The sequence below is a fragment of the Marmota flaviventris genome, chromosome 12, assembly GCF_047511675.1.
Source record: "Marmota flaviventris isolate mMarFla1 chromosome 12, mMarFla1.hap1, whole genome shotgun sequence".
Classification (NCBI taxonomy): Eukaryota; Metazoa; Chordata; class Mammalia; order Rodentia; family Sciuridae; genus Marmota; species Marmota flaviventris.
In genome coordinates, this window is record NC_092509.1 from 58,971,054 (window position 1) to 59,092,949 (window position 121,896).

Consider the following 121,896-nt stretch of genomic DNA (forward strand, 5'->3'; position numbering starts at 1 on the left):
ATTTATCCCAGCTCAGGTCATGTGTTAAAGAGGAACATACACCTCTGCAACTCCCCACGACTTGAAAGAACTGAACTCACATCAATTATCTGGCATGGGTCCCACATGTGCAAAATAAAGGAATGATAGGAAGTAGTACCTAGGGGAGAACTTTGATTTAATGTAATTATTCATTTTAATATGTATTCAAAAATACTAATTGTCCATTTTTGTAGTGGTCTTTTTAAAATCAATTTATATAAGTTTTACAAGAGTGGATGTTAAAATATTAAGCAAATATAATATAGCTGGAGAGTAGACTTATATGCTAATACCTGGGAAGGGAGAATGTAAATGACCTTGGTTTAGGAAACCCTGGACTAGATGATCTTTATGTAATACCCAGGTCTGAAATTCCATCGTTATTATTCACTCATATGCAAATAAACTACTTACAGCAAATAATGTGTCTTTTAGACAAAAATGTTTCAGTTCAGTTTCATTTGGCCTATCTTGGTCTCTGGCCCCTGGTTAAAGATGAACACATGTACAAAGGTAAACAAGATAACTTTTTGTGAAGGTTTCTGCAGGCAAAGATTAGGGGACACAAGTGTTGTTTACTGTTTTCCTAAAGAATGCTCTCTGCTGTACCACTGTGGGGATTTAGAACTACTATAGAAAGAAAAGTCCAAATGCCAGGAAAGAGAGGTGTTGAGCCGACTAAGAACAGGAGCCTCAGGCCCAGCAGTTCACCCAGGCGCCTATTCCTGGCAGAACCATGAAGATTTGGTGCCCCCTGCTGTCCCTTCCCTGCCAGAGACAGACAATCCAACCCTGGAGGTCCAGGAAAGGCCACTGCAATTGAGCTTTATAACAGTTGGGTGAGAACACATCTTGCAAAAACATACCTATAACATCAATAGTGTATAATCCATGATTATCAAGAAAGCAAATCTTATGGAGTGGTTCCAGCAACTTGAAAAGACAGCAGAACCTGGAAGGGAAACTCAAACTCATCAGTGGCACTCTCCTTAGCTAGACCACCTCCTGTGTTCTCTGGGTTCACTGAGAATAGAATTAGCTTTTCTACAGGCCCCATGTGCATCCAAACTGAGGCTAGAAAGTAGGGTTAAGTCATTTTAAGCATTCCTTAAGAAATAAGTAGCGAACCACTACACAGAACTAGGAGGCATGGCGAATGACACAAAGGTATATAGGTTAGGGGCAGGATCCCTGCTCTCTGGGGCTTTCCATATAGTAAAAAAGAGATAAAATATAATAGTCAATAATATCCATTCCCATTATTGAGCCCACTCACTTTACTGGTAAACAACAGTGTTGTCAGCTAAAAACTGTCATATTACAGATGGGGAGACAGATGTTCAAAGAGGCCAAAAGTGGGAGAGGTAGGTCTCCAAAACTGGTCAGCTTGGCTCTGAACTCCATGCTGTGTTTACTCACATCATTCCATGGCTTGCTTCTATTATACATGGTGGGGGATGGGGGACACATTGAGACACACAACTGGAGAGGAAGAACATATGCCTATCGCAGTGGTCACCTCAGTTGATACAGGAAGATAAATGGGTCTGGAGGTTGAAAAGTAGGATGGAATGGGGGATAAACAAATGTTTTGTCTCTTTCCTTTTAAAAACTAACAAGGTTTAGACTGGGGCCATAACTCAGTGGCAGAGCTCTTGCCTAGCATGTGTGAGGCACTGGGTTTGATCCTTAGCACCACATAAAAAACTAAATAAATACAGGCATACGGTCCATTTGCAATAATTTTTTTTTTTTTAACTAACAAGGTTTGGGGTTGGGTTATAGCTCAGCAGTAGCAGCGTTCTTGCCTTGCACATGTGAGGCACTTTGTTCCACCCTCAGTACCACATAAAAATAAATGCAATAAATAAAGATATTTAAAAAAACAATTCTTGAAAAACAAAACTAACAAGGTTTAAAAGCCCACATATACCTTCTATTGCTGGTATGTTGTAGATAAAAATATTTTAAGGGATAGGGGTGTAGCTCAGTGGTAGAGTGCTCATAGTGCTTGCCTAGCATGTATAAGGCCCTGGGTTTGATCCCCACCCCCTCCCTCCACACACACACAGACACAAATTAAGGCTAATAAAAACCATTATTTGTGGGAAATATAATATTGTTCATTTAAATTGATGGGTACATGGATCTTCATTATTTTATTCTCTGGATTGCTACATATTTTAAAATTTTTTTCCTAGATCATATTTTAAAGAAGGAAATGAGTATCTTCCAAGGATCCAAATATGAAATCATGAAAAACAGTCTACCCACTTGGTGATTACATAGGAATCTGACTCTGAACACAGGTTCAAGCCATCAGAATATGCAGCTATTTACATAGGGGCTTTCATCTGGGGACTTCTGAGCACTTCAAGAGCACAAATTAATTGCACCTCCTGTCACCTCCGAAAAGATGGAGGAGTATTTTATAAATTGTTGTAAGTAGAGTCTGGGGAAAATGAAGTGTCTTGTGAAACACATCACACCACAAGTTTTAGACTGAATTGGGACTGGAGCTTTAGAAACCTGACAAGCAGCCTCTGGCCTAACCACACTGTGACAGACTGTGACACGTCTTGATACAGAGGAAACCTTCACCATGCACAATTCACGTGCATTTTCCCATGCTCTGTAATGTTCCAGGATTTTAAGGAGCAGCCCTCATAGAGAGGCCAGCCTCTCTTTCCTCACATTAAACTTCATCTGAAAATATCCTTCCATACATAAATAGGCATATTTTTCAGGGACAACCCAAACCACATCCTCTGGCTTTTTATTGTACATATCCAACCAAACTTTTTAAAGTGCTGGGCCTAAGGTAAAGTGAAACAACCATCCTTTCCTTTTCCTCCTTTCCCTTCTCTCAGGAAACAAAGCCAGGAAGGAACAGGACACCCTGTGAGTATGAGGCCTCCACTTCAGGGGAGGCCAAGTCCACGCAGACAGAGACCACTTGTTCCAGAATCCCCTTTGGGAGTGTCAGTAAACTCTGATTGTGAGATCGTAGGACCAAGTTCCTCTTCCAATTCTCTTACTTGCCAACCTGATCTCCATGGCATCAAGGTCAAGGACTGGTCGCAACATTAATAAGTTTTGGTTCTTGGCATCTCCACCTCAATTCTTAGTCTTTCAATTATCTTTCATGACTCCTGACTATTGACAATTGTCATTCTAAAACACAAATCTGACTACTTTGCCCCCACTGAAACCCTGTGCCATGCCACTGACTGAGAATGAAATCCAAGCTCCTTTGCTTGCATCTTGGCTCCCAGTTGCTTCCCCTCCAGTCTCTCCTCCCTCACTCTGCCTTAGTCCATTTTCTGCTACTAATAATACAATAAGATAGACTTGGTAAGTTATAAAGAAAAGAGGTTTATTTTGGCACATGGTTCTAGTCCAAAGTGGAAGAGCTGCATCTGGTGGCTTGCTGGCAGAGTCCAAAGGCAGCACAGGGCATCACAGAGAAAGTCACAGGGAGCACTCAAGAGACCTAACAAAACTGGTTTTTATGGTAGACCCTCTGGAGATAATCCATCAACTCATTAATCTGCATGAGCAGTTCAATCCATTCATGAGGTAAAGCATCTCTGAAAGGTTCTATGTAGTCCCATCTCTTAATATCTCATAATAGAAATTAAATTTCAACTTGAGTTTCATAGGGAACAAACCATACTGAAACCATGGCATGAGGGCAGTTACTAGCAGGGCATCCAGAGTCAGTCAAGAGCGGTGTCTAGAGTTCTGTTTTCAGGTTTACAAGGCAGGATGAGAAGCATGGGCAAGTAGCAACACCAAGAAAGTTCCAAACCACAAGGAACTCGTGTGAATGGAACTAGAAAAGCAAGGACTAAAGCCCAGAAGCAAGGACTAAAGCGGCAGAAGTGACTTCCTCAATGGTTCCTGTGGCAGACAGGAGAGATGCCACCTCCTTCTCAGGTCCCTTTCCCAGGTGGGGTGGCCAGGACTTCCCTGGGGTTGCCATTGGAAGATACCAACACAGCTTATGGAAGCTGAGGATGGAAGCACTTTTCAGGACTGCTGTTAGGCCCATCACCATCCCCAGCAGACCAGGCTGAGGCCCTGTCATGCCTCAAGCACTCTGAGACTTTCAGGGGAGGGCAGCACAGGAAGGACCAGAGCCTAAGCACAAGTCTCAATGTGACAGACCTGGCACTGCACACTTATGAGTCTGGATCCATCTTGTGGCAAGAGGATTTGAGGATTCATCCATGGATCTCCCCTGGGAAGGATCTTGATCAGACTGGGGGTTATGAAAAGACCACACTGGCAGCTATTTGGGGTCAGGATTACTTGGGAGAGAAAAACAAGCACTAGAGGAAAAAGTGGCAAGAGCTTGAACTGGGGAAGGGAAGGCTGAGTGATGGTGGGGGGCAGTGCTGTGTGGAGTTTTTGAGTGTTCCTGATGAGGACTGACCATATGTGAAGTGGAAGGAAATGTGGAGCTGAAACAGACAGGAAACAGGGAAAAATAGCCCATAAATATTCACTGGGGCTTTCATTTACTATAAGGTTTGCCCAGGAGTAGACAATATGGACTATTTTTTGTCTTTGAGTATCTAACACATCTTACCTCCAACTTTAGCTCAAATGACTAGTTCCATTACTAGCTGTATATTACTATATCATCTTCCAACCCCCCAGGGTCTGACACTGTACCTCACATATAACAGGTGTTTAATAAATAAGGTCTCATTGGCTAGAATTCAGGAATATAAATACATATATAATTATAACTAAGCATATATGATTAGTGGGAGAATTTAAACCATATTTTGGAAGATGTTGAATTAAGGATAAGTAACGAGGAGTCACTCAAAGTTTTATAGGAAGGAGGGTAATCTGAGAGGTATGCTTAGGAAAACTAAACTGGCCAAGATTAAATAATGAGTAGGGCTGGGGTTTTAGCTCTGTGGTAGAGCACTTGCCTAGCACATGCAAGGCCCTGGATTTGATCCTCAGCACCACATAAAAATAAATAAATAAAGATATTGTGTCCAATAAAAAATAAATATTTTTTAAAAAAAGACTGGATTAAAGCAGAAAAGAACTAGAAACAAGATCAGCAGAAAACTATAGATGTTTTATCATGAGAATTCCTACACAGAGCATAACTAATAGTGGATGGCCCCATTCTGTAGACTATAGCTAAGCCTCTGACCATTAAGTTAAAAATACATCTCAGGAATTCCAATCAAGACAGATACAAATACAATATAAACTCCAACTTTGCTAGTTCAAATGTTTCTGTCTTTGCTGGAAAAGCCTACTCTCTCACAAATGCCAGGAGTATTTACAACTCTCCCAAGATTGAGCCTCTGCCATATTGTGAATTTGAAGAGGCCCACATGTGGCTTTAATGACTGCTGTCCAAAAAAAAAAAAAAAATGTATCTGGAAAACTGGAGAGAAAGGAAGGTTTGTGTTTAAGGGGAAAGAGAAAAGGGATATGTTTTATCTCAAACTATTTAGCTTCTATTATATAAATTTCTCCATGGCCAAACACATTACAGGCCCAGATTCTCACAAAGCTTACATATACCAGAAAATAGGTCCCTAAATGAAAATGCCTTTCATTCATTGCTTGGGTATGGCATATGGCCTTCTCCTGATATTCAGGAAAATGAAGTTTGCTTTTAGAGAAGAAAGCCATGAGGAATTGTCCAGGATATACAGAAAGGCTTAACCCCTCACAGGCAGGCATCAAATGTGTTTATGAACTATAAACAGCATTCCTAAATAGAGACCTGTCTTCTTCGTCTTCAGATTCCACAGTGCATGGAGAGTAATTGTGTCTAAATGTGAACATATGTATGACCAGATTAATAAGAATCTCAACTCTTGAGATATAAACATAAACTGGTTTCTCACAATGGTAAGCCTAGGGCATTTCTATAAGAATTCAACCATGGAAAAAAAACACCAGGAACCCCTTTGCTGATACCCTGTTGACAGAGCAGGGACAGGATGAGTTTGGGAGTTCAGACTACATTATACTCAAAATATCTTTTAGTTAAACCATGGACCAGAGTTGACAACTCAGGCTACAGTATATATCAGAAAGATCACATATGTATTTGACAAACACTTAAATAGAACTTATTATAGTCTATGCACTATATTAGTCACCCTAAAAATATTAACTCATTTAATGTAATGCTCATAACAAACAAGATAGGTACTAATATCGTCCTCCACAGAAGATTGAGCCACAATGCGGATAGTTGTTCTGCCCAGGATCACATTGCTATTAAGTGACAGAGTCAAGATTTGAACCTGATCTGTCTGGCTCCAAATGCATCTTCTCAACAACACCTGGTTTTACACATACCTGTTTTCTGGGTCCTATAACAATTCTTTATTTGGTTTGTTCTATCTGAAAGGACATATGCTTGATATGTTTCTAAGAACTGGTGTTTTCCTTCTTTTATGAGTAAGAGTACTTCTCATTTCTCCCTAGTTCAATGCTGAGCATAGTTTGATGCTTAATTCCTGTAAAATTCCAGTTTAGAAAAGGATCTAATGTAAAAATAGCAAATTTCATTTCCCAAGTATAGCTGCTAGACACGGGCTTGCTTGCTCCCCTTCTAATCTCAGTTACCCAAAAAGGCTAAATCAGGTTTAACTAGGGACAATGTGATCTCCATCTCATTTGTCCCCCCGACTTGCAAAGGCCTGGTAAAATGTAGACTGTACCCTGGTCCGCTGAGCAGCGCAGTAGACAGCTGTCAGCAGGTCCTCTGTTACTGGGGCCAAGAGGAGGGTATTACAGAACAGAGCTCTGCTGCCTGACAGAGTAGAGGCCAGGACTGATGGGGGAAGGAGGGAAGACAGTAAAGACAGAATGTGCTAGCTTCATCACTTTGCCTGAAGTCTTTTACATTCCAGTGTTCTTGGACAAAGAGGAGTGACTAGTGAGCACATAGCGTGTGGCGAGTGGGAATGTGGTCCCTATCTGGTGACTCACACCAACACCACTTCACAGCAAATTTTTTGGCTTCTTTTAACATCAGCTGCCTTTATTACAAAGAAATTTCATTCTCAAGAAATTCATTAGTCCCAAAAGATTCATTTCCAAAAGATCATTATAGTTCAAAATTCTTGAAGTAGAGATTCCTTAAAATAAAGAAACTGCCTGTAGATCTTAGGCTCAAATTTTCCAACTGGGGGAGAGGGAAGGAGTGTACTTTCAAAGTGGCAAATGAGATTAAGCCTTTAAACCAATCCTTTCAAGAGAAATAACCAACTTTGAGTGCAATAGATCATAGGGATCAAAGAACTACTTTGAGTTAAAGCTTTGGCATGTTCAAAGTACTTTGCACCTCCAGATTTTTTTTTGTCATCATCAATTTTATATTTACCAAGGATTTATATAGTTTCAGTATAAATAGTAAATAAAGTTGAAGTTCAGAATCTGTTCTGCAAAGACAGTGTGACTGAAAGGCACAAACAATGTAAATAAGATAATAAAATCTTAGAGTCAAATCAAGATGAGTTAGAATCCCAACTCTGGCAGCTGGGTAATCCTGGTCAAGTTAATATCTTTAAGTCTGAGTTTTCTCATTGATAAAATGAGGATAATAATACCTGCCACAGGGATTTAATTTTCTTGTGAATGTTAAAAGAGGTAACATATAAAAGTGGCCAGCACCATGTACAGCAAATAATCTATAAATATTAGTTCTCTTCCCTGTGAAAATAAAGGGAAGCAATATGCCATTACTGTGAAGACCTGCAAATTTTCAGACAACAAAAATGGAGAGATGGGTGTACTCAAGATATTTACTGAGTATTCAATACCTCTACACCACAATTCATGATGTGGTAAGAGAAGACATGCTAAGGATTGAACCCAGGGGTGCTCTACTCTTGAGCTACAACCCTATTTTGAGACAGGGTCTCCCTAAGTTGCTAAGACTGGTCTCAAACTTGTGGTCCTCCTGCCTCAGCCTCCAGAGTTGCTAGGATTACAGGCACCTAGCTGCATAACCCATCTCTAAAGAGTTTACACTCAAGACAGAGACCAATGTTCATATTAAACACTTGGTGGCACAAAGACCATACTGAACCTTCACGGTGCACTTACAATGTGCCTAGCATCATGTTGACCCTCTTTCTAAACAGGGTCTCACCAGATCCTCCTAGCAACCCAGAGAGGTACTTATTTCCCATTTTAAGAACAAACTGAGGTTAAGTTACTTACCTAATGTCAGAGAGCCCATATTTGAGCTTTAGACTCAAATAGTCTGAATGCATCCATTGGCATTTGAGGCCTAATTGCAACTGTCATAGGAGAACTCAGAGAAAGGATAAGGTGGGGTTTGACTAGTGACACAGCCTGTACTTCCTGGAGAACTGGGCTCTAAAGAAAAAATGGTATTTATACCGGCAAAGGGGAAGGGAGAGGAAACAGTGAGTAAATCACAAGAGCAGCCTCCTGTTGCAGCTTGCAAAGGACAGCAGAAGAAAGGGGCACTTTCTCTCAGTGGGGAGAGGAAACTGGGGAGAAATCCTCTTACAAACTGTTGCTTGAAGCCCAGAATTTCAACAGGTCTGCATTCAAGTGACGTTATATGTTTGAAAAAAAAAAAAAAATCACAAACACCATAGTTTACAAAATGCTTGCACAAAATTGTCCCATTTGATGATGATGACAGGTAACATTTGTTGAGCAATTTATAATAAAGGGGGCACTGCAGAGAGTTCACTGCAGCCTCAACAGGGCCAATGAGGAAGGTTCTATTACTGTCCCGCCCAGATGAGAAAACAGAGGCCAAGGTCAGCTAACATGTGGCAACAGTAGGATATGAGCCCAGAAATAAATTGGGAGGGTATCTATCTTAACCATACAATCCTCAAAACAACCTATGTATGTAAGCAGGGCAAGTATTATTCCATTTTCAAATGAAGAATGGAGTCTCAAAGAGAACAAGGGAACTTGGTGTCCTCCCCCCACACTCGCCCCCCCCCACTCAACCAGGCTTTGTGACACCTCGTCCCCCCCCCACCGCAACCGCTGGGTGTCTGCTTGGTGTCTTCCCAGACCTGAGGGGGTCTCGGACTCAGCCCTAAAGGTTGCTGCAGGGAGAGGCCTGTGGCTGCTCGGTGGCTGGCACGCCCGCAGCCGCCTTGCCAGCGGGCTGGGTCGAGCTTCCTGTCTATCTACCTCGCTGCAGCTGTGTTTTCAATAGGGAGAGTTGCCTGCCCGCCTCTCCTGGGGGAGGACCGCAAGCCAACTCCCCTTACTAAACACCAGGCGGTCCAGTGCGGTCGCCAGGGTTGTGTGAGGATAAGATTAGAGGGGGACCCGCCCCTGCGCGGGGTTGTGTGCTGGGCAACCTCCCGTGTGACTCGGGCTTCCTGAGGGCGTCACCTCGACTCTGGGAGAGCCCGGGGGCAGCAGCAATAGCCTTGCCTTGCAGGGCACGCAGGGCTGCCTGGGTGTGGGGGGTGGGGCCTGAGACAGGCTGCAGAGTCCTGGCCACATTGGGGTTAAAATAGAAGGAGGAAGGAAATGAAAAGGAGGACGCTGACAAGACACAAAGGGAATGATGAAAGAAACAGGAAGGGAAAGGCAGAGGAATCGAGGGCCAAAAGATCAACACGGGAGGAAGAGGCTGAAGATGCTCCAGGTCCTGGATTTCAAGCAAGTGTGAAACCCATGCCTCACAGTCTGCTTAACAAATATGGATTTTAATGACCCAAAATTAGACGCACATTTTAGTACATTGTGTTCTAAGTAGTGTATTGGATTTTAATACGGAATGAAGGAAACGTCTTTTCCTACCCTCCTCCCAAAAGGGTGGTGACCTCATCCTTGCAGTCTCCCAGGTTCCCCGCCCCCCTCTCCCCCAGGCAGAGCTGTTTGCCCTCCCCTGACTGTGAGGCTGGCACCCAGCTGTGCCTTCTCTCCTCCCTCCCCCAGCCGCGGTCCCTATTCCAGTACCTGAGCCTGTATTCCACCCTCTGTAAAACCACATATTTTCATCATACATCTTACCCTTCCCTCCACCTTTTATGTCTCCCTGGCTCTGTTCCTGCCATTGGTATGTTTTAAATGCACCACTTCCTTTCAGTGGTTAGAGAAGGGATAAAAAGCTTTCCTTTATGTTTGCTAGTGTTTCAATTGCTTCTGAAAAACCCAGTGGTAAAGACTATGAAAAGGGGACAGTCTTTTCCAAGGAATTGTTTATGTAGAGTTTAGTAGGGAAAGTAAACAGGGATGGCTCAGTATTTATGGGCTCCATACACCTGCCTCACTCCAGCCCAGCCCCACCACTAACTCTTTCCACTGGAATGTCAACCCACCTCCCTCAAGCTGGGCAAGTTAGGCCAGGGCAAGGTTAAGGAGACCAGCAGGAAAGCTTTTCCTTCTGTTCCCCTAAGCCAGGAGAGGCCTTGGAGCAACCAAAGTGAGGTTTGGCTATGAAGAAATGGGCTAGCCTCCATATAAGAGGCTCTCAAACCCTGCTTCACAGCTGTGCCTCTCAGGAGACTCAGGCTTCCTGCTCTGCAAGCTGCCCTCTTTTCTTTCCTCCATGTGGTCCAACTGCAGATTCTATAAGGACACTCTCCACAACCAGCTACATTCTCAGGGGTAATTTCTGCCCGCTATCTTACACCACTTATTTTATCCTAGCAGATGTATACTTGTTTTCATTTTTTGATTCCCTCATTTTCTGAGGACTCCAAGAAACCAAAGCCCTCAATCCCGAGCACCATTCTTGGCAGCTCTCCAGGATTCTGCAATTGCTATCCTAAGGGAAGCCTTTTACTGCAAACCATCCTGAACAAGGAAGGCCCAAAGTCCCCACACTTCCTCCAATCTCTTGTGTAGAGAATCACCTCAAACAGGGACTCAATTCCCAGGAGAGTATGTGATCACAGAAAAGGCTCTGGATTAAACATTATAATATTTAAGAATATGAACTTTGGAGTTAAAAAAAAAACTAGGTTCAAGCCTCCATGCTACATCTGCTATCTATGTGACTTTGGGCAAGTCACATCACTCCAAACTCCAGGTTCCCTCATCTGAAAATTGGATGTAATCATAATATCTACCTTATAGTGCTCTTGCCGAGATTAAAAGAGATAAAATAAAATTATGTAGGAACTGGTGTTTTGTTTTTTGTTTTTTTCAATGCTGGGGATGGAACTGAAGGTATCACATGCTAGGCAAGTGCTCCACCACTGAGCCACATTCCCAGCCCTTGAGAGAAATTTTTAACAAAGTGCCTTTCACACAGTAAACTCTCAACTACTCATGACCATTTATGCAATACTCTCAAGGCCCTGCAATAAAAAAAGTATGAATTCCCCTACCTCAAAGAGTTTTTCTGTTCAATGGAGGAGGTAAACATATGAACAACCAGGGATAATGTTTAGCAGAATTATAATGTTTAGCAACACATGAGAAAGAATCTTGGTGTGCTTTAGGGAGTAGAGAGATGGAAGGAGGATTAATACTACCAGAAGAACAGAAGAGGTATTAGCAGTAAAAGTAGCCCAGGAACTAAGCTTTGAAGCCTGTGTAGGATTGTGATCAGCGGAAGCAGGTGGTACATCCCCAGAAGTAGGAGGAGGAAATGTGAAGTTGCAGAGCATGGAGTGAACAAATACTAGATGCTTTCCCAGGTCCCAGCCCTCCTTCCTCTTTGCTGTCAACCCCAGTGTCCATTTAGGTGTCTATTCAGTTCTGGTGAAACCTAAGGTAAAGGGAAAGCTTGCAGCAGGCCACCAGTCAGCACCTCCTTTCACAACGACCATGGGGATTGTTGATGCAGGGGTAGACACACATACATGTAATCACACTAAAGATCAGTAAGGAATGCTAAGGAAAGTCATTTTTTCTTTAGAGGCACAAAAAAGTAGTGCAAAGCCCAAGAGCTGCATTGCAACCATTTTGGGACTATGTGAATCAGAAAAGAAAAAATGGGTCCTTCGGGAAATTTTCAGCTGCTAGATTAAGCTTTGCCTAAATCCCACCTGACACTGGACTTTTTTTTTTTAGTTGTAGATGGACACAATACCTTTATTTTATTTGTTTACTTTTATGTGGTACCTGGAATTGAACTCAGTGCCTCACGCATGCTAGGCAAGCACTCTTTTCACTGAGCCACAACTCTAGCCCTGAACTTTCTTTAATCTAGGAATAAATAAATCCCTGAATTATATAAGCCAGTAAGAACTCTGCTTTCCAATTTCTTCATATTTATAAAATGACCCAAAATCAGGTATAGCGGGAGTTGTGGAGAGATGTAAAAGATGTTGAAACTGGCAAGGGATTAGAGGGTTAAATCATGAAAGGTTCTCTTTGCCCCATGCTAAGGCACTGGACTTTATGTAGACAGTGGGAAGTCCCACTGGAAATTGTTGAGAAAGGGATAGCATGTTTGAACATGTTTTAGGAAATTAACTCTGAAAGCAGAATGAATGATAGACTGGAGGGAAGAGGATTTTTTTTTTTTTTTTTTTTGATTAGCAGTGTGTTTGGGGAAAGGTCATTTTATCAAATAACCCCACATGTCAACATAGCCTGGAATAAGCAGGCAGAGCTACTCCTCTGGCAACTACTTATCAGTACCAAGGCCTTCCCTTTGCCCCTAAGAGTTTACAGTACACAGCGGAGTCCAAATCCTAATACTGCAGAACCTCAGAAGGCTACCAAATGTCTTAGACATATCAAAGGATAGGAATTTTTAATTTTTTAAATTTTTTTATTTTTTGCCATACCAGAGATTGAACTCAGGGCTATCCCAACACTGAGCTACATTCCCCAGCCCTTTTTATTTTTTTATTTTGAGTCAGGGTCTCACTAAGTTGACTTCAAACTTGTGATCTTCTTGCCTCAGCTTCCTGAGCAGCTGGGATTAGAGGTGTTCACCATAGCACCTGACTCATTTTAAACTTTAGGACAAAGACAATTTTAATGTATGTTATTTTAACAACACTTTTAAAGGATGGGAGAATACACTACAAAACCACAAGCTATAAAAAGTGTCTCCACTTCTAAAAGTTTGTGAAGGTTGGTTAAATCATGGTGTCCCAGTACCTTTTCCTGGTGGGGTGCCAGTCATTGCGTGAGTTCCCAGCCTCTCAGCAGCTGCCAGTGGCAATAGCCTTTTAAAACCTGTGGACAGTCAGGGACCTCTAGAGCTCACACACTCCATCCCTTAGATCTGCCAGAAGATATAAGATCCCCCAGCCCCACGCCAGAACAATATAAGCATCTTGTTTTCTCTCACTGCCTTCCTTCTGCCCTTGCGGCATACTGTTTCAGCATTCCCTTGGGTTGATAATGCCAGGGCAGCAAAGATTTCACACACACACACACACACACACACACACACACCACACCCCACATCTTCTCTGTACTATAGCTATTCCCATTCTGACTCATTCCCTAGTCTTTCCCACAGGCGGACTCCCACCTGCATTCCAAATCGCCTGTTTCATTTACATAATTCCAATAGCTTTCTTTGCCAGGTTCCTGTTTTTGTAAACTCCTGTACAGTCTTTTAGTTTCCTAAGAAACAAGAGCTCCAGCTCACAATCACCCTCTATCAACCTAGTCTCTCCGCATCGAAAATGACAGGGAAGTATCTGTCCAGTGGTTCCCCTTCTTATTTTAGAAATAGTAGCTTAAGACACACCCAGTGGTTTCCAATCCAGAGAGTTTCATATGTGCTTTTGACTTCACTGGTTACTGGCTTCCTGTTAACTGAAAGAAGTTTCGAGCTGAGTCAGAGAAGAGAACCAGACCCAGCGGTGATTCATTAGTGTTTCTAATGACTCCCTGCCACCAACACCACCATCACCACTTTCCACCACCACCACTGCTCCCTTTGCTGGAGGTGCCCTGACTTCCAAGATAGCCTAAGCCTGGGAGAGCGAGGATGTCACTGTCCTGGTTTTCTCATAAGGAATCAGCACCAGCAGTGAGCACAGTCTAGCTAGGGAGGCCTTGAATCTCGGTGACCTTGGAGATGCCCAGGAAAGTGCACTACTACAGGGTAACTTACTCTCTCCCCACCCTGCTTTTTGATAGGGCCTGAAGATTCCTCCCTCTGTTTTTTCTAGTCTTCCTGTAAGATACAAATATAGTTTAAAAGGGCCACTCAAACCCTATGAATGACTAATGTGAATTCATTTGGGAAAATATTAATCACTTGAGAGAAGCAGAAGGAAGAGGTGCTAAAACAATAGCCCCAAAGACTACCAGAATAGGAAAAAAAAAAAAAAGAGGTAGGAAAGAAATAAATGTTCCCACAACTTCTCAGTTTTGCCCAGGATCAGGCATGACTGCAGAATGGATCCTAGGAAAATCCTTCACCTTTTTGCCAACTCTAGTTAAGGATTTTTCCCAATTCCAAGAACTTCTTGGTGGGCTTTGACAAAAACAACATACATAAGAGCTACTTTATAGATGCATCAATAATTACAAAAGGGTTCTAAACCATGTCATAATTATTACAAGAAAGATTATTCCAATGTCTTTTTTTTTTTGCTGGGGAGGGGTGGGGGGGCGGACCAGGGATTGAACTCCGAGGCATTTGACTACTGAAGCACATCCCTAGTCCTTTTTTTAAAATTTTATTTAGAAACAGGGTCTCACTGAGTTGCTTAGCACCTTGCATTACTGAGGCTGGCGTTGAACTCACGATTCTCCTGTTTCAGCCTCCTGAACTGCTGGGATTATAGGCTTGTGCCACCATGCCCAGCTTCTATTCCAATGTCTTTACTGCTAAGCCTTACGCATTATCTCATTTAACCTTCACAACAACCTAGAAAATATGGCTTCTCCTGATTCTACCCATGGAGGGTTAAAGATGACTCTCACTGTAAATTTGACCCAGTTTTTCTAACTTAAAATACCATATTACATCACAGCATAATTAATTAATTCCTAGGCCTTGTAAAAATTGAGAATTCACATAACATAAAATTCACCATTTTAAAGTGGTTTTTAGTACATTTGCTATATTGTGCAACCATCACCACTAATTCCAGAATATTCCCATTATGCCAGAGATAAACCCTGTATCTATTAGCAGTACTATGGACCTTGGGTTGCTTCTACCTTTTGACTATTGTGAGTCCTGCTAAGAACACTCATGTGAACATTTGTTGGCAATTCCCTTGGGGATTCCTAGAGTTTTGGGGTATTTGAGATACAGCTAAATAAATGAGTGTCAGTTAAGGTACTGTATTCATTACAATGTATTTATAATATAATATGTCTGCTTTCACAAAGATTTATGGTATTTCCTCTGCCAATATATCTTGTAACTACCTGTACTGCAACATCTGTCATACTGCTTCCACAAATACACTGTGCATTCTTTAAAGGATGGGACTACCATGGTTTAGATATGGTTTTCCCCCAAAGGTTCACATGCTGGAAGTTTAGTTCCCAGTGTGGAGGTACTGAAAGCTGATAGATCCTTTAAGAGGTGGGACTTAATGGAAGGTTGGTGGATCACTGGAGGTGCTGCACCCAGAGGGATTAATGTAGTACTTGTAGTACTGCCCTAAGTTCACATGAGAGTGAGCTGTTATTAAAAAAAGCAAGCCTGGCCCCTGAATTCCTCTTGCTTCCTGTCTCACCATGCGACTATTCTCTCTCTCTCTTGCATGCACCCTCACCATGATATGACAGAAGTTCCTCACCAGAAGCCAAACAGATGGAGTCACTAATCTTAGACTTTCTACCTTCAAAACGTGAGCTAATTAAACCTTTTCTTTATAAAGCACCAAGCTTCAAGTGTTCTGTTACAGCCGCACATAATAGATTAAGACAGAGCATACCCATGATCACTCTGAATAATTTCTAACATATAAGTCACCATGTTTATGTGTGCCCTATCAGAGCTGAATGGCCTGTGGCTAAACATGTGACCTCAAAACATCCAGCAATACATGAAGTGCTCAGACTTGAAAGTACTCCCCAGAGGCTCAAGAGGGCTGAAAGGACTGATCAGACCTTCCTTCTCAGGTAGATGGTAGATGATAGAAACCAAAAGACATATGAGAGGAGGAATAATTAGCAGTCCTCAGGAACCAGAAGTTCTGAAGTACCAAGAAAGGCAGGTAGTTGTTTGGTAGCCACTGTGTTGGCCAGGAAGATCAGAAATAAATCCCTGCAGCTAGAAAGACAAGGGGCTGAGTCTCTGGAATTATATGAGATCTCAAATATTTTTCATTTCCCACATTTTGTTCCACTGTGCATGAAAAAAGCCTATCTTACTGCTTAGGTGTTCTGTCTCCCCACGGATATCATAAACATCTTGAATTTGACCAAATGTAAACTAAAGTTCTCCATTCTTCTCTTCAGGGTCTGCTCCTTTCTCCCTGTACCTCCCATTCTGTCTTTGTCCTTCAAATTCATCATCTTTTCATCCTTTTGTTTCCTGTAACTCTCTCTGCTCCTCTTGCCCAGAGAGATTGCACATGGAATGCTGCCACTGCCCGTTTCTCCCACCTCCACACTCAATTCCAGTTGCTCTTCACCCGGCTAACATCTCTCTGCTCCTGGGACCTCAGCACCGTATCACTCCCCTGGAAAGGACCCCTTGGAACAGAATATGCCTCTTCTGTGCTTTCCCAGATGCATCACACACGGCTTTTTTGGAACATCCCTGCTGTACTTTTGCATATATAGTGCGATTACTTCATTAATGTCTACACCCAACTAGACTACAACTCCATCAGGGCAGAGACCCTATCTATTTCGGCTCACCTTTGTATCTCCAACACTAGTTGATATCTAGCAGGGCAATAATTATTTGATGAGCAAATGAATTCTGATTTTTTTTCCAGAAAGAAAAATAAGTCAGGTTTTAATTAAGGATAGAGGCCCCTGACATTGACCTTGTAATAAAAAAAAAAAAAAGTCAGAGTGGGCTGAAAACTCAAGGCACCTCCCACAGCACACTAGCCTAGCACTGTTGGGAGGTACTGGAACCTTTAGGAGATGGGTCCTAGTGGGAGTAAGGCAGGTCACTGGGGGTGTGCCATTAAAGAAGACTACGGGTCTCCAGCCCCTTCTCTCTTTTGCTTCCCAACTTTCAGGAGGTGAGCAACTTTGATCCACCAAGTGCTCCCTGTCATGATGTTCTGTTTCATCATAGGCCCAAAATCAATGGAGTCAGCTGACCATGGACTGAAATGTCTAAAACCACAAGCCAAAATATATCTTTCCTCCTTTTCAGTTGTTTATCACAGATATTTTGTCATAGTTGTGGAAAGCTGACTAACACAATAACACACACAAAAAAAAAAAAAAAAAAAAAAAAACCTCTGAAAGAGGTTAGTGTAACAATCTGACTTTGTGTGATAAACATCCAGAGAATGGTAGCATGAATCCAGTTGAGAACCAATACAGAGTGTACCTGAGGGCTCAGAAATACTCTTCACACAGGGCTCCAGCCTGTGCCATCTGTTATTACAGTCAATGGAAGATGGAATTCAATTTTGATTAGAACAGAATCCTTAAGGGTTCTCTAGCATAAAGTAGCTGCAAATAAAAACAAAAAGCCCCAAATCCAAGCATGGTGGCACATGCCTGCAGTTACCAGGGAGGCTGAGGCAGGAAGATCACTTGAGCCCAGGTGTTTGAAGTCAGCCTGGGCAATATAGTGAGACTTTGTGTCTTATAAAACAATACATACATAAATAAAACAAAACAAAGACCTAGATGAATCACAGGAGTAAAACTGCGGAAACCAGTATTTCAAACCATCAAGCTAGTCACCGCATTGCTTCCACCACAAGCAAAGATCTAACAGGAACATGGATTCAAGAATAGGGATTGTCAGGTAATGAATGAGCTTGATAAAACATTACTCCCCTTGGTCTGCTCTATCAGTCTCTCTCCTTGCTTTCAAGACATAGACTAAAGGAGAATCCAAGTACATAACATTGGATTACATCAGTCCTACGTTAGTAGGACACAGGAATAAATTGGGAGGACTTGGCATGCTAAGGAAGATGTGAACACAATCAGTGAATTTTAATCACTTGGACTAGATAATACTTTGAGGGTCTTGGTGATTTTTGAAATTCTGTATGAAAATGATACAAGATTTAAATTTCAAGGTTCTTGGGTTGATTTGTCAATAAGGGATGTGAAACAACAAAATAGCCAATAGAACATTCAGAAATGATATTACCACAGCTTTTTACCTGACACCTATGATAAAACATATTTAAAAATCAACCTTGGTGGCTTTTATGATGAAAAGACTGAAATACATAATTACTGATTTTACAGTTCATTTAAAGAACCACATCTGTTCTTGTATTGTCCTTTCTCAACAGATCAATATGTTCAAGTTTGTTAAAATGCTGCAGTGCTATAGGAAACTTACATACCCTATTGGTTCTGTGGCAGAGATAAGCACAAAGTATTGTTAATGAGGGTACCCAAGCCTGACCTCTGCAGATTGAAAGGAAATCTTGTGATTCCTCACAGCACAGGAGAAGAGGAAAGAACTGTATTCTCCCCTCCCTGATCTCCTCACCTCTAACCTACACACCCGGTTTTAGTCCTACCTTTGTTACTGAGCTCCTGAAAGCACACAGGAATACCAGTGAATGAGAGTGACTTGAATTATCTCCAGTTTACCATCAAAGAACAACTTTTTTAAATATTTTTTTAAATTGTTGATGGATTTTTAAAAATATTTCTTTCTTTTAGTTGTACACATACCTTTATTTTTATTTATTTATTTTTATGTGGTCCTCAGGATCAAACCCAAAATTCCAATATTTTTACTATAACTGAAACAAATCACTTGTGATATTCCTTGCATCTTGTCTGGACACCTGATGGAGAAACTAAGGTTGAATGCTTTCCTGTTTTCTAGCCCATGTTTACACCTTATCACTCCCTAACAAAGGGATGATCTGGCTTACTTTCAACCTCTTTGTGGCTCTTTCTCACTTAACACAATAGATGTGTTCCTGAAAACTTGTGTGCATTTTGATTTTTGTTAACAGTACCATATTTGAAAAGCACTTAGAGAGCTTTAAAGGAATTCTGCATTAAGCAAATATAGAAAAGAATGACTACAAAGATATGGCAACATGAAAAATGCTTATGGCTTGATATGAAGAGGAAAAAATCATAATCAAAATTGTACATAATTGTGGTTAAAATTTTCAAATAACATAGGCATGTATATAAGATTTTAAAATAGATTTTAATAAAAATCACAAAAGTTACACTACAGTAATAGAATAATTTATTTCTCATCCTACATTTCAAACTTTATAGAATGTTATATTCTATCTTAATCTTTAAAACTAAAAAATGTAAATTAAAAGAATTCTGGGGCTGGGGATGTGGCTCAAGCGGTAGCGCGCTCGCCTGGCATGCATGCGACCGGGGTTCGATCCTCAATACCACATACAAAGATGTTGTATCTGCCGAAAACTAAAAAATAAATATTAAAAAAAAAGAATTCTGGAATAAATTCTTATTTTAAAAGTTGGACAATTATTAAAATATGCCCTCAGTCTGAGTCTTTGTACGCTGAACTTCACTGAAGTTGGTCCAAAACTGTATTTCAAAGAATTTAAAGCCTTTATTATTTCCCATTTAAGTAAATTTTAAATACTAACAAATAGAACAACCCTAAAATCAACCAAAATTAAGATGTGAAGAAGAAAAGTCCTGGTAAACTAGAAAAGGACTTTTGTCTGGGTACAAATCCTGAAGTCATTTTTGTGCATAGATGGTTTGTTGCACAAGCTAAAAAAGAAATCTCTCACCATCATGCTATGTTCTGCACTGGAAACCATCACTCTTCTCTCCACCACTCCCTGTTGTTTACTTTTCATTGTTTTTCCTAACAGCAATCATATCTCTTTCCTTCAAGTACTGAAAGTATATGTAAAGAAGCATCCCAACTCTCCCTATCCCACCTCAAGATACACACACACACACACACACACACATATACACAATATGCACTGCCCTGGTTTCCTTGAACTTTTGGTTTCCTAAGAACAACTTTTTTTTTAATATTTTTTAAATTGTTGATGGATTTTTTAAAATATTTCTTTCTTTTAGTTGTACACAATACCTTTATTTTTATTTATTTATTTTTATGTGGTGCTGGGGATCAAACCCAGGGCCTTGCACGTGCTAGGCGAGCACTGTACCACTGAGCCACAACCCCACCTCTGTGGATGAATCTTTATTTTATTTATTAATTTATTTAGTGGTGCTGAGAATCAAACCCAATGCCTCACACATGCTAGTCAAGTGCTGTACCACTGAGCTACAACCCCAGCCCATAAGTACAAATTTTAAAGTCAAAAAATGGCTTGCAAACCTCCTTTATGTTCTGTAAATAAAATGCTTCTGCGTGTCTATTACATAAATCAGTCACCTACCCAACAACCTCTTTATTACCCACCATATCAAATTTATGCACCAAGACTAACCAAATAACTTTCAAAAAATTGATTCCTTTTTAAAAAATAATAAAAAAAGGAAACAAGGAAGATTTTTGTTTCTAAGCAAAAAATATCCTTGTCAATTGGTGACAAATAAAACAAGATTTTAAGGTATGATTAAAGAGCCTGGAGTCAATGCCCTTACTCTCCAGGGAAATCATTGATGAAATTCTTATTACACTGATTAGATGACTCACTCTCCTCCATTCCCATATTGTTCGTTATTAAAACAAAGTAGCCAAAACCATTCAGTTTACCATCAACAGATGGGCTCTGCTTTTCCTTATGCTTGACTAAAGGCCTCTGCTATAAACTCAGAAAAGAAATAGAAACTTTTTAAAAGAAACCTCAAAAAGAGATGTAATAAAATCTGTAGTAGGCACCCATAACTGTTGATGTTTCAGTGAACAGACTTAGTGCAGGTTTGCCAGAAGGGGCTGCTGTCACTACCACAGACACTTGCCAGTCTGTATGGGGAACTAAGGACCCCAGGACTCCTAGCACAGGAACACGATTTCATGAACACAGACTTCTTACACAAGACCAGCAAAATAAAAATTAATTTCCTGGGATAAATGAACTGATTTAATTGTGGTTAATGTTCTCTGTTCAGTAGGTATATGACGAAAAATCTTTTCTTTCTTCTTTATTGCTAACCATCAATTTAACAGGACTTGCTTGTACAAATGGGAATGAAACAATCTCTAAATGATATATTATTCCATCATCCTTTCTCAGAATTTCAGTTAGGGGAAACTTCTTATGAAAATTATTGGTATATATTTCAAACTAGAAAATTAAAAGAAAAACTTTAAAATATTTTTTGTAGAATAAAAAGGACTACAAACTACCAAAAACAATGGTAAAAATGATCAAATATCATTCAAAGTCCTTTTACGTAATTGTTTTATCTTTCATGATCATGTAGCTATTTACTTAGGCTCAATAAAACTCCACCCTCCTTACTATAAGACTGAACTGGATAAATCAAATTTGCAACAATAACCAAGACACAAACCTCATTTAATTGAATATGATCACTCTGAGGGAACAAGAACAGTGCTTTGCAGGTGTGGGATGCCTAAAAACAGTAATGAATTGGCAAGTGTTTAACTGGCTCTGCAAAGAAAACAAAAGCATTGCTTTCTACCATTTGCCAATTTGTATGGTGTAAACACATACATCACGGCCAGTTTCAACGTGAGTTGACTGTAAGTAGAGTTGGGAAAAGATGTACAATCACACATCATTATGAAGTTTTCATACCACAAAAATACAGTAGATATAAATAACCTCAAAAGAATAGTAAAAGTAAAATAAAATAAAATAAAAGTACAATGTTTGGTAAAGGATAGGTTTTGAGTATTCACCGCCCTTTGTTTTAAATACAATTTATTTAATCATAAGTTATAAAATTGAATTTCTAATAATGACCATATTTAACAAGCAGCTTACAAATCCTGCAAATTTAACAATTGGAGCTTTCAAGCCATCATGAATCAGTTCCAGCATGCCACTCCGAGAACATTGCTCTGGAACCTGTCCTGTGGCTTACAGAGAATATCAGCTTTATAAGTGGCAAAGAATTTCCTAGCAAGTCAGGAACAAAGTTGGGGGTCTTCAACAAACAGGATACACTTATAGTGGTAGGTACTATAGACAAAACCTCACAAAAGCAAATGCAATGTTTCTTGTTCTTTAGCTCAAAAGTTGAGCTAATAAGGTTCATAAAACAATTCCAATACATAAAAGTAAATTATAACTGTAGAGGATTTACAAGTCAAGTCTCCAACTGGAAGACTCTTGTTTTATTAATCTCTAACAAAGATGTTTTTGTGTATTGACATCTCTTATACACTATGTAACCAATTAAATAAACAAAATCTCAAGCAAGTTATATTCAGACAGAAAAATATCAAAATATATGCAGTCAAATCTGCATGATAGAGGAGGACTGACCATAAAGAGAAACTGAAAACATAACTAATAATCTGCTGAACCTCATCCATCCCACAGTGGAGCACAGGGGACCACTTTATACCCATGGACAAAATAAACCATAAAAACCAGGATTATGCAAGTGCAGTGGCTTACACCTGTAATCCCAGCAGCTAGGGAGGCTGAAGCAGGAGAATCAAAGCCAGCCTCAGCAACTTAGCAAGGCCCTAAGCAACTTAGTGAGACCCTGTCTGTAAATAAAATATAAAAAAGGGTTGGAGAGGTGGCTCTGTGGTTAAATGCCCTTGGGTTCAATCCCCAGTACAAAAAAAAAACACAAAAAAACAGGATTTTGTATATTTCTAGTCCCCAGCATATGAAACTTTGGTTCCTGTAGGATAATGACCCTAACAAACCCCAATCTCAAGAATGCTAATATCTGACAATATATAATTTATAAATATTAAAATCATCAAGAAAATTTTTGTTTTTCTACCACAAACGAACGAACATTAAACCACTTATTTAGTAATTTTTTCCTTTATATAACTACTTCATTTTTTTCATTAGGTGAATCTGTCTTTCTCAAGCATAGAACTCCTTGGCAAACCTCTCTACAAATGAAGTTATTTTCTTTTCTAAATGTTCTTGTCTCTGAGTCTTCCTATCATGCAACCTATTTGTCCCAATTTTTTTATTTTTGGTCCTACATACTTATGGTTATGGTCTGAATGTCAGTATCCCTCTAAAATACATACTGAAACCTAGTCCCCAGTGTGATGATATTAAGTGGTGGAGCTTTGGGAAGGTAGTGAGGTCATGAGAGTGGAGTCCTTATAAATGGAATTAGGACTCTTGTGAAAGAGTTCCCAGAGAACTGCCTTGCCCCTTCCACCATGTGAGGACACAGCAAGAAGACACTATTTCTAAGGAAGAAAGCCATCGCCAAGCATCAAATCTGCTGGCACCTTCACCTTGGTCTTTCCAGTCTCCAGGACTGTGAGAAATAGATGTTGGCTGTTTATAAGCTATATGGTCTCTAGTGCCATGTTACAGCAGCACAAATGGATTAACACATATCTAGATTCTGTTCCAAATCATGGCCATGTAGTTCCTATTAGACCAAGCCTCTCACAAATAACAACTACAAACCCTGGACAAAATATAAAAATAACTATTTGAAGATGCAGGAGAACAACCAGAAGCATGCAGATACTGAAAGTAATATTTGGAAGAAAGGAAAGGCCCTGAGGGAGTTTCACACTTTTCATAGCTTTTATCCTGAGGGGTGGCCCTAAATTATACTATGCAGGGCAGTTTAAAGTCAGAAAGAAAACCCAAAGTCTTACTGACTGAATAAACAGAAGATAGAGTTTGAGGGAAATGCAGCTGCTGGAAAACCCAGGGGAAGACCCAAGAAAGCTAAAGAGGAGAAGCACAAACCTTGTATAAAATTCTAACCAAATGTGTGGCTAAAGTCAGAACCACACATACATGAGGCAAACTTCAAGCAATCCAGTAAAGACTAAAACAACTGAGCAGAAATGTAAGCTACTATACACAGCAAGGAAGACAAAATTTTCTTTTGAATTCAGCCAAGATAACCTCCTAACATTAAAAAAAGAAAAATACTCTCCAGAGAAACATGAAGAATTCAGAATCTCAATAACATATTATTCATAATGCCCAAGATACAAATCAAAATTATTCAACATTCAAAGAAACGGGAAGATATACCCATATCAAGAAAAAAATAAAATCAATGAGGATCATATGATTCATATACTAAAATGTGTAGAGAAGGGTTATAAATGATTCATATACTGAATTTGCAGACAAGGGTTATAAAACAATTTTTATAAACTAAGGTCAATGACATTCAAGTAAAAAAAATACTTGTAATAAATGAAAAAATAATGTCAGTAGGTAAGTAGAAACCATAAAAAATAACTAAGAAGAAATCCTAAAACTGAAGGGCACAGTGGTGCATACTTGCAAACCCAGCTACTCCAGAGGCTAAAGCAGGACAAGTTTGTGGTCCCGGGCAACTTAGCAAGTCTCTGTCTCAGAACAAAAACTAAGAAGGGCTGGGGATATATAGCTCAGTGGTAGAGTGCTTGCCTAGCACATATGAAGCCCTGGGTTCAATCCCCAGTATAGAAAGAGAAAGCAAGGAAGGAAGGAATTCTAAAACTGAAAAGTACACATCTGAGATTTTAAAATTACTAGCTGAACCTGACAGAATAAAAAAGGCAGCAGAAGAAAAAGTCAGTGAATTGAAGACAGATTAATAAATTAATTAACCTAGCTGAAGAGCAGAAAGGAAAAAAATAATAGTGCTTTAGGGATGTAGTACTTAATAAAAAGATTTAACCTAAGTACAATTGGAATCTCCATATATTGAGGCAGCCAAAATATTTAAGGACATAATAGCCAAATATTTCTGAAAATTGCTCTGTCCCCATCTACACTGTAAACTCAAGGAAGACCAGTAATCCTGACTTAAACCTTATACATCTTTAGGAACCCACATACCACCTAACAAAATTGGGCCACACAGTAGACTCTCAACTAATATCTATCATACATTTAGCACCAAAAATCATTATTTATTGAATACCTAATACGTTAAAGCACTACAGATGGTGGTGGAGACACAAAGATACACTTAATAAATGAACAGGATTTTGAAAAAAAAATTTAGAAGAGTTACTGGGTTTTGTTTGTTTAAGAAGATAAGTATTTCCAATAGTCTCTATTTTTCATTCTTTCCTAGGAAATTCCTCATTATTTGACTTAAACTGCTTACAGTGATCACTGCTGAAAGGAGAATATAAACTGTGAATCCAGAGCAAGAAGAGATTTTCTATGAGTAGGTCCCCATTACAAGTATATCTTCCTAGAGCCCCCTTCAAATAGCACTTTTCTCACCCAACTGTGTTCAGGACAGAAGGGGAAGACTGTTCTATACAACTGTCACTACTTTTGTTTGAAGTTACTTTTGTCTTCTAGGTAGAACTTGCATCTTCCAGACATCTACAGATCACAAACAATGGCACATTTTTATGTCAGTAAAATATGAGGAAAAGCAAAGAAAGACTATTTCTCCACTTTGGGAAGAATACATAGAGATGTGCAAACTTCAGAACCTAGGGAGTGTAAGATCAAAAGGGCTCTGTGTATGACAGAGAGAGAGAGAGAAACCACCTCTGTGTGTGAACCCTTAAAGGATGCCCTCATTCTGTCTTTGTAAACTATCTACTAATAGTCTGTGATTCTGAAAACCTATCTGTCTACAAATAAACCCAACACAACACCCAACAGAGGTGTGCTGGTCTGACAGGCTCATTGCAGGTATTACTGTAGGTGTGAGGACGTTTTCAGACACAAAGCCTGAAACTAGATGCCCGAAACCATAAATTTTAGTAAATCCCCCTGAAATGAGCTTATACGAATGTCTTGTTTCTGTCATAAAACAGAATTCACTTATAAAGATATAAGCAAAAATTAGATTTTGGTATGTTTACAGGAGCCTCCGAGTCCGGGAAGTGGCACTTGTGAATTTGGTTCTGAATCTGTCACTGGCTCTTTAAGTGACTTCAGTCAGTACTGGAGTCTCTCTGGTGCCTGTTTAGTCAGTCAAACTGGGGATAATACTCTTTGCTTTCCATTCCACAGCAGGGCTACATCTGTCATAATCATAATAGCTATCATTTATTGAGTTACTACTGTGCATCAGGCTCCAGAATAAGCACTTCAGTTACATTATTTCTAATCCTAACAATCATCCTGAAGGTGGGTGTTATTCAATTTACAGATAATGATACTGAATCTCAGGGAGTTTTAGCAACCTTTAAAAGCTATACCAACTAGTAAGTAGTAGTTCCATGATTCTATCAATTGCCTCTCACTACATTATGCTAGTTTGCTTTTTTTAAAAAAATATATATTTATTTTTTAGTTGTAGTTGGACATAATACCTTTATTTTATTTATTTATTTTTATGTGGTGCTGAGGATTGAACCCAGGGCCTCTCACGTGCTAGGCAAGCTTTCTACCACTGAGCCACAACCCCAGCCCACTAGTTTGCTTTTAAGCATAGTTGATATATAGAGTACTCTAGGTTGGTATGTATATTCATATGTATACATACAGATATATATATATATTAAATGTGTAATATATATGTTATATATAATAAACACACACACACAGAAAACTTGGGAACTGCATTCAAGGAATATAAACTCAGAGGAATGATAAGACACGGCCCAAATCAAACAGGAACTATTAACAAAGCAAAGAGTGAAAACTGGCTCTACAGAGTGAAACTTAAGGACTATATATAAAACATAAAGTAACAGAATATTTGAGATGCTTGTGGTAACCCCTGAAAAACACTGGCGAAACTTGATTTTTGGATTGTATGGAGTCTGACCTAGACAATAAAGTGCCCACAAACCAAAAAGGACTGTGCATTTCCTACAGCATGATCCTTGATGTAACCTGAAAACAAGTCTCTAATGTTTGCAAAACAGAAGCATCATAAAAATGCAGCTTCACAAGTTGATGATTGTTGACAGGTATGTGGGAGTTCATCTTACCAGTCTATTTTTTGCACACTTAAAACTTTCCATAATAGCTAGTCATGGTGTCATACTTATAATCAGCAACTCAGGAGGCTGAAGCAGGAGGATTTCAAGTTCAAGACTAGCCTGAGCAAAACCCTGCCTAGAAATAAGAAATAAAAAGGACTGGGGGTGTGACTCAGTGGTAAAGTGCTCCTAGATTCAATCCTTACCACCATCCCCACCCATGTTTTCATTAAAAGTTTGAAAAGAAAGAAGAGGAAAAAGAGAAATAAAATGAAATATGATAGTCTACCTGGGATGGAATAAGGGTAATGCCTAAATACAAAGAAAAATAATTTTTAAATAAATCATCTATGAAGGAGCTTCTTTTCTGCTGTTGATCAGTAGCTATAAGATTCCAAGAAGGCTCAAGGAAAAAAAGAGAAAGATCCTCCTGTTACAACCTAAGAGCATTCTTGCTCAAACTGAGGGGTTCTGAATGATAAAGAAAAGCCACTATCTTAAAGATGCACTAGCCTGGCCCAATATGGAGAAGCTGAGAGTGGCTTCATACAAAGCTTATGAACCAAGGATGGGTATATAACAAAAGACTGTTTCCAATAAACTTAAGTTCATCCCAGTACAAATCTCAAAAGTATTAATAGGAATATAAAAATATCTGGCACTCAACATGGTGAAATTAACAATGTATAACATCCAATCAAAGATTGCCAGGCATACAAAGAAATAGAAGACGCTGACCCTTTATGAGAATGATCAATCAAGAAAAACTGTCCCAGAACTGACCCAGATGTTAGAATTAATAGCCAAAGACATAAAAATCGTTATTATAACTGTATTATATATGTTCAAGAAGTTAACACATGAAATATATTTTTTATTCTTATCAAGCCTGGTACAGTGGTGCAAGCCTGTAATCCCAGGCTTGGGAGGTTAAGGCAGGAGGACTGCAAGTTCAAAGTCAACCTCAGCAACTTACCAAGGCCCTACGCAACTTAGTCAGATGCTGCCTGAAAATAAAATATAAAAAGGGCAGGGATATATGGCTCAGTGGTCGAGTGTCCCTGAGTTCAATCCCCAGTACCAAAAAATAATTCAAAAACTATCAAGAAGAATTCAATTGTAAAAGTAGGCAAAGGATTTTAACAAAAATCTTTTCACCATACAATATGGATACTTGATTGAAGATGATATTTATATGGCAAATATGCACAAGATGCATTATGAAAATAAAAATTGAAGTCTCACTACAAACCTATTATAGTGGTTAAAATTAAGAAGACTGATTATCCTAAGCATTGACAAGGATGTGGAGAAACTGGAACCATCCTACACAATTGATAGGAATTTAAAATGGTATAACCACTTTGCCAAAACTATCAAGATGCTTCTTAAAAATTTAAGCCCAAAAAGGGCTCAGGATGTAGCTCAGTGTTAGTGGGCCTCTGGGTTCAATCCCCAATACCACCAAAAAAAAAAGAAAGAAAGAAAAGAAGACTACAATAAGTGTGGGTCACATGACTAACTCTCCAGGCACCCTCTGCCTTGCCATTCAGGATGCTCAGAGGAACTGAACCTAGGGTCCCCTACTCCAGCTGCTTTTTCTGAACTCAGGATCAGTGCTCTGCACAAGCTCCAAATATGCATTTTACAAAAGGAATCAGAGAATCCAACTCTTCCCTCTGAGTCCTTATTTCCTCTTATTACACTATTTTCATAAACCGAAGTTATATGAAAATCCAACTTCACCCTACTCCCACCCTGGAAAAGACTTCAAATTTGAAAATTCTAAGAAAGATAGCACAAACAGACCTACTGTATACTGTGTAGAATTCTATCAGAAGAAATGCCTCACCAGAGATTCAAATCATGTTATTTCTATTCTTTAGTAAGAAATATTTGCTCCTTTTTTCATAGTATTAATGAGAACAGAAGAACACTTGGATGTCACTAAGGGTCACATTATCTGTTTTAATCAAATTCAGCTGCATGGAATAGAAAACCCAGTTGTTTACATGCAAGGACTCATTCTCTTCACTGTATAAAGGCCAGGAGTGAACAGTCAGGAACTGTTTTAGCAGGTCTATGAAGTCATCAGGATCTCAACCTTCTTGTCTCCTCTAGCATGTGACTTCCATCCTCAAGGTCACATGATATCTGCTAAAGCTCTTGGATCTGAATAGCAGGAAGGAGGGAGGCAAGGAGCTGCCCTGATCATCCTGGAAGATAAAAGCCAGGCTGTGAGAGATGGAGAGGTAGGTCACCTCAACAAGAACATGGCCGTTTGGAGTCAGAGATGATGGAAACTGGGACCCTTTCCCATAACATGAAAAGAGCTGATTCCTGCAGCTGAAATGTGGATATTAGGACCCCATTATTGAGCCTGGTGCTGAGATTTTCCTTTCCCTGAAAAGCTGCTACAAAAGAGCACCCCTCCTATGTTCTGGCCCCAGCCAGAACATTGCAAGCACAGGCAGGGCCTCTCCTCACTGTGGCCCCAGAAAAGTCCTGGGAGACCCTATTAATGCTCTGCCTGAGAATACCTTCAGCTTCCTCTGAGTATACTCAGCCTCTCACTCTCCAGTGTTTGAGGGATACCTGGAGTGAGCCAGAGAATTTAGGGGTGGGGGGACAAGAAGAAGGCATGCTGTCCCTGAGCACACACTTACAAAGTGGTAATGTCTCAGGGACAGGGATGTAGCCCAGGGATAGAACTACCTTGGATTCAACCCCCAGTACTGGGGGGAAAAAAGTGGTAATTTTTCAACAAAATCAAAGTATTATCATTGGTAAGGAAATGGTAGTGGAAAGTTTGTCCAGTACTGTTGGAATCAAACAGAGCACACAGGGGAGTCAAAGGATGGTTGCTTTCATCAGACATGGCTTTCCTGCCAGCCAACCACAGGCCACATCCGCCTTTAACCCTGGTGTCAAGAGCCAGAAGCATCTACCTTGCCAGGCCTGGTGAGACTAGCTCCTGATGGCCTTACACCTGGGAGGCATCAAGGACTTGGAGGGATGGGAGCCCTTTGCAGAGCAGGCAGCCCAATCCTGAGGAGTCAACACAGAGAGGAGCATGGATGCCTTTGCTACTGACCACCCAAGGAGCTTGTCTGGGCGTTGGCACTCTGGCCACACTACTCCCCAAAGATCATTCCAACTCAGCTCTGGGCCCCCTCTGCCACCATCAGTGAATGAGCAGAGTGACTCCAGCCACATTCCACTCCCTTGAAATACACAAGTATACTACAGGTCCTTGGATATAAAGGAAGGAGAGTCTAGGAGCTTAGAGAGGAACATACTAGACTTCTAGGCCTCCTCGTCAAGTGTGGTACTTAATTATAATTATTAGAACAATACATTATTTTTGCTTAAAACATATTTCAGAGAGAACTACAAGGTACAAAGTGAAATAAGTTTTCCTTGCCTCCACACCTAGCTGCACTCTCCAGAGACCACCATATATAGTTTCTATCTATCTAAAAATTTTCTATCCACGGGCTGAGGTTGTAGTTCAGTGGTGGATCACTTGCTTCGCACTGGGTTCAATCCTCAGCACCACATAAAAATAAATAAATTAAACAAAGGTATTGTGTCCATCTACAACTAAAAATATTTAAAATTTCTTTCTATCCAAATGTATACTATAGAATGATAGAATGTATTTGTTTACTTATAAGCAATTTAATTAATAATAATAATCTCTAATTTATAAAATGTGTCTTACATTGAATTTGGAAGCAGAAAACTAAAACAACTAAAAACAATAAAAGTGAACATTCAGCTCTTCCAGAGAGCAGTTTTTTAAACGACCACCAGGTGTCAGAATTACCAACAGTATTCCCCAAATGACGACTGGAAAGTTACAAGAAGGGAAAAGTGCATGGCTGGAGAGGAAGGCAAGATTCCTCCCTAAACAGGATTCTTTGGCCCTTTGGCCCAATATTTCACTTACTTGGAACTGTGGGGAGGGAATAAAAGGAGCCACAGGAAACAAATATTAAATTCTCAGACCACGCACGGAATCTTATTCAGTCAGGTACTCTTTGATCTTAAGAAAAGCTTTGTTAAAACACTGTTAAATTTTACATGGGAAATATAAAAATGGCTATGCATGGTTGGTCCTCCTACAGCTAGCTGCAAGGCAACTTATGGAAGCCAGAGCCATTTCTCTTATACCAAGCTGGGAGATCAGATGAGTGGGACACAAACAATAGGAGATTCAGCTACAGCCATCCTTGTTTTAAAAATCCAATTCTATGTGTAGAAGCTCTTCCTATTTAACCTGAAACGCCACACCTCGTGCTCACTTCCTATTGACTCCTCACATACTTTCTTTACTAGGCCTGACAAGCTGCTGACCTAGAAGCATCCAATCTCTACACTACAGCACAGGGAAGAGATGTTCCCTTCACAGGCTGTTGCCCAGGGTGAGTTACATTGCTTTCTTCCCTTGCTGCTCACCCTGGCTGACTCCCTGCACCCAACTCCTCTGGAGTCAACACACTGTGGAGGACGCCAGGAGACTCCTGGGGCAAGCCTCATCCTGTATCTTCTAGGATCACCAACATCCATCCCAGGAGAGAGGGGGATGGGAAGTGGTTACAACACAACCTCTTGCAAGGAGGGGCTCAAGAATGAGCAAACTTCTTCCTTGGGATGGCATAACAGAAGAATATCAAAAAGAAAAGAGAATTCTTGCACCATGTCACAGCTGGCACTTATCTAGGCTGTTCCCTGGACAATATCCCACTTCTGGGCCACAGGGCTGGGGAAAGGATTAGACAGGATTCAGACCCACTATGTGTTGGGGCTTTTCATGGATGGAACTTTACTGTGTAGAAACACCACCCCTGTATAAAAGAGCAGGATGTGGTGTAAGGAGACAGGAGGAGATAAGAAAGGACTTTATGGACAATGTTAAGGAAATTTTAATTCTACTTGAGACTTGTGATCTCCATGGTTTTTGACAGGCAAATTAAGGTAACCTTTTTATGTATGCTAAATGACCACATCTGCTAAACTGGTATATCCTATATAGGCCACATAAAGCAACAGTAATTATTTTAGTCACTACACGCTTTAAATGCTATACCATAATTTAAAATGACACACCTGTGGTGCTGCCATACACATATTAAAAATGCCAATTATTATTAAAACATAAGTGGTATTCATATTCAAATGACTACACATGATGTTTGATGTTTCAAACATAATGTACAAGCCAAATGCCTCATATAAAAATAAAAAGGGGGTAAAACAATGTTTATATTGGGATCTACATTAATTTACCATGACTGGAATAATAACTGTTGCTTCGATGTGGCCAATACAGATATGGCAATTGAGATTTTTTCCCCATTATCTAATTATTTATGATATACAAAGTATAGAACAAAAAAAAATAATCTCTCATAATGCTATCCATATTCTATTCCTGACCAATTCTATCCTTGGACATGCTCTCCTTGATGAAAGTTACACTAAGCCAATCCAATAGCACCCTAATCCATCTTTGAGTTTCTCAAAGAGGCCAAGTTAATGACAGGCCTCCCCTCTGGGCACTGAAGTCATTGTTTAGTCACTGTTTACCAGGTTCCTGCTGAGTCAAAGAGCATCCAGACCTCTTGTTCTCAACCACAAGTTCTACTCTGTGGGGCCAAATGAAAAGGGTTTCACCAGGCCAAGACAGACTTTACCAGACAGGATTTCTAGGCCTCCAGGTCCTCTGGAAAAGGAGTAATCAATAGGGTGTGGGGGTGGAAAGGGAAGGAATTCTGGTACCCACTCCACTGAATCAAATATCTGCCTGCCCCTCCCCTTCCAGGTTAATCATGCTTCAGATAGTGAGTCAGTGAGGTGAGCAGTCATGTTCAGTTTTGTGTATGGGTATCCTAATGACAATGACTCCTCCCTCTACTTAATCCTTCTTCCACAAGAGACACCACCTCCCAACCCTGCATTAAGCCAAGCCAAAGGCCTGCTTCAGAATATCCAGTCTCTTCACCAGGACCTGAGGTAGTGTCCCTTCTAGAGAGTAAGAAAATCATGAATATGAACATGAATATGAATTTAAGAGAAGACTTCCTGCATCAGATATCAGTCTGGGCACAGAGCAAAGCCAGCTGAAAGTTCAGACAGGTCCTTGACCATAATTATCCCTCCCATAAGGGCAGCCTTCCTCACCTGCAGCCAAGCAGCTTCTGAGGCAGTGACAAATAGCTGTGCCTGTCGAAACGCCAGAGGAAACATTCCTCACCAGGTTTCTCAGCTCAAGCTTCAGTGAGGGCCGAGAAAAGCAAACAGACTACACCAATGGCAACAAGAGAGAACTGGTTCTTCTGCTCTCTAGATGGCTCATGACATTTCAATTATGTTCAACACAATATAGCAAAATTATTTTTAACCTTACAGAGACTTCTGGCTTTGCAACAGAAATATTAGTTGGTGGGGGTTAAGTATAGGCAGAATTGGAGACAAAAAAAAAAACCCAAAACTCATGAATAGAAATGGGCCTATAAATGGTATATTTTTCACAATAGTGGGGTGGGGAAAGAATGGCACCTTTTATTCAAGGAGCTGTTTGTGGGATGTTATTTGTACTTTATTTCTAGAGTAATATGGTGCATTTCCTTCAAGCTATTTCACTGTTACTTCAGCAAACGGCACAGAGCTAGCTCTCAGTTCTCACTTTGCTAGTAGCTGTGCTTCCATGATTATCAGAACATTTCAAGATGACCCCATTGAAAGTATTCAACATGAAAAGATTCTTACTACACAACCTTTTGGGTAACTTGATTCAGTGTCTAAGCAAACTGATCACATGTCTTAATAGTTCTAGAATAAGGGGAAAAACAGAGTCCTATTTCTTCTGTTTCTTCCACTGTTTCCTCTCCACACCATGAAAAATGTACTTTCAAATTTTGTCAAAGGTGTTCCACAATCTCACAGTAAAAAGATGTACCCAAATTTCTTCTGATTATGTTGTTAAGATTTTGACAAAAGCTGCAACTTTTAATGCCTACAGGTGCTAAATAGATTTGTTTCATAATATTGTCTTGAGCTGTATCCTTTGGCCCTGAAATACTTTACTTTTTAAAACATTCAATTCTTCTTGAAATACAGCCTACATGGGTATGAGAAATACTTCACTTTTTTCTTAATTCTATCAGAAACAGTGCACGTTTGACCATAAATAGTAACTGGCAGTCAACCTCCATATCTAGGAAGCAATACGGAGTAGTGGATACTATGATAAACTGGAGTGTGCACATTCTGCCTAAAATCAGAAGCTACTGTCAATACAAACAGTTTGTCTTGCGAAAGTCTGGACCCAAATCTTTGAAAAGGAAAAACTAGAAATTCAGATTCTTATGTGTAATCTCTAGATTTTAAAAAAATATTTCTTTTTTAGTTGTAGTTGGACACAAAATCTTTATTTTATTAATTTATTTTTATGTAGTGCTGAGGATCGAACCCAGTGCCTTGCACATGAAAGGCAAGTGCTCCACCGCTGAGCCACACAATCCGAGCCCTTAATCTCTGAATTTTTAAACATGGACTACGAGCTTTAAATATTTTTTCATCTGGTCCACTTTTCTACCTCCATGTATTAATTAGAGGCAACATGACTAGGGATAGACAAACCATCCTGGAAGTCAGGAACCCCAGACTAGTAGAGCCAGCTGTGACAGCAACCCAATCTCTTCCCTTGAGCAAGATACTTAATCATTCTGGGCCTCATTTACCTTGTATGAAAGTTTAGAGGTTCAAAATTCCTTTTAATCCTAAATTACTATAACATATGACTAAATAACTTTTCTAGATGGTCAATTCCCACAAAAATAACTAAGAATATAATACAATGGAAAATAATTTTTTTTAAAAAACAGACAATTGAGCCATGGTGGGATCTATTATGCTGTCTAGACATGGTCTTGGTATGGCCAAGCTACTTGATTAATATAACCACAATAATGTGAACATTTTTATCAGACCAGCTTTCCCGTATGACACCCACGCTTCCACTGGGGGAAATAAAAATTGTGTATCTCCCATACATTACCTCTGTAGCAAAGAGAACCTCTCTATGAAACAGAACTCTTTTGGGTCTTCTGAACCCAACCCCAGGGTTTCAAGGGAACATTGTGGGTCAGAACAAAGTTGATCAACAGGTTGTCCCAAGCCACAACTCCTGCTTGGCAAGTTCAATGTTCAGCCTACCTGTGATGAGCTTTGTAGTTGCCACATAGTGGCCTCCCACTTGAGCCAACTATACTAGGAACAGCTTTTCTGATATGATGCCCCACCATGGCCTGTGTGTACACGAGCACATGGCTTGCCCTGCACAAGAGTACCCAGGATTTCTGATCGGCACATGTGCTTCAGGAAGCAAAGAAAGGAAATAAAAATATTAAGCAGGCAAATACTGAAGGATGGGTAAATTAAAAGCTTTTCCCACTGTAAAGGTTAAAGTGAGCACATTTCAGAAAAAATGAAAGTATTCACATTCTTGTGGCTTTATCAACCCTGTGGCTTAAACAAAGTGAAGGCCCAAAGAACAATGGAAACCCAAGCGAATTAAAAGCAGGTGGTTTCTTCACACAGGCCATCTTGACACAGAGAGCTTGGCTCCAAGTGACACTGAGAAAGGTATTTGGCACCTACATTCCTAAGTGTTTTTGTGTATCAGTTATGAACAACAGGGCCTTTTTATTTTGCTACTGACAGCTGCCAATAAATATCTAGTATGTTTTAAACAGTAAATTACCTTTGGCCCCCAAACCAGCTACTATCTATCTGTTTGGTTCCATCTCCCTTACAGGCATTTTCTTCACTGTGCTCTATTCCTGTCCTAACTTTAGTTACCTAGAGTGCTTATTCCAAAAGTCAGCTTGTCCTTATCATAAGGCCTTTGCATTGTCTGTTTCTTCTGCCTGAAATGCAGATCATCCTGATCTTCACAAGAACAATTCATTCAGATCTCAGTCTCAAAAATCCCCCTTAGAGAGGTTATCCCTGACTTTCTAAAATAAAGTGCCTATCCACACACTATGTCCTATGACCCTACCTTAATCCTCTGCCTATTACCCCACACCACCTGAAATAGTTCCTATTTCTTTCTTTATTGCCTGTGTTCCCTAGAAGACAAAATATAAGATTAGAATATAAACTTGGATGAATTTCTAAGAATATAAGCTCCATGGAATTAAGAATGTTTCTTGTCCACCGCATATTTGCAGCACTTACTAGAACAGTGCCTTGAATACAGGAAGTACTCAAAAATATTAGTTGAAATAATGGTTGGAGGGTTGGATGGATGGAGAAACCATTCAGCAAATATCCACAAAGTGCCCACAGCAAACTGAGAATATGACAAGGAGTAAGATATTCCTCAAGAGCCCCACAGTCTACGAGGGAAGCCAGACCTTCTCAGGGTACAAAGGGTGAGAATGCTTGTGGAAGGGTATCGAGACTTCTCCCCAAGAGAGTGTGAGGACAATCTCCAAGGAAAGGCAGAGTTGGCCAAAAGGACAAGAGTGAGGCAGGGGTGGCAGACAAGGCACTGAGGAAAATCACAACAGAGGCACCAAGTCTGAAAGTGGTCCCTGGGTTCCCAGAGCCCCAGAGGTCTAGTATAACTGGTTAGAGGAAGTGGAAAAGATAGGGGCGATGAAAGTGAGGCATGGATAGCTCTTAAACCCCTGGACATTTGTTTTTATCCTCTCAGCAATGAGAGCCATCAAAACAGTTTTAAGTAGGGAAGTGACATAATGGATTTATGCCTTATGAAGATAATCTTGGTGGCAGTAAAGGTAACTAATTATAGAAAAGAACAAAGAATTTAGGAGGCTGTGGTCTAATGCAGGTGAAAAAAAAATGTAAAGGATACAAACTATTAGTAGCAACAGAGGTAGAAAAGAGGAGCCAGATTTAAAAGCTATTTAAAGGATAGAATCAATAGAGCTTGGTGACACATGAGATGTGGGAGGGAAAGAAAAGATGGGGTTAAAAAAAATCCAAGTTTCTGGTTCATGTCAGTGGGGAAAATTTTGATGTTCTTCATCAGAACGAATGGTTCTGGTGCATCAGGCCTCTGAAGCCCTAGATTCATTCTATTTGTGATGCAGCCAAATCTGAGCTTGTTTGCTTCCATAAACTCATAGACAGTGGCCTAAGTGGTCATCTATGTTCCTAGCACAAATGCTAGTTTATCTGCTTCATAAGTAAATTTGTGTAGAAATCCTTCTGCTGTGTGTACATCCAATCTACAATGTTGATAATTTTTCTGTCCATGGAGATACTCGTTGTTTCAACGCACGGCCATTTTTGGAGGCACACACTGGTCCATCGCCACAGAAGCATGACTATCCGTCTAAATATAGATGTGCCTGTCGCCTCAGAGAAAGAACAGACAAGAAGTCATGACTCCACTTACTCTAAGGAAATTTTAAGGTGATAAAATTGAAAAATCAATGGATGTTACATTTCTTAAGTCTGTAAATCTGCTCTAAGATCAAGTTATGATTATCTCACCTGTGTTTCACTTCTCTGGATCTTAACTGCTAATTTAGCCCCCAGCCCCTTCTAAAGTAGCCCCATCCCTATCTCAAGATATTTCTGTCCTCAAGGGATATCTCAAAGGTGCTGAAGATCAAATACAACTGGCTACCTAGCAAAGTATTCTGCAAGGACCCCCCACTTTATCCCTTTCTTCCCCTGTGGCCCTCACTTGCTGTGATCATCTAAAAGGCTATATAATGTAAAAAGCACAGACTCTGTAACCTGCCAGTTTAGGTTCGAATCCCAGCTTTTCCACGTATGGGCTCTGTAACCTTGGGCAAGCTATTTAGCCTCTCTGTGCCTCAGTTTCTGCTTTTATTTTTTCTAAATAACATTATCTAACCTCATCATGGGGGTAGTTATGATGATTAAACGAGTTAATATTTATAGAGCAGTTAGAATAGTGACTGGTACCTAGCAATCACTCAATAAATAGATTCCCATAACCACTATTGCTGTTGGCCCTGGCGATGCCTTTGGTAGGTCCTGCAATAAGGTATCAAAGCTATAAGAGTTCTGTACAAAGTAAAGGACAATGTCTTCCCTCCTTCTGTGATATGATATCAAAGGGTAATAAAGCAATAAAGCTTATATCCAGTGTTTTCTGAAATTACTGCTCAAGTAGTTCTTTACATTTCTACTCAAAGCCCCCCCGCTTCTTATAAGATCAGCCTCCAAGGACTGCAATGAGACATGAGTCCATAGATACCCAGACTGGAAGACAAATGAGTGACAGACACCACACGGTCTCCAGAGCTCTCTCCCTTAGGGCTTTGTTACAAGGTCAAGTGGGTCCAGCTTGGCTCTAGCTCCCAGAGGATGAGCTCTGCCCAGGAGACTCCTTCATTCCTTCTAAATGGATTTCTGGAGCCCCCTCTTCCCAATTCTGCCAAAGAGAGAGTTTAAGTCTAACACTTAAAAAGAATGAGATACCAGCTGTATTGTTATTTGGAGGTGAAAAGCAAATATAATTTGTCAAAACATACTAAATTCAAAACTAAAGAATAGCCCTGCTATGAGCTTTTAGTTTTCCTTTGATGATGAAATTACTTGTCAATAGTCTTAGCATTAGAACAGGAAGAGGAAAATAAAATTTCAAACATGATAACATTTACATTAGTATCAAAAAAAATCCCAATACCTAGGATTAAATCTAGAATATTGTGTGAGATTTCTACACAGAAAACCATGAAACATCACTGAGAAAAATTAAATATGACATTAAAGGAGACCTATCAAAGTAGAGAAATATACCTTACTCCCAGATACAAAAATTCCCAGATAAAAAACAAAGATGTTTATTCTTCCCAAATTGAGCTACAAATTTATTGCGATTCCAATCAAATTCACAGCATTTTTTTTTTTTGTGGAAATCAATAAGATGATTCTACATTTTAAAGAAACACAAAGAAAGGGCCAAGACAATATTAACGAAAAAGTTACTTACACTATCAGATAGTAAAAGTTACAAAATTACAGCAATGAGGTCAGCATGGAATTAGCACAAATTTTTCCTTACTTATGCATATAGATTCTTGAATAGACCCATGGAATAAAGCAGAGAGGTTAGAAATAAAAGTATACTGTACAGTCCTCTAATGCCCTCACTACAGAACAGAGACAGAATGAGTGTTTTTGTTTTGTTTTGTTTTGTTTTTTACTGTGATGTGTATCAACTGGATATCCATTATGGATAAACAATGCAGCGTGACCCCAACCTTACATTGGTCACAAAACTCAGGACTGCAGACATAAAGTAAAAGGCAAAACACTGAAACTTCTAGAGGATAACATAGGAGAATATCTTCATGCCCTTGAGGACAAGGAATGACTTCTAAAGTAAGATACAAAAAGCACAAACCATAAAGGGAACAATTGATAAATTGGATTTCATTAGAGAACTTCTGCTCATCAAGATACCATTAAGAATGAAAGCAAACCACACAGTGGGAGAATAAATTTGCAGTATACACATCTAACCAAGGACTCATATCCCCACTGAATTCCTCAAATCAATGAAATCTTAAAAGTGGATGAGTGGAGCTGGGTGTGGTGGCACACACCTGTAATCCCAGTGGCTCAGGAGGCTGAGGCAGGAGAATGGCCAGTTTAAAACCAGCCTCAGCAATGGCGAGGCGCTAAGCCACTCAGTGAGACCCTGTCTCTAAATAAAATACAAAAAAAGGGTTGGGGATGTGGCTCAGTGGTTAAGCGCCCCTGAGTTCAATCACTGATACCAAAAAAATGATGAGAGACTAAAGACTTGGAAAAGAACTACATAAAAGAGAGCATACAAATGGAAAAAATTAAGTATATGTGTGTCTACACACACACACACACACACACACACACACACACGCTCAACATCATTAGTCATCAGATAAATGCAAATTAAAACTACAATAAGATGCCCCTGGATCCTGGCAGCATTCTATTTCATGACCTGAGTGCTGATTTCACAGGAAACTGAGTTGTACACTTACAAATTTATATACTCCTCTCTATGTATGTTACTTTAACTTAAAAAAGAAAGAGACTTAAATACTTCAACTAAATGAAATGTGTGGGCCTTGTTTGGCTCCTACTTCATACAAGCCAACTGTTAAAAAAAAAAAAAATTGTGAGACAGTTGGAGAAATTTGAGCACTAACTGCATATTTGATAATTAAGGGATTATTAATTTTTTAGGGGTTACAAGGGTATTGCAACAATGTTTTCAAAGAGTTGTTATCTTTTAGAGCTGCATACTGAAATAGAAGTATGTTATAATTAAAATAATACCTTGTAGTCTAGTTTTCACGCCCTCCCCACAGCAAGCAGTAGACTCCTACAGCCTCCCTAAGCTGACCTTTTCTGTCATGTCCCTATATATCAAGCTCATACTATCTAGCCTCATCTCAGTTAGGTATCGGTGGCTTCCCCTGACAATGGACCTGGCTAAAACTGCTAACAGAGTAAAATAACCAAGTATGAAATCCCTGAATAAATCAAGTCTGGCTCTTATTCCAGGATCCTCGACTATTATAGTTTAGAAATCCTCATTAGATAGATGAAAGTGGTTGCAAAAAATAAACCTGGCTAGGGCCTTGGGATGTAATGTGTCTCTCAGGAACTCCAGTTTTGGGTGCTTTCCTAACTCACAAGGAAAGAAAATTCACTTATTCCTTCTTGCCGTCATTTGCCACATCTAGATGTAGTGTCCTAAATCAACAAATCTCCAGGTTATACCTAGCTTGCTCTACTACCCCTGTTAGGCAGAATGTCTGCATTTCAACAAGGACTTCTTGGAGAAATAAACTATATCTTTGATAAGGCACCCCCATGTGATAGCTTCTGAAGGAAAGAAAACCTTTTAGTATCCCTTAGGGGTTCACTTATCTACTACTAATTAGGCTGATGAAATGATGCAGGCTTCAAAGGTAAGGGGATAAGGCTTCATGCTCACAAAAGGGCTAAGTTCAAAATTTAACTTACAAAATTTGTTCCATTTCTTCTTTTAACACCTACAGAACTAAATAACGGCTTCCTTTCAGAGTCTACCACCAGCCATTTCTGAAAAGTAATGTATTGGAGGGGTTGAGCACCTGTTTTGAAGCCTGTGCACCCAATTCTGCCACACAACCAGTTACATGACCTCAAATTTTCTGTGCTTCAACTTATTATCTGTAGAGGTTAATATAATGTAGAACCCTCAAGATTGATGGAAAATTAAAATAGTACAATATGTATAAAACACGTAGAATAATGCCTGCCCCAGAGTGTTAGCTCTTGGTATTATTTTATACTAAGAAGCTCCACTGTGGATATCTATCATCACAGGAAAGGATAAGAATGGTACAAATGGCCACTAAAAAACAAAGTGACAAGCACAGCGTAGAAACTCTGGCTAAACCTTATGAACACAACTATTTCTATGCCATAGCATTTGTTGATAAGTTGGGGATATGAGAAAAAGACATTCTGAGATAAGAGGTCAAACAGATAACAAAAAATGGACATCCTCATCTTTCAGAAATGTATGGACAAAGCTGGCTTTTATATGTGAAGAGGCAAACTCCATTAGTATTAAAAGTCGCTAAAATTCCACTAGTCTGATTTAGCCCAACACTGTTCTACTTGCCTCAGGAAGCACAGTATTGTTTTACTTTTATGTTGTTAATATTGGCATTCATGGCCTTTCATTCAACAATTTTTTTTTTCAAATTTAGGCTATTATATATACTTCACACTTGCCTATATATTTACTATTACTTACTAAAGAGCACAATTTAAATTGATTAATTTATTTAGGTGCTGGGGCTTGAACTCCAGAACTTTTAGAATGCTATGCATGCACTCTACCATTGAGTTACACCCCTAACAAGATAAAAAGACTAAACTGAAGAAATCCAGATATCCTTTCAATAATTTTTTATATGTAACTATCTACTACAGTCTTTAAATTTTTTTCAGTTTTAAGTGTCTAATCATTGGTCTGTTGTCTCTATATGGCCTGTGTATACATATTTTCTTCATAATAATTAGAACTTAACAGTCATATTTGCATTTTTCCATTATTATTTATGATTATCATAATTCCAGAAGGATAAATAGTACATTTGAAATTAAGAATGAGGATGACTGCCCAAAGGGCCTGTTGTCTACAGTCTATGCAGAGACTCCCAGGGCTATTAATTATTTACCTACTTTTCAAAGTTAATAAATAGGAATGTCTTTTTGCCCTTTATTCCCCAGATGAATTTAACCAAATGAGAGATGGGTTATATATGTATAGAGACAGCAGTCTGAGAATACAGGAGGTACAGGTGATAAAAAGGAGATTTTCTAAAAAAACAAATACACTTAATGTCAATAAAATATGCACAGCATTGCTTTATCTGACGTGTTTTTATTATGACTAAGTTTTCATGAATATTTGGATGGTTTTTTGAGTGTTCTTTTAAAAAGGTGAGGGCTTTAAAAGCATAACATTAATACAAAAAAGAAAGTAAAATTATCTGTACTCTTCATAACTCAAATAAACTCTGTTGACAATTTTTAAAAATACATTTATATAGTGGAAAATACAAACACTGAGGAAAAGTATAAAATGAAAAATAAGAACTTTGCTATCCCAGTCCTTTACCCAAAGGTAAACCACTGTTTATGCTTTTCTGTCCTACCAGGAAAAAATATGGGCATATGTATTTATTCATTCACCAAAATGCATCATATTATACACAATGTTTTGTAACATGCATTTTTTACTTAATAACATATCTCGCCACTATGTACTTATCAGCACATGGTGATTACCATTTTCTTTTTGCTCTTACAAACAAACAATGCTTCAGTGAATATCTTTGTACCCAGAGGTTAATGTTACATGTGTTTTTTTAGTGTAACCCTACCACAAAGTCAGTCTAGCAATTACAAACTACTCCAAGCAGTCTATACCAGCAGTATTGTAGGAAAAAATGAATCTTATTTCTATGGTCCATTTTGATTCCTTCAAAAAACTTCCCAAGACATTGTTATTTATGCCAAGTGGATCTCAGGAACAGCTTGAGATGGCTATTGAGAAAAGGACCATTTTCAGCTGAGAGGGAGGTGAATACCTGTTCACTTCTGACTGTAAAGCAGAGATTCGTCCTGAGTTTGCACAGAGATATACTTGGTTTGCCACCCCAACTACTAAGTACAGGAGTACACTGAATGCTCAAGGCATGAATCAAATGTTTTTGGGAGGTAAGAAAGAGCTGGAGAGATGCATGGAACAGTAGGTAAAATTGCCAGGTTACTGTGCCTTTATCCCCTCATGGAAGACCAATATGAAGCATGACATTCAGAGTTGTCTGCCTAAAGCTACATAAGAACACAGCTAAGTGACAGAGTAGGAAAGTGACTACAGTCCACAACTCAGAAATACTGATAATATTAAAACTATCTCATACCTTTGCACTTAGCTGTGTTGAATCATGTATTGATTGACTGGTTGACTGCAGAGTTGGGCTTGAACCCAGGGCCTTAAGCATGCAGGCAAGCACTCTACCACTGAGTTACATCCTCAGCCCTCTCAAATTCTTTTTAAATTTTTAAGGACTTAAATTTATCTTGAAACAATTCAATATAGTGAAATATTACAAGTATTTGTTCTATTTGTGATTTCACTTGACCCCCACATCAACTCTATCAGACTAACCGATGTCATTGTCCCTATGTAAAACATGATGTGTCGGAGGAGCAACAAAGTTAAATGACTTGCCAAAGGACAATCAGCTGACTAAGTATTCTGACTCTAAGAATGCTCTCAAATCCATTCCCTAATACTTCCAAACCCACCAAGTCCAACATGTCTAGCTTGCCAATTTTACCTTAAAGAAAAACTAGAAATGAAACTATATATAAATATATCCCTTCTCAGGATACCTGAGTTTCTGAAAAATATCTCTTCCTAACAGAAATTAAATAAATTGGTATTAAATGCTAGGCTGAGGTATACACTTAAATATTTTATATATAATTATATTTATTTTTAATTAATTAATTTATTTTGCAGTGCTGGGGATTAAACCCAGGGACTCCCCCATGCTAGGCAAGTGCTCTACCCACTATATATACCCCCAGGCTTTAAACTTATATCTTAACAGAAAAAGAACTCTCTATAAGTTTTACAAAGGTTTGTGAAAATTTGGCTTCACATTTTATTATAAACACCCACACTATCTTCACTTTTTAAAATATAATAGCTTTTACTTTTTACAATGAACAGTCCAATGAAGTGTCATTTGTATATCTAACACTTATTTCTTGAGCTGTCTTTGAGTCAATCAGGACTGACTGTAGATGAGTGTTTTTCAAACTTTGAGTATGACCTACAAAAGAAACATATTTTACCTTGTAAAGCATAGACATATATATCTGTCATTGAAACAAAAGTTTCACAAAATAATAATCATCCCTCCTACAGGTGGTTTATTTGAATATTTTCTATGTTTTTGTACTTTTTCACTTTACTTCTTAAAATAAAAATTGATTTTATGACTCACAAATGGGTCATGACCCACAGTCTGAAAAATACTGGCTTGGATGAGTAAACAGATCCTGCATTCACGGAATTTATACACTACTTGGGAATCTCATATACACATAGTTCACAGATATTTTAGAGGTGGAAAGGCAACAGAAGTCAGTTGGATACTGCATCCCTGGAGGAGGGTGATACACCTGAAAGCCTTTGCCTAAATATTTTTGAACATTTAGGTTCTTATTTGGAACCCAGCATAGGGTTGGTCAGATAGAGTTCTGTTAAAACAGTACAGAAATGAATTTAATCAAATATCTAAATATATCTTCAATTTCTTTTTCCTACAAGACAATTTTACCTTTATTCCTAAACCCAACTTAATCTTTTCCAGGATGAGAATTAAAAGGGAAAAGCAAATCAGGGGAACAAAGGTCTCCAAAGGGTCTGATGGCTTGGAGAATAGGTCTCAGCAAGTTACATTACAAGCAATCTTCATGATTTTGGGTCCTAATATATGATACTCTCAATGACGGATGGAGGCTGGAAGTCAGGAAAGGCTCCCCGGAAGAGGTCTGAAACGAGCTGAGTTTTGAAAGATTAACTGGAATCAGATAGTGGAGAAAAGATGGGAAGGTGGAACCAAAGATTCAGAAGAATAAGCCCAGCATATTTGGGGAACAGTAGTGAAAGGTTCATAAAGAGGATCGATAAGAGATAAAACTTCTCCATAAATATGTACCATCATTATGTGTTAATTAAAAAGAAAAATAATGGAAGTCTTTAAAGAGTGAGAAAGTCAAAAAGACTAAAGTTGAAATCAATCTGTGGAGAGCAAGACAGAATTTGGATTTTATCTTGCAGGAATACAGTATTACTGAAAGTTTCTGAGTATTTCAAAATTATCCATTTGCAAGTAGACCTGAAATCTGGCTCTGAAAAGACCTAGAATTCAGACAAAAAGTTCCCAGTCTATTTTTGTCTAAAGAAAAATATAAGCACACATGGACTTGAGAAATTCAGAATTCTAATAAAAGCAATCTTGTTATCTAAAAGTAAGAAAAGCGGGATATACATATTGAGTTTAGATAGCAACAGAATCCAGTTTCTTCTTCCTTTCTTCTTTCTTCTTTTGCTAATGAAGTGTTAGCCTGGTCTGTAGCTAAGTGATTATTTCCTTTATAGGAAAGCTATAGACTATTCAGAATAAATCTACAGACTTTATTCATTCTCAATGTTGCTAGGGATCTAATAAATTACTACAAACCATTCTGCAAAAAGTATATTTTGCCTAAACAATAACAACCTTTTAATAATAAGGCCTCTACAGTTAATATACAAACAGAGATCTCTAAAGGTGTTAACTGTCTAGTAATTCTGGCTTTGCTGGATACAGTGACAGTGCCCTGTGAACCTTGACTAGAACTCAGGTCTGTCTCAGGTGAATATAAATATTGTATGTGAGTCACCTTGCAATTAAAGTTGCCACCTGGAAGCATATTTAAGAGATGAGAACTGCAAAGCTAAATCTCTGTAAGATCCTGCCTTGGTTGTCTTCTCCCTTCTTTCAATCTAAAGGTGGAGAGAGCTCAGGATTCTTTACTAATTTCTCATCAGCATCATTTGAATTATACCTCTAAATTTAAAAAGAACTACTTCCAAAGACCTCCAAATTAAAGTTGATATTGTAAATTTTGGGATTTAAGATGTATTACTTCAGTCAGCCTTTTCCACAGGGAAACTACTTTAGAGAAAGATTTTTCAAACTTCCGAGAAATTTTATACAATGTATAACAACATACATGTAAACTGGGGGTCATATAGACCATCTATTCACCAATGATTAAGATTCAGCCCTATGTTACTTCATTTCTACATTCCATGTTAGTAAGTCACAGGGGCAAAGAAGCCTCACCGGTCACTTGAAAATTTCAAGCTTGGATCTAAATGCATATTTTGGAGGTACCTGCTTGGTCTGTGATACTGCTCCCTGAACTGGGCAGTGACTCAATAAGAGGTAGCTAAAAGGGAGAAGGTGGTGCTTGGGAAAATGCTAACAAAGAGTGGAGAACTAAAGCAAAGTCCTTCCCCTACTCCATACACTCTCTGCCTTTCTGTGACTTTTTCTGCCATCAGTTATGCTCCTAAAGATTTTATCTTCCAACGGTGGAGCAGAGTCTACTTTGCTCAACATCTCAAACCTCCTGGCATGGCCCCGGGGAAAGCAACTGTGTGTAGTAGCACTTGGCTGTGTAAATTCAAGTTTTTCCATCCTCTTATGAAAAATTTGGTTAATCCTGGTTTCAGTCCTGGATATAATGCATTAAGCCAGTCGGCAGGGGCCTACCACATCCCGGTGCCTGGAAGTTTCTGCTACCAAATCGACCCACACCTTCGGCCTGTGACAGTGAAACTGCAGTCCCACCGCACATCTTACATTTCTAGGTCACACTGGTGTACACAAGCACGCACGCACGCGAACTCTGCCATCCTGTGCACGCCCGGCCTCGGAGGGCGGCCACGAACTTACTGCTCGCCGAGCCGGCCCCGCCAGGGCGCCGGAGGAGAGGGCCGAGCGGGGCCGGGGCCGAAACCAGCAGCAAGCCGAGGTGGGGGTCGGGGTAGGGTCGGACCCCGGCGACCCGCAGGTATCCCTCTCCTCACCCCCGGGCCTGCCCCCGGCACACGTGCCGGGTGACAGGCCCCCTATAGGTTCCATACCTGCCACCGGAAGTGAGTGAGGAGGGCAGTATAGGCATTTCCTGTGACGCGAGCGCCTGGACTCCATTAGGCAGCAGCTGGGGGAAGAATCAACACACCAGGGAGCAGAGCGGAGCGGACCCGAGGACAGAGGCGGCAGCTGCCTCCACTGCCGCCCGCCGCCACCGCCGCCACCGTCGGGGCTCAGCCCAGCGGCGGGCCCCGCGCCCCCGCAGCTGCCCCGCGGCGCCCCCCGGCGCGACCCCCGGGCCGCGCACCCTGAGCTGCCTCCGGGAGGGGGGGGGGAAAGGGCCCGGATCCTCCTTCTCCCCCTCCTCCTCCCCTCCACTCACCCCCACCCTCCTGTCCTGACCCCCTCCCCGGCCCCCCCTCACCCCGACCCTCGCCCCGGCCCCCGTCTCCCCTCCCCCGCCTCGCCCCACCGGCTTCCCACCACGGCCTCTCTCGGCGAGGAAACTCTGGCCTCCGCTTCCTCCTCCTCCGACTCGGACACCGGCGGAGCCTCCCCGCCCCCGCGGAAGAAACCCCGAGCCTCGGCGGCGGAGGGAGCAGGAGAGCCCGGGGCTTCGGCAGGCAGAGCAGGCCTCTCTCCTCCGTCCTCGTCGTCCTCGTCTTCGTCGTCGTCGTCCTCCTCCTCCTCCTCCTCCTCCGTGGTGGTAGTGGTGGGACTCCCCCCGGCTGCTGCCCCTTCCGCCGCCGCCGTCTCCCACCGAAGTAGCGGCCACAGCCTGGTCAGCGGCAGCATCATGCAGGCCAACGGGGCAGGAGGAGGAGGAGGAGGTGGTGGCAGCGGCGGTGGAGGAGGAGGGGGCGGCGGGGGCCAGGGACAGACCCAGGAACTCGCCTGCTTGTCGGCCCAGAACGGAGAGTCGTCCCCCTCGTCGTCGTCGTCCGCGGGGGACCTGGCCCACGCCAATGGGCTCCTGCCTTCCGCCCCCTCCGCCGCCAGCAACAATAGCAACAGCCTGAATGTCAATAACGGGGTTCCCGGCGGGGCGGCCGCCGCAGCCTCCGCCACCGTCGCAGCTGCCTCCGCCACCACCGCCGCCTCCTCTTCCCTGGCCACCCCAGAACTGGGCAGCAGCCTCAAGAAGAAGAAGCGGCTCTCCCAGTCAGATGAGGATGTCATTAGGCTAATAGGACAGCACTTGAATGGCTTAGGGCTCAAGTAAGTATCTCTTGCCGGCAGCTGATGATGGACAGACCGAGGGACTGAGGCCACAGGGGAGGGGGGGAGTGGGAGAGGAAGGCTGGAAAGAGCTTGCTCAAAGAGAATGCCGCTGGACACGCAGAGCCCAGTACAGAGGAGGACACGGCCCAGACAGGCCCACCCGGGGAGGAGGAGCAGAACTGAAGGGAAATCGGGGAATATCAGTCAGTCTGACAAATTGTGGGACTAGCCAGGCAGTTGAGGGGTTGGGGAGCGGTAGTAGCAACCAAATAATGATCCCTCCCCACGCACCTTCAGAGCTTAATTGTCTGTCAATAAAGACAGATGCGGGAGTGTGTCTCTGTATGTGTTGGGGGAGGGGTAGATTAGAGCTGGTGGAAATAATGAACCTTGGAGGATTTGTTTTTCAAGTATATCTCAGAGGCATCTTTGTGGGACACCTCCCCACCCCCAACCATGACAACAACCCAGGCAAACTACCAATCAGGAAAGACAATCACCTACAAGTGTTTATGGAAACTGGGGGGCTGGAATAATTTGGAAAGAAGTTGAATAAATCTGATGGGAATAATGAAGTAAGATATTGTGTTGATGTCATTTAAAGGCCCATATGTGTGTGTACAAGAGGCCTAGCACTAGGCTGAAATCCCATTGTAAAAATCAAGATGATTGCCTCTGAAAAAGGAACATCTGAACTGGTGAATTATTTGTTTCCAAATACAGTTTAAGGGGCCTTGTGTAACTAACATAGGATGAAGATAGACAAGAGGTTTTACCAAATCCCACCATTCTGTATACACACAAAGAAAAATTAAGAGGGTGGAAGGTAGGATTGGTGGGAGTGCCCTGAAGCCTAATGGAGGAGCCAGAATCGGAATGATATGAAGGGGGAAACCATGCAACAGTTACCTAGCTTCAAAGCATAGTTTAAAATAAACTCTTAGGTTAGCCAATATGTAGTTTTGTACTTATGGATTTGTTGGCGAGTGGGAGAAGGACCACACTGTCTGAAAATGATTCAAGTATTTTGATTCTCAGGCAGATCATTGCACTATTGGGTTGAAAAATAAGTAGAACTGAAGAAAGCATTGCATTGAAACAAAATGTATAAGACGGATAAATGGAGTTCTTAGATTTCAAAGTATGTGATAGGAGAAATTACATTTGATAAATCTTTTAAGCTCTCAAAGAGAACTATATTGTAGGAAGATTTCACTTTATTCCCCAAGGAAAAGGATTAGAATGAAAACAGATTTTGTAAATGCTAACAGAACATATTACTGAGACAAGAAGCAAGCTGACAGCAGCAGGAGGAAATAACTCGTGACTGTTTGGAACCTACACCATAGTAAATTTGCTATTTTTAGTATAGAGAGAAAGGAAATGTTTTTTGATGCTGGATTTATTTTAATTTTAGAGATTGACCTAGTAGAATTTCTGTGTGAACATAATATCTGGGCGGAAGACTCTGCCTGACAGGTCATCTATTACCTGTATGGTACTAAAGATTTTATCTTTCAAAATGTAGAACCATCTGTAGTATCTCGCTCCTGGGATTTTGTTGGTTTGTTTTGCTTCATTTATTTGACCAGTTGGTTAGAATACATTTTTAGAAATTAAAATTCTGATATAATTCATTAAAATTCTGATATATTACATTAAATAGCAAAAGTAGAAAGAACTTAATTCTGGCTTCAAGATTTTTAACTTTACTAGAAATAAATGTAGGTTGCAGTTTTAAAATCAAGTTTGTTCAACCAAGCACATCAAACCTTTTTTTTTTTTTTTCTCTCCCCTTCACGGTGAGGTTAGCTTAAAAACTTTGCAACTGTTTTCATAGACATTAGCTTATTTGGAAGAGTAAAACCCTGAAGTTGGTCAGGTCTTTTTTACACTGTATCTCTCCTGCAGCCAGACTGTTGATCTCCTCATGCAAGAGTCAGGATGTCGTTTAGAACATCCTTCTGCTACCAAATTCCGAAATCATGTCATGGAAGGAGACTGGGATAAGGTAAAGTAGGGCATATAGAGCTGTGTGACTGCTGCTAAAATTACATATTTGATGTACATTTTATGACATTTCTGTTTTTCTTTTATACCAATTTTTGCAGGCAGAAAATGACCTGAATGAACTAAAGCCTTTAGTGCATTCTCCTCATGCTATTGTGGTAAGAGGCGCACTTGAAATCTCTCAAACGTTGTTGGGAATAATTGTGGTAAATACACTTTTGTTCTTAGTTTCACATTTATGCTTATTTTAGTAGGTTATTGATAACTCTAGGCATCTGCCTCTTATAAAAGATAAGGCTTGAAAGTAATTAAATTTCATATAATTAAATTTGTAAATAGGATGAGTTGACTATGATGTTTTAAGTATGAATAAATGTGTCATTTGAACCTAGTTTATTAGTTAAGGTTTACAAAAATTATATTGAAAGACCTTCATGCTTTCAGTGCTATTAGTAGGAATTTTACATTTATAGAGTTAAGGATAATGTATAAGTTTATAACTACTCAAAATATTGAATGTGCTGGTTAAAGAGAAAATGTGTTTGGGAGTGTATATATCCATAACAGCCTTATAAAGCTGGTACTGTCTTTTTTTTTTTTTTTTAATTTTTGGGAATTATAGTTAATTTAAATCAACACCATTGGTGTACTCACCATTTTCTGTCCTTCCATTCTGAGTGATATGAATTGACAGTGTCAAAGTTTATATAATATGTATCACTCTGGGAGAGGGTTTGTATGCAGATTTGACCATTGGGCCTTGCTTACTGGCCTTATTTCCCTGACAAGATCAATTTAGTAGTTTACCCTGTTCGCCTCTTCCATAAATTTTAACAAATTTTTTATACTAATGGGCTTTAATTCTTTAGTAGATGTTGGTGAGAGAGAGGAGGGAAGAAGTTTTTTCTAAGTACTGGTGATTAGAAACCCTGAAGAATCAGCTGCTAGCTGGTGGCTGCTGGCTTTTTAACTTCTAGCTGATTCATTTGTTGTCAAAAGCAGTTTCCTGTCCGGTGGGGGAGGGAAATAAGGGGAATAGGAAGTGAAGTAGGGAAACCAGCTGTTTGTTAAATATTAGTAAATGACTGTTAACATTTGGGTGTTTTTTTTTTTTTTTTTAATTGGGTCAAACATTAACCTTTTTCTATAAACTTAATAGAACCTGATGGGTTGTTTTTTTTTATTGTTGTTGTTTTCCTTTTTCAAAAACCTTATTACAAAAGAGTTTTCAAATTCTTAATATCATTCTTTACAATAATATGATCCTAGAAAATAGGCTTCAGGTGAATTAAAGATGCAAACACATATGAACAAACATGGATTCATTTAAATTGATCAGTACATTCTATTCTTGCAAAATACCCAAAGATTAAAAAATTTAAACCACCTATCAAGTCAGATGATTTATAACTTAGGGAATAATCAATTCTGCAATAATATTTAAAAATAGAAGTTAAAATAGTTAAATATCTATATTCAAAAGGATTACAGTTTTTTTAGTAACCAAATTAGTTTTCCCAACCAGTTTTTGTGATTTAAAACTTAATGATATTTTAATTGAGCAGTTTTTCATACATTTTTGGTTCTAACTGAATAAGCTAAACTCAAACAGTAAAAGGGCCAAAATAAGATTTGGGGTTCCCTTCCCATTGGGCAAGTTAGCACTACTTACTTGATGATCCATGAAGAACTTGCCTGTGGACTGTTTTAAAAATAAGTGTATATGATTTCTTAGAGGTTGTTTTCCTTACCCAAATTATACTTGTAATTTAGTAGTTAAAATTTTAATGGACTCACTTCCTGTTTTTTTTTAAATTTGTTTATAGTAATTTGAGACTTCTATATTGGATTTAGATTATGACTCTCATTAGAAACCTTCATTAGAAGCAACATGTAAACTGAGGAAAGATAGTTGTAGATAATAAGGAGGAATCCTTTCTTTTTACAGCCTGTTCAGTCTGTAGAACATTCTAGGATCTAATAAAAGATGAAGATTAAATCTCTGGCTGAGCCTCACACCATCAAACTGTTTAGGTATTTATACAAAGAAAGGGGTTCCAACTTTTATCTCACTTTCGGCATTGATGAATCAATTGCTTTTAAAAATTCAATTCAGCAGTTTTTGAAGTTGCTCTTCACCCTTCTAATTGTATTCACACTTACTCCTCTCCCCCACCTCATCTCCAGAAGATAATCTAATGTAAGCTTAAATTTGTAATAATACCTTAGAAGATAACTATTTGGATTTTTTAATATAATTATTTTAATTGTATACTCAGACACATTTGATGACAGTCTAGACCAAGTTTGCACTTTATTTTTTAAACCTGAATGTTTTTATTGACCCAAACTATTCACCTCATCCTCATTTTTAGATGGTTTTCAGTCATGTGATATACTAGGAATAGCAGAAGTTGCTCCGGATTTTCTGGAAGCTGACGTTATGAATCAAGTTTTTAGTTTGGATTAAAATATGCATAGCCATGTCTGAGGAATTTGAATGGATATTTGAGACCAATAACAGAAAAATTCTGTATATTTAAAAAGGCTGATTTTTTAAATTTTTTAATATAACAGGAATATGTCTAACAAAAATGTTTAAATGTTGACTTGATGTACAAAAATTAACTAGTATAATTTAAAGTCAAAAAAGAGGAGTTTTAAGAGCCATGACTTAAATATAATTCATTTCTCATTTCCTCAGAGTCATGATTTAATTGATATAACTTGCTTAGAACTTTATCCCAGAATTAGGACCATTACAAATTTAGGAAACTGCCCTCCATAACTTGACTTTTTGTATATAATTTCCTGAGCTGTTCTTCCACATTAAAATTCATTCTGACAATAGGAGAGAAAAGAATGAAGAGTCCAAGCATGGGGTATGAAATGTATGAGGCAACAGCAGAATTTGCAATGTGAAGCTGTCAATCTATATCCTAGTCATTTATCAATTTCTGGATTTTATTAGATGTTAAGAGAAGGAAATATTGCCAGGCCCAAAGGTGTTGAAAAATCATTTAAGAACAGAAATAATCTCTTAAGAGGTCTAATTTGAAGTTAGAAAAGATATAAAAAAGACTTATTTAACCCTCTTTTTCTCATTTGTTCTTTTATTCTTCAAGAAGCTAGTGATCTTAAAAATAAAGTTTATAAGTTAGTAGGGTCCTGTCTTCATCTAAGCAAGCTTTTATTTTACCTCATTTTAATTAAGTAAATAATTAATATTATTTTTGAACTAAAAGGTCTTTACTTTCTTGTTTTTTAAATAATTTTTTGTTGTAGATGGACACAATATCTTTATTTTACTTATTTTTGTGTGGTGCTGAGGAGTGAACCCAGTGCCTCACAAATGCCAGCTCTACCACTGAGCCACAACTCCAGCTCCCTTATTTTCTTGATTATACTTATGTTTTTATGCTTTAAGTTTGGGGAGATAAAATACAGATTTGCTCCCCATGCTTATCATGTATCAAATACTTAAGTTGAACTGATTTTTAAGAGAAAAATCATTTCCTCTTTCAATCAGATCTCCAGCTATATTTTGCTAGCAACATGTCAATTGCATAGTACCAAAATCTGATGTCTATTTGAGGGTATTCTTTATCTAATCTGGAAAAATGACTCAGAAATGCTCTTGCACTACTACCTTTATAGCATTCCCTGTACATACAGAAATAGGTGTTTATGTCAGCTTCTGTCAAAGTTTTAGTCTGCCGTTTGCTTCTCTTCTGCCCCATAGAATGAAAATAACATGTTCAGTCAAGCTCTTAGTGGGAAAGTAAGGGGGAAATAGCATTTGGATTACTTCCCCTACACACATTGGAAAGGGGGAAGGATTTGTCCTGAATTAAAAGAAAGAAAGAAGTCCCCTCAAATTCTCAGTTACTAAGAAAATTTAGTGAAGAAATTCAATCTATCTGGCCAGTTCCACATGACATTTGAATGAAAAAATTTTGCAAATAGATATGGTTCTCATGTTTAAATCAGAAATACACTAAACTTTTGACATTGTATTGATATATGGAAATATATGAGCTCTTCATTTATAAAAAGTTGAATTTTTTTTTCCAGAAGATAAAATGGTGAGAATATCCACAATAACTTCAAATATAAAATCCTTTTTTATTGTTTTTTGTTTTTGTTTTTAGTCTAGTTTTTTGTTTTTCCTCACCTGATGAACTTCAGAGTATTTTTTGTTTAACATATAAAGGTTAAGTTCAGAGTACATGTACAGCATCATACTTTTCAAGGCACCTTGGTAATTAGTCAGATTCATTAATCTATCTTTATGTGTAAATTTTATGTGTAATTTTCCTGGGGCTATAGGATCTTGTCTCAGTTTGAAATTTTTTCTGTACTTTAACTATAGATGTAAGATTAGATCATTATCAAACATAAGCAACTTGTCTTATGAAGGATGTATTTAAATGTTTACCTAACATATATAAAAGGTTTTATTTTTGTTTGCTTTCTCTAAAACAATTTTATAAGCTTATAGTTTATGCCTTTAAATACTTTTTAATAGAAAATCTTATAAAACCAATTTATTATACTCTTAATTCTGTAAATATATGGTAATTTCTCTATACTATTTTGTGACAGCATTTTTTTAAAAATGAGTTTGAAGTAAACATCTTAAGAAAAAAAACTCTAACTTAGGTTTTTATTTTAAATGGACTTAAGATCTTTAGAACTATACCCTTTGGAGTCTCTAAACAATGAACATTGTCTACTTTCTGACTTTTCTACTTACATTGATTGGCTTGCTCAAGTATCACAAGTAACAAATATGATGAAAGGGTCCCTCCTAGCAGTAGTCTCTAATTATGAAGTTTAAAAGAAGTTTTAATGTGGAATTCACAGATATGATATTCACAAATATTTTTCCTCTCTAGTTAAAAGCTGCTAAAATTGTGATGATAATCACTTTCAAGTAAAACATTAAATGATAAAATAACATTAAAAGAAATTAAAACAAAAAAAATAGCTGGGCATGGTGGTACATGACTGTAATCTCAGTGACTTGGAAGACTGAGTGTAGGAGGATTGCAAGTTCGAGACCAGCCTCAGCAACTTAGGGAGGCCCTAACTAACTTAGCGAGACCCTGTCTAAAAATAAAAAGGGCTAGGGGTGTAACTCAGTGTGATAAATCGCCACTGAGTTCAATCACAAGTAAACAACCCCCCCCCCAAAAAAAAAGACATGATTGGTTCTGGGGGGAGGGTGTTAAAACTAAAACACATTTCAGAAAAAAACTAAATGTGAAAGTGCCTCACAGCAAGCTAAAAAAAAAAAAAGTGATTAAATATTGAACATTTTTTAAAACCTTTAAGTTCAAGGTAGGCATCCTTTTATAGCTGCCTACAAAGAGAGTAAGAATGAGCTTTTGTACTTGCCTGCTTTAGTCATAGGAAGCTCAGTATTTCATATATCAACCTCTAGTTCATTTGTTAGATATTGTTTCTTACTTTCTGAACTGCTTAATTCATCTTTTACATTGTTTTGGGTTTTTTGTTGTTGTTGTGTTAATAATTTTTGTTTTCGTGGTATGAGGAATCAAACTGAGGGCTTCAGGCATACTAGGCAAGTGCTCTACACTAAGCTACACCTTTAGCTTACCACGTCATGGCTTTTAAATCATTCTTCTGTTAATTGGTTTCTCTCCATTGTTTTCGAAGCTTGTTGCATAAAACCCTTCAGTACCTTATTATAAAAGTCAGACATTTTTAAAAAGCAAATTTGGAATTCTTGGAATAGTTAAAAATTTTAATACAAGAAATAAAATTCTGGAGGAACATGTAGAATAGAATTCATTTTTTTCCTGCGTTGATGAAGCCTTGGTCACTAATGGTCTTGTCTGGTTTAAGAGTCAAGGCAATTTTCCTAAGATGTAAAATTGAGCAAAATCAGATTTAATCTACTATGACTCTATTAAGCTACATATTTTGAGTCATCTTGAAGCTTTATAAAAATACTTTCAAAGGGCATAGTAGAATGGTTTCTACTGTTCTGTTTAGGCACAAACATTTTCTGAAACTTCCATCAACTTTTTTCCCCTGACTGCTGCTTTCTGTCATGTCAGAGGATGAAGTTTTTGCTGCTGCAGCAGAAGTACCTGGAATACCTGGAGGATGGCAAGGTCCTGGAGGCACTTCAAGTTCTACGCTGTGAATTGACGCCACTGAAATACAATACAGAACGCATTCATGTTCTTAGTGGGTAAGGAAGCTGAGTTTAAGACTCCAGGTTGATGAAGAGGCTATTTTTACAAAAGTTACCATTGGCCAAAGTAGTAACATTTTTTCATGTGAACATCTGGAAATTTGGTGGATAAATTCATTGATGTGTGTACAACCTATTTTTATCATCCTAGAAAGGAAGATATATAAATGGGTGAAAGAATAAAAGCAATAAGTAATGCCTGTGAAATGCTATTTCAAAATTTTTACAAACTCTGTGGCTTGGATCACAGTAAACAATGAAGTGCATACAACATTTTTTGGTATTGAACCCAGGATCATCCTACCTCTGAGCTACATCCCCAGCCCTTTTTTTTTTTACTTTTTATTTTGAGACAGGGTCTTGCTAAGTTGCTGAGGCTGGCTTTGAACTTGCAATCCTCCAGCCTCAGCCTCCTAAGCCTCTAGTATTACAGGTGTATACCACCATGCCTGGATAATCCTTTAAATGTTAGAATACCCAAAGTCTTGGTTCTGGGTCCCTCTTCTTTTCTTGTTCTATAAACTTAGAAAAAGTAATCTTTCTATAATATGCTTTCATGTTCCATCTAAATGCTAACGGCTCTTAAATATACCCTGTCATCTGAACTCTTAATAGCCTACTTAACAGTCTCCACTTGGATTTTAATATGTATCTCAAAGTTATATATTCAAAACAGAATTCTTGATTGCAGTGTTACTTTCCACCCATGCCCCTACAGACCTAGTTCATGTTGCCTCTAATAAATGGAAGACCCAGTTGCTCAAACAAAAAACTTAAGCCTTATCTTTGCTTTTTCTTTGTCTCTTAACTTTGACACATATGGCCTAATTTCAAAAACATTCCAAATATGTCCATTTCTCTTCAGCTCCACAATTTCTATCCTGGTTAATCCTTAAGATTCAAGTCTCTTAAAATATTATAGTAACTTCCTACCTTATTGAATTCCTTAAGCCCTTAACCATACATATTTCACATAGCAGCCAGAAAAATACATAATAAAACATAAATTAAGCCATTTTGCTCCCTTGGTTAAAACCTTTCCCTAGCTTTCTGGAACATTTAAAATAAAACCCAGAATCTCTATTTAAGCACACAAAATCCACACCCCCATCCTTTCTTGCTTTTTCTTTATTCATTACTTTCTAGTGACACTAATTATTTTCCTTAACTTGCCAAACCTTAAGTCATTTGCACAGCCTGTCCCTCTGTCTTAAATGCATTTCTCCTAAGCTTTGGCTACTAGTTCCTCAGGTCCCAGCCCAAATGTCCTCTCTTGCAACTGTCCACTGTTTGTTGTTTTGCAATATTAGGGATTGAACCCAGGGGCATTCTATCACTGAGCCTGTACCTCTAGTCCTTTGTATTTTATATATACATATATATTTTTTTTTAAGTTGGTAACCTTTATTCATTTATTTTATTTATTTATATGTGGTGCTAAGAATTGAACCCAGGGCCTCATGCATGCCAGGCAAGTGTGCTACTACTGAGCCACAGCTCCAGCCCCAACCCTTTGGTCTTGCTAAGTTGCTGAGTCTGCCCTCCAGTTTGTGATCCTCCTGCCTCATTCTCCCAATTAGCTGGGAATATTTTTCTTTATAGCATATTTCACTATGCTGTCTGGCCCCAGCATCTAGAGAATATCTAATACATAACAAATTTTTGGATCAAAAAATGGGCCAAGGAAGCAGATCGTTATTTTACAAATAAGAAAGCCAAGTCTTAAAGAAGTATCAGCCCAAAATAAAACTAATAAATCAAAGAGCCAATTCTTAAAACCTGGTTTGACTTATTCCAAAGTCATAAGTCTTGAAACAATAAAATTCTGCTAGATATTTTGGTATTGTGGTTGACAAATTACTTTGTTCTGATTATCTTTTTTATAAGGTATCTGATATCTTTGTCACCTAAATATCATTCACATGATGGATTTATTTTGTCTGCTCTGATAACAGAATTTATAATTTAGTATTTAGCTTTTATTCTAAAGTAGACTTCAGTGTCAAGTTTATTCCCTGAATTTTTGACCAAGGGATGACAAGATGTGGAACTGGGATCAGAATTCTTGATTTCTTTTTGTCTTTTCATTTATACTATGTGACTTTACATAAACAGACATTCATTTAAAACCTCAGGTTTAATTTATGTTTTCCAAAGGGCACAGAAGCAACCACAGGTCACTTTTGCAAAGTTTAAAAAGTTTGTGATTTTCCCATGCAATTTTTTTTAATGTTACTTATTTTTTTATACCTTTAAAAAATTATGTAGGGCTGGGGTTGTGGCTCAGTGTCAGAGAGCTTGCCTCTCACATGTGAGGCACTGGGTTCAAATCCTCAGAACCACGTAAAAATAAATAAACAAAATAAAGATATTGTGTCCATGTATAACTAAAAAATTTTTAAAAAAAATTATATATGTGTGTGTGTGTGTGCATATATGTGTGTGTGTATGTATGTATGTATATATATATGTGTGTGTGTGTGTGTATATATATATATATATATATATATATATATATATAATTTTTTTTTTAAATGTGGTGCTGATGATTGAACCCAGTGCCTCTCACATGCTAGGTAAGCTCTCTACCACTGAGCTACAACCCCAGCCAGCTCTCACCTCACCCCACACAATTACTGATAGTGGATAGTAAATTAGCCCAGAAAGTTATTTTAGAAACAAAATTTTCACTTATAAAACTTCTTTTTTTTTAAATATTTATTTTTTAGTTCTCGGCGGACACAACATCTTTGTTTGTATGTGGTGCTGAGGATCGAACCCGGGCCGCACGCATGCCAGGCGAGCGCGCTACCGCTTGAGCCACATCCCCAGCTCCTATAAAACTTCTGATTGGGTGTTTTTTTTTTTTGTTTTGTTTTGGGCTTTTTTTTTTTTTTTTTTTTTTTGTACAATTATTCACACTTTTTTTTTGTTTTGTTTAAAGTAAGATCTTTTCATCATCTGAGTCACTATTATATACTATATAGCAAGAGAACAGATAATTCTGTTGGGTAAGAAGCCATTAAATTATTTGTACTCTTAAGTGAGATAAGTGTTTTGCAGTTGAGAAGGGGGCACGCCTGGCATCATGGCTCGTGTTTGTAATCCCAGTTACTCAAGAGGCTAAGGCAAGAAGGTCACAAATTCTAGGCCAGCCTTGACAATTTAGCAAGACCCTGTCTCAAAATAAAAATTTAGAAGAGCTGGGATGTAGTTGAGTGGTAGAACATCCCTGGGTTCAATTTCCATTATCAGGGTGGGGGAGGAATACAGAAAGTAAAGGAAGTGACAATGCTCATATTAACTGAGAGGTTTCTAATACCTATCATTTATTGAGCTTTGCCCATACAGCAGGTAATAGAGCAAGTATTTCATATACTTCATCTTAATCCTAACAGCCCTGTGGAATAACCTTTTTACAAGTCAGATTTGTTTGGCAGAATACCAGACAAAACAGCAAGAGAGTTAGTTGCCAGGTCTAATTTCCATGTTTGAATCAAGTGCCTTCACTGCTTTTATTCTTAAATTCCATTCTTAGAAGAGCCAGAACCAAGTTAGAGCCACACAGCAGGGGACTCTTATGTATTCTCCAGAATCCATGAACTTCAGTGGTTATGCCACTTTGTACATAGAGTGAGTCAAAAAATCCCAGATTTTGTGCTCTAGGATTTCAGTGCCTTTCACAGGATGACAAGGATGTTGTCTATTTATACCATTTCTTAAGTGATTATTTGTTATAAACTCTTGAAGGTATGTTGTTTTTTGTTTAATTAGTGTAAATATCATTTAAGGGTTTTTTTTGTTGTAGTTAATGTTTTGGTTTATTGTTCAGAAGCCATGAAGTTAGCAGTGGTTAAAAGTAAGGCCTGCCATGAGAATGCCTAGGTTTCTACATTACAGTTTGTCTCTTTACCCAACCTCCCCCCAGGCTAGTTTTGTACGTAGATTACTTCATTTATAGAAGTAGAATAATAATGGTGCTTATTTCATACAGGATTGTTTTGAACATTCAGTGAAACGTGTCAAGGGCTCAGAATAGAGCCTGGCACACAATAAGAGCTACATATACATAATTTATAAGAGTAAAATCTAATGGATAACAGTAGTATTGTATATTTAGCTGTAATTATTGCATTACATTTTAGTAATTATATATAGATTCCAGATTATATGAATGAGTTGGGTCCACTGTAGAAATTCATTCTTGATATGTATTAGTAAAAACTGGATAACCAAAATATAGTCAGTATTTTTAAATTATATTCCAAAGAAAAGGGTTTGATGTTTGTTGCTTTCTCTTTTGATTTTTAGGTATCTGATGTGTAGTCATGCAGAAGACCTACGTGCAAAAGCAGAATGGGAAGGCAAAGGGACAGCTTCCCGATCCAAACTGTTGGACAAACTCCAGAGTAAGAATCTTAATATTCGCTGCTTTTTTGTTTTCTCTAAGATTAGAAATAGATATTATAGATCAATTAGGAAGATCTATATCTAGACATACTTTTTTTGAGTGCTTATAGAAGATGATGAGAATCCATTGAGAAGTCCTTTAAACCAAAGATTTTCAAATTATCGTATCTAACCTCAGGAGTCAGTGAGAGGGTGCTTGTCCCAGAACAGTTTTCCTTTTATTTGTATTATATAGTGATGCTTTTCTTAAGTTTCTTTGGAGGAAAAGTACTATGGTTAGAGAAAAGTATGTAAACCACAGCCTTAAGCCACAAGCATTTTCAAGTTTTGTTGATTTCAATACTGAGGTCGGGAATTTTTTTAGGTACATTGTTTTATTCTTACCCCACTGTGTTACATAACTTTGTAGTAGGCACTTCATTTTTGCCATATCTTTGTGTAAAAGACCTTATCTTTGCTTAAATTATTATGTATTATTATGTAGTTTTTATGTTGAAGTAGGGGTAGAAATCCTGAGAATCAGAAAACCATGAGTTTGGAAAGGAATAGGTATTGAAGGAATAGGTTGTTATTGATTTCAAAACACCTCAGCTGGGCTTGGTGGTGCATGCCTGTAATCCCAGTGGCTGAGACGGGAGGACTGTGTTTGAAGTTAGTGGGGCAATCCAGGAAACCCTTTCTCGAAATAAAAAGGGATAAGAATATAAAGCACCACCACCAGGTTCAATCCCCAGTACCAAAAAGGGGGGAAAAAAAGTATTACCAGTTATTATCTGAATTACCACAGTATCCTTGGCATTAGGAGCCATTTGATGGGAACTAGAACTTAACCTGTTCCTGCAGTTTGACTTGCTAATTGGAGTGTTTTTATATGACTGACTTCCCACTAATACACAATCATCATTAGATTTTCTTTTGATCATCTTATACTTTTCTTTGTTTTTGTTGGGGTTTTCAGAAGATTCACCTACAAAATAAAGCCCTCCTACCCAAGTATATGCCCATCTAGTGGCATCATCACTGTAACTTTTGATAAATATTCTTAGAATTCACATTATATCACACCCTCTAGAACTTGTCTGTTTAAGAAACACAATATTATTGAGATAGGGACAAGTACAGCAGATGATGAGTAAATGTCTAAATTAAAGTTTACGGTTTATTATTATTTTTATTTCTCTTTTTTAAAATATCTTTTATTAAAGCCTATTTACCACCATCAGTGATGCTTCCCCCACGGCGTTTACAGACTCTTCTGCGGCAGGCGGTGGAACTACAAAGGGATCGGTGCCTATATCACAATACCAAACTTGATAATAATCTAGATTCTGTGTCTCTACTTATAGATCATGTTTGTAGTAGGTAAGAGAAAAACTTCCTATATTCTGGAAAATGCTAACATTTTTACAAACACAGTTTTGAACTTTTCAATAGAACGTATTCTTTTTTAGAATTTTACCCTGTAGCTATATAACAAATTGTCTGATTTAGCATTTGTTCATAAGTAAAGCTAAAACTACTAAAATTGAAAATTAAGAAAAATTTGTACATGCCTATATAGTAAACTATATTCAAGATCAGAAATTGGAAAGCCAATTTTTTCTCCTCTTTCTTTTCTTTGGGTTTGGTTAGTCATTTTCTGTATCTAACATAGTTTAACTTTGGCCCATTATTTTCTGGCTATAAAGTTCTGTTTAGACAAGAGATATTCTCAAAATAATTAGAATAATGATTATTAACTTTCTAGTGTGCATTTTGGTATTATACTTACCTACATATATAACCAAATTTATAAGAATGCAGGCTTGTCTTCCAACATCAGGAGTATTTTGATAAAAGTCTCCTTGTATTTTAATAATGATCTCCAAAATTAAAGCAGAGCTTTAATTTTAAAATACTGAAAAACAAATTGGTAGTCTATCAAACTAGGAAGGAAATTACTTTGGTTCTGATGAAACCAGACAGAAAGGGGAACAGCTATAGTACACATGCTACATTGCTTTTAGTAAAGCTCAATCAAAGACCTAGAGAAAGTAGCATGACTAAAAAGGACAAAGGTGTTCATGTGCCACATGTGGTAGCAAACACAGGTAACTCTGACTACTCCAGAGGCTGAGGCAGGAGGATGGCAAGTTTAAGGCCAGCCTGGACAATATAGACCTTGTGTTAAAAATTTTAAATGAAGAGGGTTGGAGGGGTAGCTCACTGGTAGAGTAACCCTGAGTTTCAATCTCCAAAACTAATTTAAAAAAAAAAAAAGACATGTGTGACAGCTTTGAATAAACAAAGAACTTCTGAATAAACATAAAATACATCTGTACTTTTGTATAAAATAATATTTTAGGTATGCATAAACTACTGTTTTTGGAGGGTGATTGGTATAGGGGTGAAACCCAAGACCTCATGAATGCTAGGTAAGGACTCTCCCATTAAGCTAAACCTAAGCCCCACAACCCAGTTGGGGATGTCATTTTGACCCTAGTCTCCCCACTTAAAATTTAAAAAATAAAATTATCTGAACTGTTGGTCTTAAATTAGAAGTATTAGTCATCTCAAAGTATTAGATTATTACTTGGTACATCTCTTAAGTATTCTAACAAAGTGACTAGAGATCCTTTTCACTCTTTTTAAATATTATTCTTTGACTTGTTTGAGAATTTTTAAATCTTTCCATTTAAATTGAAAAATAAGAAGATAATTGATTAAAAAGCTATAGTTTCATGTTTCATAGTTCTTTTAAGGGTTTTGAGAACAACATAAAATGAAAGCAGTTGTGGCCTCACATCATTTTCGTGGTTCATAAATGTATTGCTGTGATAACTAGAGGCATCAGAAGGTTAAGAGCTCACCTTCCTGTTTGGAGACTGAAATGTATGGGAATGTGGTATGCATTTTTCCCAATTGCTTTAATTTTTCTATCAGTACCTGTGAAACTAAATGATAGTGAATACTTACCTTAATTTTTTCCTGTCTTCCAAATTGGGTCAGGTTCTCATAATCCAATGTAGAAAGCATTCCAAGGTTTTACATAGAACTGAAAGAGTTGTTCTTCAGAAATAACCATTGGTAGCGGGGCTTGGTGATGCATGCCTGTAATCCCAGCCACTTGGGAGGCTGAGATAGGAGAATTGTGAGTTCAAAGCCAGCCTCAGCAACTGTGAGGTGCTAAGCAACTCAGTGAGACCCTGTCTCTAATAAAATGCAAAATAGGGCTGGAGATGTGGCTCAGTGATTGAGTGCCCCTGAGTTCAATCCCTGGTACTAAAAAAATAAATGAAGTATTGTGTCCATCTAAAATGGAAAAAAAGAAAGAAAGAAAAAAACATTGGTAGGACAGTCTCTTTTTTTTTAGTTGTTGATGGACTTATTTATTTATATGCAGTGCTGAGAATTGAACCCAGTGCCTCACACATGCTAGGCAAGTGCTCCACCACTAAGCTACAGCCCCTGGACAGTCTTTTTTTGTAATCTTAAAACAAACAAAAACTTTTTGCTCCTCATAGTTACTACCACCATATCTCCCTCCTTCAGAGCTAAAGTCTTGAAATCATTGCCCAACTGTGCATTTACAGAGTTCACTTCTTTACTTTTTCTTCACTCCAGATTTCTGTAACGCAGCTAACACAACATCAGAACAGATGCTGATGTTGATGTAAAACAACCTCTTTATCAAATTCATTGGATACTTCTAAGCTGTATCTTGAGCTTTCTATAGCATTTGACCATTTTGCTTTGAACCTTTTTCTTCTTTGAGTCATATTCCAGACTCTTGGTTATACTCCTGACTCCTCCTCAGGTTCCTCCTCTTTACCTCTCCCTTTAGTTAGTGTGTATTCCAGAGTTGTTTCTTTTCTCATCTTTCTCTATTACTTAAGTTATACTTGTGTGGATCCAGTGACTCATAGAAATAAACTAGAGCTACAGAATCCTCCTAAGTTTTAGACCTAATACAACAATTTGTAATAACAAATATTTGTTGCTCAAGTATTTTAAGCACAGCATTTTCAAAATCGAACTTCCTTTCTTGAATTCTCTGTGAGGATCTGCCCAGTTTCCCCATACCTGAAACGCAGGAGTCAGCCTTAACTGTTCACTCAAGTTCAATTTTTCAAGATGCTAAGGGGGTGACCTAAGGCATTAAGTCAGTATCTGCAGTCTTGAGAATGAATTATACCCTTCATTGCTGAACTAGGAAAATAGAACCTGAATTTGATTTAATTCTTAGTATTCAGTTAGAGATCTTCAAAAGAAGAGCTGATAATATTTATCTGCTTTACTTTCTTCTAGAAACTAGATTTTAGCATTGAAATTAGAAAACTATTTTCTGAAGTTAAATTTTAGTACTGAAACCTAACCCCAGCTTTTGTCTCTTCTCTCTGGTGTATAAAGAATTGATTATGAATAACCAAGTTAGGATGTTTTTAAAAATCCTCATCAACATTAAAAAGTTTTCTTTAGATATTGCATATAATTTCTGTTCTTCACATTGTTAGTATACACATACTTGAGGCTGAATTTGACCAGTAAACAGTCATTTACTTAAAAAAATAATTCTGTGGATTTTTTTTTTTTTTTTTTACCAACAACCAATGGAAGGATGTCTATAGGTAGTTTTTATAAGTATTAATTTTTTAGTAAAGGATTGTTATAAAATATAGGTACATTTTGAAGATTCATTTGGTTAAAATGCTACATTTTAATCAGTCTTATATCAGAAGGTACTGCTTTTAACATCATCTTAAGTATATTTGATAGCAACAGAATATTAACTATCACTTGTATATACCTAAAAATAGGCTTGTAGTAAATTGGGCTGTTATTAGTCTTTTTAAAAGATTGTTTAAATAATGATGATTTAAATGCCACTTTAGTGATACTCAGGTATAACTGATTGTCAGATTAGATGACTTGTGCCTATAATTTTGATTATGAATCAGTCCTTCCTTAAAGATATTTTACTACCCTGATTCAGATACTTTTTACTCATGATCAGTTTAAGCCATTTTAATTACTTGATTAGAATTTTATCCAGTCTGAAAAATATTATTTGAAAGTAACAAATGCAAAGAAAACTGGCCTTGCCATAGGTTCAAACCCTATTTCAGGTCAAATATGGTAGTGCATACCTGTAATCACAGCAACTCGGGTGGCTGAGGCTGGAGGATCACAAGTTCAAGACCAGCCTCAGCAATTTGGTGAGACCATCTCAAAATAAAAAGGACCTGGTATATAGCTCAGTGGTAAAGCACCCCTGAGTTCAATCCCCAATTGTGCCCCCCACCCCCCGAAAAACTGTTTCACTTCTTTATCATTTTTATGGTATCTGCTGAACTTTTTGCTTCTTTGAGCCTCACAAAAACCAGGATGATAGAATTTCTCTTACAAGGTAGTTTTGAGAACTAGAAATGTTGTATGTAGAGCGTCATACACAGTGTTTGGCACCTAGTATGTGCTTAATAATGCCAGCTTGTATTGCTTATAATTCAGGTTAGAGTAGAATAATAGTTCACTTAATATTGATTAAGGTTAGAGTAGAATAATAGTTCATTTAATATTGAAGCAATTTGTAGTTAATCTGAAAGGTTAAATCAGCTTCCAAATAGGCAGCCATTGGGGCAGATTGCCATTGTCATATGTGCCAGGTAAAGAATAGTAATATATTTTAAAATATATTTATTACCTATCAGGTTGATGAATTGTCTAAATATATCAACATAAATAAATATATTTTTTAAATATGTGTGTGTGTTTTGTGGGAGTTTGTTGTTTATTTTGAGATAGGGTCTTGCTATGTTGCCAGGCTCAAACTTGTGGATTCAAGCAATCCTCCAGCCTCAACCTCCTCCTAAATTCTGGGACTCTAAGTGCATATCACCATGTGAGGCCTCTAAATGATTTAGTAGTTGGAGAAAAAATAGGGAAGAACATTTTTTAAGATAAACTTAAAATTTTAGATACTAATATTTAAGTAATTTTTTAATAATACAGAGAATTTATAATGTAGTTTGAATGTCCCTTATCCAAAATAATTGGGACCCAAGAGTGTTTTGGATTTGAATTTTTCATATATCTATCCTAAAGGTAATTCTGTACAATATTGAGGTCAGGGATGGAAGTTTCCACTTGTGTTGTCATGTTAATGTTCAAAAAGTTTCAGATTTTGGAACATTTCAGGTTTATAGATTATATAGGGAGTTATGCTATCCAAACAGTAGCCACTAATTGTATGTGACCATTTAACTTTAAGTGTAAAATAATTCAAATTAAGTTCTTTGAAGTTACTACCCATATTTCAAGTTGTTTAATATCTATATGTAGCTTTGTTGGGCAGCACAAGTATATAGCATTTTCATTGTCACAGAAAGTTCTATTGGACATTGCTAATGGGCAGATTGAAAAAGGATGAAATGATTTTTTAAAGTGAGTAGTTAATGGGAATAGTCATTCTTAAACTTTGCCTTTTTAACTTGTTAGACTTAATCATAAGTCAGGAATTCTTTGCTCTTACCATATAATAATAGCTGCCATTTATGAAGTACTAGCTAAGTATCAGACTCGATCTCCATGCTTTATATTCATTATCTCATCCTCTTATATCCTCTTTATATAAGGAATTCTGAAAGGCAGGCACCATTATCTTTATTGTTGGAAAATTGGGTTGAGAAATTAAATAAAAATTAAAGAATCATAGCCAGTAAGTGGCTGAGCTAGTTTTGAGCATATGTCAGATTCCTTCCCCATTCTTAATGTTTTATTTAAACTATGGCAGCCCCTGCATATATTGTACTTCTGTGCTCCTCCAAAAATAATACCATTTATCTCACTTTAGTATCCAATGTATTCCAGGAATTTTAGGTGTTTTTTCTAATTCTTAAAAGAATCCTAAGAACCTTGTCAGATGGATATTAATCTCCTTTCATAAATGAGAGAACTGAGGCTCAGAGGAAGGAGTTACATGACTTGCTAAAGATATTAAAGCTTGTGACTAAGAAGGGACCCAAACTCTTTGTCATGCCTGTTCTCTTTTCATGATACCAAGTTGCTTTTCTAATTAAGTTTAACTGGGATTTTATAGTTGAAGATGTTATGTTATTCCTTTTCTGGAACAACAGCTAATGCCATTCAAGTTACATGATCCCTTATTGTTGCTTTTATGAACTGACTTAAATCAGATCAAATAATTATCAAAAGAGGTGGGAAGAACTAAATTTTAAGTTGAAGCAGATTTAGATTACTGACTCCCACTAAGGTTTCCTTGACTAAAAGGTTTCTGTATTTTAACGTGCCAGTGTAAACTTGATTCTTAAGATGTGCAAGTGCATTCATATTATACTTCTAAAGTTTATGATGTGATCTCCAGAAATGTTTTGAAATAATGATTGTGTGTGGACTTCTTTGTTTTAGGAGACAGTTCCCCTGTTATACTCAGCAGATACTTACGGAGCATTGTAATGAAGTATGGTTCTGTAAATTCTCTAATGATGGCACTAAACTAGCAACAGGATCAAAAGATACAACAGTTATCATATGGCAAGTTGATCCGGTATGTATTCCAGTATGAATGGTTAGATTATAAAAGGAGATAATTTTGAATATAACTCATTGGTTACCTATTTTAAAGTGTGCAGGTATAGGTAATATTCTTTTCCAAGTGCATTTTTTTTATCATATTTATTACTTCTTACCTCTTACTGTGTTGTTTAGATAATGTGTAAATTAATATTCTTTAAATTGTTGAGTGTTAGGTACTAGTGATAGGTAAATCTGTATGCATTATTTAATTTAATTCCCTGAATAACTCTGAGGTGCTAATATCTCCTGTTTTCAGGAAACTGAGAATATCTGCTAATTTGTGTGTTAGCAGTACTTTTTATAGATTAATACAGTGTCCGTTCTGTTATAAGTTAGAAAAGACTTAATTACTGCTTTGCCTTTTAAAATCCTTCGTTATCTTGCAGAATTCATGGATCTTGTTGTGTAAAACCTTTTCCCCCTTTTCCCAGTGGTATATATGAAAATATTGGATACTGAATTTAAAATTCTGAGTTCTCGCTAACATTAGATCTACAGCCAAGCACAGTGTGCACACCTGTACTCCTGTACAAAATGGAGAGGCTAAGGTAGAAGGAGGATAATAGGTTTAAAGCTAGCCTTGGTGAGTTAGCCAAGACCCTGTCTCAAAATAAAAAGGGTTGAGAATGTAGCTTTGTAGTAAAGCACCACTGGAGTCAATCCCCCGGTACTTAAAAATAAATAAATAAATAAATATCAGATTTATCTTTGTTTATAACCAGGTGACATACAGATTTTCTTTTCTTTTCTTTCAACCTGAACATTTACTGAGTAATCAGAGAAGTACATGATTGAGGAGCTATACTTGATTTAGGAACTGTTCTTCTAAAATCATGAAGTAAATAAACTCATTTTAAAGTTTAGAATTAAAATATGATATTAGCTCAGGATTAAGTTTTGGGATCACTCCTATGTTGAAAAACTGGATAAAAGCCATAAGGGAAATAATTTTTAAAAGAATCAAATTCGAGAGCATACGGCAATTCTTATACCTGTGATATGCAATGAATGATGGGAGGTAAGGTACATTCTTTAATATGAAGCAGGAATTGGGAGGGGGGGGATTTTTTTGTTTGTTGGTTTGGTTTGGGTTTTTTTGTTGTTACCATATACCCCTTTGGCAGTCCAGTAAGCCTACAGACTCTGATTTCTTAGGAAACCCAATTATGCTGAAAGATAGTTATCATTATGTAGAGAAAGAAGCAATATAATAACACAATAAGAGCAGCAGATCTAAAAACTGCCAGAATTTTAAATTAGTGATGGGCATAAATAATATCATAAATATATAAAACTATAATATTATATGAAAATAATATTGTAAATGTTTGTAACTATTATATGAAAGTATTTGAGTTTTCTTTAATGATAAGAACCACATAGGGGCTGGGATTGTGGCTCAGCAGTAGAGCGATCATCTAGCCACATGCAAGGCCCTGGGTTCGATCCTCAGCACCACATAAAAATAAATAAACAAAATAAAGGTATTGTGTCCAACTACTTCTAAAAAAATAAATATTATAAAAAAAGAACCACATAATATTACCTAATTTACCATATTACCTAGTATGCTACCTAGTACTCCCTCTGCTACTAACACTATTTTGTTAATTGCCCTCATTAAGATTGAAGAAAATGGTGAATTTCAGGGTGTTAAATGAAAATAGAGATTTGTCTTTTTCCCATTTAAGTGTTCAAAGACCCCTGAGTATATCCCTAGACTCTTCCTCATACATCCTAGCATAAGAACCCCAGTAAAGGGGATATAAGTTTAGAAAGGGAAATAAAATGCAATGAAGTAAGCATCATACTAAATACATATGAAGTATTATGAAAAACAAAAGGAGCTTCATAGGTGGTAGTACCTCATTAAAGCCTGACAGTATATCACATAGGTAGAGAAAAAAAGAAAACGTTCTAGGAAGAGAAGGAACATCTCTTATTTTCTCCCACTCCAAAAAAGAGTAGAATCAATAATGTCAAAAAGTGGGAAATAAAACTGAGAAGTGGGATCAAATCATGGCCTTGGAATTCTGTTCTAAGGAGTTCTGTTTTCACTTAGTTGTTTACAAGGTATCTGAAAAGGAAGGCAACAATATCAAAAGGGTGCTTTATTAACTTTTTTCCTGGTGGCTATATATGAAAGTCCCCCTTCATTTAGCATCATAAAATAAGTGCCTATTGTACTTTTGCTTTAGACAGACTAAGTATATGTGATAAACCATAATTGTTTAATAGTGAGTGCTCATAGAATTAATTCTCTAGAAACTGGACAGCTGAGGAAAGTAAGAAAACTAAATCTTAAATGAAGTACGGGATAAAGAACTGTTTAAGCAAAGGTAGTTAGGAGTGGCCCTTGGGTGAAAGAAAATATGGCTTAGCATTTGGGCAGCTTGGTGGAGTTTTGTGTAGACTGAGATTAATGAAGCAAGTAGCAGCAGATCAAGAAAGATCTCTCATGTATCATTCCTAAGGAGTTTTTTTGTTATTGTTTTTGCTTTGTTGTGTTACTGGGGATTGAACCCAGAGGCACTCTACTGCTAAGCTACATCCCCAGTCCTTTTTGTTTTTTGTTTTGAGATAGAATCTTGCTAAGTTGCTGAGGGTCTCTCTCAGTTGCCTAGACTGGCCTCAAACTTATAATACTCTTGCCTTTGTCTCCTTAATAGCTGGGTTTACAGATATATGCCAGTATGCCTGGCTGGTGTTTTATTTTTTTAATGGATAGAAAAAAAGAGAACCGTGAGATTTAATCTTATGTGATTCCAGTGCCTAGTTTCTTCTAACGGTTTTTCTTAATTTTGTCCAAAAAATGAATTTCCCAGCTGGTTATGTTGGTGCACACCTGTAATCCCAGCAGGTTGGGAGGCTGAGATAGGAGAATTGTGAGTTCAAAACCAGCCTCAGCAATGGTGAAGGGCTAAGCAACTCAGTGAGACCCTGTCTCTATAAAATACAAAATAGGATTGGGGATGTGGCTCAGTGGTTGAGTGCTCCTGAGTTCAATCCCTGGTACCAAAAAAAAAAAAAAATGAATTTCCCCATTCCCCACAAAATTCAAGCAAAATCATATAAACTCCATGTGAATAAATTTGTATAAAGACATCGTACTTGTGAAGGTATATTCTTGTTTTCCACTTCATCTTTAATAGGATGATTTTTTTTTTTCATTAAGGTACATGAAATAAATAAGGTGGGCTTTTGGGGGGTTGTTTTTTGTTTTTCGTAGTCGTAGATGGACAGAATACCTTTATTTTTTATTTGTTTATTTTTATGTAGTTCTAAGGATTGAACCCAGAGCCTCACGTATGCTAGGCAGGCGTTCTGCCACTGAGCTACAGCCCCAGCCCTGAAAAAAAGGCTTTGAGTTAAATATTTCTAAAGTAGTTAAGTCAATTTAGAAGCAAATTTTTTTATTGCTCCAAACCATTACTATAACTCAGAGTTTATTCCTGGAAGATGTTAAGCTAGTCAGAAATAGTAAATGTTGCATATCACTTTGACCTAATACTGTCCATCTAATAGAAATACCTCGTGCCCATTGCCTCCTTCCCAAAGAATCAGAAGTAGTTGCATTATTAATTATTTAATTTTGTCAAAATAATGGATATTTGGACTAGACAATTATATGAATGATAAAATTAGAGTCCCACCGGTGAAGAAACAGAACGTAGTAAACATAACCACTTCTCAGTGACATTTAAACAAGGGAACCACCTAACTTTATCAGACTGTTCCAGACCCATTTGTAACTGCTTGGATGTCATTGGTATTGCAATACCACTTCCACCACCACCCATTCTGGCTACCAGGCTCAAAAATAAGCTCAATCAGTCTTTACATCAAAGTCTAAAACTTAACTCATTTCTTTTCACCTTTAGCCAAATCCATCCTTCCTTCCTTCCTTCCTTCCTTCCTCCCTCCCTCCCTCTCCCCCTCCCCCCCTCCCTCCCTCCTCCTGCCAATATTCATCCACATTCCCTAAACCAGACATCTGGAGGTTGTCTTTGAACTTTCTTGTTACATTCTGTCATGTCATTTTTATCTCCAAAGTATCTTTTCATCTGACATATAGCCCTGATTACCTTATGAGAGCCTCATTTTTAGGGAACTGTTACTGTTGTGTTGGCTCTTTATAGGTTTCTTTATCCTGTCTCTTCATTCCAATTTACCTTCCATATTGTTGTCCCAGTCCTTTCCTTAAAACCTGATATCTTATTATATATTCTCTACCTTGACATTTTTAAGTGATTCTTCACCCACTGGATAAAATTGAACCTTTTTCTAAAATGAACATATCAACTCTTCCAGCCTTGTTATTTGCCACTTTCATGTCCATGCAGCCTACAGAGCTTTAGAGTATGGGTCTTAAAGTTGGGCAGCCCAGATTCAAATTCTTCCTGTATGCTATAAACAGGCAAGTTTCTAACCTTTATAAAGCCTCATTTCCTTCCCAAAAATAAAATTTCCCATTTTAATGGCATTAAATAAAATTTCTTATTTTAATGTTATGAGGGAGGGGCAAGACCCATCTCCTATACTTGTGAGGATTAAATGAAATATTGTTTATGGGTTAGTATTAAATGTTAATATTTATTAATGCTAAATAAGTGGTAACTTGCTGATGGAAATAAAATATGGTATAGTCACTTGGAAAATAGCTGGGCAGTTTCTCAAAATGATAAGCATAGAGTTATCATATAACCCAGGTATTTCACTGCTCTGTATATAACAAAGAGAAAGAAAAACAGATGCATATGAAAACTCATATATCTTCTTGGTCATATTATTCATAGTAGTCAAAAAATATAAATTAAATGTTCATCAACTGATGAATGGTTAAACAAAGTGTACTGTATCTGTAAAATGGAATGTTATTCAGCAGTAAAAATGATAATACATTCTATACCATGGATAAACCCTGAAAATGAAAGAAGCCAATTGCAAGAGACTGGATTACATATTATTTCTTTTATATGAAATGTCCGGAATAGGCAAATCCATAGAAATAGGGATATAGTAGTTTTCAGAAACCTTTAAGAAGGGAAATGAGTAACTGCTAATGGTTAAGGGACTTCTTTTTGGGTGGTAAAAGTATTATGAATTATAGTAATGATTGCACAACTTTGTGAATATATTAAGCCCATAAATTGCTCACTTTCTAAAGATTAATTTGTGCTAAATTATATCTCAAGCTATTAAATTAAGAGTGAGTTCTTGTTCTGCCCATATGTTTTTAGTTTCCTTGGACAAATTCTGTGTCATCTTCATATTTCTCATCTAGTACACAGTGTCTTATATACCCACTATATATAGTGGGATGTGGAAATTTGAACAGTTTTTTAGGAAGCAAGCTATTTGATGAGGAGGAGGTATTGATATAAAAAGTTCTTTAGATTAATTAATATTTTCAAAGCACATCTTTATAGCTGTTTAAGTTCTTATAGGGGTGGGATTTAACTGAGTTGTATGTCTTCCATTCTAGGATACACACCTGCTAAAACTGCTTAAAACATTAGAAGGACATGCTTATGGTGTTTCTTATATCGCATGGAGTCCAGATGACAACTATCTTGTTGCCTGTGGCCCTGATGACTGCTCTGAGCTTTGGCTTTGGAATGTACAAGTGAGCAAGCTCCATTCTTTCTTTATTTAGCTTAAGTACAGAATACTCCTTATAAACATATTCTTGAAAAAACTTCATTCTTGATTTATAGAACAGAGCCATTCAACCTAAATTGCTATAATGTATCTTACAAAGGATAGTTCTGAAAGTGAAACTTAAGTGTCCGATTTATAAATTTAAATATGCTGAATAATAGAGTTTTGGGAAGAATGGATCAGTAAGCACTTTCAGGACATTTTTCTTTTTGTTCCATGGACCACTACTTACTGTGGTGCCTCAGAAAAGATTTTACATTTGTTGCATATTTTCACAGTTGTACACAAAACTTAACTTCTAAGTGTAAAATATCAGCATTAAATAAAATTTCCCATTTTAATGGCATTTACCTCATCTCCATACCTACACTTAATATTCTGAGCTGGTTTAGCAAAACTGAATAATATTTTCAGTACTTATTTTTATTAAGGCTTTATTATTTCTAAATTAAAAACTTGAACTTTATCCAGGGTCCCATTTTAGAAAAACTCAGCATAAGATTTGCTCCATTATTTATGTGTTTTAGAATACCTGTGGTAATAGTTTAAAATTTTTTAAAACTTTTTTTTATATAAGCTGACTGATAAGGTGATTTTTGTTTATTCAACATCTCAGGAAATGAATGGTCCAGAATATGGTTTGAGTATAAAAGAATAACCTGGCCGGGCCTGATGGCACATGCCTGTAATCCCAGCAACTTGGGAGGCTGGATTTTCAGGCCAGCCTCAGCCAACTTAGCAAGATTCTGTCAAATAAAAAACAAAATGTATGGAGGTGTAGCTCTGTGGTAAAGCAACCATGAGTTCAATGGGTTCATGGGTTCAATCCCCAGTATCAAAAAAAAAAAAGTATAACTTGATGGGACAGGATTTTGAATGCAGGAACTTTTAATAAGGACTGTGAAAATAAAACCACACAGATAATTCAAATAATGAAGATGGTATAGAGAACAGAATGAATACTAAGATGCACCTGCATCTTAGATGAAATGACATAATTCTAATTCTGTTGTTTTAATAGTAAGGTTTCCTTATGCTCATTCAGAGAATTCGCAAATGTTAATAAAAGTTGAAAGAATAATATAATGATGACCCGTATGCCCACCATCATAGGTTTGATAGTTCTCAGTTTTTTGTTTTATATGTATGTATGTGTGTGTGTGTGTGTGTATATATATATATATATATATATATATATATATATATATATATATATATAAAAATACCTTCAAATATGTCCATGTAGAAAGCATTTGAAAATGCAGATATATTTTACTCCTAAATATGGAAGTATGTATCTCCTAAAAACTAGCATTATCCTACATAATTAAACACTGTGATAGCTAACATTAACTATATCTAATATTCATTTCATCAAAATCTCCAGTTGTTCCCTAAATGTGTTTCGTGTCATTTTTAGCAAGGTAGCAATTAATCAGTGATATATTTGTGATTGAGTTCAGGGAAGTTGGCAAAACAGAAGAAAATAGATGATTTTCTCCCCGTAAAACAGAGCTGTAAGTAAATCTGATTAGACAAAAGAAAGAAATTTTTTCCCATTAAAATTTCTTTTTTTTCCTCTTCAAAGATAGGAAATATGTAACTTTAATTCTATAATAGGAACATCATTTATAGCAACTATATAGTATTCCTTGGAGTCAATTTTGAATTCTGGACAAACTGTGTTCTAGCCTGTTTTACTGTGTGCACTACTTTATACTTTTTACTTTTGTTCTAAAAGAGTAGTCTTTTAATCTCTTTCTCGATTATTCTTTTGTGTTTTTAGGTGGGTTTCTAATTATCTGATAACCTCATAATACTTAACTGTTGTGAGCATAATCAAATAAAGAGAACAGCTGAACAATTTGGGGGAAAGGATTTAAGATTGCTGAACTTTTTTTTCCCCTTAGTGTAAGGAAAACATCTGGTTTTCTTGTTTCTGTGCCCTCTGCCTTTATTAGTTGGCCCCAGTTCCTAATCTTACCCTTTGTTTTCACCCTTTTATTTTTACTTTTGATTGCCCATTTCTCACAGGAAATTTATGCCCATGTACTTTTATTATACCAAGGGCAGCTATTATCTCTCAGATCCTGTTTCTAATCCCTGAACAAAACGGAACCAGGACTAGATTAAATGGTATGTGAATACCTTCTAAGTTGAATAATTTATAAAATTATAGCAGGAGAATATCTGAAGGTTACAATCACTAAATATGTTTACTTAGTTGGAAACAAATGTAGCATGACTATGCCTAAAAGAACAGAGATTCCTCTTTATTTCTGCAACTTTTAATTGGAATAACGTTACATATCAGAAAAATAATTTTCATTTCTGTTTCCTTACTGTATTGTAAGCATTTGACTATAATATATAGTTTAAGGGCATAGTTTTACTACCCATTAATCATGTTCTTAAGGAATTACTAATTACATTAACTGCAGTTTTTAGAATAAAATTTTTAAAGAATTTTGGATGGAGAAGAATGGAAGTTCAGAAGGATTAGGTGTGTAGCTTTGAACTTTTCATTATCTCACTTGGGGAAAAATATGTTTTAGTTATTAATACAGTTGGTTTAAAATGAGAAATTAATGTATTTCATCATATCTACTCAAGTCCTTGATTGGTCTTCTGAGTGCTATGGTCTTTTTGTGGTAAGGCCAGTTAATTCATTTCTCTGATTAGGAATCCCAAAGTAACCAGCTATCCCAGTTATTATTTTTCTTCTTTTTTTTTAAACATTCTTTTTCTTTTCTTTACATTTCTGTTTAGAGAGGTATCTTGAAGGTCTTATCCACAGTTTTATTTCCTTGTAGACAGGAGAACTAAGGACAAAAATGAGCCAGTCTCATGAGGACAGTTTAACAAGTGTGGCTTGGAATCCAGATGGAAAACGCTTTGTGACTGGAGGTCAGCGCGGGCAGTTCTATCAGTGTGTGAGTATTCAGTGCCCCCTTTCCAGTGTCTACTTGTTTAAAAGCTAATTTAGTTCTGTTTAAATAAATGCACTATCCAATAGAATTTATTGGGCTGAGGTTCTGGCTCAGTGGTAGAGCACTTGCCTAGCATATGTGAGACACTGGATTTGATTTACAGCACTGCATATAAAATAAAATAAAGGTCCATCAACAATTAAAAATATATGTATATTATTGCTCTTTCATTCTTTTGTTGTTGTTGAGTTTTGTTTGTTTATTCAGTACTGGGGATTGAACCCCCAAGGGTGCTTTACCACTCATTAATCCCCAACCCTTTTTGTTTCTTGAGACAGGGTTTCACTGAGTTGGTATGAGTGGCCTCAATCTTGCGATCCTCCTGCTTTGGCCTCCCCAGTATCTGGGATTATAGGCATGCATTACCATGCCAGTTTTGTAAAAGTGTAGACCTTGAGTTTAGCAAAATATATTTAAAAAAAAAAAAAAAGTTGCTAAACATTTTAGTTTTAAGAACAAAGTTTCTAATTTTTTGGAATGAAAGATTTAGGATTTAATTTCTTTTGAGTTTTTCAGTCTTTTGAAATTTTGTAATAAAAATTTGCTGAATTTCATGTGTGTTAGTCACTTGTTAGTCACTTTTCCATTGCCAGGGTAAAATACCTGAGAAGAAAAACCTTAGAGGAGGAAAGACTTATTTGGCTCATATTTTCAGAGATGTTATTCCATAATCAGCTGGCTCTCTTGCTTTGGGTCTAAGGGAAGACAGAAGATCATGGTGGAAGGGCATGGCAGGGGAAAGCTTCTCATATCATGGCAGCCAGGAAGCAGAGAGAGGAGGGCAGTAAAAGGAGCCAGGAACATGATGTAGTCAGTCCCCTTGGGCATGCCTTTTAAGACCGTTCTTTCTTCAACTAGATTCCACCCACTACATTTTCCACCATCTCCTGATAAACTAGCTATGAATCCCTGTTAATTGGGTTAACTCATTGAAAAGTCATAGCCCTCATGATCAATCACTTCCAAAAATCCCTACCTCTAAATATTGTTGCTTTGAGGATCAAGCTTTCAAAACATAGCCTTTGGACATTCCAAATCCAAATTATAACAATCATAAACATTTGAAGAGTAAAAGGGGTGATAAGTACTACTGGAGAATTTGTCAGTATTTGAGGTATATTCTGATGATTTCTTGAATTATTAGGATGATGAAAATAAGTAACAGGTTAAAAGTTCTATGACACAGTAACCTGTGATAGAATTGCCATGTCTTACCATTCTGTATGGATTCTGTGTTTCATATCATTGCCTTTCATGATTCCAATAGAGCATCAGATTTATTTTTAAGACTCAAACAAGATAGTAAATGTACTTATTGTACCTAAAGATAAATTATTACAAAGATTTTTATGTACCATGACAAGTTATTAAAGTTGCTTGATAGCTCAGTGATAGAACACTTGCCCTGTATGTGGGAGGCCCTGGATTTAATCCCCAGCAACATGTATGTGTAAGCACACAAACACAGAGATGGCTTGAAACTAATAGGATATAGTATTATCTACATATGGCTGTTAATCATTAGTTCTTAGTTCTCTAGGCACAGGATGACCATGTAAGTTTCACTGATTTTGCTACCCCATATGATGTTTAAATCTTCAGGATATAAACTTCCTGGTTCTCTAATCTGAAAAATGGAAATGATAATTCTTAGAGCTGTGACTAGTCAGTGAGATAATGTCTGTAAGAGCTTTGATCTGTAAAGCTCATTACAAATTTGGTAACATTTTGGAAAATGTCATGAAAACAAGGTAGTGAAAGTGGCCAAATTATATCATTACATCATGTGTATGTACAAATATGTAAATATGTAACAACAAGTCCCATTATTATAAGTAACATTTTATGCACCTATTAAAAAATGTGGGAAAGAAGAAAAATGTCATAAAAGATTCCTGAGTTCTATATAAAGCTATAAGATGTTTTAGTAATCTTTTTCCAATCACAATTTCTGAATATTATAAAACAAATCCCAATATAGTCATCCCTCGGTATCTGTAGGGGTTTTTGGTTCAAGCAATCCCTACAGATACCAGACTCTTTGGTTGCTCAGGCCCCTTACATAAAATGGCCTGATATTTGCATTATAACCTACACACATACTCCCATTCCCATACGTTATAAATCTTCTTTAGTTTACTTGTAATACCTAATACAATATAAATGCTACCTAAATACTTGTACTATATTGTTTAGGACTAATGACAGGAAGAAAAGTCTATACATCTTTAGTACAGGCGCAGTTTGGGGTTTGTTGGGGTTTTTGTTTTCTTCAAATATTTTTAATCCTTTGGGTGCAGGATTAGGAGGGCTGACTGTAAAGTGAGTTTTTTAAAGGCATGTTTGAATTCTTTTTTACTAAAACTAAAATTCTTACATAGAGCTTAGAGATTGTTACTTTGCTTATTTTAATAGTATTTATGCATGGTGGGTTATTGAAAAGAAGATAGGCTTCCCACCCTCTTTTAAATATTGTTTTGAAATTTGATTTATATTCCAGTTCTTATGGTTAAAACACAGAATAACTAGATTGAAGTCAGTCTGGGGGTGGGGGGGAGGGACATATATTTCTAAGAGAAATACTACCAAGAGATTCTTTCAGCTCTTTGCTTTCTGAGTGCTGTTCAGTCATGGAGTTAATAATGGTTTTCTCCTGCCCAGGATTTAGATGGTAATCTCCTTGACTCTTGGGAAGGAGTGAGAGTGCAATGCCTTTGGTGCTTGAGTGACGGGAAGACTGTTCTGGCATCAGATACACACCAGCGAATTCGGGGATATAACTTCGAGGACCTTACAGATAGGAACATGTAACTATTTTTTTTTTCCATTAAGTAATAATTAGTTGATATTAAAATGTGTATGTGATAAGGCTTTTTCAAAAGAACAATTTTTATTTTTTTTGTTTTTATTACTTTTTTTGCTTTTCATTTCATTGGTAATTTGGATTGATGGTTTGGTGGTACTTAATCTTAACTCAAATTCTTAACTGAAATTAGTGTATAAGAGTGATTGTAGGGCTGGGGGTATAGCTCAGTCGGTAGAGTGCTTGTCTGGCTACACAAGGCCCTGTGTTCAATTCCCAGCACCACCAAAAAAGTGATTGTAGACAAAGTTGTTGTATTTAAGCTAGAACATTTTATATTCTGATAATTTGAATGTCTTGACTTAATTTGTTGTTTCCAACATTTTCTGATTACAGAGTACAAGAAGATCATCCTATTATGTCTTTTACTATTTCAAAAAATGGCCGATTAGCTTTGTTAAATGTAGCAACTCAGGTATGTTACTAAAACTTTCAGAAAAATTTAGCTCAGTAAAAATTTTAATTGATTTTTTTTTTGTATGAATGTTAACATTTTTTACTTATTCTTAAATTGGAGTGCATATGTTTGATCCTTAAAATGTGCAAAATCAATCATAAACTTCTAAGAATGGTAGCATTCTGCATAAATAGAAAATGAAAATATTCCACCAGGCAAAGTTTACTTTTAAAAATTGCTTTGAATTGAGATGGAATGAACACACCTATATTCTCTTCTGCCTACAGGGAGTTCATTTATGGGACTTGCAAGACAGAGTTTTAGTAAGAAAGTATCAAGGTGTTACACAAGGGTTTTATACAATTCATTCATGTTTTGGAGGCCATAATGAAGACTTCATCGCTAGTGGCAGTGAAGGTAAATTGTTTGTGTTATTGTCAATTTGCATATATTGATGAGTTTAAAGTTCTGTAATTCTGTCTCAATTTATGAAAGTAGTCATATATCTGGAGCTATTTATTTAATACACTGTTAATTCCTTCCCTCCCCTGCCCCAGTTCTGGGCATGAAACCTAGGGCCTTCACATGCTAAGCAAATGTTCTGCTGCTACATTGCCAGCCCTTTTTATTAATTTTTTTTAAATCTCCTATTTTTATTTGTTTTTTGTGGTGCTGGGGATTGAACCCAGGTATTGCGTGCAAGGCCAGCACTCAACCAGCTGAGCTGTATCCCCAATTCTCTTTTTATTTTTATTTTTATTTTATTTTTTATTTTGAGACACAGTCCCACTAAGTTGCCAAGGCTGACTTTTTTTTTTTTTTTTAAATAACTTTTATTTTTTTGTGGTGCTGAGGATTGAACCCAATACCTCACTCATGCAAGGCAAGTGCTTTACCACTGAGCTACAACCCCAGCCCACCATGGCTGACCTTGAACTTGTGATTCTCCTGCCTCCCGAGTTTCTGGGATTATAGATGTGCACCACACTCCTGGTTCCAAGCCCTCCTTATTGTCACAAGTCAGTAGTACCTATTCTGACCTTGCAGAAACATTTTTGGCCCATGCATGAATCAAATCAAGACTTAGTTAGATCATTATACTTTCAAATGTTGACTTGTTTTTTTCATGAGACTGATAGTTTTCAAAGGTTGATAGTATCTAAAAAGTCAAGGTTAATTATGATGTCTTACCTACTACTTGAACAGAATTAATTGTTATTAGATCTTCTGTGTATCTTACATGGCCATCAAAAATAATTTTTAGGCCTGGGGTTGTGGCTCAGTGGTAGAGTGCTTGCTTAGCACATATAAGGCACTGTGTTCAATCCTTAGCACCACATAAAAATAAATAAATGTTTTTGTTGTTCTTCTACAACTAAAAAAATTTTTTTAAATAATAATGATTTTTAATTCTTGTGACTTCCAAAAAGCTGAAATTAACAGAATTGTCCCTACTGTTCTTTTGAATGAACTTGTTCTCCCATATAAGTATCTGTATTCTAGGCAAGCTTGTGCCTAAATGCAGACTAATATAAAATAGAATTGTTTAAAATATGTAAGCACAATTAAAATTGAATGTACTTTTAAAGGTGATAGATAACATTATAACTAGTGGCATATTATTGCAAATTTTAATTCAACATGTTTTTCTTTAATGCCCACCATACTATTCTAAGTACTGCAGCAGTAACTTATTCAAATCACTTTCTTAAATATTCAAGCTTTATGAGATAGCCCTATGAATATTTGATTATATTTCATTTATTATAATTTTATGTTTCCCTATTTTGACAACATTAAAAACATGACCTCAGTAGATTAAAAAAATCTTAAAGTGACACATGAGGTTTTTTTCTTCAGTAATACATATTCTTTCTTACTGTGTTTAATTATGTTATAGTCTTCCGGATTCTTCATTGGTTTCAATTGACTTTTTCTATGGTCTAATACATGAAGTCTTTACTTACTTTTTTTTTTTAATATTTTTAGTTGTTGATAGACTTTTTTTATTATTATTTTTATTTGTATGTGGTTCTGAGAATTGAACGCAGTGTCTCACACATGACAGGCAAGTGTATTACCACTGAGCCCCAGCCCCTTTACTTACCTTTTAGTTCCTCCTTTTCTAAGATCTCTTCCCATACCCCCTCCCCCCACCATGGTCCATTCAATCCTGTTTATGATGGTTTTTGTGTTTTGGGTTTTTGTTTTGTTTTTCCCCTAATAATTATGCCTCAGAATTTTCCATGCCTTTTCTGAAAACATGTAACCTAGAGGTGCTTAAAGATAAGAATGGCTACGTTTTTGTAGTACAGATTGAACCCTGGGATGCTTTACCACTGAACTACATCTCCTTTTTATTTTTGTTTTGAGCAATTATTTATGAAGCAAAAGCTAAAAGGTACTAATTGAACCACTAAATTTATCTTAAGATGATTTTGTTGTTCAATAATTTTATAAAACAATTTATTTGGGGGTGGTCGGTACTGGGAATTGAACTCGGGGGCTTCAAACCACTGAGGTACATCCCCAATCCTTTTTTTGTTTTGTTTTGTTGAAACAGCATCTTGCTAAATTGCTGAGACTGGCCTTGAACTTATGATCTTTCCACCTTAATCTCCCAAGTCAGTCAGTCATGCACCACCATGCCTGGCCTTGAAAACATTATTTTTTTTTTTCCCCTTGTATAAAAGGAAATTAGGAAAAGGAAAAAAAAAAAAGTTTAGCTATGTTCCTCCTGAACTTAAAAAACCCACAAAATAGAATGAGAATAGGCTTGAAAAATATGAACTTATCTGAAATATTCCTGTATTTGGAAGAAAAAAATCTTTTTGTAAACGTACGTGCAAGAAAATATTTACTGAAGACATAGGGAAAATGGGATTTCAAGTGGGTATGGTCAGAATGACAAGCTTTATGATTTATGATTAAGTTCTGCTTGCTCTATCAGTCTTAGAAATCCACTACTTATACAACAGTAAAAAATAATTGTAGTTTTTCTATATATTGCCAGTACAGTGAAAAAGCTTGAGTATTGATGCAATTTTGGGAGGAAAGGTCTAGTCATTGCTCTTTTTTCCTGATTTATATATATTTGGAGTTTTAGTGGGTCTTTAAAATATGTTCCTGGCAAATAAATGGCTAATGGATTACTGTGGTCATCTTGTGAGACAGTATATTCACTATATTCAATTCGTGTTCAAAACATTTTTAGAATCTTGTGAATCACTTGAGTAATGAGAAAGAAAACCAATTTCTTTACTTTACAGTTCTCCTTTTTAGTCCTAACCAGAATATAATGACTTAATTTTATTATTCTTTAGCCTTAGGTTTCAGTTGGTCTTAAAAATGCTTGATATCACTAGGGATATCAATCATTTATGCCTTGTGTGGTGACACACACCTGTAATGCCAGCGACTTGGGAGACTGAGACAGGAAGATCACAGTTTAAGACTAGCCTGAGTGACTTAGAGAAAAAAAGATCAAATACCATGCTGACTTCTTGCCTTTATGTCTAAAGTTTTGAAACCAGGACACATTCCCTAAAGTTTCCTCTGCTCTCAGCACATTTATGAGAGTTTCCACATTGACCACATATTGATTATCAGATTAAACACCTTTCTCATTTACCCTGGGATTCTGTTTCTATTTAGAACCATCACCTAAACTTAATCTCTTCACAGTAATATAAGGTGTTCAATTCTGTTCAGAAAACTTTTTCATATACAAATGTATTCAGTCCTCATAACAACAAGAGGAGGTAAGTATCCCCATTTACAGATGAAGAGTTGCAAAGAGTGAGTAACTTGCCCAGAGTTACACAGCTAGTCGGTGATGGAGGAAGGATCTGATCTTGGGTAGTCTTGATTCCAGAGTCCATACTTTAAACTTCCACTCTATACAGTTTGGTTGTTTTTGTGTGAAGAATAGTTTATCACAACGAAACAAAGCTATAGGGGGTTTTGTTTTTTTGTGGTCAGTTCACAAGATTATAGTTTTTTACATAGCCGTGCAGATGGTACAGAGAGGAGATATTGTCTGAACTTGTTAGGAAGCTCTTGACTGCCTGAATTTGAATCCCAACTTCACCATTTACTAGCTGTTAACCATGATCAGGTCACTTATCCTCTCAGTACTTCAATCATTATTCATAAAAGCATATAGGATAAGCATAGTACCCATGTCATAAGATGGTAGTGAATATTAAATTTTATATATATAAAGTATTTGGTCCCTAAGTATTTTGTAAGCACTCAGTAAAGGTATAGCTGTCATCTTCATTGTTACTATTTTTGTATATGAATACATTGATTTTTTTGTCATCTCACATTTCCACAGAAATTCTCTCTCTCCAGGACTTGTTTATGTTCAAAGACATTGATTATAATTATTTATTAATCATATATTCACAGAATATTGCAGATAATTTTGTTTTTGTAGCTTAATGAGAACTGATCACCTTTAATAGGGAAAATGTGTATTTTTTATTAATGTGGCTTTTCATAAGGTAACTTGTTAAACTGTTCATGTTGTATTTGTTCTCCCTTTTAAATTCTAGCAATGAAGAGTCATGTTCTATGTGTAGTGAATTAATAAATTTAACAGTGATGTTGTTGATGTTAAGCAACTCCCTAACTCTTCCTCCGAATTACTGTACATTCAGATCACAAGGTTTACATCTGGCACAAACGTAGTGAACTGCCAATTGCGGAGCTGACAGGGCACACGCGTACAGTAAACTGTGTGAGCTGGAACCCACAGATTCCATCCATGATGGCCAGCGCCTCAGATGATGGCACTGTTAGAATATGGGGACCAGCACCTTTTATAGACCACCAGAATATTGAAGGTAATATCATTGTACAGTGTTCCTGTGTTTTCTCCAAATGAAACATTTTCCTGATTACTGTGAAAATGCAGCACTTTGAAGCAGTAATTTAAAATGTGGAATATGCTTTAATTTCTCTCTCCATGCACAAGACCCTAGGTTTATTTCCCAGTACTGAAAAGTTAAAAAAAAGAAAGAAAAGGAAAGGAAAACCTGATTTTTCTCTTTTATTATACCCTGTCTCATAAGAAATCTAAGATTCGGTGGTGATTTTTGTCTTAGAGGGGGACACTGGGAAGAGAATAAGGTGGAATATGTGACCTCATATTCAGTTATCTAATCAGTATTGTCACTGTAAAAACCTTATTGAAAATCTGGCTTTATTATGCTGCCTAAATATAATATTGCAGGAAGTATTTTATTTTTTTATTTTTTTTAATTGGTTGTTCAAAACATTACAAAGTTCTTGACATATCATATTTCATACATTTGATTCAAGTGGGTTATGAACTCCCATTTTTACCCCGTATACAGATTGTAGAATCACATCAGTTACACATCCACGTTTTTACATATTGCCATACTAGTGACTGTTGTATTTTGCTATCTTTCCTATCCTCTACTATCCCCCCTCCCCTCCCCTCCCCTCCCATCTTCTCTCTCTACCCCATCTACTGTAATTCATTTCTCTCCCTTGATTTTTTTTCCCCTTTCCCCTCACATCCTCTTATGTAATTTTGTATAACAATGAGGGTCTCCTTCCATTTCCATGCAATTTCCCTTCTCTTTCCCTTTCCCTCCCACCTCTTGTCCCTGTTTAATGTTAATCTTTTTCTCATGCTCTTCCTCCCTGCTCTGTTTTTAGTTGCTCTCCTTATATCAAAGAAGACATTTTGCATTTGTTTTTTAGGGATTGGCTAGCTTCACTTAGCATAATCTGCTCTAATGCCATCCATTTCCCTGCAAATTCCATGGTTTTGTCATTTTTTAGTGCTGAGTAATACTCCATTGTTTATAAATGCCACATTTTTTAATCCATTCATCTATTGAAGGGCATCTAAGTTGGTTCCACAGTCTAGCTATTGTGAATTGTGCTGCTATGAACATCAATGTAGCAGTATCCCTATAGTATGCTCTTTTAAGGTCTTCAGGGAATAGTCCGAGAAGGGCAATAGCTGGGTCAAATGGTTCCATTCCCAGCTTTCCCAGGAATCTCCATACTGCTTTCCAAATTGGCTGCAACAATTTGCAGTCCCACCAGCAATGTACAAGTGTACCCTTTTCCCCACATCCTCGCCAGCACTTTTTGTTGTTTGACTGCAGGAAGTATTTTATGAACTTGAGAACTAGCCAGTATACAAAATTTGAAAAACTTCAGATGGTTTAAATGATCTTTCTTTAAAACATATTTTTACATTTTTTTTTTTTTTAGATGGATACAGTTTCTTTATTTATTTTTATGTGGTGCTGAGGATAAAATCCAGTGCATCACACATGCTAGATAAGCGCTCTACCACTGAGCCACAATCCCAGCCCTGGTTTAAATTATCTTTATTTTTTTAATTTTTATTTTTTATTGTTTAGGTGTATATGGACACAATACAATGCCTTTATTTTTATGTGGTGCTGAGGATCGAACCCGGGTCCCACCCATGCTAGGCGAGCACTCTACCACTGAGCCACAATCCCGCCCCTTAAATGATCTTGATTGTGCATTTTACTAGTAAAAATAAATGTAGTGGGCTGGGACTAGGGCTTAGTGGTAGAGCGCTCGCCTAGCATGCGTGAGGCACTGGGTTCCATCCTCAGCACCACATAAAAATAATAAAATAAAGATATTGTGCCCACCTATAACTAAAAAATATTTTAAAAATACAAAAATAAATATAGTAATTTAATACTACATAAGAAGCATGGGAAAAGAGAAAGGAACTAAAATTCAGCATGCACCTATGTAACAATGGCATGCTAATAAGCCCTTTATTATATACACTATCTTGCATAACACTTTCATAGTCCTATCAGAAAAGAATTTTTATCCTAATTTGTATAGGTAAGGAAACTGAAGCACAGCAGGCTAATTGACTTGTTGAGTGCTTCTGGGTCTTCAGATTTAGGTCTGAAAAGTTTTTACTCACCACTTGGAGATGCTTGGAGATAAAGAAAGCCCACAGTATAAAGCGACAAAAGCTTAAATGAACATAATATCATTACTAGAAAAGAGAGGTAATGAGAAACTTTATGTAAATGACTGATCTTTTTTGTCCAAATGGAACAAGTGTGTAATTTACCTAAAAACAGATGAACAGAGCTTTTTTGGTCAATATGTTCAAATGTTATACTAAGAAAGGTGACTGACTGCTCTCAATTAAGTGATTCTTAGAGGAGGATTATCAAGGTAGCGCTTATGGTTTGAAAAAGTATGATCTCTTCTTTTGATCTTGTTGTACAAACTGCAGAAGGCTTGGCCACATTTACTGCCAGATGGGGGTATGAGGATATGCAGTCATAGTAAAAAAGTATTAAAAGTCCTTGGATCATAAAGTTTGAGAGCTGGATGCAGTGGCATACACTTGCAAGCTCAGTGACTTGGGAAGTGAGGTAGTAAGATCACAAGTTCAAGGCCATCCTGGACACTTAGTGAGACCCTGTCTCAGTATAAAAAGAAAAGGGGTTTGGGAAGTAGCTTATTGGTAAAGTGCAGTGGATTCAATCTGCAGTACCACCAAAAGGGCAGGCAGCAGTGGGGATGGAGAACTACTGTTGAGTTGCTCGGAACCTTGAAGGGCCTTTTTATATTTGGAGGTCACTATGTAATAGAATAACAATCCTCTGGAAAAGTCAGCTAGGACCAAAAGGCCTTATCTTCTTTTGTTGTCCTATTTAGATTTCAAGACCTGCTTTCTAAGATATAGTCTGGATAGATTTACATCTGTGATTATCTGGCTTTTCAAATTTTATTAGTCATTCAGAAGCTATTTCTTCAAATAAACAGATTTGATTTGAAGAAGTAGGAAATATTTAACTGTGTAGTAGTAGCAGATTTACCCCAGACAAGGACATGTGTGTCTTCACTCCAGTAAAATAAAAATTTCATTTCTGTTTGGGAAATCTGATTAATGTGATGGGTGAGCCAATTCAGCACTTTCCAGCATGGCTCTAAAAAATATTTTTGTTGTCACCTGAAGTGAAAAAACAACCTCTATATAACCAGATATCTGGGGGGTGATTTTTGTTTGCTGTTTGTTCTAATTGTGCTGGGGATTGAACCTGGGGCCTTTGAGTATACTAGGCAAATGCTCTACCATTAAGCTACTCCCCCAGTTCTTTAACCAGATAATTGGTTATATGCCTTTTTTGCTGATGTCCGGGGGTCTCTTCCTCTCACCTTGAAAACACTTTTTTCCTATTAAAGTAATACCTGTTTGTAATAAAAATTTTGAAAAATAGATGAAGTTAAAGAAGATAATATTCAGAAACCAGAGTAAGGTATTATAAGAATTAAAATATGTCACTTGACAACTCTATTTCAAAAGATAATTTGTTGACATTTTATAACAGTTATAAGACTGATTTGTTTTATTTTGGTTTTGTTCTGTGTTTTGAGGAATGTTTAAATGAAATGGGATATGAAGTACTAATATGCTGTCCAGTATGAACAAAACCTTGAAAACATTAAAGTGAAAGATGCCAGACACAATGGTCTAAATTAAAGTACGAAATTCCAACAAAATTAATTCACTTGAGTTTCTCCAGTATTCAAAGTAATTATGACTTTATATTAGAAATGTATAGCCTAAGAAATGAGTTAGACATATTGTTTTAATGATTATGGTAATTAAAGTATCAAGAATTTTATATTGTTACTATATTATGTTCTGTCGTGATGCTAATTTTTAAACTTTCTAACCAGTCACTTTTTTCTCTCCCTCCCTTCTTCTTTCTCTTTCTTCCTTATACATTTCATCTTCTCTTCATTCAGAGGAATGCAGTAGCATGGATAGTTGATGGCGAATTTGGAGCAGACGACTTCTGTTTAACTTAAAATTAGTCGTATTTTAATGGCTTGGGATTTGGTGCAAACAAACATGATTGATAGCTGGACAGACATGCTCGTCATGAAAAAACGAACCATTTCTGAAGCCCGATTGGGGCCAAACATTTACACCTTGCTTCATAGTAACCAGTTGAGATGAAGCACGTCGTTAGAACGTTGTTGGACACCATGTTGAATTATTCCCCCATCGGTTGTGAAGAACTGTGCTACATTCAGGCTTACCCATTGAACTCAGTATATATATTTTTTTCCCTCCTGCCTTTTGTTTGGCAGGATACCATTCTTGTTGCTCTTCTGTGTAATGAAGTTTAAATGCTTGTTTGGAAAACTTTATTTAACAGTTTAGAAGGCTTGATAGAAAGAGTGCATTAGTCTGAAGAGTATACATTGGATAGGAAAGAATTTCCTTCTTTTGTTTCTCCAAATCTTTCCGCCTTATTTAGCTTGAGATCTTTGCAGCTTGGTTCATGGATTCTAGCCTTGCCCGTTGCGCAGTATATACTGATCCAGATGATAAACCAGTGAACTATGTCAAAAGCACTCTCAATATTACATTTGACAAAAAGTTTTGTACTTTTCACATAGCTTGTTGCCCCGTAAAAGGGTTAACAGCACAATTTTTTAAAAATAAATTAAGAAGTATTTATAGGATTAAAGTGACTTCATTTGTATACATTTGGAATCTAAACCAGCTTAAAAACAGTTTCCTCTATGACTTAGATTCGCAGTATAACTGATGCTCTTCTGGAATACCACATGAGACATGGTCAGAAACAGTGCTTGGGAAGGACATTTTACACAGGAAATTCAGAGTAATACTTTGAAGTGTCCCCCCCACACACACATTTGCTTTTTATTCCTGAAGGAATATCTGTACCTGATGTTGAAGAAATTCAAGATTCAAAAGAACTTTAAATATACCAACATGAGAGATCAGTTAGGTCAGTCTAGGTTTTCAACAAAGCTTGTTCCAAGTTGTTTTCAACTTCAGAAGTCACTTTGGTGTCATCTAGCAAAAGAGTAAAAATCGGCAGATATAACCACTTTGGAAGTGTTAAGTATAATTGAGACCATAAGAAGAATTCAACCCATTACAAACATAAATGGGATTAAAACCTCATAGTTACTTCTCTCAATTGCCCTTGATATTTTGACATATAGGGAGACATAAATTTAAAAGAATATTCCTTCACAGTTTTTCAGATATTGCCATACTGAACCTCATTCTAAATTGGTGCTGTGGATAGTCTTTCCCTCTTCCCTCCCTTTTTAGTTTAAGGAAAGGTTTCCTTCATGGAAAAGGACTTCTAATTTTTGAGACTTTCTCATTTAAAATAAGCCAAAAGCCTGATGTTCACATTGTGTTTTTACACCTCATAACAGCTGAATACAACATGCTTAGTATCCCTTAAAATTCCCTGTTTTTCATTAGAGGATAAATAGGGTGACCACAGCTGTTATGTTGCGAAGAGGAGTGGGGAAACCCCCAAAGAAAGATTCTGGTGAAGAAAGAAACAACTTGTACTCAAGTTTCCCTTTAAGGCCTAGTCAAGTCTATAATATATTATTACCATGACTATTACTTCAGGACCCACAAAAAAAGAGAAAGGCTTGGATTCAGGAATTCTTTAATTGGGGTGGCAAGGAAGAGATGGCAGCAGACAGAAAGGAGAAAGGAAAGGGGAGAAGAAGAAAAAACACATTTGGCCTTAAAAATAGCATGCATTCTCCCAAAAGCCCATAGTAAGAGAAAATGACAGATTGTGGTCAGCAGATTATTTTATCAAATTGGTATGTAAAAGATTTCTTTAAGCTCCGTTTTGCAGAGATCACCACTTAGGAAATCAAAGAATTCCTGTTTTGATACTTCTAAGTTAAAATAACTATGTTACAGTTTATCTGGTACTTCATTTTTCTTGACTAAAATTAATTTTTACTTCAAGCTTGAATAAAAATCTTCATTGGTAACTGTATATAATTAAGTGGCAACTTCTCTTTACCTCAGAACAGTTAAAATCATATTTTAAGTGATTCATGTATACCCTGAAGCCATTAATACACCCCAGTCTCCACAGAAACATTACTAACAAAATGTGGGCATGGAAACTCCACAGCTGTTTACAAATTTGGTTACAGTGTACTGTGGTATGTCTGTAACACTTGCTGAGATTTGTCCCCATTCAGGAGCAATTTAGCACTCAGATTCTACTACTGCACCCAGCCACCCCAGATCTGAGTCTTCAGAGTACTTCTGAAGTGCAGTTTCAAAACACTTTTAAAAAGTGGAGTAAAGTGAGGCACATTTTACAAGAACATAACTCCTATTAAAACGGAGTAACAACTATGCAAAGGTTTCTCTAGCACCTAGGTGAGTTTGTTTTCCAGATGTGTCGTAACTGACGGCTTCCTATACATACTGGTACTTTGCTGTGCCAATTTGCTGTAAACATCTGTTTCATACATATGCCATGCAGTGACTGCTAGAAAGGTGAAGAAACCTAGGATTTTATGGTTTAAATAACTGATGAAAGGATTTTCTAATCTATAGCTGTTAACTGAAAATTTCTGATAATACTATAGACTCTAATACACTTAAGAATGAGAATACTATCAAGCCAGCCACAAGGTAAAAACAAATTGAAAAGTACCAATACTTTTTGCACATAGATCAAAATAGAGTGGAGAATTTTGACTCCTAAAATCAGGTTAGTAGGCTCATTTCCACGTGCTTAAAAATGTTTTTGTTATGCATTGATTAAGGGCTAGAGCAAGAATGAAATTAAATGTCTTTTTCCTCCAAATAAGTGGTTATTAATGGTAAAATGTTGGATTTGGGAGTTACTGAGATTGGTGTGGGTGGTGATAAAGAGATTGGGAGTTAGTCGGGAGGGATGACAGCTTCAGTTTTGGTTTCTGTATTAGTATTCATGACAGCTACATTTCTGTTGCTCAATTGGCCAGATAAATATGTTATATTAATCCAGGTAAGTAGTTGAAGCAGAGGAAATTTTATTTGCAAATATCCCCACAAATTGGCCAATTTTACTGGGTGGGAAAACAAAAAGGGATTCCCTAACTTTAAGTAATTAAAATAACCTGCTAGTTGAGAGGGAAAAAGAAATCAATTTTGTCAATATTTTCTTAATCTGCAAAGACACAAGTAGTAATATGGTGAGTTTTATTAGGAGTGTTCTGCCTCTAGAGTGGCATTCCATGAAATTAATAGAAAATCCTTCTTTCCCACCCTCCCCATCTTGAAATTTTCTTTTTTAGGATGTTGGTTCCTGCAAACAAGAACTGACCCTATCACCTCTGCCTCACAGTGGGTAACTATATCGTACATCTCTTGAAAGGGAAAATATCCATGTCAGTTTTCTTTCACAGCAGAAGAATGGCTGCTTTTGAATGGGGAGGAAAGAAGACATTTGTCTTAATATCCTTTTTGTCCCATCTCTAAAATGTAAAAATATTTTAATTTAGTTTTAATTTCTCAACTTTAACAACTCTCCTCTTGAGTTGCTGCCCAAAACATTACTTCCATTTCGGAAACCATATCTAATTTAATACAAACTGCTAACTTTAAGAAGAGGTAAATTTGCATTTACACTTAGACACTTTCTAAAAACAGGGTGAACTTAATTGAAAATTTCAGTGTTGTTAAGCTATTGTTATAGTAGCTGCCCTATAGTTGCAAAAGCAAAAACTATAAAAACCCATCCTTATATTTACTTAATCCAGATAACCTGGATTTAATAAAGCTAATAGTATAAAAATGTGTGTGTATGTGTGTGTGGTAGTATGTGTGGGAGAGAGAGTACTTAATTCATAAAAAGTCCGGAAAACTGCCATTCTAGGTTCTTGTCAATTTTACTAGAAGTCACATGCACATGTGAAGTGCTCTCTCAATAAGTTTAATGTTTGGTTAATACTGGTATATTTTTATAAGATTGAAATTGTGCCCCCATTTTCATTATCAGGGTCAATGTATTAGAAGTGAATCCTAACATTTTTAGGCACAGATGGAAAGAAATGTTTTTGGCTCCTTGAAAATGTGTGTGTGTGGCGAGGGGAATAGATCCACAAAAGCATGTATGTACTTACAAACCAAGCTGTAGAGATCAAGAGAAGAACTTTAGTGTTGATCTCAAGATTTCTAAATTGTCAAGATTTACATGGCATTGTGGTGGAATTAGTTAACACTTAGAGATTTTGGTATGTAATAACTATTTGCTATGGACTGATAAAATGTTTCAAAGGATTGTGTTCTTAAATTTAGGGGGAGGGGTGTTTTTTTGTTTTTTTTAACTGCCTCAGATTATATTTAGTAGTTTCAATTTCTTTGCTTTATTATTTCATTAAAGTATAAAAACTTCAGGTCTCTGATATTTATTTTCACTTGTTCTACTAATTATTTACAAAACACCCTTTTGTTGACTTTCATTTTATAAATGTGTGGTATATTAAACGTCTTCAGAATTTCTGTTCCATTGAAACTACATTAACTTTGATTTGCCTTACTGGGACTTCTTTTTTTTTTTTAATACACTTTTTTCATGTCAGTGCACAGCACTTAACCAGTCATTTGTATTCCTTTCTTTCGATCTAATAAACAGAATGAGTAACTAATTCTTGGTGTAATCTCCTAATTGAAATAACTGGTTTGCAGAACTTGACTTCCATGTGTTTGACTAGGGTTTATGAATGGGTCTGCAGGGATGGTTTGTTGTTGTTATTTTTGGAACTGGGGATTAAACCCAGACTTTACCACTGAGCCACATCTCCAACCCTATCTATCTATCTATCTATTTATTGACAAGGTTTTGCTAAGTTCCTGAGGCTGCCTCAAACTTTCCTTCAGCTTCCTAAATCACTGGGATTATAGGTGTCCACCATCACATACACAGCTGCGCTGGGGTATCTTTTTAAGGCCATTGTGCAATTATGGATAAATATAGAAGAATTTTAGAAGCATTGCATCTTAAAGGAATTATATGCCTTATTAAAAAAAAAAAAAACCTACATCTGAATTTCTGCATTTAAGCAGTGAATATGTTGATTAGTTCTATTTGAAAACTAATTTCCTAATTAATAGAATTATATAGTTTATTCTAAAGATTTCCTTGGAAATGTTCTCCCAAAGACTTTCTTGGAGAAAGCATTCAATGTGTAGAAACATGGTAGATTTGTATATATGAAAAAAGGAAAAACCAGTTCCACCATCAGGGTGAATTATTACAGAAGAGAGATTTCAGGTTTTTTATAGCTAAGGGCAGAGAGTTCTATATAATAAAAGGAAGTTCAAATGTAAGAATTAGTACTTTGGCCTATTAAAATCCCAATTACATTATTTGCAGAACTAGCAAAAGCAAACATGAAATTCATTTGGAAAAATAAGTGACCCAGAGTAGCCAAAGCAATCTTTAGCAAGAAGAGTGCAGGAGACATCACAATACAGAACTTAAACTATACTATAGAGCTATAGTAACAAAAACAGCATGGTATTGGCACCAAAATAGAAATGTAGACCAATGATACAAAATAGAAGGCAGAGACAAACTCACATACAGTTATCACATACTAGACAAAGGTGCCAAAAACATAAATTGGAGAAAAGATAGCCTAGTCAACAAATGGTGCTGGGGAAACTGGAAATCCACGTGTAGCAAACTGAAATTAAACCTCTATCACCCTGCACAAAAATCAACTCAAAGTGGATCAAAGACTTAGGCACTAGAACAGATACCCTGTGCCTAATAGAAGAAAAAGTAGGCCCAAATCTTCATCATGTCAGCTTAGGACCCGACTTCCTTAATAAGACTCCTAAGGCGCAAGAAGAAAAATTAAGAATTAATAAATAGGATGGATTCAAACTAAAAAGCTGATTCTCAGCAAAGGAAACAATGTGAAGAGAGGCTACTGAATGGGAAAAAATATCTTTACTGCATGCACTTCAGAGCACTAACCTCCAAGATATACAAAGAACTCAAAAGAAAAACACCAAATAAATAAATAAATGGGCTAAGGTACTGAACAGATGCTTAACAGAAGAAATACAATCGATCAACAAATTAAAAAATGTTCATGTCTAGCAATTAGAAATTCAACTAAGATTTCATTTCACTCCAGTCAGAATGGCAATTGTCAAGAATACAAGCAATAAGTGTTGGCAAGGATGTGGGGGGAAAAGGCACTCATACATTGCTGGTGGGACTACAAATTGGTGCAACCACTCTGGAAAGCAGGATGGAGATTCTTCAGAAAACTTGGAATGGAACCACCATTTGACCCAGCCATCCCAACTCAGTTTATACCCAAAGGACTTAAAAGCATACTATAGTGATGCAGCCACATCAATATTTATAGCAGCTCGATTCACAATAGCTAAGCTATGGAACCAACCTAGATGCCCTTCAACAGATGATAAAGAAAATGTGGTACATATATATACAGTGGAATATTACTCAGCCTTAAAAGAATGAAATTATATCATTTGCAGGTAAATGGATAGAACTTGAGAATATCATGCTAAGTGAAATAATCCAATCCCCAAAAAACAAAGGCCAAATGTTTTCTCTGATAAGCAGATGCTGATCCATATGGGGCCCAGGGGTTAGGGAAGAATGAAGGAAATTTGCAGAGGGGAGGGGGTGGGACTGTGGGGATGGGGAGGACGGTAGAATGAGACAGACATTATTACCCTTTATACATGTATGTTACACTACTGGTGTGGCTCAGCACCATGTACAGAGGAATGAGAAGTTATGCTCCATTTGTGCACAATGTGTCAAATTGTATTATACTGTCATGTATAACTAATTAGAACAAATTTTTTAAAAACAGTATTTGGCAGTCAAGTAATGGTGAGTCTGCTAAGGATAGCAGATCCACTGATGGAGCAGTGAGCAGTAGTGCCTCTTTAGTCCTGCTCACTGCTGGGGAAATCATAGTTTGCAGCTTCTCCTGAACAGGCAAGAGAAGGAAGTTTTCTGCTTTTTTCTTCAAATATATCTACTTCAATGACAGATTTAGCTAGTTTAGTCGAATTATTCACCAACATTTAAAGTTTAATGTCAGGTCCCTGCACCAGGTATAGAAATTGTCCCTGCCTTAACAAACCTGAGCAGACTTCTACTAAAAGCATAATCTAGGGGCTAGAGTTGTAGCATGCTTGCCTGGCATGTGTGAGGCACTGGGTTCGATCCTCAGCACCACATCAAAATAAAAGGTCTATCTACAATTAAAAAAAAAAAAAATCTAGCAGGGTGCAGTGACACACTGTGGTAGGAGGATCGCACAACATAAAAATAAAAGGTCTATCTACAATTAAAAAAAAAAAACTAGCAGGGTGCAGTGACACACTGTGGTAGGAGAATTGCAAGTTCAAAGCTAGCCTCAGCAATTTAGCAAGCCCCTAAGCAACTTGGTGAAAAATTGTCTCAAAAAATATTTAAAAGGATGGGGGATGTGGCTCAGTTATTAAGCACCCCTGGGTTCAATCCCAGGTACAAACACCAACAACAACAAACTGATTCCCTTCTAAGTATGTAAACTAAAAATGTACAGTCACATCATGTAATGATTTATACTTGAAGAATTTTTTTTAAATCCTTTCCCATTTTTTATTATGTTCACAATTAAATCACTAACAACTTTTGTAGAAATAGGTAGTGTTAACATTTCTCGTTTGTGGCCCAGTTAAAGCAAATGACAAGACAATTCCTAGGAAGGAGGCAAATATCAATCCTAAAGTGGCAGTCCCTGGGAAGAGGGCAAACACTGATCCTTTCCTACTAAGTGTTGAACCACGACACAAAGAAAAGGCCACGGACTCCAATTTTAAATTAAATTAAAACAAGCTTGTATTTGTGTACACTGGAGCTGGCCAGGACTGTCTCTCCCAAAAACCTCGGGCTAGAGATCAGATCCCCTGCTCTCCAGGAAAAAAATTTTATAGCACAAAAAGTTACAAAAGGGGGGTATCTTGGGGACTTACAGCTAACAAGATTTTGACAAGCATAATACAATGGCAGATAACAGATTAATGATCTACCTGGCTTAACATTTCAAGATAGAAAATAAGCTCCCAACATCAGAATTTATGAGGTGCCACTAAAGTTTTAGAAAGGGTTGTTATCTGGTCAGGGTAAGCCAGGTGTGGGTGAGTTCAAGGCACCAGTAGGAATTCCAAGCAAGTTTAAAACATCAAAATAGGAACAAGATCCATCCCCGGTGGGGGCGGGGGTTGGGGTTCCAGGAAGAATTTTTTTTCATCAGAAAAAAATGTTGAGGAAGATTCAGTGAAACCAAATGATTCCATCATCTAATCACTACTTCCAGTAGTCTTGTCTGTTGATTTTATCTTATCTGTTTCTTTTCCCTCAAACTTGAATTAACCTAAAGTGAACTTGCAATATATGAAACTGTATTCTAATCCTGTAGTTTAAATTATTAAATCAGTATGTAATGAGAGCTTGATGTGGGAAACAGAAAAGGACAAGTTTTAATTTCCTATGTGAGGATTAGTAGCTTCTTTCATCACTATGAAAAATTTATTGGACCTGGGGATATAGCTCAGTTGGTAGAGTGCCTGCCTTGCATGCATAAGGCCCTGGCTTTGATCCCCACCACACACACACACACACACACACACAAAAGATACAACTCTGTACATGAGTTCCTCACATACAACATAAGACTTTCTGCAGCCTTAAGAAAAATCTTCCTCAAAACATAGTTGGTGGGCTGGGATTGTGGCTCAGTGGTAGAGCGCTTACCTAGCACATGCAACGCCCTGGGTTCCATTCTCAGAACCACATAAAAATAAATAAGGGCCTTGTGTCCAACTACAATTAAAAAATAAATATTAAAAAAAAAACATAGTTGGCTATGGTGTGTGGTGATAGACTGTGTTCCGAATTCAAATTAACAAATAAGCAAAATGTTCTTCATTTAAGTCCTTTCCTGCCTGTTTTGAATATAGTTAAGAAATGAATTGAGCAGGTATGTGACTCGGATAGAACACTTGCCTAGAATGTGCAAGAAGGCCTTGGGTTTGATCCCCAGCACGATGGTAATAAAAAATAAAATGGAACTATACATTGAATTGAAAGTTGTATTCTACACGATTTCCAAATATTGAATAATTTCCCTTATAGCTGAAAAATACCAATGATCCCTAGTCATCAACAGCTTTTACAACTCTGAAAGCCCTTTTACGAGAACAGAACAGATGCACTTCTATTTTTTAATGTGTTTAATTAGTTATACATGACAGTAGAATGCATTTATGCACTTTGATGTCATACGTAGATGAGGTATGATATCTCATTTTTCTGATTGTACACGTTGTAGAATCACATCAGTCACACAGTCATATATGTACATAAGGTACTAATGTCTGTTTCATTCCACTATCCTTCCTATCAACAAATCCTCTCCCCTCCCCTACCTTCACTCCCCTCTACCTAATTTAAGGTAACACTATTCTTCCCTACTGCCCCCACTTTATTGTAAATTAGCATCTGCATATCAGAAACAGATGCACTTCTAATAGAAAACAAAATATATTGGTTCTTAATGCTATGGCTTGAAAAGTAGGGAGGGGACTTAATATGCCTGAAAATTTCCGTGATAAGTATGTTTAATTGGACTCTTGCCCCAGTAATGGACTTACATAAAAAGACCTTTTCAATAAGTGTCTGTTAACTTATCCACAAAGAAGATAGAGAGCAACTAACTTGGTTTTAATTTATTTATTTTTGAAGTGCTGGGGATCGAACCCAGGGCCTCATACAAGCTAGGCAAGTTCTCTCCCCTGAGCTTCATGCCCTGCTACTTACTAATATTTTAGTAAAAGTATTCAGTTAGGGGACTTACTAGTGCCAGGCACAGTGCTAAGCATTTTATATACAGTATTTAATGTAAACTGTTACCTTAGGCCAGTCACTGTGGTACACACCTATAATCCCAGCTACTTGGGAGGCTGTGGCAGGAGTCCCAGCCTGGGCAACTTAGTCAGACCCTGACTCAAAAAGGATTGGGGATATAACTCAGTGGTAGAGTGCCTCTGTAAGCTTATTGCCTACTTTTTTTCAGATGATAAACTCAAGCTTAAAGAAATAACCCCTATTTGATGCCAAAACCTGTGCCTTTAACCCCTAAATCCAAGTACATCTAACTCAACTGAGGGCTTTTAAGTTTCAGATTTCTAAGCCACATTTCAGATTTTTTTTCGGGGGGTGGGGTGGGGAGGAGTGCCAGGGAATGAACCCTGGAGCATTTAACCACTGAACCACATTTCCATCTTTTTTTTTTTTTTTTTTTGAAATAGGGTCTTGCCGAGTTCTTTGGCCTCCAACCTGCAGTCCTCCTGCCTCAGCTTCCCAAGTCACTGGGACTACAAGCATGCATCACCACACCTGGCCACCTTTCAGATCTTGAGTCTAAAGGGAGATAAGGAATTGTTTTAATACCTCAGGTAATTTTATGCTATCATCCTGGCACCAGTCCACTTATTGTTGTTTAAACACCATAACACTATGCTATATTACTTTGGTGATGAGGCCACAAATTAATAGCAGTAGCAAAAAATATATTGAAAGGGACTCACCCACATTAATTTCATACATACACATATTGTACAATGTGAATACGTGACAGGTATTCATTTGAGCTGATATGCTGGGTACTTACCTGTAGTTCAGTCACAATGAACAAGCCACTTTATATGTTCCGTCATATGAATAACAGAGAAGCTTTGGGGGCAGATACTCTAATTCCCATTTTAACAAATGAGGGAAATTGGATTAAAAAAACTAACTGGTATGAAGAAGCTGGGATTCAAAATGAATTGCCTCTGAGCTCATGTTTTTAATACTACACCATCCATTGTTTCCTTGGTCTAGAGATCGCCACTTGGCATTTTTTTTAACTGATAAAAAAAAAAAAATTGTATTTACTTAGAAGCATTCATAATGTCAACAGCTGCAACTTTTTTCTTTCTTTCTTTTTTTTTTTTTTTTTTGCAATTACAGAGTGGTATTCAGTTAACAGAACAACAATTATTTTGTATAACTTTCATCAGAAGCAACTGAAGATGAAAAACTACTGTCCCCATATATAACTAATTTGGCTGTGCACCAAGAACCTGCTTTAAATTTCCATGCCAATTCACAACCCCATACTGTATCAGGCAAGGTTGGAGCTATTGAAAATACCACCAGGAGAGGGCTCTCTAAAGACACAATTTGGTAGTGTGTTAATTATACAAAAAAAAAAAAAAAAAAGACACTGTATAGTTTAAAAGCAAATCTTACATTGCAATTTTTTTTTCTTTAAAAGGAGTGAGTGGTGGGGTTTAAGTGCTTTATAGACAATACAAATAAACTGCACTAGAACCAACTTATTCATTATCATCCTCTTCATCTTCCTCTTCTTCCCTCTTTTTCTTGCTTTTTTCAGCCTTCACAACTCCCTTTTTTGCTGCATCAGGTTTTCCTTTAACTCAGTAGGCAGCAATATTCTTTTCATATTTTTCCTTCAGCTTAGCAGCTTATTTTTCATAAGGCTTCTTGTCATCTGCAGCAATGTTAGTCCACATCTCTCCCAGTTTCTTTGCAACATTACCAATGGTTAGGCCAGGATGTTCTCCTTTGATTTGGGGGCAATACAAGGAAGAGAACAAGAAGGCTGTGGAGGCCTTTTGGGTGCATTGGCATCCTTGAACTTTTTTGTTTCCCCTTTAGGAGGGAGATAGATAGGTTTTCATTTCTCTTTCATAATGGGCTTTGTCGGTCTTTGTCATGTCTTCAAATTTCCTTTCTTTTTAGCAGATATGTTCCTCTACCTCTTTTTAGCAGATATGTACTTCTTAGAAAACTCTGAGAAGTTGAGTGAAGCATCTGGGTGCTTCTGTGCTCCTCCCAGCAAGTTTGCACAAGGAATGCATATGATGACCTTTTGCCTCTTGGTTTCTTAGCATCTCCTTTGCCCATGTTAAGTCGATTTTCCTCAGCAAGGCACAGAGTCACCCAGTGACCATCAGGGTCTCATTTGCCCTGGCACTGTCTCTATGGAGCTCAGTGTACCACAATAGTTGTGAGAGCAGAAACGAGATGCCTGGAAATTTTGACTTAAAACTTGTCAATGATAGTTGGAAAATTTAAGGCCCCCCTTTACTGATTCTAGTTAACTGCTCATTTCAATGGCACTTGAAATTCAAGGGACTTTTCTCCACATTATTAAAACAATAGATTTTTATAGAGGAAAACCTCCAAAAGAAAGTTGAATATCTTTACATTGAATATCTTTACATATTGAAATCATAGGTTTTGTAGTCATCAGACCTGAATATAAATCCTATCACTTAATGTGTATCTTTAGACAAGTTAACATGTCAAAGGTTAGTTCCCTCATCTATAAAAAAGCCTAACAGTATCTACCAAACAGCATTGTATTGTGTGAGAATGCACCTAGTCAAACTATGGTTTTTGTAAGAGTGGCTTAAAAGTACCAGTGGGGATGCAGTTAGCAAAATCTGGAATGTTACAGGTTCTACACAACAAATAATTTGATTACTTATGTTGGGTAACCCAGTTCCTTAAACAAATTGCAAATCTAAAAAGGAATCTAAAAAGGTTAAGACTTGCAACATTAACCAAATGAACAGACTTTGTTGGGATTTAAGTGTAAACAACAACTGTAGAATTTTTGAGCCACTGGGGAAACCTGAGCACCGATTGGATATTTGATACTAAGAAATTGTTTATGGGGGCACTGGGGTGTGGCTCAGCGGTACAGCGCTCACCTAGCACGTGCGAGGCCCTGGGTTCGATCCTCAGCACCACATAAAAATAAATAAATTTATGGTATCCAACTAAAAAATAAATATTAAAAAAAAGAAATTGGTTATGTATGACATTGGTACTATGGTTATGTTTTTTCATTGTTGTTTTTAGTTATACATGACAGTAGAATGTATTTTGTTTTTAGTTATACATGACAGTAGAATGTATTTTGACATACATAAAATGGAGTATAACTTCCTGTTTTGGGGTTTATACATGATGTGGAGTTACACTGGTCATGTATTCATATAAACATAGGAAAGTTACATCCAATTTATTCTACTGTCTTGGTTATGTGTTTTAAGAACCTATATCTTAGATACATATGAAAATATTACAGGTGTAATGTCTGGAATTTGCTTCAAAGCAGGATGGGGCAGAGAACGTAATAAGTTATGCATAAAATGAGTTTATTATTGCAACTGGTAAATACAAAATTACCAATTAACATGGTTTAGACCTGTTTCTCTCTTCCCAAAAGTTAGTAAATTTATTTTTTTTTATTTATTTTTTTTTTTAAACATATTTATTTATTTAGTTAGTTATTGACAGACACAACATCTTTGTTGGTATGTGGTGCTGAGGATCGAACCCGGGCCACACGCATGCCAAACGAGCGTGCTACCGCTTGAGCCACATCTCCAGCCCAGTAAATTTATTTAGTGCTACTGTAAAACCAAAGGATTACTAGCCTTGCCCCACTGGTCTCTTTGTTGGAGATAATAGTATAGCCAAACGTGCAGCCTTCAGTTGTATATTAAGTTCAGCTCCTACTCATTATGCGTCTAGTCTCTGAAACAAGTTGCTGATCAAATCAAGATAAGACATTTGGCTCTAAAGAGAAACTTCATCTAATTTAATTCCATGTTATATCCTCCTCTCCTTCCAAGATTATCAATTTGAGTGAACTGAGCTGTGGGAATGAACCAAGGATTCAAGCTCCTGTTTTCATGCCAGTTTCTTACATCAAGAGTGCATGGTTCTCAAAATAATGGATGTTAGGTGAGATTAAATCCGGAGTCAGCAACAAAATGGAGATTCTGATCAAGCATAGGGTCCTGAAACATAAACCTGAAATAAAAGATGACTGGAGAGTGATGGTTTACTAGTGTGTAACTCAGAATCTTAACCGTGCCAGGCCTGGGGGAGTATAGCACAGTGGTGGAGTACATCTTACTTACTTTCTGTATTTGACACACAAGGTGTTCCATTAGAAAATAGGAATTCAACATTTTGACTAGATTGTAATTTTTTTTTTTTGTAGTTGGACACAGTACCTATTTTTTATTAATTTATTTTTATGTGATACTGAGGATAGAACCCAGGGCCTCACACGTGCTAGGCGAGCATTCTACTGCTTAGCCACAACCCCAACCCTGATTGTAATGTTTAATGGGAATTGATATATATGAAACCAAGATTGTTCCACAGCAGATGTAGCAAAGCAAATATAAAGGAAGCCAATCAAACCTTGGAGATCTCAGCTAGCTACGGACTTTCCCACCCATCCTCAAGAGGAAAGCAATTGAAAATATAAGCTTTTACCAAAGTGTTTTCTAAAGAGCAACTTGAGTGCAGTACCAAGTTACCTTTGTGATCATTATTGCAATAGTCGCAGTTCAGAATGATAATGCTAAGGTTCTGAATGACCCTCAGTCATTAGCAGAAAACTAGTTCTGCCTTTCAAAATATTCATTGAAAGTGTGGCTTAAACCCAAGACTTCACTTACAAACCCTTAGAAAACCTGAATAGACATTCTTTGAATGGCCTTCTGAAGCTTCATTATACCAAAATATTTCAATCTATTACACTGCATAGCAAAAACAGTATATTTGGTTTAAAGTAGAAAAACTCAGGTGGCAGAGATCAAGATGATAAGTACAGAATTTAAAATTAAGCTTCTCTATCTTCCTATCTAGTTCTATACATTTGAAATTAGTTTAGATTTTGGGGGACAACTAATTGCATCAAGTGCATGTACTTTTCACAACCACTTCTGACAAAGTATTACAGTCAGAAAAAACTGATTTCAACAGTCTCAAGTGGACCAGATAGAGCAGTTTTCTTTCCTAGCCCAGCAAGCCTTAGAATTTTCTAGTTTGCAAATGATTGCCTTGAAAACAAAGAGGGCAGTGGACTTTGATTATGTTGCTCCATTGCTTCTTACTTTCCCTGACTTAAAAGACATCAGTTAGACTTCTTGCTTGAAAAGCAATAGAACAACACAATCAGTTACTTGTTACTCAACAATCATTTATTGTTTCTGTGTTCAAGGCACTGTGTTAGGTGCCAGGAGAGAAAGGATGAAACTACAGATAAAAGTGGACTCTGCCCTCCAGGAGCGTACAATCTAGTAGGTGAGATTATTTGCAGGTGAATAACTAATACCAGACAGAGACAGAAAGTACCACAGGAGATAAAGTACAGCAGGAAGCTTTCTTAGTTCTCAACTTCAAAGTTAAGACCAGGTCACGGGAAACTGATTTGGACTCTTAATTCCACCGTCATCTGTGTGGCAGGCATGAAAAGGCAGCTGAAAGTACGTACTAGGTTCTGATGAACTGAGCTGCATCTTGGATTTTGGTTCCCCAGTTCTCTCAGCTGAGGTTCCAGTGATTTAGCAATGGTGCCTGCTATCACTGAAAGAATGCCAAGAGAAAAATGACAATACACGAATTAAAATACGCACAGGAACTCCTCATGGTAGTATGCACTGGCTGGGTCCTCAGTACTGCCTTTATAGAGGGACATGGTAGAGTGGGTAAGGGAGAGCACTGGACTAAACATCAGGATTTCAGATGCTCATACTTAATGAGATATTGGGCAATCTTTAGGCCTCAAGTTTTAAGACATTAAAACAAATAATCTCCAAGGTTCTCTGCAACTCTCAAATCAAAAAATATAAATTAACTTTTAGCATCTTAGCCATAGCTATTTTAAAGTCAGTGCTATTGTCCCCTCTTTTTCATCTTTCACAGAAAAGCCCCTGAAAAAATAAAAGCTAGATCTCCTCCACCCCTTTCTTGACTTTGATACAGACAAGCAATACAAGAAAGGGAGAGTTTTTATTTTTTTAACTAGTTAATGCTTCAGAAGTAAATCATTCCTGGTTCTTTGAATAGGCACCTATTTGCTCAGCCCAGGCACCTTGTGCCACATGTGGAATTGCAGCCCAAAGTTCTCAGCCATGTGGGTTTCAGTTTGGGCTATTAAGAATACTTGAATAAAAAGGTGAAAGACTTTGGTCAAAAGTTCTCCACTCCTTTGAGCTACTTTAAGTAAACCATTTTCTCTCAGTTTCCAGGATTTAAATTTTCCAACAGCTTCACTGTTTTAAAAACTTGGGCAGAACACTGAGAGGCACTGGCAGTTAGGGAGGATTATGTTTTAAACAGAATGTGCTTCCAAGGGAAAAAGTTAAGAAAGAGATGCAAGCAAAGTAATTTCTGTTACAGCTTCTTGGCCCTTTGCCCTGCAGAAATAAGATTACCATAAGGAGAATTTCTGTGACTCTTCAGAGGCCAGCAGGATCAAATTTACTTTGCCTCCACCTCTCTCTTCCTTAAATGTGTTTGTTGCCAGAGCACCACTTCTATCTCTGAAACATGGTCTGTTTGCATGGGAATTTAGCTTAGTGGCTCCCTTGCTTCTATTTCAACCAAAGCTAAAGCCGAAAGTCTATGCAACATTAAATCTTTTGGGGACCACAAGGTGTGTCATGCCAGAATAAATAATCCCTTTGGACTCGGTCATAGAATAATCATGGTTTGCCTAAATGCCAACGCTTAAGATAGCAATATTAAAGCATAAGCTAGGCCTGAATGACCCACCAGGCTCATCTGACATCATGAGAGCTGAGAGACAGCTGGGGGCAACTGATCTCAATGTGGCAGGGTTTACAAACAGCGCCAAGAAACTGAGTTCTGTTAGATATTGCTATGAGCACAAAATGGCTTATATTGGTTCTCAGTTCACAAAGTAGTCAGTGCAATAAGAACAGAAGAAATGCAGTTAATCCCGGCACCAAGCAGAGCACTAGTAGGCTCAATTTCACTGACAAAAGAACAATTCTTCCTGCTTATAATCTTATAGAAGATTCTTCTACCAAATCACTTCTCCAACCCCATTAAATAAAAAGAGATCAAAAACAGTTGAATCAATTGCAATACAAAAATAAGACCCTGCAAGCACCAAGGAGATTGTATGAGTTTGGGGGTGATTGTGGAGACAGTAGCTTTTAAATGAAAGCTCCTGATAAAAATCTTGGTTTTTTAAATTTATTTTCCCTTTCTATAAGCAAGAATTACATTGTATCTGGGCAAATGGCTTATAATATTTCACAAATTCTGCAAAGAAATATAAATTTTTGAAATGTCATTTTCTATTAATATTCTTATAGAAAGACTTTTAGCTGACAACCCCATAAATCTTTAAGACATACTATTATGAAGTTGCCACAATATAGGCAAAAAGGGTAGGTAACTTTCTTTTTTTCTTTTGTCCAGATTAACAGTGTTGTTTTATATTCTGACTCTTCAGTAGACTTGAAGACAATCTGGCTTATCAAGTATTCCCTTTTAAGGTGTGTCCTTTATTTCTTTGGCATGCAAGGCTGACAAGACAGTCCTACTTCTACATACAAATAACCTTCTTCAACACTCAGATGATAAAAAACACCTTCATGTGTTGGGGTTCAGGCTAATGTTGAGAACCAGAAATCTACAAAAACTCAATTCATGTTTTTTAAATACTTTATATGGTAAAAATACAGCAAAAATAGTATCTTATTCAAAGACGAAAATATATACTGCTATGGTCACGGTTCTAAGGATGATGTAAGTAGTCTCTGGCTCCTCAACTGTGCACTGTACTGTAGGTTAACTCCAACCACAGCTTCTTCGGCTTCAGTCATTTATCAAAGCTAAAATCATACTGTGAAAAGAAGAAATTAATGTTACTAATGTTACTAATGTTTCCTTTTTAGAAATGTTCCTACAGTCTGGTCTGTCCAGACTTCCATCCCTGAGGGTCATCAAAGAATATTCATTTGAGTAGAAGACAATCATGTTTTACCCAAAAGGAAGAATATTTATACTAGGGATTCTTGATGGCCTAATTCTTCACTAAATAATAAGTAATTAGGGGTGAAGGTGGGAGTACAACCTAAAAACAATATGGGAGTATATGTTTAAAAAAAAAAAAAAGGAGCCTATATGCAGGGTGGGGAACAACCTTTAATTATCTCACCAGGTCTTTGCACAAGCTATTGCTATGCCTGGAATCCCTCTGCCCTACTCCTCCACCATTCCTCCACACACACACTTGGGCTTCCATGACCAGGAAGGTGCACCTCCTGAGGAGGCCAGCCTCAGACCAGAGCAGTTGCATGGCTCCTTCCATAGCTCATCATCTTGCATGCTCTGATCTATGAGCTCCTCCAAAATGAGAGCACGATCCCAACACTTGCACTTTCACGTCCCATGTGACACCCTAGGACAGCAATTGTGAAGCTCAGAGCTCTCCACTGCAGGGATTCTGCATTGCTCCTTTGTGTCACTCGCAGTGCTTTACAGTGTCTGACACATAGCAATCATCCAATAAATAATCTTATGAAATCACCTCAGTTGAACAATGATAAAAAACAATCCTTTCCTTTTATTTATCAGGGATCAGACTTGCTCTGCTGAGATCAAATGACTAACATGCACAAAAATACCCTTATGATACTAATGGTATAAATGATTAGTTCTCTAAATTTAACCATATTAAATATACACAATGAACAGCACAGATTAATGGTAGTAGCTGGTATTTTTGAAAGACTTTTGAGCATTTACTATACACTTCAATATAAATCTAAGTGCTCTACAAGCACCATCTCACTTAGTCAACACTACAATTCAATGAGGAAGGTATAAGATCCCATTTTCCAATGAGAAACTGAGGCACAGAGAAGTAAATATACCTGCCCCAAGTCACACAGGAAGTGGTAAAGCCCAGCTTCTACTTGGTTAGCACCTAATTGAAACTCAAAGGCATTAATTTCACCATTCTCTAAGAAAGATGAACATTTTTTTTCTTTTTTCCAAAACTTTAGTTCTATTGAACAACATGCCAGATGTGGCAGACAACAGAATCAGAATAGGAGCAGCATAAAAACTCTGCAATAAAAGCTGGTAATTTGATAATAAAATCACTTAAAAAAAATAGCAACCAAAACCAAGAAAAAAAGTGCTACAAGGTCATATTCTAAAACTATTCTCTTTCATCCTGATCCCTGTAACTATGAGTGACACCAAGGGATGAGTAATAGCAAAGTGACTGAAAATGACAAGCTGAGAGGGAAGAAGAAAGAAAGAAAAGAGAGAGAGAGAAACAAGGAAAGGAGCAGCTGCCAGGTACACCAGTTATACAGTTTGCTTATCCTTCATTTAGTTGTAAAAAGCCATATCTTAAAACTACTACTACTTTCCTGGTGCTGGGGATTCAACCCAGACCTTTCACATGCTACAATTCTACTGAGTGTTGTATCACCGAGCTACAGTCCCCCTAATGGCTTCCCAATTCCTCCCGCCTGTTTTCCCATTGCTTTAAATTCAGTGACCAAGACAAAGAAACTCTTGTGCATTTTTAAATCTCAAGACCTCAGGTCTACTAAGCCATATGACTGCTCCTCAATTCTATGTTTATTCTCAAAAAGCCTGTCTATAACATGACCCCAAGAAAGCTCACACTACCAAGATGCAGGGAATGTCTGCTCAAGTTTACTCTCCAACAGTGTGAACCCTTCAGGGGAGAATGAAAAAGGATAACCTTAGCTATACCAATTCCACCTAGTTTTTTTGTTTCTGTTACTTCAGAAACAAATACAAAGAAACATATGACAGTAAAGATACCTTCCCATAGTTTGACCTAAAAAATGAAAATATATGCATCATTGTATTCTTTTGTTTATTTTCTTTTTTGAGATGGGGGTCTCACATGTTGCCCAGGCTGGCCTCAAACTCCTGCCTTAGCTTCTGGAGTAGTTTGAACTACAGGCACACACCACCACACCCAGCTTGTGTTCTTAATATTAAAATTGTTTGACCTTTAATTTCATCTTTATTTTTTTTTTTTTAAAGAGAGAGTGGGAGAGAGAGAGAGAGAGAGAATTTTTTAATATTTATTTTTTTAGTTCTCGGCGGACACAACATCTTTGTTTGTACGTGGTGCTGAGGTTCGAACCCGGGCCGCACGCATGCCAGGCGAGCGCGCTACCGCTTGAGCCACATCCCCAGCCCTAATTTCATCTTTAATACCTAGATTAAAAATTAAGCCCATTAGCACTAAGGTAGGGCACAAGAACCAGAAACTGATAGCAGTGATTTCTTTTGCCCTAGTTTTCAAAATAAAACTCCGAAAAAAGCAAATAAAATGAATGGTGAAAAGGAACTGAACTCTAACTTTTTTCTTTTTCTTCAGTACTGGGGATCAAACCCAGGGCTTCATGCATGCTATGCAAACATTAATACTGAACTATATCCCGGTCCTAAACTTTTTTTGAATTGGGGAAAGAGGGGCTAGGAGTTGAACCCAGGGCACCATCCCTCTGAGGTATACCCCAGTCTTTTTGATTTTTTTTTAGACTGAGACAGGGTTGGCCTCAAACTTTCAATCCCCCTGTCTCAACCTCCCAAATCACTGGGATTACAGGCATGTACCACCATGCGCAGCCCTAAACTCTAATTTTAATTTATTCTTTGCTAGTGGGTAGATTTAACCCAGTAAAGGAGGTCCATAAGGCAGCTTTGTCAGGCAGATGCCTGACAAAGTTTATGACTTTAAACTATTTCAGATAAAAAAAAAGCATTATCTCCATATAATTGCTATTAAGATTCTTACAAGGGTAAAAGCTTAGTTTAGTATAAATTTTTCCTAAATAGTTCTTATGCTTGTGCAAAACATTAAAATTTCAAGGGCTAGAGGTGTAGCTCAGTGGTAGAACACTTGCTTAGCACACATAAGACCATGTGTTCAAGGCCCAGCACCACAAAAAAATGAAAATTTTTTAAAAAGGAGAAAAGTAGAAATGATCTAATTAAAGATTTGATACTAAAGTTAAGCCTGATTTCTAACTCCCTACAGGCTTAATCAAATCATAGAGTGGCATTTTTTTTCCTCCCCTTTGTTCTGTTCTATAAATCTATGATAGATAAAGGAAAATGTGGTATGTTCATCTCTAAAACATAAGGGAATAAATTTACGTTTTAAACAAGACTACACAAAGCTTCCAGTGTGTGACAGTCAATTCTTCATATTAATTCTTACTTGCATATATTATAACTAGAAGACATACAATTAGACCATTTAGAACCAAGGAAAATCAGCATCACATCTAAATTCCTTACTGCCAAGAAAGATCAGCCCAATTTGATGTAAGTTGTTGAGATCCGCTGCCAGTAGTTTAACTCCCCAGAAACCCATAAGAGGGATGGTCTCTGGGGGTACATATATTAATGCTTGTGATAGGTGAAACCTGCTACAAGTAATTCCTCACAGCTAAACACTAGGGCAAGAAAAGAATAGCCAAGACAGGGGCTAGAGTTGTGGCTCGGTGGTAGAGCACTTGCCTAGCATGTGTGAGGCACTGGGTTCGATTCTCAGCACCACATATAAATAAATAAATAAAATAAAGGTCCATTAATATCTAAAAAAAAATAGCCAAGATAGTTTTAAGCATGTTGATAGCCTCAATGACTAAGAAATTCACATAAAACCCCCAAAGTTATGCAATATCAATGCAAAATCTACTATAGTAATAACTTATCCATCAAAAGCAGACATGGCATCTTTTTAGATGACATGGCATCTTTTTAGAGTTTAAAGAGAACTTTAAACTCACCTATAAAGATACATGAAGAAACAGAGCAAGTGGAAACCAAGCTTGATCATGGCTTCTTTCATGTGTGACTTCAGTTGCCCTCGATTGTGTATTTCCGTTGGATCAAACACTCCCATGTTGCCACTTGGCACCATAATAAAACTGATAAATTAAAGGATATACACATTAAAAAGAAAATCAAACTGTTAGCGTAAATATTGAAAAAAAAATAACAAATAATAATCAACCTTTAAATGTGAACCCATCAGTGCAGCTTTTAATTCAAATCAAATATAGACAGAAATGGTGTTGTGGGCTACCACTTAGTCTTCCTCTGGAAATTATAATACTGTTAATTTTTTGTGTAATTTTTTTATCCTCTGAAACAAATACAGTAACATTCTAAAAAGGGATGTTTTATGCACTGAGAACCTTTTATCCATCTCCTGTAGAAAACTACCAAACCAGTCATCCATCCCTACAGCTCTTTTCCAGTATACAAAGGTTAATGGAGGCTCTAAAACCAAACTAATTTCTCATCAAGTTCTTAGAAACTTCTTTATAGGATATGGAAAATTAAGAAAACTGGATAACTTTGTATATGTCTGGGTTTCAACATCCAGACTGTGCTATTTGTGTAACATACGTGTTTTAACTCAGCACTGTTTATGATCTCTTCTGGCTTTCATGTCCAAGTTTCTAGGACAATCTGGTTTCCTCATTCTTGCTACAATGAATCACCACCTCTGTGAAATGCAAAGGCCCTTCTGAGCTCCACAAATCTTAAATTCTCTCCCAAATCCTAGCAGTACACCTATACTTATATATCCAGAGAAGTCTCAAAGAGTCTTATTGTTCTCTGACTTCCAAGTTATCTAAGAAGAGTGTCACTCTTTTTTTTTTAATATTTATTTTTTAGTTTTAGGTGGACACAATATCTTTTTTTTTTAATTTTTATTGTTGGTTGTTCAAAACATTACATAGTTCTTGATATATCATATTTCACACTCTGATTCAAGTGGGTTATGAACTCCCATTTTTACCCCGTATACAGATTGCAGAATCACATCAGTTACACATCCATTGATTTACACATTGCCATACTAGTGTCTGTTGTATTCTGCTGCCTTTCCTATCCTCTACTATCCCCCCTCCCCTCCCTCCCCTCCCCTCTTCTCTCTCTACCCCCTCTACTGTCATTCATTTCTCCCCCTTGTATTATTTTTCCCTTTCCCCTCACTTCCTCTTGTATGTACTTTTGTATAACCCTGAGGGTCTCCTTCCATTTCCATGCAATTTCCCTTCTCTCTCCCTTTCCCTCCCACCTCTCATCCCTGTTTAATGTTAATCTTCTTCTCCTGCTCTTCGTCCCTACTCTGTTCTTAGTTACTCTCCTTATATCAAAGAAGACATTTGGCATTTGTTTTTTAGGGATTGGCTAGCTTCACTTAGCATAATCTGCTCTAATGCCATCCATTTCCCTGCAAATTCTATGATTTTGTCATTTTTTAATGCAGAGTAATACTCCATTGTGTATAAATGCCACATTTTTTTTTATCCATTCGTCTATTGAAGGGCATCTAGGTTGGTTCCACAGTCTTGCTATTGTGAATTGTGCTGCTATGAACATCGATGTAGCAGTGTCCCTGTAGCATGCTCTTTTTAGGTCTTTAGGGAATGGACCGAGAAGGGGAATAGCTGGGTCAAATGGTGGTTCCATTCCCAGCTTTCCAAGAAATCTCCATACTGCTTTCCAAATTGGCTGCACCAATTTGCAGTCCCACCAGCAATGTACAAGTGGACAAAATATCTTTATTTTATTTTTATGTGGTGCTGAGGATCGAACCCAATGCCCTGCGCATGCCAGGTGAGCGCGCTACCACTTGAGCCACATGTCCAGCCCCAAGAGTGTCACTCTTTTTTCTTTCTTTTTTTGTTTGTCCTTAAAACTTCATGTAGTTGGGCATGTTGTTGCTAAATAGAAAAGCCATACAGACTGAGAAACATTTCCCTAGCTCAGGTTCTAGTTTCATTATCTTTTTAAGATCATTCCTGCAAATCTACCCCTTACTTACCTCTACTACCTTCCACTACCTTTTCACATTCTTCTTATGTTTCTCCAACACTTTGTTCTTTTCTATGTCCTTTTTATTATAATTGTACTTTATATCATGCTTAAGAATTGGCAATGAATGGTTTTACACTAAAAAAAAATAGATACAAATAAAATAAAACCTAAAAATATAGAGGCTAGGCACAAGAGTGCAAGCCTGTAATCTCAGTAACTTGGGAGAGTAAGACAGGAGGATGGCAAGTTCAAAGCCAACTTCAGCAACTTAGTGATACTCTAAGCTTGTCAAGATTTTTCCACAATTATTCACAAGACAATATGCTTCATAATAGTACAACTATAAAATTATATCCAATCACTGTTTCTATTATTTTTTAACAAACTTCCTAAATTTATTAAGTCAAAAATTCTGATAAGTTACCTAATTTGAAGGTTTTAAAAATGTAATTTTCTTTGGAGTATTCTAAGAATAGTACACTCTAATTAAAAACTGTATCTACAGAGGCTAGGATTATGGCTCAGTGGTAGAGCGCTTGCCTGGCACGTGTGAGGTTCTGTGTTCAATTCTTAGCACCACATAAAAATAAATAAATAAGATAAAGGTATTGTATTTTAGTATTACAACTAAAAAAATTTTTAAAAAAACTGTATTTACAAACAAAAAGGGCTTACATTTTCAGACTTGCGGCCACACTTAAAAGAAAATTATACTCAAAGCAATGAAAAAACATTTCACAAGTCTTTAGACATTACAAATAAACATGACATGTAAATTTGTGCTTTAACCACAAGACCGAGACATGCAATTACCATTTGCCCAATATTCCAAAGTGAAACAACAAAATTTATACTGACTTAATAAAGCATTTTCATGGAAAAAAGAAGGCTGTTTACTTAAAAAAAAAAAGAAAAAAGTTTAACTGCCCTGACAAAATAGTAAACAAATTATACTTACCGATATATATTCCAAGTAGCAACAGGTAAGTTGAGAAGGAATATGAACCAGTGCAATGAAACAAGCATTAATACAGTGACAATAGTATGGCCAATCAATTCTGGAATTACCCACTGCAAGGAAAGAATACAATATTATGCCCACCACCATGTCTTTCCTGACTATACATGTTATTTGAAACTAAATCAATGAATGTTCAAAGAAAGTTTACAAGCTATTGCTTCAAGATTATTTTTAGACTCAGATGTCCCAGATTTGCATAGTGTTGACCCCATGTAAATGCATCAGGGAGCAGCTTAAATATAAAGCACTTAAATTTCAATTGTGTTTTGTCCTAAGCAAAGGCTTAAAGTCAATCACTAAACAGGTTTAAATGCTAACTAAAACAAAAATAGAGAGTATTATTTATTTTCTATTCCAATATCTATGTTAAAGCCTCTTATTCTAATTTGGGATGGTTAATATGCATTTTCAGGTTGCTTCTAAGTCAGAATATCAATCTTGAAACAATTTCCTATCTCCAGAATCCTTTAAAAGCTTACAATATCAGACCCCTACAGAAGTAGTTTTCAAACTCTGGATTTCTTTTTCTCTTCTTCCTTTCTTTCATTCATTCATTTATTTTGGGGGTACTTTTGTGGTATTTTTGATTCAACCCAGGGGCACTTTATCACGGAGCCATATCCCCATCCCTTTTTAATTTTTTAATGATAGGGTTTTGCTAACTTGTCCAGGCTGGACTCACACTTGCAATCTGCCTGTCTCAGCCTCCCAAGTCACTGGGATTACAGGTATGTGCCCCTGCTTCAAGCTTAAACTCTAAATTTCTTGCAGTGGGCTGTACTCATCTTTGTTTTACACATAAACACTTACCTGAAACAAGATTTAGGCACTAAGATTTAACCTTATTATGTTTGATTTACTGACTTTTAACTAAGTCCTCTGTTTTGTCTCTTCCCTCAAGAGTATGCCTTACTGGGGCTGGAGATGTGGCTCAAGCGGTAGTGCACTCGCCTGGCATGCACGCAGCTCTGGGTTTGATCCTCAGCACCACATACAAATAAAATAAAAATGTTGTGTCCACCGAAAACTAAAAAATAAATATTTAAAATTCTCTCTCTCTAAAAAGAAAAAAAAAAGAGTATGCCTTACACCTGACTTGTTCTAAGAATAAGAAAAGACCAATACCAGGATTATATTCTCCAGGTAGGAGCTTGGAAGATTCTTCTCTGGAGTAATTTAATAGATCAAGGAAAAAAACACCGTAGAGCAGCAGTACATGCCTCTAATCCCAGTGACAAGTTCAAAGTCAGTCACTTAGTGAGGCCTTGCATCATAATAAAAAATAAAAATGTAGCTCAGGGGTAGAGTACCCCTGGGTTCAATCCCTAATATAAATAAATAAATAAATAAATAAATAAAAAGCGATAGCATCAAAGAAAAAATACAAGAGAGGCTAACTCAGTAGTAGAACACAAACTCAGAGTGCACAAAGCCCTGTATTCAATACCCAGCACCAAAGGAAAAAGAAAAGACTACAGAAAAATTTCCCTGTTGAAAGAGTCTATTACATGTCCAAAACTATGAAAAGGGACTAAACAAAGATATCTAAAGACATACCACTGCAAACTTTGAAAACACTAAGGATAAAGATTCTAAAACTTCTGTGGAGAGGACAGTGGGTAAAAAAAGTGATCATATTAAAAGACTAAAAGGGCTGAGAATGCATTTCAATGGTGAAACACTTGCCTACCATGTATGAGGCCCTGAGTTCAGTCCATAGCACAGCAAAAAAAGGAAAAGAAAAAAATAAATAAATAAGAAATCAAATGGTGTAATCCCAGCAGTTCAGAAGGTTAAGGTAGGAGGATAGCAAGATCAAAGCCAGCCTCAGCAATTTATTGAGGCCCTAAGCAACTTAGTGAGATACTGTCTCAAAATAAAACATAAGGGGTTGAGACTAAGCTCAGTTGCAGAGCATTTGCCAAGCGTGTGTGAGGCCCTGGGTTAAATCCTGAGCGCCACATAAAAATGAAACAAATAAAGGCATGCTGTCTATATACAACTACAAAAAAATTTTTTTTTTTTTTAAATAATAAAACATAAAAAGGGCTGGGGTGTGGCTCAGTAGTTAAGAGCTCTGGGTTCAATCCCAGGGAATCAAAAAAAAAAAAGGAAAGAAAGCAAATGGCTTCAATGGCTTTAGATTTTCCAACTTGAACAACACTAGAAAACCACCAGCAATGTCTTTAAAATTCTGAAATTAAAGTCTTCTCCAACCTAGAACCCTATACTCAGATAAACTATCAAGGGTACGGGTAAGATATTTTCAAACATGGATATTTCAAAAATATCCCACGTATTGTGTGTCAAGAAGCTATTCTAGCAAAATGTGGTAGAAGGGCCAAGAAAAAGGAATACATAAGATAACAAGAATCAGGGAATACAAAACAGGAGTCTCAGAATGAAACTGCGAAACACACCTAGAGAGCAATCAGTCCAGGGGACAGTAAGAGTCTGGAAGCCTCGAACAGACAGGTCCCATGGGAAAAATTTAACTCATAGGTTATTTTAATACATTTTACCATATTGAAAATAGTACTGAAGGGCTTTGGAGATGTATCTGAACACTAAGTAACAGGTAAATAAAAGAAAAGTAATTTTTCTGGAAAAGATACCCAGAAAAAAAAGAAAGAAAAATACTATCACTATCAACTGAGGTTCAGCAATAAAAAAAAATCTAGATCTTTTATAATAGTGCATTATGATGTAAACATGGAATATTTCCAAAAAGGAAAATGAAATAATAGGAAAATAAATGTTTAAGTAAAGGAGTACAGAACAATTAAATTTTTTCTTCCATATTGTGAAGTCAATATTTAAAACTGACAAATCCAGAAATAGTGCAAACAAATGAAAAAGAAACAGAGATATAAATACCAGAAAAAAATAAACTGTCCAAGTATTAAAATCAGTTACCCCTTTAGCAAGACAGGACTTAAATGGGTCAGGAAGAGACCACTATTTTTCACTATAAACTTTGCAATACCACCGACTTAGTCGTGTATATGTATAACTTTCATAAAAATTAACACTAAAAAACTACTTAAACTTCAAATCCAAGGAGCAACTTTGTCAGTAGAAGAATATAGTAATCTTAAAAGTAGAAGAGGAACCATTAGAAAGAGGGCTGGGAAGAGGGTTGGAGGAAGGGGAGGGCAGGAGAGGGCAGATGGAAAGGTAGATATGATCAACATACAACACATCCATGTTTGGAAATGTCACAGTGAAACCCATTAATCTGTAAAATTAATACATGTTAATTTTAACTTTTCAGAGATACACTTTTCAAAAAATACATATAACTTTATTTTCTTCATGGGTCAGAGAAACTAAAGTATACTGAAAATGTGAAGACCCATGAAAATTGTTTTTAGGTCAAGCCAAAAACACCTCTCAAGTATCCTATTTTTATTTGAACTCTCATCCAGAAAGTGTTTGTCTGCTTATTGTGAAATGAATTAGGGACAACTGGTTTCCCTATATCTAGATGAGTTCTGCAGTTCAGAGTATTGTGCCAATATAAAGTTCTGACTATACTAAAAGTAAATGGCCTTAAAACAAATCTAATCAATTTACTTCTGTTCAAGCCACACAAGGAAGGTCTCCTTTCATCCTAAAAAAGACAAACTGAGAATTTTACCCATAAGTGGGAGGAAGAGGTTTAGACACAGAAAAAAAAAATAATTATCTTCATAATGAACCTGAGCCCAGACTGAATAATGAAGCTGCCTACTGTAGACAGGAATACACAGAATAAAGAAATGAAATTTCAAGTCAAATCTTATAGCATAATTTTATGATCTAAAATATTGCAAAGCAGCAGTTCTACCAACAGTCTAATGAATATACACTCTAAAATGAACTCTAAAACCAACATGCATTCTAAAATAAAAAATGCATGTTGATTATAATAATCTTTAAAATGGAAAATTAAGAACTGACTTCAATAGCAAAAAGTGAGCAAGGAAATGTCTTACCTTGTTTAATTTTGAGCAACATGATCTAGCATTAATGTAATCACATTCTAAATCAGACAATGTAATTATCTGATGATCAAGATAAGGAATTATACTTTTTTATAAAAATTATGCATTTAGTTTCAGAAAGCATCCCAGTTGCAAGGAAGAGGATGTATCTCAGTGGTACAGCTGCACATGGCCCTGAGTTTGAGTCTAAGCTTAAAAAAAAAAGTTAAAATACTAATTTCCACTAGAAAAGTAGTGTTTATTTATGATATATCAAGAAAATGTCTTTGATGACTTAAAATGTAAATAAAGAAAACAAGATACAAAAACTATAAACACCCCATGGTCACATGCTGGCAATGAATATGTACCAAAAATTGGATTACAGGGCTGGGGTTGTAGCTCAGTGGTAGACAGCTTGCCTAACACATACGAGGCACTGGTTTTGATCCTCAGCACCATATAAAGGTAAATAAAAATACAAGCATTGTGTCCATCTACAATTAAAAAATAAATATATCTTAAAAAAAAATTTTTTTAGGGGCTGGGGTTGTGGCCCAGAAGTAGAACGCTCACCTAGCACATGCGAGGCCCTGGGTTTGATCCTTAGCACCACACAAAAATAAATAAAGGTATTGTGTTCAACTACAACTAAAAATTTTTTTTAATTTTTTTAAGTATTAAAAACAAAAAATTTTGTATTACAGCCAGGAGCAGTGACCCACATTTTAATCTCAGTTACTCAGGAGGCTGAGGCAGAAGGATCACAAATTCAAGGCTAGCCCTTGGCAATATAGCAAGACCTGTCTCAAAATAAAAAATGATTGGGGATATAGCTCAGTTGGTAGCATGCTTGCCTTACATGCACAAGTCCCTGGGTTCAATCCTCCCCCCACCCCATCCCCCCCAAAAATAATGGAAGCATTATGTCTGGCATGGTGGCACACACCTGTAATCCCAGGCTGAGGCAGAAGAATTGAAAATTAACTCTCAGCAACTTGGTGAGCCCTTCTTAAAAAAAATAAAAAGGACTGGGGATGTAGCTCCGTGGTAAGGCACCCCTGGGTTCAATCACCATAATAATAATAATTATTATTATTTAAAAAGTGAAAATAAAAAGTTTTCTTTAAGAACAGGGAAGCACTGTACCCTACACAAATAGTACAGTGCTATGCTGCTGAACAACCATTTACTGGTTGGAATGCACAGTTTAAGTAGTGTAACATACTGGAGTTTAACATGGACTGACAGAAAAAATGTAAAGTTGAGAAACGACTGGAAACTACATCACATGTAGTCACTGAATTTACAATCTTCAACTGTCAGGGTCAACCAAAATATGCACTGGAGATTTCTTTCTTTTTTTTTTTTTAAGTTGTGAGTCAACACGATATCTTTATTTTATTTTTATGTGGTGCTGAGAATGGAACCCAATGCCTCACTCGTGCTAGGCTAGGCGAGCGCTCTACCAGAGTCACAGCTGCACCCTACAGATGGTTTTTTAAATACTCCTTCCCAACACTCAATAAAAAACGGCATAGTGAAGGACACACGTCGCCAGTTTCAGAATGAGTTAACTCCTGGAAGTACAAGGTCCCCACAAGCACTCAAGCCAGCAAGAACAAAGGGGCGGGCAGCGCGGCTGTTGCCGTGGGGAACAACAAGAGGCGGCAAATCGCCGCGGATAGTCCCAGAGCCCGACTGTCCGCGAGAGACCGCCCTGGGCCTCCAACACACTAAAAAAGGGAATGGCGCCGGGGGTCCCCAAGAAAGAGGTACCCTTTTCCTCCCGAGAGCCAAAAGGGAGGCCAAGAGCCAGCCGTCGCTCAGGGCAGGGCCGGTACGGGCGTCGCGGGTATTGCAGTGGGAGGGCGCGATGGCCAGGCCGGGGTGCGCCAGGAGCAAGGCCCGCTCAGACCCCCCAGGGAGGGCAGGCGGTGGGGTCAGGGCACCGAACGGCAGCGGGGCTCCCTTCCCGGTCCTGGGAGCCCACGCCTCCGTCTGGCCAGGCCAGTGCCCCGAGAACCCGAGGCCGCCGCCGGGCACCTCCCTCACAAACCTGCCCTGGTGCCCACCGGGCCCACCCTCAGCCCCGTCCCTCAGGCAGCGGGCCCCAGGTCCCCCTCTGCCCGCCTCAGGCAAGGATACGAAGTAGACTGAGAGGAAAATGAGCGCGCAACAATCGAGGAGCGAGAAGACGAACACTACTGCCTCCATCCTCCTCCTCCTCGGTCGCCGCCGCTCCTTCCGTCAAACCGGCTTCCGAGCCCCTCCCGCCCCTGATAGGCCCTTTTCCCGGCATGCTGGGGCTTGTAGTCCTCGCCTGCACGGCATGCCGGGAGTTGTAGTCCATTTTTCAAAGCAATCGCGGTGGTGTTAATGCATGCTGGGAAATGTAGTCCAGTGGTACGTATACAACCGAAGAGGTGAGCGGAAACTCTAGCATCAATCTGATTATTTCCAGAAATAGTGCCAAGCAATTAGTGTTTGAGAATTTACCGAATGCCTGTAAACTGCTGGATACTCAGTAGAAGTTATGTGCCATGTGTGAAATTTTCTTTAGTGTCTGCTCTCAACCCACTTGCATGCCTCAAAGCACAGTTCCAACCTTAAAGTGCCTGGCTTAAAAATTGAGACCCATCAGTCAGTTCCTGATCTCAATTTCTCCGGAACTTTCACAGTTGCTTGCTTATTCTCTTTATAGTAGTGTTTCTCTCCTCTCTAGATGTTAAAATCTTTGAAAACTGAATTCGTTGTCTCAGCCTTTCATTTATTTAACAAATAGTTACTGACAACACCTTAACTATAGGCCAAGAATAGATCTAGGCTCCAGAGATATAGAAATTAGTAGGGCAAACAAGATGCCTCTGTAGTAGAATTGAGTTGGATATACAATAGCAACTAAATGGGGGCGGGGGTAGATCGCCAGTGATAAATTCCATGAGCTAATTACAGAAAAGTCAGTCATTCTTTATAGAGAGATAGTGCTAGCCCAACCTGTAATCCCAGCTACTGATGAGGATGAGGCAAAAGGATCACAAAGTTTGTTTTGTTCTGTGTGGGTTTTTTTTTTTTTTTGTATTGGAGATTGAACCCAAAAGTGCTTTACCACTGAGTTCCATCCCCAGCCCCTTTTTATTTTATTTTGTGACAGGGTCACCCTAAATTGCTTAGGGCCTCGCTAATTTCCTGAGGTTAGCCTGGAATTTGCGAAGCTCCCGACTCCGTTTCCGGAGTCCCTGAGTTTACAGGCATGTGCTCAAGATCACAAGTTTGAGGCCAGCTTGGGCAACTAAGTGAGACCCTGTCTCAAAATGAAATTTTAAAAAGGAATCAGGCTGGGCACAGTGGTACACACCTGTAATCCCAGCCAATCGGCAGGATGAGGCAAGGAGGATAGAAAATTCAAAGCCAGCCTCAGCAATTTAGCAAGGCCCTAAACAAATTAGCGAGACCCTGTCTGAAAATAAAAAATCAAAAGGACTGGGGATGTAGCTTAGTGGTTAAGCATCCCTATATTTAATCCCCAGGTATGAAAAGGGAGAGACATAGGGGTGTAGCTCAGTGGTATAGCACCTGGGTTCAATTCACAGAATCAAATAAATAAATAAATAAATTCACTC

At 37.4% G+C, this 121,896-nt stretch overlaps 2 protein-coding genes and 1 pseudogene across 3 annotated transcripts; 1 reads left to right on the top strand and 2 right to left on the bottom strand.

Moving 5' to 3' along the window:
* The first annotated feature begins 47,497 nt into the window (after window positions 1-47,497).
* On the top strand, window positions 47,498-94,136 carry Wdr26 (WD repeat domain 26). 2 transcript variants are annotated; one of them, XM_027954766.3, is made up of 14 exons: window positions 47,498-48,492; window positions 50,407-50,506; window positions 50,607-50,711; window positions 56,592-56,728; window positions 61,043-61,140; window positions 62,347-62,503; window positions 68,546-68,684; window positions 74,199-74,339; window positions 77,188-77,307; window positions 80,026-80,171; window positions 80,564-80,642; window positions 80,912-81,041; window positions 85,289-85,474; window positions 89,436-94,136. In XM_027954766.3, exons 1-14 carry the CDS (start codon window positions 48,071-48,073, stop codon window positions 89,459-89,461), a joined length of 1,986 nt encoding a protein of 661 aa, XP_027810567.1. In that variant the 5' UTR covers window positions 47,498-48,070; the 3' UTR covers window positions 89,462-94,136. The 2 variants fall into 2 exon arrangements, with proteins under 2 accessions (XP_027810567.1, XP_027810566.1); XM_027954765.3 differs by having other exon boundaries at window positions 50,607-50,663.
* A 6,775-nt stretch (window positions 94,137-100,911) lies between these two features.
* Window positions 100,912-101,503, bottom strand: LOC114107341 (high mobility group protein B1 pseudogene; annotated as a pseudogene).
* Window positions 101,504-104,588: 3,085 nt separating this feature from the next.
* Window positions 104,589-120,539, bottom strand: Cnih4 (cornichon family member 4). The gene is made up of 5 exons (XM_027954741.3): window positions 120,422-120,539; window positions 118,286-118,354; window positions 114,246-114,358; window positions 111,241-111,381; window positions 104,589-107,288 (listed from the first exon to the last, which is right to left on the bottom strand). Exons 1-5 carry the CDS (start codon window positions 120,488-120,490, stop codon window positions 107,261-107,263), a joined length of 420 nt encoding a protein of 139 aa, XP_027810542.1. The 5' UTR covers window positions 120,491-120,539; the 3' UTR covers window positions 104,589-107,260.
* Window positions 120,540-121,896: the final 1,357 nt, after the last annotated feature.

Coding starts and splice junctions, on each gene's coding strand:
- Wdr26 (XM_027954766.3), top strand. CDS start 48,071: ATGCAGGCCAACGGGGCAGGAGGAGGAGGAGGAGGTGGTGGCAGCGGC. Junction 62,504..68,545: donor ATAGATCATGTTTGTAGTAG/GTAAGAGAAAAA, acceptor TCTTTGTTTTAG/GAGACAGTTCCCCTGTTATA. Junction 68,685..74,198: donor TCATATGGCAAGTTGATCCG/GTATGTATTCCA, acceptor CTTCCATTCTAG/GATACACACCTGCTAAAACT.
- Cnih4 (XM_027954741.3), bottom strand. CDS start 120,490: ATGGAGGCAGTAGTGTTCGTCTTCTCGCTCCTCGATTGTTGCGCGCTC. Junction 114,359..118,285: donor GTTGCTCAAAATTAAACAAG/GTAAGACATTTC, acceptor CTTTCCTTGCAG/TGGGTAATTCCAGAATTGAT. Junction 107,289..111,240: donor TTCTTCATGTATCTTTATAG/GTGAGTTTAAAG, acceptor TTCTTTTCACAG/TATGATTTTAGCTTTGATAA.